Below are 142,270 nucleotides of genomic sequence, written 5' to 3'. Positions count from 1 at the left end.
AGTGCAGCTCCAGCCAGCCGCAGGCGCGCCAGCGAAACCGGAGATAATGAATAATGGTTTGTGGCAAAACTGATAATGCGCCGCTGTTATATTGACTGGGGCGGCCGCTTCAGTTAATAGTGCTAAATTGCTAGGCTGGAGCCACGGTTCCGCTGGAGGCTGGGCAGCGCCTTTCCTCTTTTGAAAATTCCCATTTGTCTGAAGTTGGGTTCTTCTTTCTTCCTCCCCAGACTCCAAATGAGCTGGTTATTTCTGCCGGCAGCTGCCGTGGGGTGTGAGCTGGGGACGCATCAGCGCCCCGGGTGCCATCTGTTGGGGTGCGGGGTGCACCTTCCCACTTGACAGCACACGGCGTGAAGCCTCATCATGGGGGCCTGGGGCACGGACGGGGCCTCACGCCTCCAGATGCTTGCCACCCGGCGGGGGAGACGGACACCGTGATTGCAGAGTTGACTGCGTAGGGTGAGGTGCGGGGCTCTGGCGTGAGACTGGGGCCCGGTTCAAATCCAGCCTCCTGCACTTGCCAGCCTCGGCTCCCGGGCTACGATACGGTGACAAGCATGTTATGGGTCGAATCACGGCCCCCACGTGGCGGAGAGGAGGGCACGGAGGTGATGGGCAGATTGTGTGGGGCCTGGAGGCCGCTCTAAGGACTCCTGTGTTGGTTGAAATGGGAGCCCCAGGAAACAGAGTGCCTGGCAGCCACGGGGGGGAAACCTCTTCTCACTTCCGGATGGAGAATGCACTATGGGGTGGGGAGGGGGGCTATGAATAAAAGAAATCAGACGAGATGGTGACTGGGGGGGGCAGTGGAAGTGGAGGGAAGTGGTGGTCCCACTCTGGGCCTATCCTGCAGGTGGAGTGATAAGGTTTTCCATGGATTGCATGAGGAACGTGAGGGAAAAGAATCCAAAAATGACTCCAGGTTCCCCCTGAGCATTGGAAGGACGGAGCTGCAGGTGGAGCGGCTGAGGGTTGGAGTGAGGCCAGGGGTCCGGTCTTGAGCACGTTGAGTTCGCTGAGGCTACTGGGACAAATTGTCACATACTCGGTGGCTTAAAACAGTACCTGATTATTCTCCTACAGTTCTGGAGGTAGAAATCCAAACTGACGAGGGCTACAATCAGGGTGTCTGGAGGCACCTTTCCTCCATCCCTTCAGCTTTCCAAGGCTGCCAGCATCCGTCGGCTTGTGGCCACATCGCTCCAATCCTTGCTCTATCTTTATGCAGCCTTCTCCTCTCTGTAGTCAAATCTCCTTCTGTTCCCTCTTAGAGGGACCCTTGTGATTGCACTGGGGTCCTTCAGGATAATCAAGGATATTCTCCCATGTCAAGGACTTTCATCCCATCTGCAAGTCCCTTTCGCCATGTAAGGTCACATTCCCAAGTTCTGGGGTCTGGGGTCTGGGCATCGTGGGACCATCACTCAGTCCACCACAGGAGGTGTTGGACTTCCAAGTGGAGATACTGGGTAGAGGCGTTGGCCTGGGCTAGACGTGTAGCCCGGGGAATTTTCAGCATGTGGGCAATAGTTAAAAGCACTGAGACCCTCAGGGCACTGGGGAAGGAGAGTGGGCAGAGAGGAGGAGGCTTAGAGACAGGGCTCTGGGGCCCTCCACAATTAAGACGGTGGGAGAGATGAGGAGGAACCTGCCAGAGCTCGCCTTTCTGGAAAGGCAAACAGCCTGCGAGGACAGGTGAGGCCAGGAGGCCAAGGGGACAAGGTGATTCCAGGGAGAGGGAGTGGCCAGCCACCCAGCTGTCCTTGAGGTCAAACAAGAAAGGCCAGAGAACTGACCCGAGAATTTGGCCAAGCATCAAGGAGGTCATTGGTGGCCCTGACAAGCACCATGTGGTGGAATGGGAGTTGGGGGGAGCCTGAACAGAGCAGGTTCAAGAGAGGAGAGGGGAGGAAGTAGAGACAGCAAATTATCCCATTTTTGTGAGGGATTTTGCTGCAGAGTGTGAAGCGATGGGCAGTAGCTGGAGGAGAACAGAATGGAGAGAAGGTACTGGATGGGAAGGCAGATTTGGCTCAATGGATAGAGCGTCTATCTACCACATGGGAGGTCTAGGGTTCAAACCCAGGACCTCCTGACCCATGTGGTGAGCTGGCCCACGTGCAGTGCTGATGTGCGCAAGGAGTGCTGTGCCACGCAGGGGTGTCCCCTGCACAAGGAGTATACCCCTCAAGGAGAGCCGCCTGTGTGAAAAAAGTGCAGCCTGCCCGGGAGTGGCGCCGCACACACAGAGAGCTGACACAGCAAGATGACACAACAAAAAGAGACAGATTCCCAGTGCCGCCAAGAATGCAAGTGAACACAGAAGAACACTCAGCGAATGGACACAGAGAGCAGACAACTGGGAGGGGGGCCAGGAAAGGGGAGAGAAATGAAAAAATAAATTAATTAAAAAAAAAAAAAGACACCCAGAAGACTTAATTTAAAAAAAAGAGAGAGAAGCTACTGGAAGTTGGGAGTTTGGGGCATCACACATCCAAGAAACCCTTCCCAGTGATTTAGGGTGGGACATGCCCCGGGAATGTGGAAGTTGGGATTGTTGCCTGGCTGGAAACCTTGCCCAAGGAAAGACTTAAAGTCCAGGACTGGTTCCCAAAGGCTGGTCTCTGGGCTCCGTGTTGGTTAAGATTTGGAGTTCTGGGCAAAACCAGACTGGCAGAGCATTCAGAGGGACTTCCATTCATTCATTCATTGATTCAGCCAGTCAATCAACAAACTGTGCATCCCCAGCTGGGCACTGCGGGAGGATGAAGGGGAATCAAGTGTGATCCTAGCTTTGGACGCACTCCCGCCTGGAGGAGGAGGAGGTATGCAAAAGCCTGCAGCACAGGAGAGCGGCACGGCTCCACTGCCCATGTGGCGTTCGTGATATAAAGAACTCTGGGAAGGTGGCACCAGGAACCCCGGGGGTGCTGGCTGGCTCTCCCTCCCCGGCCTCTGCTTCCCCCATCTGGGCACCTGCCCCACAAGGCTCCATCCCCAGGGCTGGCCCCCTGGGTCCCGTGTGGACGCCTCATCCATCTTCGCCCAGATCCACCGCGCGGGTAATGGCGTGGAGCCGAGTGCCAGCTGTTGAGCTGTGAGATTTCCCCCGGGTCTTTGGTGATGACTTATCACCCTAACAGCCCTGAGTGATTCATCCTTCACAGCCGGCTCCGCGTGGACCCCCGACCTGGGGGTTGGTGGAGGCACCTGAGGATTGGCTGCTGCTCCGCAAACAGGTGCGCTCAGTTCACCTCCAGGAGCCCTTCCTGCCCCCACTTCACAGCCCTCCATCCCCCACCCGAGCCCAAGGTCGTCCCCAAATATCCAGGTTTAATTCTGCTCCTTAAAGGCGATTTGTTAAATGGACAATCAAATGCAAATTGGCGAGCATACTTTTGCCAGGCTTTTTATGTAAGTAAATGGATAAATCAGGAAAACATCTTTGGACAGACCATCTGTCTCAATTTGTGCTTTGAAAAATCTGGTCACCTAGCAATGTTCCCGTGTTACCCACGTCTAGCCTGTCAAACTCTGAAAAACGAGGACCCAGGCAGGCAGGTGAACATCCCTCGCGCTCGGAGGGTGGGTCCCCGCTCGGCTTGGGAGTCGCTGACGAGCCTGGGGCGCCCGGGCCTGCAGGAGGGCCAGCTGGGGAGGGGCGGGGCCTCGCCGAGGCCTGCCTGGCGCTCTAGCAAAGCCTCTGCAGCTCCCACTGCGGCCAAACCACGGGCTGACCTTTGGGGCTATGATGAGCCCCGGCTGAGTCATCGCTAAAAGAAAATGGTGCCCCATGGGGCAGAAATGAGGGGCAGTGGCTGGGTAGCCTGCGGATGATGCAAGCGGCTCAGCGCCGAAAGACATGCGAGGGGCGTGGGGCAGAGGGGATGGACAGCCAAGTGGGGGGACTGAGCCCCTCAGTGTGGAAAGACAAAAGCGTAAAAAGACGACTTGTTAATGAGAATGCAGTACAGGAGATTCCAGATAGAATCTGGGGTTGGACTAAATACTCTTAATTTTAAAACAAATTTATGACTCTCTTCTTTTGCTTATTATATTATTTGAACATCAGTTAGGATCCAACCAGGAGAAGAGAAAACACTCCAGGTATTTAGCTCAGAGGGAATTTAGTAGAGGGAGAGATTACTTGGATAAAGGAAGAGTTCGGTGGGACAACTTAGAGGCTGGCCGTAAGGGGAAGCTGCAACCCCCTGCAGCTGAAGGGCCGGAGGAAAGAAGCAGAGCTCCCCAAACCAGGTACTGGGGTCACTGGGGGAGCCACGGAGGAGGCACAGCTGCTGCAGCAGGGGTGGGTCAGGGGAGGAACGCCCACTCCCACCCTCCAATCCCCAGAGCTGAAACGAGTCAGAAGCCAATTGTCACAGAGGTCCAGGAAAGAACCCGTGGGGTCAGACCCCAGAATCCTCCCACACTCAGAACAAAATTCAAAAGGTACTGAGTGCAGGAAGTGGACATGGCTCAACTGATAGCGCGTCCATCTACCATATGGAAGGTCCAGGGTTCAATCCCCAGGGCCTCCTGGCCCATGTGGTGAGCTGGCCCACGCGCAGTGCTGCTGCGTGCAAGAGTGCCGTGCCACGCAGGGGCGCCCCCGTGTAGGGGAGCCCCATGTGCAAGGAGTGTGCCCCACAAGGAGAGCCACCCCACATGAAAAAAGCGCAGCCTGCCCAGGAGTGGCACTGCACACACACACGCAGCTGACACAGCAAGATGATGCAACAAAAAAAGAGTGGCAGTTTCCCAGTGCCGCGGGATAATGCAAGCAGACACAGAAGAACACACGGCAAGTGGACACAGAGAGCAGACACGGCGGGGAAGGGGAGAGAAAAAAAAAGTTACTGAGGGAATGTTCCACAGCTGCCGTAACACATGATCACAGACTTGGTGGCTTACAACAACCCAGATTTAGGTTACAGTTCCGGAGGTCAAACGTCCGAAATTAATTTCACTGGGCCAGAACCAATGTGTTCTCAGGAGGCGCCGGGGAGAACGGGTTTCCTGTCTTTTCCAGCTTCTAGAGCCGCCCTCCTTGCATTCCTCACCCACTGGCCCCTTCCTCCATCTTCAGCACCTGCAGGTCCCCTTCTGCTGAGGTCGCCACATCCCCTCTCTCTTCCTTTTGATCAAATCTCCCGCTGCCTCCCTCCACTAAGGACCCTTGCTCACATTCAGGGCCTCCTCAGATAATCCAGGATACACTACCCCCCTCAAGAGCCTCAACGTAGCCACAGCTGCAAAGTCCCTGTGGCCTGATCAGGCAGCACTCAGCTCCCAGGGCTCAGGACCTGGAGAGCGTTGGGAATAGTCATTCAGCCCACCATAGGTACAAAACTGTATACCCACCGTAGTTATCTGTTGCTGTGTAACAAATCATCCCGAATTTAGCCACTTAAAACAACGAACATTTTCTAATCTCACACAATTTCTGTGGGTCAGATATCTTGGAGTAGCTTAGACAGAAGCTTCCAGATCAGGGCCTCTCATGAGAATGGAGGTAAGTTGTCAGCAGGGCTGCAGGCATCTAAAGGCTGAGTGGGGCCAGGGACCTGACTCCCAGGGGCTCACCCACATGGCAGAAGGCCTCCATCTTCACCACATGGGCTTCTCTATATGCAAATACAGCTAAATATGTATATGCGTAGTCTTTTTACACACACAAATACAAAAGAAATGTATGCACATGTTCCACAGTACACTTACTTCACTTAGCTGTGCACAAGTTGCCTTACTCTTTTTAGTATTCCGCTGTATGAATGACCATCATTTATTTAACCAGGCCTCTGGATGTTTATGCTGTTTTCCAATATTTTGCGGTTGCAAATAAATGCCATGACAAATATTCCAGTACTCATGTCATTCCTTGTGTGCACTAGTATATTTATAGAGTAAATACCTACTGCAGAATTGCTGGGTCAAAGGCTCTGAGCCTTTGATAGATATTGTCTGATCACTAAATTGTTCTCTTGGAGGCTTTTCCCATCTAAAGGTCCGTGAGTGATGTATGAAGGGGGCCTGTTGCCCCACAGCCTGGCTCACAGAGGCTCTGCTCAAACCCACTCATCCTCGCCATTCTGGTGGGTCTGACATGCCATCTCGGTGTAGTTTTAATCTGCATTTCCCTAATTATGGGTGAGGTCGAGTTTCCTTTCAGGTGTGAGAGCCTCCTTAGGGCCCCTTCCGAGGCCGGGACAGGAGATGGGGACAGAATAAGCACAGGGGTTGAATCAGAGCTGCATGGAAGTATCCCTGGTGCTACCCTGGGGCTGCAGGGCCTTGTGAGTGTCAGAGCAGAGCCAGCTTCCCTCGGGGATGGCCATGTCTGGGCAACTGGGCCTGGCAATGGAGGGAGGGCCTGGTGAGGATGTTGCCAAGAGCCCCTGTTGATTGAGCATCGCTGTGTGCCCAGGACTCCCCTAAGCCCTGCATGCATTTCCTCCTTGACTCCTTGCAGCAGCCATGGGTTGGTTTTTTGCCCACCTCCCCTTTACAGTCAAGTAAACTGACATAAGAAATATTACGCAACATGTCCTGAAATAGCAGATGAACCAGCACCCCACCCAGCAGCCCCTAGAGAGAAACAGAATTTCTCTTCTTCATAATTCTTGTATTAGTAAGCTATTGCTGTGTAACAAAACACTTCACAAATGTTTGTTGTCTCACAGCTTCTGAGGGTCGGGGTCTGGGAATGGCTTAGCTGGGGTAGGCTCTGGCTCAGGGTCTCTCACGAGGTTGCCGTCAGCTGAGCTGCGGTGATCTGAAGCATCGACTGGGCCGGAAGGCCCGTTTCCAGCTCACGTGGCTGTTGGCAGAGGCCTTAGAGCCTTGCCACGGGGCTCTCTACAGGGCTGCTTGAGCTGCCGGCTTCCCCCAGTGAGCGTGATCCAAGGGAGCGCATGGGAGGAAGCCAGGGCACCTTTACGCCCTCGTCTTGGAAGTGTCACACCATCAATTCTGCGAATAGAAGTGAGTCTCTAGGTCCAGCCCACGCTCCAGGGAGGGCGTCAAGGCCCCTCTCGCAGGGAGGAGTGTCAGAGGACTCAGGGGCCCTCCTCTGCCACTCGGTCTTGCTAGTCTTCCTGGGTCTCTTTGGCCTGGTGTCCAGGGTTTGTTTCTACGCAGAGCTGGTGCCCATGGCTGGGAGTAGTGGGCCGGGCTCTCAGACCCCAGGACGGGCTAAGATGAGTGACCACTGCCTCAGTCACCTGGACCTGGGTGTGGCTGGCAAACCTCAGCGCATTCCCTTCTCTTACATTATTTTCTACTAAAAGGGAATTCCATGAGAGGCAAATGGGGACCACGCCTCCTTCCCCCAGTCCCCTGCTCAGGGGAGAGTCTGGTGAGAGTCAGAGGGACCAGAACTGGGGTTTTGAGCTTGGCGTCCAAGAACCCCAAGGGGCTTGTGGGTAGAATTCAGGGAGTCCCTGGACTTGGATGGGAAAAAATTTACAAACCTCTAAATGAGATTTAACATTTCCTTAATTACAAACATAGGCAAAAAGCCACAGAAGTACTAGACACAGCTTTGACTTTGTCACCAACGACAATCACAGCTATTTTCACATCCCGTTCCAGTCTTTATGGGACTCTTGAAATATCATTTACGCTTAGCCCTATTAAAGAATTACAGTGGTTATTCGGCCATCAGCGGTCATGTGGTATGATAAAGAATTCATAGATTTCTATATCACAAATTTGGTTTTTCAATATTCTGATAACCATATTTCAATATAGTTGGCTTTTTTTCTGACCCTATGAATTTAGTCTATGAAATTAAAAACATTTATCTTTAAAGAAAAGACAATAATAATAAAAGACTGCCTGCTGGCAAAAAAAAAAAAAAAACCAAAAAAACAAAACATTTCTCTAAGAGAGGACCATAGTCTCGCTAGACTGCAAAGAAGTTTATGGGGCAGACAGGCACCAAACAGAAGTCGTGAGTTCTGACCGTTAGAGTTGCTGGTGGTAGCCGACAGGGCAAGCATGGCAGAGGGGCGGGCCACGGAGTCAGGGAGCGCTGACGGGTAAAGGCAGGCAGGCTGCCACGTCCACAGAGCGAGCCTGCTGCATGGGACACTGGCAGTGAACTGACCCTCCCCACAGTTCCTCAGTGTGGGTCCAGGGCCACCCACCTACACCACGCCCTCCCCCCCACGGACATGATGCCAGCCAAAGCCAACCCGTCCTCCACCCATCCTTTTTTTTTTTTAAGATTTGTTTATTTACTTATTTTCCCCCTTCTCTCCCCCCGCCCTGCTGGTTTTGCTGTCTGTGTTGTCTTCTCTTCTCATTTTCTCTCCTCTAGGATTCACCGGGATCCAGTCCTGGAGACCTCTGATGGGGAGAGAGGGTCCCTGTTGACTGAGTCACCTCAGTTCCTGGTTTCTGCTGCTCTTCACCTTGACTCTCCCCTTGTCTCTCTTTTGATGCGGCGTCATCGTGGTGCGTGACTCACTTGCGCGGGGCACTGGCTCCCCATGCGGGCACTGGCTTGCCACACGGGCACACTTTCTCTTCTTTCTTTTTTACCAGGAGTCCCCAGGGATCGAGCCCACGTCCTCTCATATGGTAGGTGGAAGCTCTATCACTTGAGCCACATCCACTTCCCATGCGCCCATCTCCTTTGACTCAAGCACTCCATTCTCCAAACTTGCTGTCTGTGTTTTCTCATCATTCCCTTTGCCCCTTGCCTATCAGGAAACTCCTATTCATCCTTCAAAACCCAGCTCACATGGGACTGACAAAATCCCAGACAGTGTTCATCACCCCAAGGCCCCTTCCTCTATGAGCACCTTGCAATGGTCACTTCTGTGAGGAGGCTAAGAGCTCCCCAAGTGCCTTAGCTTCCTCGTTTTTTAAATTCCATTTCCTGGCACACCATGAATAAACTTGTGGTTTGGTTGAGGTATAAGCAAGCATAGTACCTGCCCAAAGCGCTACAGCCCCAGGAAGGCAAACAGTCTGCCGTGCCCCTTCCCCAAACTGACGGACTTTTTAATTTGCCCATCACTACTTGGAATTTGGAAAAAAGAAGAGAAGCCTGGACAGATCATCCTTTTGAAACTGTCCATAAGAAATGACAAAACCTCTCTAATCCTCTGAGTCTCCGCCTATATAGCCATGGTGATAAGCAATTGCACGGAGTGGGCGTGAGGCTGCAAAGAAATCACACATGCAGAGTGTCTGCGTGGCGTAATGCTCCCGAAGGAGGAGGGATTGTTACTGACTTGTTCAGGACAGCAAGAAATCGCCAGAGGAAAGGGATAGAAATCGAGTTCTGTGAGTTTGGAGGCAAGAGCCACTGCTTCTGGAGGAGGGATGGAGGAGCTGCTGGGAGAAGGGGGTTGGATCAGGGTGTCAAGGACCACTGGGCCTGGTGGAACACAAAGGCTGTTTGCGGCGAAAGGCCGTTTGCGCACTGTCCAGTCCGGGCTGGCCCGAGGGGTGCCAGGTGGGCGCAGCGTTTGCCTTTCCGGCATCCTCAAGCATTTCGCTCATCCACGATGGCAATGCTGATTGCAGATTGTCTCTTTCCATTCATCCCAGGAGCAAATCAGAAATTTGGCTAGGCAAATTCTATTTTGTTAGCCGTGCTCCCGTGTGTAGGTTTTAAAGCTCTTTTAAGAAAGTCAATCTATGATTTGGTCTTTTTCCTTAGTTAGATGGAGCTTCATCCCAGGTGCTCTAAATTGGGGAGGGCACTGGGAGATGGAAGCTGATGGCCCCACGTGGGCCACCTCCTGCCCCGGGCCCTCCTGGAGATTACCTGGGGACACGCGGAGGTGTCGGCCTCTCTGCAGGTGTGGGTGCTAGGATTCCAAGGAAAGCACTGGTCTCTCCCAACAAATGGCTACACCTGAGGCTTAATTATTTGTCCTCTTCTACAAACTTCTAAAAGCCCCAATCCCAGGAACCAAGACACGAGAGTGCTCACGGTTTGCCCCTTGCCTCCAGGGCTGGTGGTCCGTGCCTGGACTCTGGACCTTAGTGGGTCTGCGCCCCCTCCTTGCCCCCACCCACCTCTTCATTTCCTGTCCCTGCTCCACTAGGGGCAGAATTCTTGGGCAATCCTAACACTCAGGCCCTGGAGAGCGTGGAATCAGCAGGCAGGTTCCAGGCTGGCTCCAGACCTGGCCTCTGCCCCCTCATGGGAAAGAGCAAGTCACTTAGCCTCCCCGAGCCTCAGTTTCCTCATCCATAACATGGAGCTAATAATGGCATCTGGTGGTTATTGGGGTTAAATCATTGACAAGCTCTTAGATCACTGGGAGAAGCTCCATCCTCGTTTCTTAAACTCTATTCACGTAGTATTCATTCATCCATTATTCATGTAGTACTAACCCGCTCTTTCATAACTATTACTTATTCATATTCAGTGGTTATTATTACTTACTCCATCTATATTGCGTGTCCGCTAAAGCCGATAACAGGGACACAGGCCCCTCGGCCTTTTACCAGGGGACGCATCACGCACGTTGAGCTCACACCGTCTTGCAGGAAGCATTGCTCCCACATGCTAACCCTGGCTTCTACCTGGCTTCGTTGCGGTTAAGTGCTTGGCTCAGGTTCCACAGCTGGCAGGTGGCAGAGCCAGGCTCTGAGCCTTGAAGCATTTCACCTTGTCAGCCCCCCAGGTTCCTCCAGAGCCCACCCGCCCCCCGTGTTCACGGGAGCCCTCTGAGCACGCGTTCCCATCAGGTGGTGGCAGGAGGGCACCTGCTCCAGCCAGCTGCAGGAGCACCTGCCCACCTGGGCCCCGAGGTCCTGCTGCCCCCCTGGGCTTCCCGGGGCAGGTGGGAACCACGGAAGGAGCAGGGGTGGAGGCAGCTGGGCCCGTGGGCTCTCGATGCCCGAGAGGCCGGCAGGAGGCCCTGGCCCGCTTCTGGATGGCCCTTGTGGGGCCCTGACGACGGGAACCTTCCACAGGGCGGGAAGATTAGCTGCCATCCTTTGGAAGTCAACGCCGCAAGTGTGCCGAGAGCATTCTCTCTGTGGACATCCACCGGGATCCCCCAAGCCAGGGGGCCGCGACTCTCAAAGGGGGGACCGCTTGCCCCCAAATTCCTTCCCTACCACGCTGCCTGGAGCCCCAGTTTCCCCGCTGACCCGGGAGTGTGCTCAGGCCCCTCTTGGGAGCCGGGCTTAGGCAGGGGAGGGCCTGAGGGCCCTGGGGTTGGGTGGTGGGAGGGCACAGGCTGGGTCTGTGTCTCCGCTCACCCCGTCCTTGGTGGGTGCTGTGCAGAGCCTCAGCTGAGCCCCAGGGGCCTGGGAGCACCAGCGTGCGCCCCTCTTGTGTGGAACGTGGGGGACTGAGCAGCGTCTGTACCGACCCTGTGACTCAGACGATATTATGGTCTCTATTCTGAAGACAGGGAAACCGAGGCATACAAAGTAAGTAACCGGGCGAGACGCCAGCACCCGAGGCAGGGCTCAAATGCCGTGTGCAAAGCCGTGCCCGGCTCCGTGGACGCTCAAAGAAGCAGAGCCCGCTCCCGGCTCCCTGGAAGCGTTGGCTCCCCTGCACGGGTGGGCACGTGCTTACTGTCCAGGGGGCGAATGTAAGATAAAGTGTGCGAAGACACGGGGCGGGGAAGGCTGGGGGGCTGCAGAAGCTCAGAGAAGGACGGGCAGGATTCGGGAAGACAGGAGACCCGGGAGGGTGTGGCACACGGGGGGACAGTGTGAAGGGTAAAGAGCTCGAATCGGGGAGCAGAGGGAGCTGAAGGGAGAGGAGGGGGGGGGCTCGTCGGGGTATTCCCACATTTCACGTGCGGAAATGTGACCCAGGCTGCCGCAGACTCAGCCGGCTGGCAGGCAGGAGGCCGACTCGGGCCAGGGAGGTGCTACTTCGGGTTGAAGCATGTTGAGCTGGAGGTGATGGTCTGCTGTGTCCCAGGAGCCCTTCCAGGCCAAGTGGGACCACACACTGGTTTGCCTTGGGAGCTGGCAAGAGGCTAAAGATACACAGCCTTCCCAGTCTTCTTTACCAACCGGGATTGACTGTTGAGGATGCAGAGGGGAGTGGGAATATTTTCTACCCAGGAAAAGGCAGGGGGCTGCCAGAGAAGGCTGGAGAACTGCTGGGCCTCGTTGGGCAGTCGAGTTGGCGGGTGTAATTAGGTTTCTGATGAGAGCGTATTGCAGGTGAGGACACAGGGACACAGAGAAGACAGCCACGTCAGGACGGGGGCAGAGTGGCAGCCTCGTGTCAAGCCCAGGAGCGCCAAGGGCTGCCCGCCGTGCCCGGAAGCCTCAAGGGGCCTCTCGCCCGCGCCCCTGGAGAAGCCAACTCTGCAGGCACCTGGACTTCAGGCTTCTGGCCCCCAGAACTGGGGAAGAAGAATGTCGTGCTGTTTTAAGCCCCCCAGTCTGTGGCCCTTGCTCTGCCCCGTCTCCCACCATGAATGCAAGCTGGGAAGGCCCCATGTGGGCCAGGCAGGGGCCGGCTCCTCTTGGATACCAGCTCTGCAGGGCAGACGGGGCTGTGGGCCAGGGCCTGAGTGGAGGGGTTGGGGCGGGAGGGCTGCTGGGAAAGGGAGGGCAGAAAGGGACAGGCCGAGGGGACGGGTTTTTTGGTGCTGTGGAGGTGGCCCATGGGAGCTGGGAGAAAGGCTGTGGCTCCTCGGAGCTGGTGCACTTTTCTTTTCTTTTTTTTTTTTTTTAAGATTTATTTTTTAAATTTATTTCTCTCCCCTTCCGGCTGCCTCCCCCCGCAAGTTGTCTACTCTCTGTGTCCATCTGCTGTGTGTTCTTCTGTGACCGCTTCTATCCTTATCAGCGGCACCAAGAATCTGTGTTTCTTTTTGTTGTGTCATCGTGCTGCACCAGCTCTCCGTGTGTGCAGTGCCATTCCTGGGCAGGCTGCTCTTTCACACTGGGCGGCTCTCCTTATGGGGTGCACTCCTTGCGTGTGGGGCTCCCCTACACAGGGGACACCTCTGCATGACACGGCACTCCTTGCACGGATCAGCACTGTGCATGGGCCGCTCACCACACGGGTCAAGGAGGCCCGGGGTTTGAACCTTGGACCTCCCATGTGGTAGGCAGACGCCCTATCCATTGAACCAAGTCCGCTTCCCTGGTGCACTTTTCTTATGATTTTGATTTATGGGCATGTGAATACTTCAAAACTAAGTGGGAGTAGTAGAGGCAGATTCCTGGCCTGTGAATGAAAGCAGATGCACTCTTTTCTCTAAACAGCCCTGCATATCCATGAGGTCTGGCCGCTTGCCCTGGCAATGGACAGAACCTGTGCCCCTCTGGACGTCCCCAGGCCCGAGTGCAGGACAGGTCTAGTGGACATGGAGACGAGGGTGCTGGTTCTGGAGGGTGGTCAGGGCTGCAGCCATAGGCTGGGGAGCTCCCCTTAAACAGGGGCATTCCCAGAGGGTCCTGGGGCCTGAGCCCCAGCCCTGACCACCTGCAGGGTCTTACCTGCTGGGGAAAGCATTTCTGTTTTGAGGTCCCTGCTGAAGATGTATGAGGTGTCCCATATCTGGTCTGGCCAAGCGTTCCTTTGCCCCGTGTCCATCTTTCTGTAAATGTAATATTTATTTTTGTTAACTTCTAGATATAAATAAAAACCTATGCAACTGCTGGGAAGATGGTGGACTAGAAAGACATGGGACTCTCTTCTCCTCCAGAAAAATAGCTGGAGGACAGGCTGAAGCAGCCTGGGAAAAAGACCTTCTAGAGTTTAGGACACCAGGCGAAGGCTGGACACTGCCCAGAGGAGAGAGGGACAAAAGAGGGAAATTATGGGAAGTGGATTTGGCCCAATGGATAGGGCACCCACCTACCACATGGGAAGTCCAAGGTTCAAACCCCAGGCCTCCTTGACTGGTGTGGAGCTGGCCCATGCATAGAACTGCTGTGTGCAAGGGGTACCATGCCACGCAGGGGGGTCCCCCGCATAGGGGAGCCCCATGCGCAAGGAGTATGCTCCATAATGAGAGCTGCCTAGCGCGAAGAAAGTGCAGCCTGCCCAGGAGTGGTGCCGCACACATGGAGAGCTGACGCGGCAAGATGATGCAACAAAAAGAGACACAGATTCCGGGTGCCACTGACAAGAATGCAAGCGGACACAGAAAAACACACAGCGAATGGACACAGAGAGCAGACAACTGGGGGAGCAGGTGGGGAGGGGAGAGAAATAAATAAATATATTTTTTTTTAATTTTAAAAAAGAGGAGGGAAATCTCAAGGACAGAACTGTGAGTTGAAACCAGCAGCTGCTGCTGCTGCCGGCACCCTCCCCCACACTAAAGACTCTTTAGAACCCTCAGGCCTCCGGGCCTGTGACTGAAGACAAAAGGGGCTCCCGGGATCCACCAGCCCAGGAAAGGGGAGACACAGCCTAAGGCTGACTCTGCTTCTGACCCACAGATCTGCTCTGCTGTGTCCCAGGAGCCCTTCCAGGCCTGGTGGGCCACACCCTGGTTTGCCTTGGAGCCTGCCAGAGGCTAAAGATAGACGACCCTTCCAACCTCCTTCTCTACCAACCTGGACTGATTGTTGAGGACACAGAGGGGAGTGGAAAAGTTTCCTAGCCGGGAAAAGGGAGGGGGCTGCCAGAGAAGGCTGGAGAACTGTCTCTGAGAAAGTTTGAATTCTGAGGCTCTTAGCCTCCAGGCAGGAAGCTCTAGCACATTGATCCTGTCTGTGTTGCAAAAAATACACTCCACCCAGGCATTGAACTGAGAGCTGCCAAAGAGCGCCATCTGCTGGCAGACACAGGAAGTGCATGTGAGGAAATGAAAAATAAGAAAGAGGCTGTTCCTGGCCTTTATAGACTTCAGCCCCAAAGCCCTAGAAAGCGGGTCAGCAACCAATTATTGAGTCCAGTGCTCAGTGTTGAGCAACCAGCAGGGGCAATCCTAGCAATCCATGTCTAGCCAAGAATCAAACAGCAGTGGTAACAAACAGCCTCCCACCACTAAATCCCTACAAAGGAGAAAGAAATTGAGCATATGAATAAACTATACCCTAATCAGATGCCTACAAATAAGCAAAAAATTATGAGCCATGCTAAGAAAATGGAAGAAGTGGTCCAAGAAAAGGAATGTATCAAAGCCACAGAAGAGATCCAGAATTTGAGAGAACTAATTAGCGAGATGCATACAACTTCCAAAATCAAATTAATGAGTTGAAAGACAATATGGCTAAAGAGATAAACAACATCAAGAAGGCATTGAGCAAGCACAAAGAAGAATTTGAAATCCTGAACAGAAAAGTAACAGAGCTCATGGGAATGAAAGACACAATAGGTGAGAACGAAAATACATTAGAGAGGGAAGCGGCTGTGACTCAATCATGTGCGCTCCCACCTACCATATGGGAGGCCCTGAGTTTGCATCCCGGGACCTCCTTGTGAAGGCAGCGTCACCCACAAGCTGTGAAGAGCTGCCGGCCTGCAAGTGCCGCGGAGTGCCACCAGCCCACAAGTGCTGAGGAATGCCAGCTCAGCAAGGTGACTCAGCAGAAAAAGGGATACAAGCCAAAAGAAAAATATGCAGCAAATGGACACAGAGAGCAGACAGCAAGCAAGCCACAGGGCAGGGGGGATAAATTTTTAAAAATTAATACAGAACGCACAGCAAATGGACACAGAAAGCAGACATCAAGCAAAAAAAGCAACGGGTAGGGAGATTAAAAAAATACATTAGAGACATGCAACAGCAGACTCAAAATGATAGAAGAAAGATTAAGTGACAAGAAATAGGAAGGGAGGGAGGGAGGAAGGAAGGAAGGAAAAGAATGTGATACCGAAGACAGAACAGCTGAAATTGAAGCGAGGAAAGAACAGAAAGAAAAAAGAATGGAAAAAATTGAGCAGGGGCTCAGAGAGCTGAAGGACAACATGAAATGCAACAACATACGTGTCATGGGAGTTCCAGAAGAAGAGAAAGGAAAAGAGACGGAAAGAGTATTGAGGAAATAATAGCGGAAAATTTCCCAACTCTCACGAAAGAAATGAACTTACATGTCCAAGAAGCACACAGTGCCCTAATCAGAATAAATCCAAAGAGGCCTACTTCAAGACATATACTACTCAGAAGGTCAAAAGTCAAAGATAAAGAGAAAATTCTCAGAGCAGCAGCCATCACTTACAAGGGAAGCTCAGTAAGACTTAGTGTAGATTTCTCATCAGAAACCATGGAGGTGAGAAGACAGTGGTATAATACAATTAGGATACTGAAAAAGAAAAACTGCCAACTGAGAATTCTCTATCCAGAAAAAATTGTTCTTCAAATATAAAGGTGAGTATAAAATATTCACAAACAGAAACAAAGAGAGTTTACAAAAAAAAAAATCCACCTTTCCAGGAAATATTAAAGGAAGCCTTAGAACCTGAAATAAAAAGACAGGAGAGAAAGGTCTGGAGGAGATTATAGAAGGAAAAATAGAGAAAGGATAACCAAAAGAGTAAAAAGACAGACAAAAATATGATATGACATATGAAAACCAAAGAATAAAATGGTGAAACTAAACAATGCATTTACAGTAATATCATTGAATGTGAATGGATTAAACTCCCCAATCAAAAGACACAGGCTGACAAAATGGATAAAAAAACATGAGCCATCCATACGCTTACAAGAAACTCACTTTAGACCAGGGATACAAAACAGCTGAAAAGTAAAAGGTTGGAGAAAGATACTCCACGCAAATAGTAACCAAAAAAGAGCAGGGGTTGCTATACTAAGATCAGACAAAACAGACTTTAAATGCAAAAAATTATAAGAAATACAGAAGCCATTATATATTTAATAAAAGGGACAATCCACTAAGAAGATGTAACAGTCATAAATATCTATGAACCTAACCAGGGTACCCCAAAATAAATGAGACTAACTCTAGCAAGGCTGAAGGGAGAAACAGACATCTCTACAATAATCACTGGTGACTTCAACACCCCACTCACATCATTAGCTAGAACAACTAGACAGAAGATCAATAAGGAAAGAGAGAACTTGAACAATATAATAAACTAGTTCGACCTAACAGACATAGACAGAATGCTGCATCCAAACTTAGTGAGTTACACATTCTTCTAAAATGTTCGTGGATCTTTCTCCAGGATAGACCACATGTTAGGGCACAATGTAGCTCTCAATAAATATAAAAAGATTGAAATTATACAAAGCCCCTTCTCAGATCATAATGGAATGAAACTGAAAATCAATAATAGATGGGAAAAAAGTAAATTCGCAAATGTGTGGAAGCTAAACAACACTTTTTTTTAAAAAAGATTTTATTTTATTATTTATTGCTCTCCTCTCCCCCCCAAGCACCATTGTCTGCTCTCTGTGTCCATTTGCTGTGTGTTCTTCTGCATCCATTTGCATTCTCGGCAGCACCTGGAATCTGTGTCTCCTTTTGTTGTCATATTGCTGCATCAGCTCTCCATGTGTGCAGCACCACTCCTGGGTGGGCTGTGCTTTTTGTGTGTGGGGTGGCTCAATGCAGGGAGCACTCTTTGTGCATGGGGCTCTCCTACGTGGGGGACACCTCTGCATGGCAGAGCACTCATTGGGTGCATCAGCACTGTGCGTGGGCCAGCTCACCACATGGGCCAGGAGGCCCTGAGTTTGAACCCTGGACCTCCCATAAGGTGGATGCTCTATCAGTTGAGCCATGTCCACTTCTCAACAACACACTCTTAAATAATCAGTGGGTCAAAGAAAAACTGCAAGTGAAATCAGTAAATAGAGAGAGAGACAAGTGAAAATGAGAACACAGCTTATCAAAACTTATGGGATTCAGCAAAGGCAGTGTTGAGAGGGAAATTTATAGTTCTAAATGCCTAAACTCAAAGATTTAACTGAACAACTGGAGGAGCTAGAAAAAGAACAGCAAACCAATCCCAAAGCAAGTAGAAGGAAAGAAATAAATATTAGAGCAGAAATAAATGAAATTGAGAACAAAAAAAAAAAAAAAAGAGAAACTAAATCAACAAAACCAAAAGCTGGTTCTTTGAGAAGATCAATAAAATTGACAACCCCCTACCTAGACTAACAAAAAAAGAGAGAAGATGCAAATAAATACAATCAGAAATTAAAGGGTATAATTACAACTGACCTCACAGAAATAAAAAGGATCATAAGAGGATATTATGAAAAACTATGCCAACAAACTAGACAACCTAGATGAAATGGACAAATTCCCAGAAATGCACAAACAAGTTACACAGATGCTACAAGAAACACAAGAACTTAACAAACCAATTACATTTAAAGAGATTGAATCCATCTTCAAAAATCTCTGAGTAAAGAAAAGTGCAGGACCAGATGGTTTCGCAGGTGAATTCTACAAGGCATTTCAAAAAACTTAACACCAATCCTGTTTAAACTCTTCCAAAGAATTGAAGAGGAGGGAAAATTACCCAACACATTTTATGAAGCCAACATCACCCTAGTACCAAAGACTACAAGAAAAGAAAATTACAGACCAATCTCTCTAATGAACAAAAATGCAAAAATTCTCAACAAAATACTTGCAAAACGAATCCAACAGCATATCAAAATACTTACACATCATGACCAAGTAGGATTTATTCTTGGTGTGCAAAGCAGTCTCAATATTAAAAAATCAATCAACAGAATACACCACATTAACAAATTGAAAGGAAAAAACACATGATCATCTCACTCAATGCAGAAAAGGCATTTGACAAAACTCAGAACACTTTTTTGATAAAAACTCTTTAAAAAATAGAAATAGAAGGAAAATTCTTCAATATGGTAAAAGGCATATACGAAAAACCCACAGCCAACATCGTACTCAATGCGGAAATGTTGAAAGCTTTCCCTCTAAGATCAGGAACAAGATACCCACTCTCACCACTGTTATTCAATATTGTTCTAGAAGTTTTAGTAGGGCAATTAGACAAGAAAAAAAAGAATTAAAGGCATTCAAATAGGAAAAGAGGAAGTACAACTCTCACTTTTGCAAATGACATGATCCTGTATTTAGAAAATTCTGAAGTATCTACGACAAAGCTACTTGTGCTAATAAATGAGTTAAGCAAAGTGACAGGATACAAGATAAACACACAAAAATCAGTAATGTTTTGTACACTAGTATTGAACAATCTGAGGAAGTAGTCAGGGGGGGAATTCCATTTACAATAGCAACAAAAAGGCTTAAATACCTAGGAATTAATTTAACCAAAGAAGTACAGGGCCTATATGCAGAAAACTACAAAACAGTGCTAAAAGTAATAAATGAAGACCTAAACAAATGGAAAGACATTTCATGTTCATGGATTGGAAGATTAAATATCATGAAGATGTCAATCCTACCCAAACTGATTTATAAGTATTCTAAATAAAGAAGAACGACATGGAAGGAATTTCACTGCCTGACCTTGAAACATATTACAGAGCTATTGTGATCAAAAAAGCTTTATACTGGCATAAAGATAGATACATTGATCTATGCAATAGAATTGTGAATCCAGAAATAAACCCTCACCTGTACAGTCAGCTGGTTTTTGACAAATCTACCAAGTCAATGTTAGTGGGACAAAACAGTCTCTTCAACATGCGGTATTGGGAAATCTGGATATCGATAACCAAAAGAATGACAGAGGACCCCTATCTCACTCCCTATATAAGAATCAACTCAAAATAGACCAAAGACCTAAATATAAAAGCCAGGACCACAAAACTACTAGAAGAAAATGCAGGGAAACCTCTTCAAGACCTTGTGGTAGGTGGTGGTTTCTTGAACCTTACATCCAAAGCACACGCAACCAGTGAAAAAATAGATAAATGGGACCTCAGCAAAATTAAACACTTTTGTACCTCATAGGACTTCCGAAGCCCAGATGCAGGGCGGTGGACTCAGGCAAGTTGAATCGAAATTAGCTGTAAAGCCAGACCATGAAAAGGAATCTTGGCGAGGACGCTTATTGACAGGGTGCTCTGTGATTTTGAAGCTGTCGTGTGCCAATTTTTGTCCTGGAAATCCGGCGTGCCATTTCTAATTTAAACTGCTTCCTGGGTGCACAGGACACTAACTGGTAACACAGTCCCGGGCTGGTCTCCTCCAGGAGCTGTGTGGCACACACTGTGCTATTCCTCAGAATTAACACGCAAGCAATGCCAGCAGAAAGGCTTCTGAAAAGCTTTAGGCCAAACTTGGGCGAGAGCTATAAACAGATGATGGTATTTTAGCACCCTGATGGCAGCGAAGAGATAAAAAATGCAAACATGCTGCTCATGTGGCCATGCAGAAATATTTAGATAAAATCGTGTATCTTTTGCTTTTATTCACGTGCCAGGAATCCGCATCTACTAATCCCACTTATTTAAAAATTAATCAGAGTCATAGGATTCTGGCACTTTTAACTTATCTAATTGCAACGACTCATTCTTTAGTTCCTCTAGTGTTCAGAAAGTTACACAGATGAATACAGATTAGTTAAACGACATAGTCAAGATGAAGACAACAGCCGCTGGACCAGCGCCAAAGCTGCCGGGACCCATGCGCTCAGCCGACGGCTGTGACAGTGGAGGTGCAGCTGCAGTGGCTGGTAGAGAGCTGCTCCAAGCCCATGCCAAGCCCCCTGCCCAGGAGCCACTGTGGCTCCTCCCAGGGACCTTCTCTCCCCCAGGGTCCAGCAGCCAACGGGCCCTGCCTGGTCCCTCGAGGGCCTCTAACACGGCCCCTGCACTGGGCAGCGTGTATCCAATCAGTCATGTCTGGTGATTAAGCATTTGATAACCATGTGGGTTCCTGTTCTAGTTTGTCCTTCCCAACCCATGCTCAGCAAACCTAGACCGGATTATATGACCAGGTTCACGTTCTAGAAAGCCAAATGGCACACAGGGGTCTTTAGTCCCCCTTCCTAGTGCTCTTTCTCTTCCCCCATCCGTGTTTGGAAGAGCAGACCCCGGGTGGCCCAGCCACCCCCGCCTCCCGTGTGCATGTGCTCGGGCAATCCCTTCCCCTTCAGTCTGGGCTGGGTCTTGTGACTTGCTTCTAATGAATAGAATATGCCAGAGTGATGAGATATCACTTCTGAGAAGAGGCTCTGAAAAGACTGTCCCTTCTCTCTCGCACGCCCTCTCTGGCCGCTCTTGCTCAGAGGGAAGCCAAATGTCCTCCTGCGAGCCATCCTATGGTGGGACACTGCGGGAGGCCCAATCCTGCCAACAGCCCCATGACAAGCTCAGTAGCAGATCCATCTGTACTTGAGCCTTGGGACAGCTGCAGCCCAACTGATAACTTGATCGCAGCCTTTTGAGAGACCATGCAGCTTAGGCACCCAGCTGAATTGCTCACAGATTCCTGACCACAGAAACCATGAGAAAATAAACATTTGTTGTTTTTTTGCTTCTAAGATCTGGGATAATTTGTTACATAGCAATAGCTAACTGATACACTATCCCAGGTCCCCTCAGTATTCTGCTCTAGCTGAACAACTACTTGCAGATTCCCAGTAAGCCAAACCCTTTTATTTCTTCCTGCTTTTACTGGTTGCTCCCCGCCTGGGGTACTCTCTGTGATGTGGCCTGTCCCCTGGCCCAGCTTCTTCCCACCCATCCTTCAAGGCTCTGATGTTAGCTCTGAGATATGTTCCTGGTCACCAGCACTCCCAGCAGCACTCACCCCACAACTGACCTTTCTCCCCTTGCCTGGTTAGAGGCAGCTCTCCGTGCTTCCCTGGCCCCCCAGGACCAGCTTCGAGGGTCTGCATCTTATGCAATTGCTCATGGCCCTGCTTGGGTTTAAGGCTCTGCTGTAGCTGCCTTGAAATTCTTCTGAATTTTTGAACAAGGGTCCCCATGTTTTTATTTTGCATCGGAACCTTCAGGTGATACAGCGGGCCCTACTTCTTCCGAATTGCAATGGTCTGCTTTCTTGCCTGTCTCTCCTTCTGGACTACCTGCGACCAAGGGTGGGGACCATTTTACTCATACCTGGGTTTCCAGAAGGTGCCAGAGATAAAACAGGGGATCGGAAATGTGGCTGAATGAGTCATGTTTCCAAGGAGCAGAGGTGGGATCCGAAGCCCGGCCAGGCGGTTCAGAGCCAGTGCCTTCCACCCTTCAAGGCCAAGCAGAATCCTGTCCTTGGCTGCAGGTCAGTGCCTCTCCACGGTGAGAGGTGGAGGGCTGCTCAACGCTTAGCCGGTCTGGACCATTGCGCGTCACAGGGAGTAGAGGATTTTGTTCTGGAATCCACGTCTGTGGGATAACTTAACAGCAGGTTCGGGATTTAAATATCCTAAAACCTCTTGTATAAGATTAGTCTAGGGTAGATTTTCACATATGTAAATGAAATGTTAGTTTGCTCATGTAGAAAACTTGGCAGAAAATCATTTGGGGAATAAACCAGGTGGGGTATGGGGAGGTGGGCCAGGGGTTGGGGCTGATGTAAACAGAGGGGCCGGCTCAGAAGGGTCAGCATGTTGCCTCCAGCAGTACCTGGGGGCCTTTTCCCGTCGCTGATAAAGCAGGTGGAGGGAATGAATCAAGGCTCGGGCTCCACTAGGCCTATGCGCCAGGCATCAAAAATCAGAAACAAATAAAAATAAATCCTCGGTGCTGGCACTTTAATTTCATTCTCTTCTCCTGAAGCTCTAGGCTGAGCAGCTGTTTACCAGGAAAGGAAACTCAAAGCAGGGTAATAAAAAAAAAATTACGGGAAGAGAGTAGCTACCAGTGTGTAACAAGCACGTGGGGCTTCCTGCCCATCTCCAGGACAGGCAGAAGCATTTAAGGAGTGCCTCTCTTTTCACCCACTCATCCATTCATCCACCCACCCACACATCCGTCTATCCATTCATTTAATGAGCAAGGTGATGGTCTTAAAACAAACCTGCAGATTCTTTGCAACTACTCCCATTAAGAGGTGGGGTCTAGGGAAGCAGATGTGGCTCAAGCGATTGGGCTCCCACCTACCATATGGGAGGTCCAGGGTTTGATTCCTGGGGCCTCCTGGTGAAAATAAGCTGGCTTGTGCAGTGAGCTGGTTAGTTGGCCTGAGCGGAGTGCTGGCCTGAGCAGAGAGCTGGCGCAGCAAGATGATGCAACAACAGAAGACACAGAGGAGAGACAATAAGAGATGCAGCAGACCAGGGAGCTGGAGTGGTACAAGAGATTGAGCACCTCTCTCCCAATCCAGAAGGCCCCAGGATCAGTTCCCAGAGCTGCCTAAAGAGAAGACAAGTAGACATAGAAGAACACAACAAATGGACACAGAGAGCAGACAACAGGGGAACGGGGGGGAGGGATATGAAAATAAATAAATCTTTGAAAATAAAAAAGAGGTGGGGTCTGTGTTTCTGCCCCTTGAGTATGGTAGAAGTGACTGCAGCGAGGTCATAAAAGGCATGCAGCTCCCATGTGAAGTTTGACTCTTCTGAGGCCACCACGCCGGGGAAGTCACAATCGGTTGCTCTGGTGGACTGTCCATACCATGGTGCCAGACACGTGGGTGGAGCCGTCTTGGTCACTGGAGCCCAGGCTGCCCCCCCAGGTGAGTACCGCTGAGCGACCCCCATCAGCCCCCATCAGTGTCATCATCACACGGGACAGGAGAATCACCAGCAGGTCAGAGCCCAAACGCCTGGCCTACAAAATCACGGGGTGCAATAAAACAGTTTCCGCTCTGAGCTGCTGTGCTCTGGGATCGTTTGTACCACAGCACTAGAGAACCAGAGCAAGCACCCCCTCTGCGCCCGGTCCCTGAGCTTGACCGGGGAGGGGTGCGGGTACAACCATGAGACACGCAGTCCCCGACCTGAGCTTTGATGCAAACCTCTGCCCTGGATTCAGCCCTGCAGAGCTCTCCTCCAGGGCTGGACCCTTCCCTTGCGACCTTCTTGCAGAACTTTTTAAGTGCTCTGGCAGGTTTAGGTCGTGTCTGGGGAAGCAGAGTAAGGACCCCTGTGCAGCGTTACTGTCTTAGCTTCCTGGGGCTGCCCTGGACCACAGTGGGTGGCTTCAAACCACAGAAACCTCATCTCTCACTGTTCCAGAGGCCAGAGGCCGAGATCACGGCATCGGCAAGGCCAGGCTTGCCCTGACCCCCCTGGGACCCTCCCGGCGCCTTCCTGGGTTCTGGGGGCTCCAAGCCTCCCCCCGCTTGCAGCTGCACCGCCCCGACCTCAGCCTCACCGTCACGGGGCCTTCTTCCCTGAATCTCTTTGTGTCTCTGCCCAAACCCTCTCTCCTTTCTATTATAAAGACAACATTACACTTTATTAATATGTACCAATAAAATGGATTTGTTAAAAAAAAAAAGTCCCATATGAATAACAACAACAACAACAAAGAGACGACAGTCAGTGGGTGAGGACCCTCCCTAGCCCAGCACGGCCTCGTCCTAACGTAGTCACAGGAAGCACCTGCCTGCCCGGAGACCCTGGCCAGGCCTTCAGCCCGTCTGCCTCCGTGATGGCTAGGCTACTGTGTCACCTCGGCCGGGAAATTGTGCCCAGTTGTTTGGTCAAGCAAGCACTGGCCCGACTGTCATACAAGGGCATTTATGGACTTTAGTCACCATTGACTTCACTGCATGGTAAATCAGAGACAGCTGGTTACAATTACATCCATCAGGGAGCTTGCCATCAGCAACGAGGGACGCTTAACCCAATCCGTTGAATGCCTTAAACGGGAAAGTGATTCCAGCATTGAATGAGAATTTCCCAGCTCTTCTTTGGACAGGCAATATCTCCCAGAACCTGGACCTGTGCATCCCCATGGCTGGTGAGAGGCTCTTACAGCATCGCATACTATTGACAGATGTCTCTGGTTGATTCTGTTTCCTAGAGAACCCTGACTAATAGATTTCCTGGACTTTCATACTCACATACGTGTTTAAGAGACTGAATTAGTGAGCCAAAGGGCTGCTGATGCAAAATACCAGAAGTTGGTTGGTTTTTATAAAGAGTTATTTATTCGGGGTAGGAGCTTACAGATCCCAGACCATAAAGCATAAGTTACTTCCCTCACCAATGTCTATTTTCATGTGTTGGAGCAAGATGGCTGCCAACATCCGTGAGGGTTCAGGCTTCTGGGTTCCTTTCTTCTAGGGTCTTGCTTCTCTCTGGGCTCAGGGTTCCTCTCTTCCTGGGGCTGGCTTCTCTTTCCTCTGTGTGCTTACTTCCTGGGGCTCCAGCTTAAGACTTCAGCATCAAACTCCAATATCAAAACCCCAACATCAAAAACCCTCAACTCTGGGAAGCGGACTTGGCTCAGTGGTTAGGGCGTCCATCTACCACATGGGAGGTCTGTGGTTCAAACCTTGGGCCTCCTTGACTCATGTGGAGCTGGCCCACGCACAGTGCTGATGTGTGCAAGGAGTGCCGTGCCACGCAGTTGTGTCCCTGTGGGGGCAAAGAGTGCGCCCCGTAAGGAGAGCTGCCCAGTGCAAAAGAAAGTACAGCCTGCCCAGGAATGGCGCTGCACACACGGAGAGCTGACAGCAAGATGATACAACAAAAAGAAACACAGATTCCCATGCTGCTGACAACAACAGAAGTGGATAAAGAAGAACACGCAGCAAATAGACACAGAGAACAGACAACTGGGGCGGGAGGCGGGAAGGGGAGAGAAATAAATAAAATAAATAAATCTTAAAAAAAAACAAAACCCTCAACTCTGCCCTTTGCCGTGCCCCCATCAAAGCCCTAATCATAACTCAATCATGCCCAGGTACAGACCAAATTACCTACATAATCCAATATCTATTTTTGGAACTCATAACCATATCAAACGGCTACAGGGACTTTGAATAGAATTGCACTGAATTCATGGATAAATTTGGGGAGAACTGACATCTTTAGGTTACTGAGACTGCTCCAGTATAAATGTTATACCCTTTAGAACAATATACGCTATACATGTTATATAGCCTATAGAATTTAAAAAATAATAATTTGCAGTATTACGGACCTTTTATTAGACTTATTCCCAGAAACCTTATCATGCTGTGGTTTCTGTAAGTGAGATTCCCCTTCTCTTAAAGTTGGCTTCCTAATTTTTGGTTGCTCCTGGTGTTTGCATATTATTCTCATATCCAGCCACCTCATTGATCGCTCTTATTTGAGTTAATAGTCTGTGGGTTTTCTTTAACCTTCCTGTAGAGTGGCATTTTCTTATTTCTTCCTTTTTCGTCCCTTATTTCTCACATGGCAGAGATTCCTAGTTGTTTCCTTTTATCTGTTCTCTTTCCTTCTACTGTACTACAGCTTCCAGTTTTTCAGCTGGACATGTGACTGTCAGGGATAAAGGTGACATTTTCCCACTTCCCTTGTGACTGAGATGGCCACAGAACGTGCGGAGCTGTGTGTGCAGCTTTCTGAACATGTTCGGGGATTGAACCTGAGACCTTGTATGTGGGTGCCAGCACTCTACTACTGAGCCCCATTGGCTCCTCTGAGTTGGTTTTGTTTGTTTGTTTGCTCTGTTGTTTGTTTTTAGAACGCACCAGCAATGGAGCCCACGACCTCCCGTGTGGGAGGCAGGAGCTCAACTGCTCAAGCCACATCTGCTCCTTGAATGTGCTCTTGAAGGAGGAGGGCGGGCCCTCCTTACTCCCTTCACTCCACCGCCGGGAACCTTGGTGGGCTGCTGGATGGGGGCCGTGCCCGGGGATGGTGGGACAACATGACACACGGAGTCTTGGTCCCTACACATCTCAAGACACACGAGCGCGGCCCTGGACCACCTCCAGATTCTCGTTGGAGAAGGAAAAAGACCCATTTTGGTTAAGCCTTTATAAATTTACAATGATACCAATCAAATGCAGCCAAACACTCATCTTTAATAATAGTTCTTTTTCTTGCTTATTATGTTAGCTGAGGATCACGGTAAAATATTGAGCCAGAATGATGGAGCAGGCTTCGTCATCTTGTTTTTGATTTTAAAGAAAATACTTCCAATGTTTTATCATTAAGTACAATTTTTGGAGAGAGGGTTTTGGTAGCTGTTTTCTATCAGTTTAAGAAAATTTCTCTCTATTCTTAGTTCGTTGAGAGATATTTTTAGGTCATGACTGGATGTTACATTTTATTGAATGCTTTCCTTGGATCTAATTTTTTAAATGTGGTGAATTACTTAGCAGCTATTTTTGTGCTAAACTGTCTTTATATTCCTGAATTAAAGTCTCTGTGCTCATGATAAAGTATTTTAATATGCATTGCTGGATTTGGTTTGCTAATTTTGATTTAGGAATTGTGCAACTGCTTTCAGATTTTCTCACAGTTTCTGTTCTTGCTTACTTTTGGCATCAAAGTTATGCCGCCCTTACAAAAGGGGTTGGGGGCTTCCTTCCCACCCCTGCCCCAGGAAACTTCTCTGGAACAATTTATGTCCCACAAGGATGTTGTACTCCTCGTAGTTTTAGTAAAATTGCCTGTAATTCTGTGGCTTTATTGGCAAGTGTATTTGTGACTACTGACCTAATGCTATTTAAGGCTCTTTGATGTATTTAGTGCTTACAGATTTTCTATTACTTCTTGAGATCCTTTTTTTTCTTTTAGGAGGTACTGGGGATTGAACCCAGGACCTCGTACATGAGAAGCAGGTGCTCAACCACTGCACTATATCTCCTCCTCAATGAGAGATAGTTTTTGTTTGTCTGTTTTTACTAAGTACCAAATATCGAACCCAGGACCTCATACAGGTGCTCAACCACTTGAGCTACATCTGCTCCCTGAGATCCTTTGATCATGTTCATTTTTCTATGCATTTGTCTATTTCACCTATGACATAAAATTGTTCATGTTACTCTTTTATTTTTCAGAAGAATTCTATTCTGTTGTTATGTCTTCCTTCACATTCCTGATGTTTGTTTTCCCTTTTTTCATAATCTTTATTTCCAAAAGTTTATGTACTTTGTTAGTCTTCTCAAAGAATCTACTCTGCATTTGTTGATTCTTTCTTTTGTATATTTATTTTCTGTTTCATTAATTTCTGTGCTTATCTCTATTACTTCTTTTCATCCATTCATTAAAAATTTTTCTGATATTTTTTCCTAATTTCTTATGTTGAATACTTGCTTCATTAATTTTCACTATAATTTCTGATGAATAATATTAATTATTCTGATTACTGCTTTTGCTATATTCCATATTTGTATATATAGTCTTTTCACTCTTATTCGATTCTAACTATATGACACCTTTTACTATGATTTCTCTTTTGCATTATTTAGATGCATGCTTTTTAGTTTCTAAACATTCGGGGTTTCTCATTTTATTATTTAGTGTCAGAGGATGTAGACTGCATGTAGACTGCATGATATGAATGCTCTGCTATTTGGAGAGATTTCAGTCTAAAACCCTATTAGGTTTGGTAAGTGTCAGATGTGTGTTTAAAAGAATATTTAGTTCCTGTGGATGTATAGATCCAGCTTGCAAAATTGTATAGTTAAAACCTTCTATTTTCTCACACATTTTTTTAATCAGCTTAAGTTATGATTTTCTGACAGAGATATGTTAAAATCTTCCATTATGGTTGTGAGTTGTTGGCTTCTCCTTCGGTTTTGCTTTCTATATTTTTATAGCAAATATTTGGATGCACACAGACTCAGGATTAGACATATTTTCCTGAAGAATTATTTTATTAACTATTACTTTTTACTAGATAAGTTGTGGGTTTACAGAACAACTGTGCATAAAATACAGGGTTCTCATGTACCACCCTGTTACTAACTTTGCGTTGATGTGGTGCATGTGTCACAACTGATGGTAGCACGCTTTTGTAATTGTACTGCTAACTAGAGTCCATAGCTTACCCTTGGTTCACTGTGTTGTACCATCCCATGGATTTTTAAAAAATTTATATTCTAGTAATATATATGCAACCTAAAATTTCCCCCTTTTAACCACATTCAGATATATAATTCAGTGCTGTGAATTATGTTCACGCTTTGTGCTACCAATCACCACCATCCATCACCAAAACTTTAACATCATCCCAAGGAGAAACCCTGTAAAATTTAAGCATTAACTCCTTGTATTAGTCAACCAAAGGAGTGCTGATGCAAAATACCAGAAATTGGTTTGTTTTTATAAAGGGTATTTATTTGGGGCAGGAGCTTAGAGATACCAGGCCATAAAGCATAAGTTACTTCCCTCACCAACATCTATTTCCACGTGTTAGAGCAAGATGGCTGCCGATGTCTGCGAGGGTTCAGGCTTCCTGGGTTCCTCTGGGCTCAGCTCCTCTGTTTTCTCCACAAGGTCAGCTGTAAACTATCAGGCAAACGGCTCTGTCTTTTCCCTGGGGCTCCAGCTTAAGACTTCAGCATCAAACACCAACATCAAAACTCCAACATTAAGAACACTCAACTCTGTCTTTTGCCATGCCTTTTATCTGTGAGTCCCCACCCACCAAGGGGTGGGGACTCAACACCCTAATGACGTGGCCCAATCAAAACCCTAATCATAACTTAATCATGTCCAGGTACAGACCAGATGACAAACATAATCCAATATCTAGTTTTGAAATTCATAACCACATCAAACTGCTACACTCCCCATTCATTACCCACAACCCAGCCCCTGCTGACCATATTCTAGATTCTGCCTATGACTTTGATTATTCAAATTATATCAGATCAGGGAGATCCTACAATACTTGTCCTACTGTGTCCAGCTTCCTTCACTCAGCAGGACGCCTTTAATGTTCACCATGTTGTCACATGTATCAGGACTTCATTCTTTTTACAGCTGAGGAATATCCATTGTGTGTGTAGACCCTGTGTCAGTCAGTCAATGGGTGCTGATGCAAAGTTCGGAAAACCTTTGGCTTTTATGAAGGGTATGTATTTGAGGTAAAAGCTTATAATTACAAGGCCCTAAAGAGTCAAACTCAAGGCTGCTTTCTTACCAGTCAGTTGCCACGTGTTGAAGCAAGATGGCAGGTGATCTCTCCCTGGTCTCTCCTTCCTTCTTTCTTTTAAGTTTCTGTGGGCCCAGCTTCTTCTGATCTCACTGGTAGGCTGGCATAGGGTTCATCTCTCTTCCTGTGGCTGTAGGAATGAAAGTTCTCCCCTCTTCTGGTCTATGGAGTGCTCTCTCTTTTCGCGTGTGTCTTCTTGAGTAAATGTCCCTTTATATCAGCCCACCAAGGGGGCGTGGACCCAGTCTGAGTCATGCCTACTGACGTGGTTGAATCAAAGTCCTAATTTTAACAGGTAGTTTAATCAAGACATGGCAGCTAAATCTAATGCATTCAAAGGGTAACACACCCAGAAGAGATTAAGTTTACAAACATAATCTCTCTTTGTGGGGATTCAAAATAATCTCAAATTGCCACAGATCTCATTTTATTTATCCATTCATCAGTTGATGGACACTTGGGTTGCTCACATCTTTCGGCAATTGTGAATAATGCTGCTATGCACAATGGGTGTGCAAATATCTGTTCAAGTCCCTGCTTTCAATGTTTTTGGATATATACCTAGAAGTGGGATTGCCAGGTCATATGATAATTCTATACTTAACTTTTTGTGGAGCTGCCAAACTGTCTTCCATGGTAGCTGCACCATTTTGCACCGCCACCAGCAATAAATGAGTGTTTTTATTTATCCATACCTTCTCTGATACTTTCTGCTTTTTGAATAGTAGCCATTCTAAAGGATATAAATGATATCTCATTGTGGTTTTGATTTGCATTTCCCTACTGGCTAATGATGTTGAACATCTTTTCATGTGCTTTTTTAGCCATTCGTATACCTTCTTTGGAGAAATGTCTATTCAGGTCTTTTGCCCATTTTTAAATTGGATTGTTTGTCTTTTTGTTGTTGAGTTCTAGGAGTTCTTTATATTTTCTGGACATTAAACCCTTATTGGATATGTGGTTTTCAAATATTTACTTCCATTGTGTAGGTTGTTTTACTTTCATAGTAAAGTCCTTTGGTGCACTAAAATTTTAAATTTTGATGAGGTCCCATTTATCTGTTTTTTGTTGTTGTTGCTTGTGCTTTGGGTGTAAAGTCTGGGAAACCATCGCCTCCTACAAGGTCCTAAAGATGCTTCTTTATGCTTTCTTCTAGGGGTTTTATAGTTCTTGCTCTTATATTTAGATCTTTGATCCATTTTTGGTTGATTTTTTTATACAGTATGAGGTAAGGATCTACCTTCATTCTTTTGCATATGGAGATCCAGTTTTCCCAACACCATTTGTTGAAGAGACCATTCTTTTCCAATTCAGTAGTCTTTGCCCCTTGTCAAAAATCAGTTAGCTATTCCCAGACAATGTTAACTTTTTTTTCTATTGTGAGTTTTTACTTTATCTCCCCAACTTCAGAAGTTGGTTTTATTTGATGTACCCAAGTCTTAATTTTCTCAAAAAAAGAGAAAAAAAACCTCCATTAAAAAATCAGTTGGAGATCCACAGTTTCTATGGTCATGGCAGATGGACTTCAGCACCATGTCATTTGGCCCTATTTTGGAGTCTCTGGTCCTGAGTGTGATGGAATTGGACTCAGGTGTGATCTTTGTTCACAAGCCTCTCCTGTCACTTTTACCAGACCTGTGGTTGGCACTGGGGTTTAGTGTATACTCAGGGGACCTGAATCTCTGGACTCTCCATGTGATAGCCAGGCCCTGAGCCTCAACAGACTGGCAACTCCTACCCTCTGGTTTATTGGACTTACTTCAGCCAGCTAACAGGGAGGTGAAGAAGGTCAACCACCACACCAGGGAGCCAAGAGTGCCTACAACTGCAAACAGGAGAATTGCATCCATCATCCAAGTGGAATCTAAGCACCCTCTCGATACAGACGTGGAGCAGACATAACCATCCCAGGGTCCACAGAATGGAGGAATAGAGAATGGATTAGAGTGGACTTACTGATATTCTATTTTGGAACTAATGTGATTAATAATGGAAGTAAATGTAGCACTAAGATGGAGAAAGTGGTCATGGTAGCTGCTGCGGGTGGGGAATGGGAAGAAGAGATGTGATATGGGGGCATTTTCAGGACTTGGAGTTGTCCTGGGTGGAGGTGCAGGGACAGTTACTGGACATTGTATGTCCTCCCATGGCCCACTGGGTGGACTGGGGGAGAGTGTAAACTATAATATAGACCATTGACCATGTGGTACAGCAGTGCTCAGAGATCAATGAATGTCCCATGATGATGGAGGAGGTTGTTGTTATGGGAGGAGTGGGGTGGGGGGGGTGGGGGTTATATGGGGACCTCATATTTTTTGAATGTAACATTAAAAAATAATAATAATAAATAATGAAAAATAAAATAATAAAAATTAAAAAATTTTTAAAAATCACTTGGTTGTAAATATGAGGGTTGATTTCTTTTTTTTTTTTTTAAAGATTTATTTATTTATTTAATTCCCCCCCCTCCCCTGGTTGTCTGTTCTTGGTGTCTATTTGCTGCGTCTTGTTTCTTTGTCCGCTTCTGTTGTCGTCAGCGGCATGGGAAGTGTGGGCGGCGCCATTCCTGGGCAGGCTGCTCTTTCTTTTCACGCTGGGCGGCTTTCCTCACGGGCGCACTCCTTGCGCGTGGGGCTCCCCCATGCGGGGGACACCCTTGCGTGGTGCGGCACTCCTTGCGCGCATCAGCACTGCGCATGGCCAGCTCCACACGGGTCAAGGAGGCCCCGGGTTTGAACCGCGGACCTCCCATATGGTAGACGGACGCCCTAACCACTGGGCCAAAGTCCGTTTCCCAGAGGGTTGATTTCTTAGCTCTCAATTCAATCATTATTTATATGCCTGTCCTTGTGCCAGTGCCCAGCTGTTTTGATTGCTGTGGCTCCTCCAACCTCTTTCTTCTATTTGAAGTGGGTCTGGCTATTCTGAGCCCCTTACTTTTCCATGTAAATCTGATGATGGGCTTTTCCATTTCTGCAAAGAAGTATGTTAGAATTTTTGTTAGGATTACATTGACTCTGCAAAATCACTTTGGGTAGAATTAACCTCTTAGCAATACTTAATCTTCCAGTCCACGAACATGGAATGTCCTTCCATTTATTTAGGACTTCTTTAATTTCTTTCAGTAATGTTTTGTAGTTTCCTATGTGCAAGCATTCTTGGTTAAGCTTAATCCTGTTATTTGATTCTTTTATTTTTCAATGTAAATGGAATTTTTCTTGATTTCCTCTTCAGATTAGAGTGTATTAATAGTGTGATTTCCTCTTCATTAGTAGTGTATAGAAACACCACTTTTTTTGTGGATGATCTTGTACCTCACCACTTTGCTAAATTTATTAACTCTAATAGCTTCGTTGCGTACTTTTCAGGATTTTCTATATATATAATCATGTCATCTGCAAATAGAGAAAGTTTTACTTCTTTCTTTCTAATTTGGATGCCTTTTATTTCTTTTTCTTGCCGAACCACTCTAGCTAGAACTTGTACCGTGTTGAGTAACAGTGGTCACAGGGAGCATTCTGGTCTTATTCCTGATCTTAAAGGGAAAGCTTTGTGAGCAGGTGTGGCTCAAATGGTTGACCTGCTTTCCACATGGGAGGTCCTGGGTTTGATCCCCGGTGTCTCCCAAAAAACAAAAAACAAACCACAAGCCAACAAATGAATAAACCAATCAAGGGAGCTGATGTGGCTCAGCGGTTGAGCACCGGCTTCCCACATACAAGATCTTAGGCTCAACAGCCGGGCCTGGTCCCTAAGAAAAAAGGGAAAGCTTTCAGTCTCTCACCATTAATTGGGATGTTAGCTGTGGGGTTTTCATATATGCCCTTTATCACATTGAGGAAGTTTCCTTCTATCTTCTATTCTTAGTTTTCTGAAACCTTTTGGTGGTGGCAGTATATTTTGTTCTGCTTATCTGTGTGCTTGAAGAGGGCAGAGGAAAACCAAGTTCCCTGGGTCTGCTGTGTCAGTGGAAGTCCACCTCTTCTTCCATTCACCACCAAATGACCCGTGCCCCACCTGGTTTTAACGCAGACACAGGCTTGTTTCAAAATGCCCTTACAGAGGAGATAGGAGAGAGGGGAAATACCAGCAAGAGAGAGCGAGGATGAATAGTGATGCAGCAACACATGAGCTAGAGACCTCAGAGGCAGTCTCTCAGAGATGGATTTGGGGAGATGGGTTTGGGATCACAGAAGGATCTATTAATTTGGCAGCTCAGATGATGTGATTTGAGAGGCAGCTCCAAAGAGTTGAGAGCGTATGTCAGCCTCTATTTATCTTTTTGCAGCTGAAGCATGACCACACACAAATCAAGTCTGGGGTTGCAGTAGTGAGCACAGGGTCTGGACAGGGGAGGCCCTTTCTCCAAGCTGGGCGGTGCACACTGAAACCTGCGGCTCTACCAGGAAGGACAGAAAGAGGACATTGGAGGGGGGTGCTTCACTGGGAGAGAAGGCATCAATCTCTTGTAAAATGGACGCCTTCTCGCTTCCGATATCCAATCAAGCAGAGGAGCCAGCAGAGGCTGCCTGTCGCCGAGCTGCCACCACGCGGGACTCACTGCTGAGTAATTGCTTGGTACTTCGAGTCCGGGACCGGGGCTCATCAAGCAATATTTCACTTGAGAGATACTGAGCCCTCAGCACAAGGAAGAAATATGATTGTTAAACAGGCAGCTAATGGTCCACCATTTATCTGATGGCAAATCAGGGAGGTTCATTAGGCTGACCAGCCCAGCCTTAGAAGAGGAATGCAGAATTAGCTGGGGGAGGAAAAAGGTAAGAAGGAAATTAGACAAGGACAGGATCCCTCTTTGCTTCTGCAAAATTGAAGGGAAAGAATTGGAAGTTTGCTTTGTTTTCTGCTCCTTAGAATTTTTTACTCCGCAGCAACCGACTTCCAGCCAGAATCCCCAGTACGTTCATCTGACAAGCTACCCCAAGATCAGCAACTTCTGTTGTTAAATTCCCACCTCGCCCACCCCCCAAACCCAGAAAGCTACTTTGCAAAAGCCTACACAATCAACTCAACCTCCGGGTAATCAGAAAATCAAGAACAACTTCACCCTCATCAGGAAAAAGGCAGGAACCCCTGCCCTGGGAAATCTATATGGAAATTCAGACAGATCTGAGTCTTTCCTGGTGAATGTTTCTGGTCTCCAGCCAGGGCCCTCGCTGAGATAAGGCAGTGCTGGCTGCTGACTGCAGGAAGTATAAGGGTCAGGGTTTCTGCTTGGCCGGAGAGGGGGAAGAAGGGTCCGGGTTGCTTCCCAAAGCCATATCAAGACGATTTCTGCTTTATCTTACGGTGCCGCAGCCTACGGCTCGCTTTTCAACCCTTAAAATTGTGACGGACACACTTGAGGGAGGGAGGAGATTCAACTCAAGTGGAGCTGGAGCATGTGACTAATATCTTGGGCTGAATGTTCTAAGGTGGTGTTTGGAACCTGACTTGCCATGGATGTGTCACCTAAGAGAAGCTGAGCGGCTGTCTCAGACCACAAGCTGGGGACTAAAGCAACAGAAGATTGTGCTTTCACTGTTCCGGAAGCCAGAAGGGCAACATCAAGGCGTCAGCAGGGCCTGGCTGCCCCTGAAAGCTGGAGGGAAGACTCTTCCCTGGCCTCTTCCAGCTTCCGCCGGTTGCCGCCCATGCTGGGCGTTCCTTGGCTTGCGGGCGCATCGCTCCAGCCTCGGCCTCCACCTTCACGTGGCCTCTTGCCACCGCAGAAGGACACTAGTCGTATTGGATTTAGGGCCTGCCCTACTCCAGTACGATATGGCCCCATCTTAACCTGACTACACCTGCAAAGACCCCATTTCCAAACAAGATTGCCTTCACAGGTGCCGGGGGCTAGGACTTCAACATAACTTTTGGGGAACACAATTCAACCCAGTATCCAAGCCGTGGCACTTACTAACATTTTCATCCAGGAGTGAGAGAGGACGAATCCCCCCAACCCAGGTAGTTTATTTAAAAAAAAAAAAAAAGATTTATTTTTTTAATTTATCCCCCTCCCCCCGACAGTTGTCTCCTCTCTGTGTCCATTGGCTGTGTGTTCTTCTGTGTCTGCTTCTATTCTTGTCAGCAGCACAGGGAACCTGTGTCTCTTTTTGTTGTGTCATCTTGCTGTGTCAGCTCTCCGTGTGGGCGGCGCCATTCCTGGGCAGGCTGCACTTTCTTTCGCGCTGGGCGGCTCTCCTTATGGGGCGCACTCCTTGCGCATGGGGCTCCCCTATGCGGGGGGCACCCCTACGTGGCAGGGCACTCCTTGCGCGCATCAGCACTGAGCGTGGGCCAGCTCCACACGGGTCAAGGAGGCCCGGGGTTTGAACCGCTGACCTCCCATGTGGTAGACGGACACTATCCATTGAGCCAAGTCCGCTTCCCTGGCCCAGGTAGTTTAAAGGGCAGGGGAAGGCAACAAGAAAGCCACACTTTGTTAATGTCATGAGTCAACAGGCAGTTATGGTGCGAAACGGGTCTGGGGAGATGAACATCAAATGCTAGGGGTGGTTACTGGGGGCTGGGGAAGGTTTTTATCGGTCTTTACATTATGCCTTGTGTTTTTCTTGACTTTCTAATTTTTCCACTGTGGATTTGAATTATGTCTGTAATCGGGAAAAATACTTTTTTTTTTTGGAATGCGTGCAGAGTAGGGAACTGTTTTTGCAGCCGGGTCCTGGAGTCTTGTTTTATTTTTCTTTCATTGCTTTCTTTCTCTTTCTTTTACTTTTATTTTTTATTATTTTTGAAGTCTTGTTTTGGAACAGACAAAGCCTGCTTTCCATCCTGCCCCGCTTCCCCTGGGTGAACCCCTCGGGGAGGCCATGGGTTCCAGGACTGGCTCTCCCGGGTTTCTCGCTTCTGGGTCTGATTTGTTCCCTTGCCTGTGGACCCCTTCGCTGAGATGGAAGGTCGGTTTCAGCAGTTTGAGGCGGGAAATGTTGACATCCTGCTCAAGTCTGGGGGAGAAGCAGAAATAAACAAAACCTTTGTCTCCGAAATTTCTGGAAGGCTCTGGGTTGGTTGCAGTGCCTGGACCCATTTGTGTGGGCTCTTCAAAGCCCCCTCCTCCATCACGGCCAGGGTGACTTCTAGAATAATTACTCCATAATTAATATTGTCCTTTTCTGTAATGGCTTCTCGGTCACTCATGAGGCTGGTTGAACTGTTCTCCTGGAAACAAAGGACCCATCCTGAGGTGCTGGGGCCTGCGATAATTTCTTCCCCGGATCTGTCTGTGTGGAGACGGGTTCACTGAACGGCACCTCTGATGAATTCCTTTTCATGATCACGAAAGCTTGGGGGGGCGGTTGCCATAGCAACCAGGGATGAGGCACGCTGCTAATTTGTAGAAGAGCAGTGATGGATGCCTTTGACCCCGGGCAGGAAGCGGAGGATGGCACCCCTGTGTCTCTCGTGCTCTCTTGCAGTCATCCCAGAGGGAGGGGAAACGGCCCTCTGTGGTCAGTGCCAGCGCGGTCTAGGCACCTGCCCCAAACCTGGTGTGACCACGTTCCCCGCTCCCGGTTCTTTCCAAATGTGTTTCCACAATGCGTCCCGCTCCCAGCACTCCTGGGAGAGAGCGTGCTTTCACAGGCCATGTGCTTGAAGAAATAGCCACCAACCCCAAAGAACACCGCGGAAATGGCCTCTTAAAGCAAACAGCTCCCCAAGGCAAGGGCTGGTGAGCAGGGTGGAATGGGGGGTCTCCAAGCGGCATCCTGATTTATCGGCGTCCCTGAATTCACAGCCCTGCAAAGAAGGGTGGTGAATTTCCTCTGATCTGAGGATGAGGCAAAAGAAAAAAACTGTGAAGAAAAAGATTAGGGTTAGAGATGGGAAAAACCTTCCCGCCTGGGATAGCTGCTGGGAGCTGGACCTGCGAGCCAGGAAAGCTGGGCGGCGCCTTTCCCTGCAGATTCTGAAACAGAGAAGTGCCCGGGGGCTAGAACCCCCTCCCCTCGTCCGTGAACCCGCAGAAGGAGCTGCACTCTTGGGTCGATACGTCAACAGCTCTGCCGCCACCTGCCAGCGGAGACCGCAGAGGCCAAGGAACGCCAGGGGGGCCCTGGGAGGCAGGGGGGGCTGCCTCCTCTGCCCTAATTCCAGCTCGTTCTCCTTCCATATCCGTCTTTGGCGCTGTCCCAGGCTGATCAGAACCCCGCACGCCATCAGCTCACCGCACCCCAGGAGCGCACCTGCAGCTGGAGAAACTCAATTAAACCGCCCCGTCACCCGAGGGCCGCCCTGCCCGGCGCAGCACCGGGGGGGGGTCGGGGCAGCACTCCCACCCTCTGTCTGCACAACAGTCCTATGAGGTAGGTGCCGTTACTCCACTTGACAAGGGGGGAAACTGAGCCTCAGACAGGTGACAGCCAAGAAGTGGCAGAGCCGGGAGTTAGCCCGGGGCCTCTGATTGCAAAGCCGGTGCCTCCTGCTGCGGTGGAAGGCTGGCCCTCTGCCACCCCGGGGCCTTTAGACTCCAACCCTGTCTGGGATTTTCTCCAGCAGAACCCTGGCTTGGGCAGTTCCAGAGAATGGGAAGACTCGGTTTGAATCCCGGATTATCAGTGACCAGCTGTGGGGCCTGGGACTCGTTCCCTAGCCTCTCTGAGTTTCTGTTTCCTCATTTCTAAAATGGCAGTGGCCAGGGTGGCCGCGGGCACACAGGGTGCCTTTGGGCAAATTGAAAACGGCCTCCGGACCCCTGCCCTGGTAGAGCCCAGGCTGGATTTTAGCACCTGCTCGCCATTATGGCTGTTTGCTCTTGTGCAGTGAACACCTGCACAGCTGTACGCGGCGACCTTAGGGTTGCAGAGAAGTTAGAGTGCAATAATATGTGTAAAAAGTTTGGCGCAAAAGAAGCGCCCAACGAGTGGTGGCGAGAACAATAGACTGCAGGTCGGCAGAAGCAACTTCGAGCAGGAGCTGCGGCTGGAACACTTGGAGCTCCCTCGGTCTCCAAAGTTCCAAGCCCCGTGGGACCTGCCCGTGTTTGGCCATGCCTCTGGTCAGGGTGGAGAGAGACAAGAGAAGACGGGGGAAGGTGGGGGCTTCCCAATGACGGAGCCCCTTCCCAGCCACCCCAGAGCCAGCCCGACAGACAGGCCCCCCTTCTGCGGCCAACCCTGCCTGCCCGTTCATGGCCACCTCGGCAGACCCTGCGGCAGGACACGGTCAGGGGACCCACAAAGCCTCGGCCCCCAGCTCGGGCCTTGGGGTCGGGGCTCCACCTTCCTGCCTGGCTCAGAGGCTGCAAACCTGAATCTAATTCATTCTGTTTTGTGTGTTTTTTTAAGATGTATTTATTTCTCTCCCCTTCTTCCCCGTTTCTGCTCTCTGTCCATTTGCTGTGTGTTCTTCTGCGTCCGCTCGCAGTATCTGGCAGAACTGGGAAACTGCGTCTTTTTGTTGCGTCACCTTGCTGTGTCAGCTCTCCGTGTGTGTGGCGCCACTCTTGGGCGGGCTGCTTTTTTTTTTTCACGCGGGGCGACTCTCCTTGTGCATGGGGCACCCCTACGCGGGGACACCCCTGCGTGGCACTCCACTCCTTGCGTGCGGCAGCACTACGCGTGGCCCAGCTCACTACACAGGTCAGGAGGCCCTGGGGATTGAACCCTGGGCCCTCCATATGATAGGCAGACTGCCCATCAGTTGAGCCACGTCAAATTCCCTTTTTCATTCTAGAATTCAGCAGAAGGCTGGAGCCAGTCACGGGGTCAGTTGGCAGAGTAATAACCGCCCCCCAAGATGGCCACGGCCGGATCCCGGAACTCACGGATGCGACATTCCATGGCAAAAGGGACTTGGCAGAGGGGATTTAGTTAAGGGTCTTGAGATGGGCAGATGGCTCTGGCTTCCCCAGGTGGGCCCAATGTCATCACAGCGTCCCTGAAGGGGAAGAGGGCGGCGGGAGGGTTGGAACCAGAGCGACGACTCATGAGAAAGACTCGCCTGGCCTTGGCAGCTTTGAAGACGGAGAAGGCGGCCCGTGGGTGGCCTCTGGAAACTGGAAAAGGCAGAGACGGGTTCTCCAGGGCCCCCAGGAAGGAAGGTAGCCCTCGGGACCTGGGCCGGGTCTCTAACTTACGGACCTATAAGGTAATGCATTTTTGTGGTTGAGGCCGCCACGTTCATGGTGATTTGCTACAGCCCCTCGTGGGAGACACAGGGTATATTTTTTGAGGCTCTTGAGAGTCTCAGCTAAAACTCCTGTCCCTTGAAAGAAAGAGAAGAGAGAGTCTGAAAGAACAAAGTCATGGGCGATGGGCAGGTACCCGTGGAATTCCTCTTCCTTTGCTCTCTCCTTCCTCCCCGCTCCCTCCCCTACCTCTCCAAGGAATGGACGCACCCTGAGCCCGTCCACCAGCATCTGGCTGGAGCTGGGCTCCAAACACCAGGCTCCTGTCTCCTGCCGAAAGGGTCAGACCTACAGACAACAAAGGGTTGCGGGTGGTGATGAAAGGACTGTCAGAGCCCATTGGGGGGCAGCGGGGCCAGCGGCTCCTTCCTTGTGTGTCCAGGGGTTTCCAGGCAGAGGCAACTGAGCAAACCTGGAGCCTCGAGAGCTTGGTGCTTTGGGGAAGCTTCTGGAATTGCAGTGGGGCTGGAGTCCAGGGGAGGAGGGCTATGAGAGATTAGACAGGACCAGACAGAATCCTTGTAGGTCACTGGAGGTGGGGCAGATGTGGACTTGCTCCTCGGGCACATCCAGCCCTAACTTTTGTGAGCTCTAGGACAAGTGTCCAAGGGTGGCAGACACTCCGCATGCCATGTGTGAATACTGAAAATTTTAGGTCGCGCCAACAGATCCTTAAAATATGTTCTATTCTTTCTATCCTCCTACTTGATGGTATACCTTTATTTCACCTTGAAAGCCAGGTTGAAATTTAGAATTCTTGGACTCATTGAAGAAATACCAACATCATTCTTCCCAGGTTTTCTAAAACCATTGCAATTTCAACTATTATATTAAGGGTTATATATTTTTGCAGGATTTTCAATGTCTGCTCATGAGATGTAATTCTCTTCAATTAAAGTGAGGTGTTAAATGCATAATGAAATGTGACAACATCTACGTCTGTCTCCTGTCTTGGCACCATTCCAGGGACTCGTGGTTACCTCAAGTGACGGGGTGGGGTGCGGGGGTCTCTGCGGGTATTAGGAGCCACGTGCAAAGGAGCCAGGGGTGCAGAAACAGCTGAACCCCCAAGGCTCGGAAGGGCTGAAGCAGGCGGACCACGTGGTACAGACCTAGATTTGGGCGTGTTTTTCATTTAAATTCATTTTCAAGTCAAAGGGGAGGGGGGTATCCACTTCCCTATTTTTGGTTAAAAAATACAGGTTTCTTGTTTGTTGTTTTGTTTTGTTTTCTGCCTGGTCCCTGCCTTCCCCAAGATGAACTTGTCTTGATGTCTCTTTTACAGCTGACCCAGCAGAGCTCAAATCCCTCCCCTACGCCCAGGAATTCTGGTTGCTTTGCCCCCAACATGCCCAAGAGGACACAGCTACGTGGCCGCTGCAGGGCCCGCTACCCACCCACCCCCAGCAAGGCGGGCAGTGGGGCCTCTTTTTCCAGCCGCCCCAGGAAGGTCTGGGCTGTTTGAAAATGATTGACTGGTGATTCGTCAACTTGAACTGTCGAATCAAAAGCCCTTGCTGAGCACACATTTGGGAGCACGTGTCCAGGTTCAGCACAGGGGAGGAGAAAGGCCCTCGGGAACTAACCCAGCGAGTTGCTCTCAGAAGGGACATCTTGTAGTGAAAGAGTGATTGGGTCGTCATGGTTCGATTGGACACAAAAAAGAAAGAAAGTTTAGTTAGACCTACGTGTCCCACCCGATCAGGCCAGGGATGCGAGATGCTTCAGGGCTCTGCCCCCACCGCCACACTAACAGCCCACACAACCAGTAAGAACAATCAGAACATCTTTCTCAAAGCTCCATAAAAGAGTTGAAGGCACATGATTTTCTGAAAACCTACCACTTCTCTAATTAAAAAATATATATATGGGGAAGTGGACGTGGCTCAACTGATAGAGCATCCGCCTCCCACATGGGAGGTCCAGGGTTCAAACCCAGGGCCTCCTTGACCCGTGGTGAGCTGGCCCACACGCAGTGCCGATGCCACACGCAAGTAGTGTCGCGTGTGGGTCCTGCATGTGCAAGGAGTGTGCCCTGCAAAGAGAGCCGCCCTGCGTGAAAAAAGCACAGCCTGCCCGGGAGTGGCACCACACACATGGAGCGCTGATGCAGCAAGATGGCACAACGAAAAAGAGACCCAGTCTCCCAATGCTGCAGGATAATGCAAGTGGATGCAGAAGAACATACAGCAAATGAACACAGCAGACAACAGGGGGGAAGGGGAGAGGAATAAATAAAATACATCGTTTTTAAAAATTAATTAATTAAATTTTAAAAAATATATGAAAGGCTTTCAGAAACAGGGCAAGAGAGGAACCAAGGGAAAGCTCCTTAAAGGGGTCGGATAGTGTGGTGCCCTGGCTGGCTGCACCTCTGCTGCTCGCTGACTCTGCACAGCACCAATCCACGCTTGGAAGGCCGAGCCCGGGTCCCGGTTCTGGAGGGAGTAGACCAGGTCTCTGCACATACTGGGAGCACCTATGTCCGTTCCAGTCAGTCTGGTGGTGGCCTGAGGGACTCGCCCTCCCAGAACTCACTCATGTTAAAAGGCAGCTCATGGAACTCTCCTGCAGAACGCTGTGGGAGGCTGGTTAAGTGGCTGGCCGGGGCAGGGTTTGCTGGGTTTTCCTAGGGAAAAGGGGACATTTGTATCCATGTAAATGGGAATTCCCAGGGCTACAGGTACATGTCCAAGAGAAGAGGCCTATGGGAAAGGACCTGGGAGGTCCTTACACTTTGGCCTGGAGATATTTTCCAAACTCATCGTATGGATATACCCTAAAAGAGAACACTTCCATAGGTCAGTCTGCAAATATTGTTCCCTTCCCCACCCCCCGCCGCCCCTTTCTTTTGTTAGCTCCTGGCATTCAAGGAAAGCTCTGTCATACACCAGCTGGATACAAACTTAAGAAACAGTAGCCTCAGAGTCTAAATTCCAGCAAAAATGCATTAAAATATCAAAATGTCCACATTTCAACAAAAGATTACAAAGCACCCAAAGAAACAGGAAGTAATGGCATAGGCAAAAGAGAAAATTAAAGTATTAGAAACCACTAATGAGGAAGACCAGACCTGGAACATACCAGACAAAGATTTTTTAAATCATGGTCCAAAATAGGCTCAGGGAACTAAAGAAAAACATGGACAAAGTGCTAAAGGAAAGATTCTCTATTACAAGGTGTTAAGAATATGGTGATACATGGGAAAAATCCAAATACTAATGTAACTTATGGACTACAGTTAATGGTAATATTATAATATTTTTGTTACAGAGACAAAGAAGGTACTATATCAATGCTAAGGGTGATTGAAAAAAGGAATATGGTAATTTTTTATGAGATGAATATGAATATGATCGAGTTTTGTGGGTTTTTGTTGTTGTTTTTTTTCATTTTCTTCATTAACAAGGAGACTTTGGTTATGTCATTTAACCAATCCATGGTCATTTATTCATCTTTTAGAACCCAAGAGGAAAATTTGAGTTTGTTTTTAGGATTAAATAAGAAAATAAGATACATGTTCCTGGACAGGCTTTTTTAAAGTAATGCTGATATAATTTGTTAAGCTGCCCTCATCTGTTATTTTATTTTTTAAAGTTGAAGTAACGTTTAAAATAAAAGCTAAAGGAAATCAGGAAAAGGATAGACAAAACTCGAGGAGAATATCTGTAGAAAGATAGAAATTATAAAAAGGGAGACTTCCGGCAAGATGGTGGCTGAGTGAGCTTGCCTTGCCGTCTCTCCTGGGAAGAGGCAGCTGGGCACCGCTGGAGGTTCTCTGGGACCAGGCTTTTTCAGGATTTTTTCAGGGCAGGAAGTGTCTGGACATCGATTTGGTGGGAAGGTAATGGAAAGGACTGGTCTATAAGATATAAATTGGGACTTTTCAGGAGGGGGAGGCAAGATGGCGGCTGAGTGAACTTCCCGGTTACTAGCTCCTGGGGGGAATCGGCTGGGAGGCGTCGGAGACTCTTTGGGACCGGCTGTTTCGGGATTTTTCCTGGTCCGGAGGTGTCTGGACATCGATTTGGAGGGAAGGTAACAGAGAGGATCCATCTGTGAAATATACACGGAGATCCCAGCTACGTGTGGAGGATTCCCTCCTTGGGTAGGTGGAGCCGAGGCAGCTAGCACCGCGCGGAGCCCCGGCGGGCGGCGGCCAGGGTAGCCGAGTCCGGCCGAGCCCGGCTGAGCCGCGGCGGGCGGAGGGGCAGAGCCCACCTGAGCTCAGCCGAGCCCAGCCGCGCCGCGCCGGGCGGCGAGCGGGAGAGCCGAGCCGCGCTGCGCTGCGCCGCGCCGGGCGGCAGACGGGAAAGCCGAGCCCAGCCGAGCCCAGCCGAGCCGCGGCGGGCGGCGGGCGGGGGACCGGAGCCCAGCTGAGCCCAGCCGAGCCTGGCGGCGGGGTTTCTGTTCTTTGGTTTTTTTTGTTGTTGTTGTTGTTCTTTTTTTTTTTTTTTCAATCCTCTCTTTCTTGTCCCCAATATTCTTCTTATACTATTTTACCTTAACAATACAATAGGTCCTACAGGAAATACCTCACATTTGCTGGGTTTCCTCACCCTCCACTGCCTCATTTCTCTGTGAATAGATTTAGCCTATCTACACTATCCCCTTTCCCCTACAACTTGATATCCTCCACCATCTGCTATCTCTCCTATATTCCATCTCCCTTTCTTTGATCCATAAAGTGTCTAACTCTTAATTTCTAATACCTTTGTTTAGTTTTCCATCTGGTATTCGTCCCTGAAACTATTACCTTTCTTTTCTCTTTCCCTATCTCACGAAAACAATAGCTTCTTAGTACGTACCACATTCCTCCCATATTCAGTCGTCTACCTCATTATAGGTACTTTCCTACTACTATAACTCTACACAATTTACATGATCTAACCTCCATCCTCCCAGAACTCATATTATTGCTTTGTAAACATATATCACCAATACTACTTCACACTTTTTCCTTCCTTACACAATTGACTTTCCCCAGCACTAATACTTTCCTTTAAAGTGAGCTTAACTAGCAATAAGAAATTGGAATAAGAAGAACAAAGTGACAAAGAGAAGATATAACACTTACGCAAAAACAACAGCTAATTAATCTCCAAGACTAGACAAAGAAGCTAAGGAACTGATTAAACCCGTCAAGAAAAAATGTTGACAAGACAGCAACAAAAATCTACAAACCAAACCAGTAATCAGGAAAACATGGCTGAATCCAATCAACAAACTGAAAATCAGGAAGGGGGGCACAACTTCGCACAAGCAATGAAAGATCTCAGAACATTTATCACCGACAAATTTGATGAAGTAATGAAAGAGGTTAACAGCGTGAAGACAACACTTGGAGGGGAAATTGCAGACATGCGCAAAAAAATAACAGATATGATGGAAATGAACACCACAATTCAAGAAATCAAAAATACACTTGCAGCAAATATCAGCAGACTAGAAGAGGCAGAGCAGAGAATTAGTGATGTGGAAGACAGTGCATTGGAAATCAAACAGATAGTAGAAGTGGTCAATAAAAAGGTAGAAAAAATCCAGATAGGACTTAGGGACCTGAATGATAACGCAAAACGCTCAAACATACGTATTATAGGCATTCCAGAAGGAGAAGAGAAGGGAAAGGGGTCAGAAGGAGTGTTGCAGGAAATAATGAATGAAAACTTCCCAAATCTACTGAAAGAGACAGATGTACATATCCAAGAAGCACAGCGCACTCCAATGGTCATAAACCCCAACAGGCCCACCCCAAGACATATACTTGTCAAATTATCCAATGCTCAAGACAAAGAAAAAATTCTAAAAGCAGCAAGAGAAAAGAAAACCATCACATACAAGGGAAATTCCATAAGATTAAGTGCTGATTTCTCATCTGAAACGATGGAGGCAAGAAGGCAGTGGTATGATATAGTCAAGGTACTAAAGGAAAAAAATTTCCAACCAAGAATACTCTATCCAGCTAAACTAGCATTCAAAAATGATGGAGAGTTCAAAATATTCACAGATAAACAGAAACTGAAAGAGTATATCAACAAGAAACCTCCCCTTCAAGAAATTCTTAAGGGAATTCTGCAGGAAGAAAGGAAAAAACAGGACAGTCAGAGATGGAGGAGAGTGTAAAAGCAACAAGAAAGACAAAAATAGAAGGGGAAAATAAAATAATACAAACAAAATATAACAAACACAAATCCAACCAAAATATGGCTACCATAAATAACTCTCTAAACGTAATAACACTGAATGTCAACGGATTAAACTCACCTATCAAAAGATTCAGACTGGGACACTGGATAAGGAAATACGACCCATCTATATGCTGCCTACAAGAGACACATCTTAGACCCAGAGACTCATGGAGGTTGAAAGTGAATGGCTGGAAAACAATCATACAAGCAAACAACAACCAAAAAAAGGCAGGAGTAGCTATATTAATATCAGACAAAATAGACTTTAAATGCGAAACAATTGTGAGAGACAAAGAAGGATACTATATTTTAGTGAAAGGGACAATTTGTCAAGAATATCGAACAATCATAAATATTTATGCTCCTAACAAGGGCGCCTCTAAATATGTGAGGCAAACGCTGGAAAAACTAAGTGAAAGAATAGATGAATCTACAATTATAGTGGGGGATTTTAATACACCACTATCAACTCTGGACAGAACATCTCAAAAGAGAATCACTAAAGAAACAAAACATTTGAACAGTATATTAGAAGAGATGGATCTAATAGACATATATAGATCATTACACCCAAACACAGCAGGATATACATTTTTCTCAAACGCACATGGAACATTCTCCAAGATTGACCATATGCTAGGCCACAAAGAAAGGCTTAATGAATTCAGAAAGATCGAAATCATACAAAACAATATCTCTGACCACAGTGGAGTCAAGCTGGAAATTTGCAAGGGACAGAGACCCAGACTTCACACGACAATTTGGAAATTAAACAGCACACTCTTAGAAAAACAGTGGGTCAAAGAGGAAATCTCAAAAGAAATCAATGACTACCTTGAAACAAATGATAATGATAACACAACATACCAAAATTTATGGGATGCAGCAAAAGCGGTACTGAGAGGGAAATTTATAGCCATAAATTCATATATCAAAAAAGAAGAAAGAGCAGAAATTGAAGAATTAACTGCACATTTGAAGGAATTAGAAAAACAACAACAAAGTAACCCAACAGGAAGAAGAAGGAAGGAAATAACAAAGATAAGAGCAGAACTAAATGAAATAGAAAATAAGAAAGCACTTGAAAAAATAAACAAGACCAAGAGCTGGTTTTTTGAGAAGATCAACAAAATTGACAAACCTTTAGCGAGACTAACAAAGAAAAAAAGAGAAAAGATGCAAATACACAAAATAAGAAATGAGAAAGGTGATATCACCACTGACCCCACAGAAATAAAGACTATCATAAGAGGATACTTTGAAAAACTATATTCCAACAAAAATGACAATTTAGAGGAAATGGACAAATTCCTAGAAATACATAAGCAGCCCATACTGACAAAAGAAGAAATTGATGATCTTAACAAACCAATCACAAGCAAAGAGATAGAATCAGTCATTAAAAATCTCCCAACTAAGAAGAGCCCAGGGCCAGACGGCTTCACAGGTGAATTCTACAAAACATTCCGGAAAGAACTAACACCAATCCTCTTGAAACTATTCCAAAAAATCGAAACAGAAGGAACACTGCCTAATTCCTTCTATGATGCCAACATTACCCTAGTACCAAAGCCAAACAAAGACACCACAAGAAAGGAAAATTACAGACCAATTTCTCTAATGAACCTAGACGCAAAAATACTTAACAAAATACTTGCTAATCGTATTCAACAACACATTAAACGAATTATACACCATGACCAAGTGGGATTTATTCCAGGTATGCAAGGATGGTTCAACATAAGAAAATCAATCAATGTAATACACCATATAAACAGATTGAGAGAAAAAAACCACATGATTATATCTATAGATGCAGAAAAGGCATTTGACAAAATACAGCACCCCTTCCTGATAAAAACACTCCAAAAGATCGGAATACAAGGAAACTTTTTGAACATGATAAAGAGTATATATGAAAAACCTAAAGCCAACATTGTTTACAATGGCGAAATCCTGAAATCCTTCCCTCTAAGATCAGGAACAAGACAAGGATGCCCATTGTCTCCGCTCCTATTTAACATTGTCTTGGAAGTACTGGCTCGAGCACTGAGACAAGAACCAGATATAAAAGGCATTCAAATTGGAAGGGAAGAAGTCAAAATTTCATTATTTGCAGATGACATGATCCTATATATAGAAAACCCTGAGAGATCTACAACAAAGCTCCTAGAACTCATAAATGAGTTTAGCAAAGTCGCAGGTTATAAGATCAATGTGCAAAAATCAGTAGCATTTCTATACACCAATAATGAGCAAGATCAGGAGGAAATCAAGAAACAAATACCATTCACAATAGTAAATAAAAAAATCAAATACTTAGGAATAAATTTAACTAAAGAGGTAAAAAACTTATACATCGAGAACTATACAAGATTGTTCAAGGAAATCAAAGAAGACCTAAATAAATGGAAGAATATTCCCTGTTCATGGATAGGAAGACTGAATATTATTAAGATGTCTATCCTACCAAAACTGATCTACACATTCAACGCAATCCCAATAAAAATCAACACAGCCTTCTTTAAGGAACTAGAAAAACTAACTATGAAATTTATTTGGAATAAAAAGAGGCCCCGAATAGCCAAAGACATATTGAAAAAGAAAAACGAAATAGGAGGAATCACACTTCCTGACTTCAAAACATACTACAAAGCTACAGTAGTGAAAACAGCATGGTACTGGCATAAGGAGAGACACACAGACCAATGGAATCGAATTGAAAGTTCAGATATAGAACCTCATGTATATAGCCATATAATATTCGATAAAGCCACCAAACCCTCACAACTGGGAGAGAATGGCCTATTCAACAAATGGTGCCTGGAGAACTGGATAGCTATATGTAGAAGAATGAAAGAGGATTACCATCTCACACCTTATACAAAGATCAACTCAAGATGGATCAAAGACCTAAATATAAGAGCCAAGACCATAAAGACCTTAGAAAGCAGTGTAGGGAAACATCTACAGGACCTTGTAATAGGAAATGGCTTCATGAATATCACACCAAAAGCACGAGCAGCAAACGAACAAATAGATAAATGGGACTACCTCAAAATTAAAGCCTTCTGCACCTCAAAGGAGTTTGTCAAGAAAGTAAAAAGGGAACCCACACAATGGGAGAAAATATTTGGCAACCATATATCTGATAAGAGACTTATAACTTGCATATATAAAGAACTCATAGATCTCGAAAACAAAAAGATAAACAACCCATTTAAAAAATGGGAAAAAGATTTAAACAGACACTTCTCCAAAGAAGAAATACAAATGGCTAAAAAGCACATGAAAAAATGCTCCAAATCCCTAGCTATCAGGGAAATGCAAATCAAAACTACAATGAGATACCATCTTACTCCCATAAGATTGGCAGCCATGAAAAAAACAGTAGAATACAAATGCTGGAGAGGATGTGAAGAAAGGGGAACACTCATCCATTGCTGGTGGGAATGCAGAAGGATCCAACCATTCTGGAGGACAGTTTGGCAGTTTCTCAAAAAATTATCCATAGATTTGCCATATGACCCAGCAATACCACTGCTGGGTATATACCCATCAGATCTGAAAACAAGGACACAAACCGATATATGTAATATATGTACACCAATGTTCATAGCAGCATTGTTCACCATCGCCAAAAGTTGGAATCAATCCAAAAGTCCATCAACAGATGAGTGGATCAATAAAATGTGGTATATACACACAATGGAATACTACTCAGCTGTAAGAACCAATACACTACAATCGCACGTGATAACATGGATGAACCTTGAGAATCTTATGTTGAGTGAAGCAACCCAGGCATTGAAGGACAAATACTATATGACCTCAATGATATGAAATAAGTTAACTGCCTCAGAGAGCTAGAGTCTGGAAAAGTGGCTTACTAGAAATCGGGGGGTGGAGGAAGGCTGTGAGTTAATGTCTGTAGGGGTGGAATCTGTGATGAGCTGGGGGTAAGTATGAGCACAAAGAAGGGACAAAATGGGGGCAAGGGGTTACCTTCGGGTGGGGTTTTCTGGGTTTGAGGGGGGCTGGGGATGGGAAGAGGGGTAATATGGTCCAAGAAATAGGTGGGAGGGAGGGGCAACATACAAACATGGGAGAGTGCCAGAAGTTCGTTGAGAACTAAATGTTGAGTAAAACGTATCAAAGTATAAGTAGGAGGCTTACCTGGTTAGGATGCTCAGGGGGTATGGTCTGATGCGGGACGGACTCCGGAGGGAATAGCTGAAGGCTCATTTTGCCAAGGTGGGTTCTACCATTGGGTGGGGTGGACCCATATCCTGGGGAAGACTAATGCCGTCGAATAGAGAGAACTGTATCTCTCGTGAGAAAGGACGGCTCCCAGGGCATTAGATTGGCAGGCGTTGTGGGCCCTAAGGGGAGGGGAAAATGGACGTGCAATGGATGGAACAAAGGTAAATAAGGGGGCAAAAGAGGAGTTATGTGAGAGTACACGAGGATGAATATAAAACAGCTAATATTACACCAAAAACATATAGGGGACGACAGACTAATAATGAAAACCATAAGACAAAACATAGGATAACTAAAAAATTTAGAAAACTGTACAACCTAAAGTATGGACCACATAGTAAGCACAAATGTTACCTTGTTTGAAAACTATAGTTTCGGAATCTGTACATCAGTTTCAGGAAATATGATATGAATAAGTTAAAAGATTATTGCTGTGGAAGGGAAAAGGTTTTATGGTGGATCTGGGGAAATACTGTATATTGTATATATGAATTTTGGTGATCTAAGACTCTTCTGAAGCTGACATTATGTTGGGATTCACTTTACGGGAAGTTTTGGATCACAGAGTGGTTCAACAATGGCAGCGGAGGAATACTGATATGGGATGTTATTGACAGGATATATATGGTTGACAGGGAGTTATACAGGGCATATGCCCAGGGTATATGGTAATGTCTATATATACTCATAGTGGAAACAATTAATAACAACAGCTAGGGGGGTACTGGGCTCCTGGCCGGGGGGTCACTGTTGTGGGCCCTGGGAGAGCAGCGGCAATCCTCCAGGTGCAACGGCAAGAACCAGGAAGGAAGGAGGGCCCAACAGTGGGCTCTTGATACTAATGGCTACACTTTTGAGCCTATGCACCTGCAATAAGAACAAGGCCTAGAGTAGCATTGTGCCTGGGGGTTTCCTCCTGACAGCCTTCATGTTACTCAAATGTGGCCACTCTCACAGCCAAACTCAGCGTGTAGATGTGATGCATTCCCCCCAGCGTGGGACACGACACCCGGGGATGAGCCTCCCTGGCACCGAGGGATCACTACCACATACCAGCTGAAGAAGCAACTAGAAAATGACCTTGAATTAAAGATTCAATGCGGAACAGCAGAATATACCTGTCTACATATAATAACATGACTTCGGGAAGCGGTTTGACCTAATGTAAGGGGGAAATGGAAAGGAGAAATGAGATTATAAGGCTGTGAGTCTCTAAAAAAGAGTCTGGAGGTTGTCAGAAGGAATACCCCTATGTACAACTGAACAGAGTCTAAGAGACAGATAAGGTAGATACAACCCCAGGTATTGGTTCTTTTGAGGGATAAAGAGACCCACGGGTTCTATGGTCATGGCAGAAGGGGTTCACTGCCATGACAGAAGGCCCTTATTTGGAGCTGGTGTTTCTGCGTGATGGAAATGGACTCAGAGGGGATCTCTTTTCACAAGACTTGCATGCTACTTTATTGGAATTGTAGTTGGTGCTGGGTTTAAGATATATGTAGGGGATTTGAATCTCTGGACTGATAATATGACACCCAGGCCCAGAGCCTCAACAGACTTCAGCTCCTACACTTTGACTTATTGGACTTACTCCACTCAGCTAACATGGAGTTGAAGAAGGTCAACCACCACAACATGGAGCCTAGAGTGTCTACAACTAGAAGCAGGAAGAGTGCATCCAGTACCCATGTGCAATCTAAGCCCTCACTTGACATAGGTGTGCAATGGACACAACCAATCCAATGTCCACAGAGAAAATGTGGAATGGGTGTGGGAACGGTAGCCATGGGGGCTGCTGGGTGTGGGGAACGGGAGGAAGAGATGAGATGTGGAGGCGTTTTCGGGACGTGGAGTTGTCCTGGATAGTGCTTCACGGACAATTACGGGACACTGTAGATCCCCCCAGGGCCCACTGGATGGAACGTGAGAGAGTCTGGGCTATGATGTGGACCATTGACTATGGGGTGCAGTGATGCTCAGAGATGAACTTACCAGGTGCAATGGATGTATCACGATGATGGGAGAGAGTGTTGCTGTGGGGGGAGTGGGGGGCGGGGGCGGTGGGGTTGAATGGGACCTCATATATTTCTTTTTATTGTAATTAAAAATAATAATAATAAATGAATATTAAAAAAAAAAAAAAAAAAAAAAAAAAAGGAACCACACAAAGCTAAAGACCACAGTAACTGATATTAAAAATTCCCTAGAGGGAAGTGGATGAGGCTCAAGCAATTGGGCTCCCATCTACCATATAGGAAATCCAGGGTTTGATGCCCAGGGCCCCCTGGTGAAGGCAAGCTGGCCTGTGTGGCAAGCTGGCCCATGTGGAGTGCTGACATGTACAGAGTACTCCCTCCATGCAGGAGTGCCGGCCCATGTGGAGAGCTGGTGCAGCAAGATGATCCAACAAAAAGAGACACAGAGGAGAGACAATAAGAGATGCAGCAGATCAGGGAGCTGAGGTGGCGCAAGAAAATGATCTCCTTTCTCCCACTCTGGAAGGTCCCAGGATCGGTTCCTGGAGCCGCCTAATGAGAATACAAGCAGACACAGAAGAACACACAGTGAGTGGACACAGAAAGCAGACAACAGGATGGTGGGAGGGGGAAGAAATAAATAAAATAAATAAATTTTTAAAAAAATTCCCTAGAGGGGTTCAACAGCAGACTGGAGCTGGCAAAAGAAAGAATCAGTAAACTTGAAGATAAGACAATTAGAATCATTGAGTCTGAGGAGCAGAAAGAAGAATGAAGAAAAGTGAACACAGTTTGAGGAACCTAAGAGATACCATCAGGTGTACCAATATACACATAGTGGGTGTCCCAGAAAGAGAAGAAAGGGAGAAAGGAGCAGAGAGAATATTCAAAGAAATAATGGCTTAAAAACTTCCTAAATTTAACAACAGACATGAATGCACACATCCAAGATACTCAAAGAATTCCAACAGGATAAACTCAAATAGACCCACACTGCAGCATATCATAATCAAACTGTAGAATGCCAAAGATAAAGAGAGAATTCTGGAAGCCCCAAGAAAGAAACAATGTGTCACATATAAGGGAACCTCGGTAAGATTAAGTGCCAATTTCTCATTGGAAACCATGGAGACAAGAAGGCAGTGGGATGACATTTAAAGTGAAGAAAGAAAGAAAGAAAGAAAGAAAGAAAGAAAGAAAGAAAGAAAGAAAGAAAGAAAGAAAGAAAGAAAGAAAGAAAGAAAGAAAGAAAGAAAGAAAGAAAGAAAGAAAGAAAGAAAGAAAGAAAGAAAGAAAGAAAGAAAGAAAGAAAGAAAGAAAGAAAGAAAGAAAGAAAGAAAGAAAGAAAGAAAGAAAGAAAGAAAGAAAGAAAGAAAGAAAGAGAGAAAACTCAAAACTCTATATAAGGCAAAATTGTCAAAAATGAGGGAGAGATTAAGACATTCTCAGATAAACCAAAGCTGGGGGAGTTTGCCACCACTAGAACAGCCCTGCAAGAGATGCTGAAAAGAGTTCTGCACGTTGAAAGGAAAGGACAATATACAATAGATTGAAGCTCCACGAAGCAATAAAGCTCTCTGGTGAGGGTAATGACATGGGTAAATATGAATGCTAGTGCTATTGTAGTTTTGGTTTGTAACTCCATTTTTTACTTCTTACAGGGTCTAAAAGGTAAATGCATAAAATGTAATGATAAATCAGTGATTTTGAACTCATAATGTATAAATTTGTAATTTGTGACAAAAACTACATGAAGGTGGGGGGTTGGAGGGGTATAGGATATAGTTTGTTTAAACCATTAAAGGTTAAGTTTGTATCACAGCAAACATGAGTTTTATAGATTTAGAATGTTAAATTTAAGCCCCAATGGTAACTACAAAGAAAATATCAGAGAATATGCAAGCTCACAGAAACAGAAATTAGAGTACAGGTTACCAGGAGAGGGGGTTAAAGAGAAAAAGATGATAATGCATAATGGGTGTAGGTTTTCTGTTTGAGGGGATGGAAAGATTTTAGTCCTGGAAAGTAGTGAAGGTTCTGCAACATTGTAAATGTGAGTAATCCCATTTAACTGTATGCTTGGGAGTGGTAGAGATGGGAAACTTTGTGTTTATGTATGTTCCTACAATTAGAAGAAAAAAGGGAAAGAGCAACTATAGAGGCAATGACAATTAAATGCAATACATGATCCTGGATGGGATCTGGCAGGGGAGGAAAGTAGGCTCAAAGGGACATTATTAAAATGTATGAAAAAAAAATTGAATATAGACTGTTAGAGTTATATCGTTCTTTATCTAGATAGTTGGACTTAAGATAATTATATAAGTGAATATCCTTGTTCATAGGAAATGTACATGGCAGGATTGTGTTCAATCCTTCATGTATTACTAAACTTGTGTGTTCAGGAAGTGGTTTGATAGATAGATAGACAGGCAAACACTCAGGTGGATAAAATGATGTATGTATACATGTATGAATGAAGTAATATGGCAAATGTTGCGGCGGCTTGCTCGGTCGGTAGAGGTGGGGTCTGGCTGCGGACGAGGGGTCGGTCCAGCTCAGGACGAGGGGTCGGTCCCGCTTGGGACGAGGGGTCGGTCCGGCAGCAGACGAGGGATCGGTCTCACAAGGGATTGCGCGGTTCGGCTGACGGGGTCGCCCGGCGAAGCCGGCGACGAGGGGGTCGCCCGGAGAAGCAGGCGACGAACTGGGGACAAGGGAGGCCAGGCCCTTGTCGGGGGCTCTCAGGACTGGAGGGCGCACGGCAGAAGAACTACCACGGAGACAAGATAAACACGCAAGTCCAACTTTATTGAGGGAGAGGCAACAGTTTTATAGGGGCTAGGGAAGGCTGATTGGTCGAAGCCACGCCCTGTTCTGATTGGTTGCCGGAGAAAGGTCAGTGGGCGGTACTGGATGGGGGAGGGGTGGTGATTAGGGATTGGCTGTTGCTGTTGCTGGGGGAAGGGGCAGGGTTTAGGGATTGGTGGCTGCTGTTGCTGGGGTGGAGGGCAGACTGGAGTTCCCCGCCCACGCCTGGCTGTTGCTGCTGTCGGGGGAAGGGAAGAGGGCAGACTGGATTTTTCCGCCTGGCAAAATGTTAGGATTTGGTGGTCAGGATATCTGGGGATGGATGGGGATATTTTGGAGTTCTCTTTATGGGGTTTATATTGTTTCTGTAACTGTCCTGTAGTTTGAAGCTATTTCAAAGTAAAAAGTTAAAAAAAAAAAAAAAAACACAACTCAATGAATTTGTTGAAGAGAAGATGAGTTGAAGGGAGAGTTAGTGAACTGGAAAATAGATCTGAGGAATTTACCAACATAGTGGGTCAAAGAGATGGAAAATATGAAAGAAAGATCCACAGGCATTGAGGATCAAGTAAGGAGGCCAAACTATGTTTAATTGGAGTTCCAGAATGAGGTGATAGAGTCAATAGAGAGACAATATTCTGAGAGATAATGGCAGAGAATTTTCCAGAATTGTTGAAAACCATGAATTGTCAAATTCTAGAATCATAAGTTCCAAACTGGATAAATAAAGTGAAATTCACTCCTCAATACTTTGTAATGAATCTACAAGTTAACAAAAGCAAAGAAAGACTTTTTTCCAGTGGTACAGAGAAAAGACACAGACTGGCAACAGTGAAAGTCAAAGGAAAGCAAAATAATATTTTCAAAATGCCAAGAGAAAATAGCTACAATTGTGTATCCAGCAAAACTTTCAAAAATAGGGGCAAAATAAAGCTCTGTTAATATAATCACCAAGAGAGCTTACTTATTACCAAGGATCTTCATTAAAGTTATAAAGGTTGCTCTTCAGAAAGAAGAAAGATGATCCAAGAAGGAAGCTCTAAAATGTAAGAAGAAATGTCAGCTAAGAGATCGGTAAAGATGTGGGTAAAGCTAAACAAACAACTATTTATAAAAATATAATGATGTCCTCTTAGATTTTAAAAAAAGGAGAAATATAATTTAAGTGGGGATGTCCTCATGGACACATTTGGGAAAATGGTATACATGAAGCCTTGGGAATTGGCTGTCACGGAAACCAAATCTGGTTCTAGTGAAAGGCAGCTCAGGTGGTAATAACTGAAAAGGGTACACAGGTATTTGGAAACTGTTGCTTTGGGAATTTGATTTACATAAGGAGAGGAAAGTTTTGTGTGGCACTGTAATTCTTGGTGGAAATTTGGTAAAGGAAGGGAGTCTACAGCCACATTTTGGACATTGGGTTATCTGGGCTCTGTGATCACACGCTGTGTATTGTAAAGCCCTCTCTAGTGAGCTAGTCTGACCAATGCAGCAGGACATAATTTGACGTTGAAATAAGATTGGGGTATGGTGTGGTCTAGGAGTATTTAATGTTTTGTCCCATCAGAGGATTACATGACTTTCTGGAGGCAACATCAAGAATGTTTTGAAACACAATGACACAATGACACAAGACACAATGACAATTCTTGGGGAACTGTCCACCTAGAGGTAGGTGTAGGACTTCTTTAATACTTGATTATTCTCTCTTGACAGACCAGCTAGAACCTGGGTGTCAATCATAGGTCTGACTGCTAAGCCCATGCCATAAAGATGTATGATAGAGGGAAAATTTCCACCTCCACATTCAACCCCTTGGCTACTGTTCAGGAAATTGATTGAGCCACATTTGCTAGTGGGTATAGACATTACATGGCATAAAATATAAACACCATTTACTCTGCAAGGTGTTCTGTTTCTTTTCCTGTTGCAGTAGTATGGACAAGTTGAGCTACAGGCCTTTGGGACTGCCATCTTGCTCTTCCTTAAAAACATGCCTGGGAAGCAGATGTGGCTAAAGTAATTGAGCTCCCACCTACCACATGGGAGATCCTGGGTTTGATTTCTGGTGCTCCCTAGAGATGACAAGCAAGACAGCAAGCTGGTGTGCCAGGCTGGCACGGCATGCTGATGCAATAAAATGACACAATGAGATGAAGCATCAAGGAGACACAAAGAGAAAACATAACGAGAGAGACAACAAATCAGGGAGTGGAGGTGGTTCAAATGATTGGGTGCCTCTCTCACACATGCAAGGTCCCAGGTTCGGTTTCTAGTCCCTCCTAAAGAGAAGACAAGCAGACACCGAAAGCACACAACAAATGGTCACAGAGAGCAGACAGTGAGTGCAAACAACAAAGGGGGTGGGAATAAATGAATAAATTTCAAAAAACAAAGAAACAGGGAAACAGATGTGGCTCAAGTGATAGAGCTTCTGCCTACCATATAGGAGGATCTGGGCTCAATCCCTGGGGCCTCCTGGTGAAAAAGAAGAGAAAGCATGCCCGTGCGACAAGCCAGTGCCTGCACAAGTGCCTGCGTGGTGAGCCAGTGCCTACACGAGTGCCCGCATGGTGAGCCAGTGCCCTGCACAAGTGAGTCACACAGCAAGATGATGACGCATCAAAAGAGAGACAAGGGGAGAATCAAGGTGACGTGCAGCAGAAACCAGGAAATGAGGTGTCGCAATTGACAGGGAACCTTTCTCCCTATCAGAGGTCTCCAGGATCAAATCCTGGTGAATCCTGGAAGAAAGAAAATGAGAAGAGAAGACAACACAGACAGCAAAAACAACAGGGCAGGAGGAGGGAAAGGGGAGAAAATAAATAAATAAATCTTTAAAAACAAAAACAAAAACGTGCCTAATTGCACCCATTATTGTAGCAGGGATTCTTTACCAAAGAACTAGCCATAGTGCAGTAAAATCCAAGATCTTTTTTTGTTTTTATTGTGTTTGCTTTTAATTTCAAATCTTATGAAGATGACATATGCCCATATATGGGCAAAAAGTACACAGTGCTTATAATGCAAAGTAACAGTCTCCTTTCTCATCCTTCCCTCCTTCTACATTCACCCCCTGGAGGCACCATTGCCTATAACCACTTCTGGCTTTTGCTTGTCTAATTGTTAGATCCATAACTCTAGAGAATGTATGTACTATTTCTTGATTTTTTTAAACTTTTGTCAAAAACGATTGGCTTCCTGCTGTGAAACATAAAGATTTAGTTCAGTTCCTTCTCTTTCTTCCTCCTGTTCTCAAAGTTTGAAAATTTTCTTTTATTATTATTATCATTATTTTTATTATGTTGCTTCTATTGGGTATCTTTTAACTCATATATGAACCTCTATTTCATGTTGCATCACTTTTTGACAGCATCTCTTGATTCCTACTTTATAACAATGATTTATACTTACTTACCCCTTTCCCCAACAATCGTTTCCATTCCTTCTGGCAGCCATATTTGAATTTTCACATTATCAAAGTTATCAAACATTTATAATCTGTCCCTAGACTACAACCAAGTCTTCTCTGCTTTATCCATAGCATTTATCCTTAAACTCAAAAAGTTTATCTTTAAAGTTATCCTTAAACTCTAAAAGTTTACAAGAATAAGTTGTATTTATATTTTTTGTACTCGTTCAGATGTTTTTCACTGCTGGTCCAAGTAGTGTGCTAAAAAATATACTTTGTGCCCAATGTTTCACAACTTTGAATCACTCTTAGAAGACTCTTTCAGGACTATAGACCCTCTTTGCTCACACTGAATCAATAGCTTAAAATCATGCACATTTAATCTCTTTTGAGATTATTTTCTTATATAGTTGTTTATTTTTCCTGGAGTTTCTAATTACCTTGGGGAGGGGTGGCACATGTACTTTGATCACATTCCTACCTGTGATGATTAGGCTAATGCATCAACTCAGCCAGGTGGTGGTGCCCAGTTGTTTGGTCAAGCAAGCCCTGGGCTAATTGTAATACAAGGACATTTCATGGACTTTAATCATTAGTGAGTTAATTGCATAGATGGCTGATTACATCAACAATCAACTGAGGAGATTGCCATCAGCAATGAATGAGGTCTCATCTAATCAGTTGAAGGCCTTAAAAGGAGAAGTGATTTCAGCATTCAGGGAGAGAATTCCCTTCTCTACTTCAGACAGTCAGTGTCTGCTGGGGAACTCATCCAGGACCTTTATCTGAGTCCCTGGCTTGCAGCTTGCCCCACGGAATTTGGAGTTGTGCATCTCCACATTGCATGAGACAATTTTATAAAATTTCACACTATGTACAGATATCTCCTGTTGGTTCTGTTTCCCTAGAGAATCCTGATTTTCTCTGGAAGCCTCCCTCTTAGAATCTGTATTCCTCTTATTCCATTCTAGATTGGTTGCTCTCTAGGTCTAAGGTGACCACACATCCTTGTTTGCCCAGGACTGAGGGGTTTCCAGGACACGAGCCTTTTAGTGCTAAACAGAAACAATCAAGAGCAAACTAGCATGAGCTAGTCACCCTACGTAAGCCTGAGATGAAACTGTCATCTTGGAACTTTCTTTAACTCCTCTTCTAGGTTGGATTCCATTTTCTTGTTCTTCTGTCTTTCTCTTTCTTTATTCCCTATTTCCCTTGAAATCAATTAATTTTTCAAATAAAATATGTGTTGAAGGTAAAGTGTGTCCTTACATGTCTGAAATATCTTTATTCTGCCCTAAGGTTTACTGATAGTTTAGCTAGTTATAGAACCTCAGGTTGAAAATAATTTTCCCTTAGAACTTTGCAGGAATGTTCTATTTTCTTCTAGCATTTCTCCTTTCTTTATAGAGACTGCTTTTCATTTCTCCTACATTTTCCATCTCTTTTTCATTCAGCTCTGTGTTTTGAGATGATTTCTTTTATTTTCCAGTCATTCTATTGAACTTTTTAATTTTAGCAACTATCCTTTTAATAACAAGGGCTCTTTGGTTGTTCTCTTTTTCACCAACAAAATTGAGTTTTTGTTTTATGGATACAATATATTCTCTAATCTCTCTGAGTTTTATTTAAGAAAGAACTAACTCAGCCCTCCCCCCACCCCTCCTCCCAATGCTGGAGTGGGTAGAGCTCTACTCTGGCACACCAGTATCCTCACAGGTGCCACAACCATACCTGGTAGACTTGTAACTTGAGAGCCCTTATCTTTGTTTCATCTTCTTTAGCAAAGAGTCTTCTAGGATTTGGTTGGGTAAAATGCACAGAGGGTGTATGGCTGCTTCATAAATCTTCGCTGACTCCTGGGTGCTCAGCACCTCCCCATGTTTGCTCTTGTTCTCTACAGGGTCCACCGATGCTGAGCTGGACCCTCTATGGGGTTCTGTCTGTGGCTGGTTGCTGTCCCCTCTCTCTGCAGCCCCTCTCTGCAGTCCCCTCACAGCTTATGCTGGTCTGCAGCATTCTTGCCTATGCACCCCAACAATCCACTCCTACCCGCTCTGTCTCTTCCCGGCTTTGGCAACTCCCCCCCCACCTCCAGGCTGTCTTGGCTCTTGCAGATGAATTCCTTTTTTGTACTCAAACACTTGCATTTCTGTGCGGACTTGGAAGGTACCCTGTGTCTAGCCAGCCGCTGCCTGAGATTGGATTTGGGCTTGGCTGGACATGGAGGCCCTCATGACATAAATAGAACAATTACTGATGCTTGTAATACGCCAGGCTCTGTGTGTTATATACTTCATCTCATTTATTCCTTGTTCTTATTATTATCTCCATTTTACAGTTTAAAACTGAGGCCTGGAAAAAGTAAATAACATCTCCAATCACATGGCCAGTAAAAGGTGGAGCCCGCCTCCTGGCCCCACCCCGTTCCGCACGAAGATCCTGACGCTAACGGCTCTGCAGCCTCCCCACGGCCGTGCGGGACGGCTGTCCAGCAGCCACTCCAGCGCCGGCCTCCGGAGGCTGTTCCGCTGGGCCCAGGCCCGGGCTGCTTCAGTCCCCAGCCATGCTCAGATTATAGGAAAAGCACAAATGGCAGGCTTGCCCCAGGGACCTCAGGGCCCCCTGGGTGGGCTGCTGTGGAGCTACAGCCTGTGTCTTCCTCTCTTCTGTGCTATTAATGGTCTCAGTGGGAACCTCACCTGGGGCCACCTCCTGTCCTGACAGCTTTGGAAGATGACACCTCCCGGTGGCTGGATGCCTGGTAGGCTGGCCCAGATGGGTCCTGGGAGTCCTGAAGCTAAGGGAGAACTGTTTCCCTTCCGGTCTGAATTACCTGGCCTGCAGGTAATACCACCTGATGAGTATTCATAGTAATGGTTACTGTGTATTGAAGGCCGATCACGGTCAAGTGCACTAGGTACAGCATCGCTAACTCTATGATAACCCTTTCAGGTAGGAACTATTATGCCCATTCTTCTGAGGAGGAAACTGAGGCTCAAAGGTTAAGGAACTTGCCAAGGCTCACAGGTAAGTGGCAGAGCCGGACTTGAACCTGGGTCGGAAGGTTGACCATGGCAACTTGCCCTAGGAACAGTATCAGGATCCCACCTTCTCCCCACAGGCTGCCACAGCCCTGAGGGCTCAGAGCTCAGACATTTCCAAAACTGACTGAGTGGTGACCCTCAGGTGTTTTGGAGGGAACTCTGGACATTGGCTGGGAGCAACAGCCAAATGGTGTTGGTCAAAATTCCGGGGGAATCCTCTCCCAGGCTGGCCCCTGCCCACGGCCTGGAACGCACATGTCAGCATGTGATCACGTTTGCAGCTGACAAGCCGAGCAGCTTTCTCACAAGTGCAGCTGTAGAGAAGGTGGAAAAAAAACCCGGGAGTCTGAGCAAGGGGGCTGGGAGATGGAGAGGTAAGGAAAGGAAGAGGAGGTGAAGGCTGACTGTTAAAGGGCAATTGTCACCAAAATCAGGGGCCGGAGAGAAAAATTTTAGAAAAGCACCTGACTGGATGCCCCCCACATCCCTAGAAGGAGAGGGTGCCCCAGAGACCAAAATCAGGAAAGTCTGATGGTTCAGAGTGGGCTCAAGGAGGGGCTGGAGGAGTCTGGAGGGGCAGAGAGGGATGTGGAGCGGGCTGGCTGGGGCGGAAAGAAGCTCCAGTCTCCACTTCCCCGGTGAGGAGGGGTGTCTTGCTTCGGGAAGTTTCCATTCCCACCACCACCGAGGGGTGGCCTTGGCTTCAGCGATTGATCCTGTCCTCTGGGAACCCTTGCCCTGACAGCTTCCTTCTTCCCCACCTGGGAGGCAGAGAGGGAAAGGGGTGGAGACTCGAGCTAGCAGCTAGCGGGCTGCAGGGTCCCCCAGGCAGAGCTGCTCATGCATAAAACAGGAGGGACCTTTTCCTCCGCAGCTAATCAAAGACCTCTGGGCTGACGATTGCAAATGAAGGGCCCCTGTCAAGTCATTTCCCTTGCAAATGAAGCTGCGGTTCCAGCGCTTTTCCCTCTTTAATACCTCATCAGCACCTCGGTGGGTAGGTGGCAGCTGGCACCGCTCGCCCTGCCACCCTGCCCCCGGGCAGCTACTTGGCACTTTTCAATTAGCTTGAGGTGTCACGAACGAGGTCGGCTGCAGGACGTCCAATCCCTGAACCCCCCCCCCGACCGCTCTCGAGGCCCAGGGGACCCAGACCCCAAAGGTAATTAGTAGATTTTAAAGGCTGGCACCCCCAAGCCCTGCCCAGCTCCGAGATCAGCCCTGCAGCTCGGGCTGTGTCCCTCACAGGGACTGAGGCTTCATGGTGTGAGAGGGTTTGCGGAAGCTGGTGGGGTGGGGCGGGGAGAGACCAGTGTCCCACCAGATCTTAAGGGAGACCCCAGCCACGTTCCGGTGGAGAGGCACAGAGCCCGCAGATTTCAGCGCCAAGGGAACCAAGAGATGATGCGGACTCGATGTGCTCTCCTTCTCAGTGCTCAAAGTCTGCCCATCTGTTAATGGGCTAATAAAATCACCTGCCCAGTCGAGCTGTTGTTGCAAGCAGTAATCGAGATATTCTGGGTATAGCTCTTTGCCCGGTATCTGGTGCTTAGAAAATGCTCAATAAGCGCTAGCCATGATTTTTTTATTACTGTTCTATCAGTGCCACCACAGTGGGCTGCTGTCATTTTGCACTGACACAGTAAACCTGCGTAAGTTACTTAACCTCTCCCTGTTGTCATCCTCAAGTAACTTAGTGTGGGCACTAACAGGTAATAGGGCTCGAGTTCTCTTTCAGGCGGTCAAAATCTGCCTGTGGAGCCAGATTTCCAGATCCAAATCCTGGCGCAGCCCCACCCCACTCGCTGTGTGACCTTGGGCAAACCCCAAAACTTCTCTCTGCCTCATGTTCTTTGTCGGTTACAGGAGAGATTCTTCTACTACTCACTGTGAGGTTTGTGAGATATTGCTAAAGGATAGTTGTTGTTGTTTCTAAGATAAAAGTAGGGCTCAGAGACAAAATGAACAAGTGTCAAAGATTTTACTTCACTCATTAGTTAATGAGGGAACCAGTAGGCTATTAGAATCAGTTCAAAGGAAATTCAAAGAACATGCACATGTAGGGAATTGGGAATGGCGAAATGAATTTGCAAACAGATGCAAAACTGGCCACAGGACAATAATCAATTGCATCCACCAGCCGCGATAACATGCACTCCCGTGGGCAGGACTCACCAGCGTGGTTATCAGTCTTCCACACTTTACAGAGGCGGTAGATAGCTCGAAGGCAGCAGCAGGCAGAGTTCGAGCCAAAGAGCGTTAGGCTGTACACGCAGTCATCATTTTTTGCCCATTGCAAAATACGTGAGTTAACACACCATGCCTGGTACATCTATGTGCTCTGTAAGACTCTGGAAAAACACAGCCACCCTGGTGAGACACTGCAACCCTCCGTCAGTGTTCATCACTATCCACTAATGCTCTTTGCCTGCATGGATTAACCAGTTTCTTGGGTGGTCAGAGCCCACTGGGAGGCTGGAGAACAGGCTGTGAGGAAGGACGGGAACCCAGGCTCTCCTGTGGCTCTCTTAGAGATTCCAGGTCCTGGGACCTGCCTTGGGGTATATGTCATCCCTTGACTGGGAAGGAAATGTACCCATGGACTTTGGGCCCCACCAAGAAAGACAGGTGACTCGCCAAAGGGAAACTGAGGTGCTGTGACCACAAGGACAGGGCTGGGGTGCCCAGATCACCAGGGAAAAACTAGTGTCAATTTACTTACAGAAAATGATGGTAAAAATTACAATTACATTTACTCACAATGAATTTACTTAAATTGTGATAAAACGAAAGGATGGAACATTATGCAGCTACTGAAAATAATGTCTACAAAGACTTTTCCAGGACAAAGTGAAATATTCGTGATACATCCTTATGGGAAGAGGGCAGAAACCAAAACCACATCGACGAAATGCTATCGGCTAAGTAAAAACATACGTATATGCACAGAATTGAAAATCTGGGAGGAAATATACCAAACTTAACAGTAACAGGAACACAGGCAATTTTGATTTGCTTGTCCATCCTGGCCTCTGTTTTCCAAAGTTTCTGTGAAAAGCATTGTCGTGTTTGTCATTGTCTCAGAGGCTCCCTGGGAGCTGGCCCTGGGAAGGGGAGGAAAGGGGCGTGAGAGCAGAGGATGAGCTTTGCCCATGTGGAACCCACTTTGGCCAGTGGGTCCTCAGCAAGGCCTCTTCGGGACCCCCATGAGTCATTCTTGTGGAGCAGGAAGACAGCATTTCGTCAGATTAAGTTAAATCTTATACCATACCCTGCTTGCCAGGGTGGCAAGAAGTTTGGAGTCATCATGTTTTGTGCCCCCCACCCTCTCAAGGTCACACAAGGCACAGGGAAGCCCCCATCTTTATTCTGGCTGGTCCCCATGGAGATGCTCATCATCCAAGATTCTCGTGGTCCAAACACAGGCAGGTCCATCCCTAGGGCCGAGCTTGGGGACTCCTTTGCCAGGGCCCCTGCGGCCAGGGCTCTTGGGATCAGTCGTCACCCTGCAGGCACCTCAGAGGACTGGGACACCAGCGGCCCTGCTCTTGGAATCACCCACCCTGAAGTGCCATCCTCTTCTTCCCTGGGATGCTGGTACTGAGAGTCAGTGCCGTGGCACTGGGTTTTGAGAAGAGAAAGAGCTTTAATGCAAGGTCTACTAACATGGAGACAGGAGAGCCCCCGCCCCCTATCTGTCCCCCCAATTCTAAAGAGCTCAGGGCCTTTATGGGATTCAAACAAGGGGAGATAGCGCTGGCATTTGAGTGGGCAGGCCTGAGAAGCCCCGGGAAACAGACAAAAGCCAGCTGGGGTAAGCATTCCCTTACAGATTACAGCGGTGTTGTAAGTTGCTCGATTAACATAAGGTAACAAGTAAAGGAAGGGGAATATGTTAGCCAAAAGGCTGCAAGTGAGGGGTTGTAAATGGGGAAAAGCATTTAGTTACAGCAATTTATAAATCGCTCAGTTAACATAAGGTAACAAGTAAAGGAATGGAAATAAACTGGCTGTAAGTGAGGGCCAGGGAAGCATCTGGTTACAGCAACGTGACAAACCCTGCCGTTGATGTAACTTACAAAAACAAGTAAATCCTCTGCTGTCAGGTTTTACTTCCCCAAACCAGTTTTTCCTTCCCACGCTTTCAATGCCGCCTCCTGGTTGCAGCTACTCTCCTCATCCCTCAGGCCCCCGAGCTGCCCGCCCCTCAGTAATTCATCCTTCTGGACTCCAAACCCCCTTCCCTTTGGGTTGGGCAAGAAGAAAGAGCGCTTGCACGTTGATTCTTCTACAGGGAGAACGCATCACAGACGCTGAGCTGTCCAGGTACTCTGCTCCAGCTGGGCGGCAGCACCTAAGAAGGTGGTCTTTAAACAAAGGGGGGTTTTCTAGGGTCACCCCCCCCTTCCTATCCCCTCCTCCCTGCCCTGGCCCCAGCCAGCTGAGTGCCGCCCCTGTGCTGCCAGAACACCTGGCATGTCTTCCACGTCCCCTGGTGGGAGAGTCGCTGTCTGCCTCCCGTGGGCATGAGCTCCCTGAGGGCAGGGCTGCCTCTTGCTCGCCTCCCCAGCATCCAGCATTGCTCCTGGACAGGCAGCAGCTGCCGCGACCTCTGGCCCCAACTACAATTCAATTCTGACCCCAGCTACCCGGAGGGAGGCCGGACTCTGCAGGTCAAGGGCACCGTCCCCATGAGACCGCCCTCACCGAAGGCACCAGCCCCAAGTTTTGGGGTCCCCAGGGCACCCTCGCTTCTGACCAACTGGCTACAAACTCCTGTCCTTCAGGCTTGACAATTCACAGAACTCAGGCAAGTGCTGTACTTAGGATTACAGTTTTATTGCGGCAAGAAAGGACACAGATCAGAAGGAGCCAAAAGAAGAGACAAATAGATTGGGGGGGGCAGTTCTGGGAGGATCTCAAACTCAAAGCTCCCGTGTCCCCTCCCCATGGAGTCAGGACGTGTCACCCTCCCGGCATGTCACTGACCTTCATCAGACAGGGAGGCTCCCCTGAGCCCCAGTGCCTGGGCTTTCATGGGGCTTTCCTCAGCAGTCTCGAGGAACGGGATCAGAGCCCCCGTGGTGGAACCCCATCCCCGGCCGGCCCCTCCCAGGCGGTCAGGCAGATGCGAGGCCCGACCCTAACCACGCACTAGGTTTTTTTGGCTGGCCAGTCACCCCCCACCCTAAGTTATCTCATTAGCATAAACTATCTGGTTATTATAAATAATAAAAGGCACTCTTGTCACTTGGCCGAGGATGCAGTGGCTATGCCCCTGGAACTTGGGATAAAGACTAGTCAAATTCTTTTAGACGCAGATGCTCTTTCCAGCCCCACCCCACCCAGAAAGCTTGGGCAAGCTCCACGCCTTGGGTTGGTGCAGGCTTTACAGCCTGGGGAGGGGCGACATCGGGGAAGTCCCCTTGAGCCCACTTTATGCTGCCCTCCTCTGCCCAGCCCACTGCTGGGTTGGAGCTCCCTCTCACACTTTCATTAATTTCTACTGAATAATTAAAACCAGGAAATTAATACTTTCAACCTAAACCTGAATTGCAGTGTGTGTTTTTGTAATTGTAATTCCACTGGAGCATTAAACATTCGAGCCAGCCCTCCCTCTCCAGGGGCAGAGAGGACAAAAAGCTGGGTCTTGCTCTCAGTAATTGCTTTTTAATTACAGGATGGATGGATGGATGGATGGATGGATGGATGGATGGATGGATGGATGGATGGATGGAAACAAGGACCCCAAACAGCCAATCCAGCCATTTGGAAGCTGCCAAAATTAGCGATGACTTCCGTAGCTTTCTGTCTTTCATCAAAATGAAATGGAAATCGCAGGACACCAAGAGACAGAACCTGGACCCAAAAGTTTTGCTTTTCCTTTATTTCCTGTGAAAACTGCCAGGCCATCTCCAGATGTCATCTGCCCCCTGCCCTCCTCGGGTACTGAAGCTTGCTCACTGAGGAGGGTGGAAGCAGTGGGATTTGTCTGCACTCACTGACGGCGCTTTGGGGACAGCTGGGTGATTGCACTGGAAGGGATGGGCTCTCTTCTACTCCCTTTCACTTTTCCAGCTCCTGGAAGGCATTGGGGTCTCCAGGGTCACCCCAGCACCGCACTCCATTCCTTAGCTTTATTTGGGCTACAAAGGGATACATGTCTCCTTAATTTCAGAGGAGCGTAAAAAGTCACCTGTTAGCGCTTCCTGACCAGGCGCCCAGGCAGGGCATCGGCAGGTGCCCGTGTTACCTGCTGGTCTGCAGCCTGCCTCAGGGAGGGGCCTTGCACCTGGATGCACCCTGTTGAGAAGAGGGGGTGCCGGGCTGTTAATCCCATCCCACCCTGCAGGAGAGGAGAGCCCCGTCAGTGTCCAGGGCAGCGTCCACGTCGCCCCAGGTGGGGGCTTCCCAGAGCAGTTCTCAAAGGAAAAAGGGTCCTGTTGACAGAGCCAAGCAGTGGAGGAGGGGGCACGGTGGAGAGGGGGGATCCGGAGAGGGGGTGGCCCCAGTGAAGCTGCTGCCCCAGGCCCACACCGGGGCGCCCTGGGAGGAGGAGGCTGCCGAGGGCAAGAGTCCACCTGTCCTCGTGCAAGCCTGGGACACCCGGGGCCCTCCCCCTGTAACCGTCAGAAGCCCCTGAGATCATGTTTCTGTTGCTGCACTCTCACTGCTGTCGACATGCCTCTCCGTTTGGGGGTCCCCCCCCCAACCTCAAACTCTTTGAGGCTGAGGGTGGATACGGCAACCACTGTACCCTGGGTCTAGCCCAGGGCTGGGCACAGGGCCAGAGTTTATGACCCTGCACGTGAATGGGGTGTGCCCACTGCTCTCCCCTCCTGCCCTGCTCACCCACCCTAGCCTCTTTCCTCCTCTTTCTCCTGCCTCAGGGCCTTTGCACTGGCTCTTCCCCCTGCCTGCAATGCTCTTCCCTCCAAGGTCTGCTTGGCTCTCTCCCTCCCTCCCTCCAGGCTCCAGCCCAAGTGTCATCGTAGCAAAAGGCCTTCCCTGCAAACCAGGGGCCACCTCCCCTCTCCCACCTGCCCCCTCCTCCTGACCCTGCTGTAAGTGTATCTGTAGCACATACTAAGTATTTGTTTATTGTCTGTTCTCTGCCAACTGCCCTATAAGCCCCGTGAGAGCAGGCGAATTCTTTTGTGCACAGCTGAGTCCCCTAATGGTGCTTGGTACATAGTAGGTTTTTAATAAACACTTGTTGGACGAATGAATGAATGAATCACTGTCCCTGCCAGAGAAGGGCACGGGGTGTTGGGCCTGAGAGGGAGACACCTCTCCCTTTGGGCTCTACCGGCTGTCAGGAGCAGGGGGGTCTGGGCTTGCACCCGTGGCTTCACCTGCCCCCTCTTGGAAGGTGGTCGGTCCCCTGCCTCTAGCCTCTGGCCTCCTCCTGGTGGGTGGCTGCGGCCGCGCCAGCCCTCTCAGCCTGGTCGTTAGGGCCCCACTCCACAGGGCCCTTCCCACACTCTACGGCTGTGCCCTTGCCCCCAAGGCAAGACTCCCTTGCTCCCGGCCTTCCCAGACCCCGTCTGCAAAGTTGAGATGGGAGAAAAGTAGGAAAGAGGCTGCACCAGGCAGCAGAGCCGGCTCTCCCCTTCGAATCAGAGTTCAAAAGACGCTGCTTTTAATTACGTTTGAGTGCAGTGTGCCCCGAGGCTTTCGTGGTAAACAGCTCCCGAGGAACACAATTCCTTCATTATTATTAATTATTTCCTTCAGCAGCAGCAGGGGAGGCAGAGGCCTGGCCCGCAGTGGCGTGTCATTGTCAGATACTCGTGGGAGGAGGAGCAGCCGGATGGAGAGAGAGCCTGGGCCCCCCAAACTGCGGGAGAGGAAGAGGCAGCAGGCAGGGGGCGGGCAGGGCCCCGCTGGGCTCCGACGCCCCCTCCGGCAGGCGAGGCTTCTCTTTTAGCAGCCCCCTTCCCTGGGTGGGGGAGACATTTGTCTTCAGCAAAGGTGGAGAGAATAGGACCAGTAATCTGCTCAGGGCCACCCAGCTGGGGACGAGTGTCAAAAACGGGGTTTGAGTCCACAGCCCTGGGCTTCCGGGCCCAAAGCTTTGGCTCATCCCGGGAGGGAAGTTACTCTTTAAAGGTAAATCCTCCTGGGAAGATCGCATTTGGAAAGCGTCTCTTGACGAAACACGGGAAAATAAAATAAACGACCACACGCAGGTGAAGGCAGAGGCGAGCGTGCAGGTAGCGGGGGAGCCGCAAGGCCCGAGGAGGCAGGAGACTGGCAGGCGGCGCTCGGGGGTGCGCAGGCTGAGCCGGGCTGCCTGGCGTGGCCTGGGGGATCCAGGGGGGCCCCCAGACCCCTGCTTACAGCGGGGCTCCTCCAGGACTCAGACTCGGTGAAAAGCCCAGGCCCGGCACAGAGGCGGAGGGCGAGGCAAAAGGCAGGAGGGGCTGGCTGAGCAGTTTCCTGAGCCGACGAAGAGCCGGCGTCCCCAGGCCCAGGTCGGGGAGGCTCCCAGGAGGTTCAGGTCCCCGACGCTGTGCCCACCGTGGCCGCCGCGACGGCCCTGGTGCTGGCGGGTGCGTGAGCCGGGTGCATGCCTGACGGGGAGAGAAGGGGAGGCCATCTCCATCCAGCTTTAGACAAGCCTGAGGAGTCACACTCGCCACCCTCCCTCCACCCCCACCTTCCGAGGACCCCAGAACGGGCGCGCCCCAGGCAAGAGGTTCTGAAGTCTCCAGAAGGGTCCACGGCAAGGTTTTGTGTGGACCCCAGGGGTCCCACCCGGCCCAGCTCCCAGCTGGAAACTCCCCCACACCAAAGGCCACAGGCCCATCCCCCCCCACCAGGGACGAGCAGTGGCCGTGCGGAGGCCGGGGCAGCCGGGCCAGCGGCGGTGGGCATTGGGCCGGGCGGGCGGCCTCCTCCGTTCCGCAGCAGCAGGGCACGCGGCCCCGCTTTGTTTCTCTAGAATCCCAAGTCTCTTGAGCCCAGCATTCAAATACCTGCGGAAGTCGGGGCCTGGACTATTTTTAGTAGACTCGGAGGGAGGTGATCTGGGGCCGCAGGGGTGGGCAGAGAGCATCAAGCAGGCGCAGCCGGCCTTTCTCTGCGGGTGGCACCAGCTTCTGCGCCCCAGGTACCCCAGGGGCCGAGGAATGTCAGGGGAGCCTGGGGCTTGGGGAGCCCTCAAATGGCCCGCATTCCTGGGGGTCCTGCCGGGGCTGCTTTTCCTTTGAGGCCTTTCCTGACCGGGCACCAGGCCTTTCTGAGAGCAGGCTGGGCCGGGCGGTGTGCTGGTGCCCACAGGCCGGCCAGGGGGGCGTTGGGCTCGTGGCAGCGGGAACCCTCGGCTCAGAACTTCAGCTGTTATTCCTTAAAGGCCGCGGGGCTCTGACCCCTTCCACCTCCTCCGCCCAAGGCCAGCTACCCCCGGCAGGCGTGCTCACGGGAAGGCGCTCAGCTGTGGGGCCGGCATGGGCTCTCCGTCCCGGGCAATGGCAGGACCTGGGAGCCGCGGGTCTCTGCTGCCAGCCTCACGGTCCTCACCTGCCAGGCAGGGGGCGAGCGCCTTCCCCCTGGAGGGTTTCTGAGTGGGCTCAGCAGGGGCTCACAGCTGGGGACCCCCGTGCAGGCACTCGCTTCAGCCCCCGCTTCGCCCCTGGGTTTTACCGGCCTCACCTCGCCTGGCCGTCGGAGCTCCCGAGCAAAGGTGTGATTTTCCTCATTGCACAGAAGGGGAAACTGAGGCCTGACATAAGGCGAAGACCCCCAGGGGCAGGCTGCTGCACGCCGGTGCCCACGCCAGCCCGGGCCTGAGCTCTGCCCGCATGGGGAGAGCAAGGAGGGTCCGTTCCCTCCCCGTCCCATACAGCTGGTCTTGGGAGGGTGGTAGGGCGGGGGCCAGCAGCCACGGGGCACAGGGGGAGGCTCACCCAGCATATTCCATCACCTTCCAGGGACCGTGGCGCTGGGGTCTCTCACAGCTTCCCAGGACAAGGCGGCAGAGGAGCCAGTGGACGGGAGGGCCACAAGGCAGTCATTGAAACGAGAGGCCCTGCCAGGCCCCCACCCCGCTAAGGGGGTGCCTTGCCACCCAGAGAAGAAACCAGAGCCCCAAATGCCCCGGGGCCACCCCAGGCATTGGGATCTGGTGGGTCTGTGGACCCCCTGGAGACCCCAGCCCCTCTGTGGACCTCCATCCCCTGGCTCTAGGGCAAGGCGCTGGGCAAGCCTCCAGCACTGTCCAGCTCTCTCGCCTGGAACGTCTGGGCTCTGTCTGGGAGTCATTTGCATATTTGTCCCCAGGCCCGGCTGGCACCCACCACCCTCTTCAGTGGCCAGTGTCGGGAAGGAGCTGAGCTGGGGCTGGGGCTGAGCTGGGACTGGACGGACCTGAGCTGGGGCTGGGGCTGAGCTGGGGCTGAGCTGGGGCTGGGACTGGAGCTGAGCTGGGGCTGGAGCTGAGCTGGGGCTGGGGCTGAGCTGGGGCTGGGGCTGAGCTGGAGCTGAGCTGGAGCTGGAACTGGGGCTGAGCTGGGGCTGAGCTGGAGCTGGAACTGGGGCTGAGCTGGGGTTGAGCTGGAGCTGGAACTGGAGCTGAGCTGGGGCTGGAGCTGAGCTGGAGCTGAGCTGGAGCTGAGCTGGGGCTGGAGCTGAGCTGGGGCTGGAGCTGAGCTGGGGCTGGGGCTGAACTGGGGTTGAGCTGGAGTTGGAACTGGGGCTGAGCTGGGGCTGAGTTGGGGCTGAGCTGGAGCTGGAGCTAGAGCTGGAGCTGAGCTAGGGCTGAGCTGGAGCTGGAGCTGAGCTGGGGCTGAGTTGGAACTGAGCTGGAGCTGGAGCTGAGCTGGGGCTGGAGCTGAGCTGGGGCTGAGCTGGGGCTGGGGCTGAGCTGGGGCTGGACCTGAGCTGGGGCTGGGGCTGAGCTGGGGCTGGAGCTGAGCTGGGGCTGAGCTGGGGCTGGAGCTGAGCTGGGGCTGGGGCTGAGCTGGGGCAGGAGCTGAGCTGGGGCTGAGCTGGGGCTGGAGCTGAGCTGGGGCTGGGGCTGAGCTGGGGCTGGGGCTGGGCCTGGAGCTGAGCTGGGGCTGGAGCTGAGCTGGGGCTGGAGCTGAGCTGGGGCTGGGGCTGGGGCTGGAGCTGAGCTGGGGCTGGGGCTGAGCTGGGGCTGGGGCTGGGGCTGGAGCTGAGCTGGGCTGGAGCTGAGCTGGGGCTGGAGCTGAGCTGGGGCTGGGACTGAGCTGGGGCTGGAGCTGAGCTGGGGCTGAGCTGGGGCTGGAGCTGAGCTGTGGCTGGGGCTGGGGCTGGGGCTGGAGCTGAGCTGGGGCTGGGGCTGAGCTGGGGCTGGGGCTGGGGCTGGAGCTGAGCTGGGGCTGGAGCTGAGCTGGGGCTGGAGCTGAGCTGGGGCTGGGACTGAGCTGGGGCTGGAGCTGAGCTGGGGCTGAGCTGGGGCTGGAGCTGAGCTGTGGCTGGGGCTGTGGCTGGGGCTGAGCTGGGGCTGGGGCTGAGCTGGGGCTGAGCTGGGGCTGGAGCTGAGCTGGGGCTGGAGCTGAGCTGGGGCTGGGACTGAGCTGGGGCTGGGACTGAGCTGGGGCTGGGACTGAGCTGGGGCTGAGCTGGGGCTGGAGCTGAGCTGTGGCTGGGGCTGGGGCTGGAGCTGAGCTGTGGCTGTGGCTGGGGCTGGGGCTGAGCTGGCGCTGGGGCTGAGCTGTGGCTGGGGCTGAGCTGGGGCTGGGGCTGGGGCTGGGGCTGGAGCTGAGCTGGGGCTGGGGCTGAACTGGGGTTGAGCTGGAGTTGGAACTGGGGCTGAGCTGGGGCTGAGTTGGGGCTGAGCTGGAGCTGGAGCTAGAGCTGGAGCTGAGCTAGGGCTGAGCTGGAGCTGGAGCTGAGCTGGGGCTGAGTTGGAACTGAGCTGGAGCTGGAGCTGAGCTGGGGCTGGAGCTGAGCTGGGGCTGAGCTGGGGCTGGAGCTGAGCTGGGGCTTGGGCTGAGCTGGGGCTGAGCTGGGGCTGTGTTGGGGCTGAGCTGGGGCTGGAGCTAGAGCTGGAGCTGGCGCTGAGCTGGCGCTGAGCTGGGGCTGAGCTGGCCTAGGGCCTGGGCTTGGGAGTCCCTGGCTTCAAAAGAGGCCTCTTACCGCTGGCCCTTGACCTGGTCCCAGCCCTCAAGGGCAAGGCCAGAGGGCAGCTTCCAGGCAGGAGGGGTGAGACTGGTGGTCCCTAAACCTGACCCTTAGAGAATTTTTTTTTTAAACTGATGCTTGGGCCCTCCCCAGAGATTCTGGTTTCCTTGGGCCTGGACATCGATTGCCAATCAGGTGGTTCCCAGAGCCACCAGGGACCTTCGCCAGGCCCATTTCCTAGCCCTGCGGCGTGGCGGTACGGTGCCAGGTGCCTGCCCGCTGGCTCTCCTGCAGTTTGGGGGTGCAGGGTTGTGGAGCAGCCAGCTTCAGTGGAGGGAGGAGCGCTGCGGGGCCCATGGCTCCCCCGGCCCCAGCCTCTGGGCCGCAGGCTCTTCCCGTGGTCATTTCTCTCTCCTGCTACAGTCTGGCCCTCCGCTCGGCTCTCCTGCAATCTGAAAGTGTGGGTCAGGACACAAAGGAGCCTCAGTCCCTAAAAGCAGGCCTTGGCCAGGTCTCAGCCTCACCCCCTGCTGCTGGCGGGCACATAATGGGCTCAGCCCCCCCAGGAGGCTTAGAGGGGAAGGCAGGGGAGGGTGGGGAGGAGGGGGCATGGGAGAGGAACGAGGGCGGCTGGGAAGCCGCATCCCGGCCTGTCTCCATCATGTGGGCAGGAAGGCACCTGGCTCTGTCAAATGGGGGCCGGGAGGGCCTCTGAAGGCCTGTGACTTTGACCTCTGTAAGATCTGGTCCTCTGAGGCCTTTCACTTCAGCGTTACCTACCCGAACAGAAAAAAACGGCAGTAGCCACCGTTACCTTGAACTGAATTACAGCTGGGTGGTACAATTATTGACGCTCTTGTGTTGAAGTACCTGCCAGTGCCCACCGAGGCTGGACTCCAGGTGTGGCCCTGGGCTGGCAGCCACTGCCGCAGCACCTGGGAATCTGTTAAAGTCTCAAATTCCTGGGCCCCACCTTGACCTAGAACCAGAAACTCTGGGGACGGGGCCCAGCAATCTGCTTCAATAAACACGGGGACATTCGGACCAGGTTGCTCTTTGCCCTGGGGCCTGTCATGTGTGCTGTAGGATGTTCAGAGTCACCCTTGACCTCTACCCATTACCTGCCAGTATCATCTCCAAAAATGTCTCCAGCCATTGCCAATTACCCCCTGCAGGTCCTGGCTACTAGAAGCCCATGGACGTGGGGTGTCTCCCACCCAGGGTGATGCAGCCCCCTGGCACATTCTGTGTACTGGGTGCCCTGGGGGGGCCGTACTCTCTTGAGTCATTGGATCCTCACAGGGACTGAGAAGCTGATGAGCTGGGTGGCCCTGGGCAAGTTACTTAAACTCTCTGTAACTTGGTTTTCTCAGCTGTGAAATGGGGATACCGACAGAGCCCACCGGCAGGACAGCTGAGCCCAAACCACGGCCAGTCACGGTAAAAGGAGCTGGGCTCGTCAGCACCCGGGGCCGGCTCTTATGCAAACAGGCGTGTGTTCCCGCAGCCTGCTGGGGGCCGGCATTGGCCAGCCTGACATGGGCGTAAATTAATTACTGGGAGTGTAGTGACAGGAGTGTCCCTGGAGCGGCAGTGCCAGGGGCGGCGGGGGGCAGCCTGGAAGCAGACCGGCGCGCACATCTGTTCTGCGTGGTGGGGTGGGGGCGCTCAGATGTCCCCCTCCCCGGCTCTTCACACCCCCTCCCCCGCTCCTCCAGCCCTGGGCCTCCCAGGGAAGGACAAGCAGCAGCACGGCTCCTCCTCCGCATCTCACATCCCAATAAAATATTTATTATTTCCAGAAATAAATCTTTAAAAAAAGAGAGAGAAAAGAGTGTCTCTATTGCTTTCCCCCGACAGATCAGGCCCTTGGTCACCATCAGCTTCTCGCGGTCACAGGGGCCTCCCAGGTCGGGAGGGGGGCCCAGCTCTCCCTCCCCGACTCTCGGGGTTCGGGTGCTGCCTCCCCGGAAGTGGGGAGGGGTAGGCCAAGGGGGTGGGCGGGGTGGGGGGCGCCGGGGACCAGGCTGGGTGGCAGTGTTCAGGCGGGCTTCCTGGGGGTCCGGCAGCTGCAGAGGCAGGTGGTGGAGGCTAGAGGGGGCTGGAGGCGGGGACGTGGACGTGGCACTGATGGGTGGGGTGCCCCTGGGCCGGGCAGCGGGCCTGGCTAAGCGCCATCTCCGGTCCTTGCCACCAAGGATGCTGGGAAGCGGGGGGCGCATCCGTGGAGGACACCCAGGGCGGCATGCCAGCACCTGGCCCCAGCCTGGGGCAGGGTCTTTGGAAATGAACGGATGGGCTGCAGTCACCGGTCGTGCCAGGGGGGCTTTCAGAAGGTGCCCAAAGCGAAGGGAGGGAAAGAATGCAACCTGGGTCTGGGGAGACCCACACCCCCAAATGTAGTCCCCGAGCAGAGAGTGGAGGGGGGCTCTGGAAAGCGATGGGGCGGGGGAAGAGGGGTGCTGGGGCTGAGGAGATGTGCAGGGCCCCTGGGCCTGGCCTCCCCAGTTCCTGTGCCCTCTGTCCACGCCCCAACAACCCAGGAGGGCCAAGGTCACGCAGGCGGCTCCCTTTCAGAAGAAGGGTGTGTCCCCCGCCCCAGGCCCGTCCTGCTTCTCCCACGCAGCATCGCCCTGCCCCCTCTCTCGTCAGTCAGGAACGACAGGGTCTTGACCCTGTGGCCTGTAGGACCTCTGAGCAAGCGACATCTGCATGATGTGTTTCAGACGAGAGCCAGGAGCCCGGCCCGGGTGGGGACGGGGACGCGGATTGACCGCCCTCCCCTGAAACCCATTCCCGTCCCTGCTCTGCCCACTTCCTGGCCAAGGAAAGCAGCTCCAGCCTGGCGGGAGTGGAGGGGCCGGGTCGCTGGAGCCAGGAATCTGCTGGTGCTTTCTGTGGGGCGGGCCTACAGGCAGTCCCCGCACAGGGCCACCTGGCCCCGGCGGAAGTCGCGGCAGGGGCAGAGCCGGCGGTACTTGGTGCTGGAGCCGGCGCAGCTGAAGAGCAGGGGCTCCTTCTGCAGGTAGCACTCCTGGCCGGGCTGGGCGAAGGCCGGGTACAGGTGGTTCATCTCCGACTCGGTGCTGTCGCAGGGCACCTGCAGCCTGGCGGGCACCCCACCATGTCAGCCCCTCGTTCCTGGGCCGAGGAAGCTTCTAGGAGGCACCCACAGGGCAAACCCGGGGTCGCAGGGTCCCTCAGAGGAGAGGCGGGAGGCCTGGCCGCTGCCCAGTGCAGGGCCTGGGGCAGGTCTCGGGACCCGTCCTGGGCAGGGGGCCGGGGGAGGGGAGGCCCCGGGGCTTTGGGGCTCTGCCCAGGGTGGGGACAAGGCGGTCCCGGGCGGGGGCTCACTCACTTCAGGAAGGCGTCCCGGCTGTTGAGCAAGGGGAAGAAGGAAGGCTCGCAGACGAGCCCGCGCGCCAGGCAGGCGTCAGCGCAGGCCGTGCCCGGCTCGGCCAGCCAGGCCCGCAGGGAGCGCGCCGGGGGCCAGGCCCCGGGGGCCGCACTGCTGTTCCGCGCCCACTCGAGGTGGGTGGCGTTGGGAGCCAGGACAACGGGGCTCTGCGGGGTCCGCGCCCCCGGTGGGGAGGGGCCTGGGGCTGCGCAGAAGTCCTGCAGGGGGAGAGCGGCGTCAGATGCCCCTGGTGGGCCCTGGCCCGAAGTGGCTTGGCAGGGGGCGTGAGAGCCGCTAGTACTGAGCGCCGACTGCAGGCTAGGCCGAGAGAGTTTACAGGGGTGGAAACTGAGGCTCGGGGTGGACAGGGACCTGGAGAGGCAGGGGGGAGAGGGGGCAGCGGTTCTCCCCTCCCCCCACTCCCAGGGCATCTGCTGGACCCCGGGGAGGGGCAGGGCTGGGCTCTGCCATACTTCCCACTCACTCCACGGGCTACCAAACTTCTAAATAACTTCTTAATGAAGACGAAAGTCTTTGCATTTCTAACTGTTACTTAGGGTTTAGGGTGCCCCATCCTCCAGTTTGTCTGCTGTCCTTTCCCAAAGCTCTCTCCTCCCCCAAAGGGACAGGCCTGGGGTGGGGGTGGGGGTGGGATTTTGCCAGAGCAAAAGATGCTCCTACTGCTCGGAGACCAGGCTCGAGGGGCCCCTGCCCTGGGCCCCAGTTTTAGAGCCCCCCACCAAACCCTAAATGTCCCTGGGTGGAGAGGCTCAGCCACTGCCTGGTGTGGCTGGGGGGGCTGCCTCCCCGGGCCACCTACCTGGTGCTGGATGTAGGCATGGATGCGCTCCAGCATCCCCTCACAGGTGTACTCGTAGGGCAGGTAGGGCTCTACCTGTGGGAGAGATGGGCAGGGGGAGCCTGGGGTCCCCACACCTGCCCGCGGCAGCTGCCCCAGCTGCTGGGGCCCCACCCTGCTCAGCTCGCTCTCTCCCTCTGCACCCAACGAGCCCATGCCCCTCCCCCAAGCCCTCAGCTCAGCATCCCATCCAGTGGCCCTCGGGGACTCACCTCCTCGAGGGGTACCCCCCTCCCCCCACACCTTCTTAATCGACCAACCCCTTCCTGCTGACAGGAACTCTCTCGGGGCCCAGCAAAGAGCGACCTTTGACCAGCACCAAGGACAGGGGTGCAGGGAAGGGGGGAAGGAGGGCAGTTAGGACACAGAGGACGGCGCATCCCAGACGCAGGGGCAGGTGCGCTCCAGCCCTCGTCCGCCCCACTCCCCCGGCAGGTGTGTTTTGACCGCACACCTGACCCAGCCCATCTCCTATTTATGCAGCCAGAAAGTGGGTAGATTTAGCCCAGGTGGTGGATCTCCGTTTTCCCACGAGCTGGCATCCACCCGCTCCTTCTCCCTCATCAGAGGTGCTGGTGTCAGGAAAGTCCCCCGTAGCCCTCCCCTCTTAGGGTGGAGGCCGCCGTGGTCTGCCCGAGGCGATGTCCCGGGCACTGCGGGGGAGGCAGCAGCCCCTGCTCACCTTGAAGCTGGTTCTGGCCTAGAACTGATTCCCGGGGCCGGACGTGACCTTGCTCCCAGTTCTGACTCCACCCAGCGCTGCGACCCGGCCCCACGGGCAGCCACCGCTTGGCACCCGCTCAGCAGGCTCTGACTTTCCACCCCCTGCCCGGCCCTGCCCCATTCCCTCTCCCCAGCTGGTGGCCCAAGTGGCTTCGGCCTCCCCAGACACCCAGGACAGAGGCCCGGGGCCTCTGAGCTCTGCTCCCGGACACCTGGGGCAGGGGTAAGTTGCAGGTATAAGGCTGTAAATTAAAAAACAGAGCGATTTTCCTCCCCGTACACCCCTCCTTTGGCTTCCTGGCAGCGAATCCCGCGACATCCCCGCTGGTGCGTTTGAAGCTCTTGTCCGACGGGAGCGCGGGGGTGAAGGGGGTGAAGGGCCCCTGCTCCCCGGTCCTGCCAGCAATGACTCCCCTGCCGAGGGGCCAGCCTGCCTGGAAATGACCCGCATTAGGGCTATTTACAGGTGTGCGCCATCATCAGTCTTGACAGAGTGACAGGCGCTGGCCCCGCTTGGGGAATTGCAGCTGGTGGTGAGGACAGCGGAGGGACAGGAGAGGGGGCAGGCACCTGCCTCCTTCACCTTGAATGCCCTTGCTGTGGACAGAACAGGAAAACCGGGACAGCTGACAGGGTGCCCATGCCTGCTTTTCCTTGGCTATTGCATTGGGGGACGGCTGGACTGGGGGATGGCCTGGCTGGGGTCAGCTGGGCTGGGGTCGGCTGGGCTGGGGTCACCTGGGCCGGGTGCCTGGGGCCGCTCTCACTCCCCCCTTCTCACCTTGCCTCCTCCTCCTTGCCTTTCCCTCCCCCCTCAGCCACATCCACTGGTGGGGGATTTCCTCCTCCCAGGCCCTCAGCTGTCCCCACCCCCAAATCACTGTTTCTACAAGAGAATTATTACCATCACCCAGAGTGCTCGTTTAAAATGCAGATTCCAGGCTGCACCCAGTCCTATAAAATCCACAGAGCTGGAGGGGCCCGGGGTCTGTATTTTATCCCCTCCCCAAGTGGTTCTTGGGCGGAATCCGTAACCCCCTTGGGTCTACGAGGGGGTCAGAGAGTGGGGTGGAGGGGAGGCGCGGAAGGCAGAGGGATGTTTGGGGGTCCAGCTACAGTTCTGAGAGGGGCAGATTTGCAAATTCTTTGGTTTCTTGACAATTTTGTTATTTTTTAACTCACTACTTAGCAAACTTAAACAGATGTCCCTGCTAAAAATAAATAAATAAAAAGGGAAAAAGTAAAAAGCAAATTCTTCCACCCCAGACACACGGCCCCTTCCCTGGCACAACCGCTGTAATCGAGTTCCTGTGCGTCCAAGCAGAAGGAATGCACGGACACAAGAGCACCCTCACCCGCGCACCGTCCCACCCCAGCCCCCACAGGCTTGTGGGTCCCTGGACAGGAGCACACTGGCCACAGGTTTAGCACTCCATTCAGCTTAGCAATCCGTCTTGGAGGCTGTCCCCCTTCCCAGCCCTGTCCCTGCCAGCCCTGGGATGGAGCCTTGGAGGATGGCTTTGCTGTGGGAGGGGGGCAGGGGGAGAGTAGGGGGTCCCTCAGGGCAACTCCCCTCGGTACCAGCTCCGCGCGCTCTGCCTGGCTTTCCGGAAGCCGCACCCAGCTGCTCTCGGCCAGGCTTGGGCAGGTGCCAGCAGTGAAATCAATCGGCACAAAGCCCCTGGCTCCTCTTTCTTTCCTACTGGGGCCCCCCAGAGAGCTCCCCCACCAAGAGCACACCCTATCTCGACACCACCCGCCAGGACGCCCGAAGACGGCCATGCTTCCCAGGCCTCCTCCTGGCGCCGCGTCTCTCAGCACCCTTTCAGCGACAAACTGGTAGCAAGCAAATAATGCGCCCTTCACCAAGCGCTAGGCCCAGCTCCCAAGCACCTCCAGGGCTTGCCAGAACTTGAGCCCCTAGCCCAGGGCAGGCGGGCACAGTGGACACGGCAAACCCCTTCCCTTTCCATCCTTCCCTTCCTCCCTCCGAACACCGGTGTGGAGTGACCATCTAGGCCAAGTTCTTGGTGAGGGCCCAGCATTACGGTCAAGCAGCTGCTCCCTGGGGCAGGTGTGTCTGCACCCCGCCCACAGCAGGGGGCCAGCTGGAAGTGACCGGCGCTGACATCCTGAGAGCAGCCCTCGGCCTCCTCGCTTCTCAGGTGGGACAACTCCACCACCTCTCAGGTCCCAAGTGGGACTGACCTCCAGTTTCCCACAGCCGGGACCTGCTCAACAGGTTGTCTCAGTGGGCCACTCGGGCACCAGTGCCTCCTGGAATCACCTCCCGGATAAACTGCTTGTGCTGAAACCCCAACCTCATGGCTAACTTCTGCAGGAGCCCACGGCTTGGAAAGACTTCCAGTCGAGTAGGTTTGGAAGGTGCCAGATGAATAGAGAAGGGCGTCCGCCGTGTTGGATTCAGGGGAGGCAGGAGGGGATGAGGGAGATTGGAAAGAAGAGCTCTAAGGAAGTGTGTGTGTTGGGGGGGGGGTCTCCCAAGCATGAGGGATAGCCTTGTGAGGTGAGGGTCGATGAGACACATGGCCCCCACCTGGCCCCGAGGAGTTTGGCAGGTGGAAGCCGAGGGCACCGGGAGATGGTGTGGCCTGGGGGTGGCACAGGCACCTGGAAGGAGGCAGGAGCACGCGCGGGATTCTGCCTGTGGAGGACCTGGGTGCAGAGTGAGGGCGCGGGGACGTTATTCTGGAATCTAGGGGGACAATGAAGGCATCCCAGCATGGGAGGGGGCAGGGAGCGGCGAGTGGCGAAGATCCAGCACAGCGGCAGTGCCTGGGGGTGAGGCGGGGGGCTGGTGAGGAGGGGGCTGCCTCCCACCAGGGGCCGGGAGGAGCCTGGATGGAGCCGTGAGTGGGGGGGATGGGGCGGAGGAGGAGCAGGGGCCACGGGGCCACGGCGGGGCGGATGGGGAGCAAGGCTGGGCTCTGCCAGCACCTGCTTGGGTGGCCTGTGCTGGGACACCTGCCAGGGGCCAGGGACCGAGGAGGGGACCTCAGGACAGATGACGACTTGTATTGTTGGGGGCTCGCTGTGTCTCCCCCGAAAGATATGTCCAGGCCCTAACCCCCGGTGCCCATGAGTGTGGCCTTACAGGGTCTTTGCAGAGGTGCTGGGTTTAGCCGAGGCCCCGCTGGGTGGGGGAGGACCCCAAATCCAACGTCTCTTGGCCTCACTAAGAGAAAACCGAGCACAGATGCAGAGAAAGGCTGGGGGATGGCGGAGGCGGGGACCGGCACGGGGCAGCCACAAGCCACGGACACGCCAAGGACAGCTGCCACCGCCAGAAGCCGGCAGAGACCGGGAGGGGGCTCTGGTTTGGAGGGAGCACGGCCCTGATGACAACAGATTAAGTCCCCAGAACTGTGAGAGAATAACTGTTGTTTTAAGCCCCCCAGTGTGTGGGAATTTGTTACAGAAGCCCCGGGAAACTTAAAAAAAAAAAAGTAGCGTGGGCGTTTGCAGCACCTGCGAGAAAGCAGGTGAGTCCAGCGCGGCCTGGGGACCTGCCACCAGCTGGGCTTGGGAGGTGCCCGGGGGACAGGCCCACAGGGGCTGCCGGCAACATGGGTGTGGAGGGGGCGCCCGGGGAGAGCCCACCAGGCGGGATGAGCCAGGCCAGCCGAGGCACGCGGTCGTCGGCGGGGAGAGGAGCGCATGACCCTACGCCCACTGCAGTTAGAGCGGACCCCACGGCGCGGCAGTCTCTTCTTGGCGTGGCGTTTTCCTTAAAGACACTGACATCAGGAGGGCAGGACAAGGACGTTCCCGTCTGGAGGAACGGGCAGGGGTCTTCTGGGGCCACTGGCTGAGAGGGTGGGCTTAGGCTCGGGGGTCCCGAGCGGGGTGACCGGCAGGGAGTGCAAGGGGAGGTTTACGAAAACGCCACCCGCCTCAGGGTCAGGACTCCCAGGCAGGGCCCTGCGCCCACGGCAAAGCCCTGAAGAGCCCGGGGTGACCTAGCCTGCCAGCCTCTGCCCTGGGCCTGCAGCGGCCCCAGGGCCCCCGGGCACCCGACACGCCGGCCGGCCGTGCGCCCTCCCTTACAGCAGGAAGCCGGCGGCCACGGCGGCCCTCGGCGCAGGCCATGGGGCGGGGACGCCCCCCTGCCACGTCTGACCATCTCCAACTTGACAGCTGCCGAGGCGCTGCCTCTGGCCCACGAGTTCACCCCGAGCAGCTCCTTCTCCACACGGGGACCCTTGATGAACATGGTTTAGGGGCAGAGAAGGGGGCACTGGGTGGGGGTGGTTCCTTTGGCGCAGACTGGTGTCCGAGCTACAGCACGAAGTGGGTCCAGAGGGGCTGTGGGGGGCAGAGCATCGTTCACGTGGTCTCGCTCCCTCCCAAATGGAAGGAACCTGCTGAGCTCAGGGAGCCCCCTGGAAGCCAGAGGCGCCACTCTCACGTGTGCCTGCGCACGCTAACGCCCACAGGAGCCCAGAGCGTCCTGCCCAAGGGTGGGCTGGGCCAGCAGCAGCAGCACCTCCTGGGCCTCGTTAGGTGCAGGCCCTCAGCCCTGGCCCAGACCTGCTGGAGCAGAGCCTGCCTTTTAACAGGCTCCCCAGGAGACCTGGATGCACAGTGCAGCGTGAGATGTGCTGAGTTCCAAGGCCCTCCCGCACATCCACCTGAAAAACGTTTACTCAGGCCCTAACCTGCGCCAGCAGTGCTCACAGGACCTGGCCCCCTGCAGGACCTACTCAACAAACGATTCTGAATCCAGGGCTGCCATGTGAGGTTGATCAGGTTGTTCATTGTGCAAAAGATCCACCTACCACCCCCACACTCACCCACGTTGGTGAGTGGGAGCCCCTGCTCCATTCTCTAACCACAGGGTTTGGTCCAGGGCTGTGACTGCCCAGAGGAGGGAGGCCTTTGCCAGCCCGGTCCTCAAGTCCGAATTCTAACAAAGACCCCCGGGGTGGGGGTGTGTCCCGCACCTGGGTTCTCATGATGGCCTTGATGGCCGCTTCAAACTCCTTGGAGTTGTTGTAGTCGACGGTCCACACGTGCGGCTTGCCGATGAAGTTCTCTGCATAGGGATGCTGGGAAAACACCTGGGGACCGGAGACAGGTGGCTTGGGTCTGTGCCCTGCCCGGGGAGCCTGGGCTGCAGGAGGATGCCCCAGCCCGTGCCCCTTCCCCCCCTGCCCCCTGCCTCAGGCTCCCTGTTGTAGGAACCACAGGGGTCTCCCCCTGCCTCCCCACCCCAACCTGGGCCTGGAGCCCCACTCACCTCTCTGGAAGTGGGCTTGCCTCGGAAGAACTCGTGGTTGAGGGAGCTGTGGGGCGGGCTGAAGCGGGACTGCAGGAAGACGCAGCCGTTGGCAATGGCCTCCAGGGGTGCAGGGCCCTCGTAGGGGAAGCCAAACCCGATGAAGAGCTGGAGGGGGCGCAAAGGTCAGGGAATTCTGGAACGCCGCGGCCCAAGAGGCCCAGGAGGCTGGGGCCAGGCTAAGGGGTTGGGATCTCCACAGAAGGCACCTGGAGCAGAAAACTGGACTCTGCAGCAGGACAAGGATGGCCCGGCCCCGCTGTGCGCCATGGGCAAGCCATTTGCCTTCTCTGAGCTTTAGTCTCCCCATTTGTGAAATGAGGGCATCTGATTAGGAGATCTCAAGGGCCTCTTCCTGCACTAACTACCTATGGTTCTGGAGGGGAAAGGAGAAGAGAGAGGGTCTCAAGCTTGCAAGACCCCCGACCCAAACCTACTGTGCAGTTGCCTCACGCGCTCATTCTAAAAAACATTTATTCAGCACCTAACCTGTGCTAGCAGCACTCACAGGGCTGGCCTGTAGAAGACACTCAGGAAATGAATCTGAATCCAGAGCTGCTGTGTAAGGTTGTTCAGGCTGCTCACTGCACAAAGGCACTTTCCTCTCCTCCCCACACACAGACACACCCAGGAGTCCCAGGGAGAAAAGCTAAGATCAGGAGAGGGACCGGAAGCTGGTCAGAGACCCTTCAGCCTCTCAGCCAACCCGTCAGGGCCCACAGTGCCAGCTGCTGCCCCAGGGGTACAGCTCAGGGACTGCCAGGGACAGCCAGTCAGAACCCCCTCTCAGCCTGCCTTACCACCCCCTCAGGAGCTCCAAAGGCCAGGCCTGACCCTGGAGTCCGCTGGGCTGGACTGGTACCAGCTCCTATTCCACACCACTGGGCCGCAGCTCTGTTGGCTCCACCAAAGTCCATTTCCCCGTGGGGCCTCCCTGCCTAGTGACCACCCACATCTCTGCTCCTGTACGCTGACCAGTAGCCAAAAGGACCCAGCGTGGGGCACAGGGCAGCAAAGCATGCTGGGGTGTGTCCACACGTGGGAGTGGCCATGAGTGGGGTGGCAGGTTGGGGAACCTCCCCGGCATCAGCTGCCAGGTTGGAGTGAGGACCGCGAAGGGGGCAGCTCACTTTGGCCTTGCGCAGCAGCTGCTGGAACTCGGGCTGCGGCAGGAGGCCGTGGTTCTTCACGAAGGCCGGGACCTCGGGGGGTCTCTGGCTCTCGTAGTACACGGTGCCGTGGATCTCCATGTACTTGTTCAGAATGCTCAGGAACTTCTCTTTCCCCTGGAAGAGGAGGGGGAGCGGATGGGACCTCGCCGAACCCTGGAAGGCAGAGGCAGAGGAGATTCCCCCGGCCCGGAGGCCAGGAGATGTGGAGTGCCGTGAACCAGCTGAGCGACCCTGGGCAGGTCCCCTCTCCTCTCGGAGCCTCAATTTCTTCATCTGTGAGTTGCAGAGACTGGGCTAGGTCAGAGGCTGCAGGACTATTTTTAGCCTTGGAACAGTTCCCCCCACCCCCAAAGAACTCTATGGGAACCAACAGCTAAATGGATCAAAACGGTGCTGCTTGGCCCTGATGACCTCCACGACCTCTGAGGAGCTCTCCAAGTCTGTGGAGCACAAATCATCCATCCATCTACCATCGACCCCCTACTCCACCATCCTTCCATCCATCCTCCTATCCATCCTTCCATCCACCCTCCATCCATGTACCCTCCACCCACCCACTTATCCATCCATCCATCCTCATCCTCCCATCCATCCATCCACCCTCCATCCACCATCCACCCACCTACTCCACCATCCCTCCATCCATCCTCCCATCCATCCATCCATCTATCCATCTACCCTCCACCCACCCACCCATCCATCCATCCTCCCATCTATCCATCTATCCACCCTCTATCCTTCTACCTTCAACCCACCCACCCATCCATCCATTCAATTAATACTGAGTGCTAATTCCTGTCTCAGTGCTGGGAATAGTTGTGGTAAGACAAAATATTTGTCCTCATGGAGGACATGTAAATGAAAACTCCTCAAACTAGAAACTACTGGGCTCCTCCATATCTGAGGGTTCAAAATTCAGCCTCTACTTCCCCTCCAGCCCCAGGGGCCTGGGAAACAGGCCCAGCCTGCAGGATAAGGGGACAAAGGGAGGCAGGCAGAGCAGAATGGGATCGTGCCTCAGTCGCTGGCACCTGTCCTGACCCTCTGGGCCAAGGCCAGAGCTAGGAGCCACTGCCAGGGTCTTAAGTGGGGTTGGGAGGCCCAGACAGGGGGAAACACCCAGTCCTGTCACTAGGATGTCATCTGCTTGTTCTTGGGCATTTTTGAGGCTCACAGAAGAGAGGAAGGCATACACTGAGAAGAAAGTGGCTCAAGATCTTGGAGAAGATGGGGTTGAGATGCGGCTCTTCTGGGAGGGTGAGTTCCCAGCAGAAATAAAAGGTCAGAGAAAAAGAGCCTTGGTTTCCCCACCTCCTGCTGGCCAGCCCGGTTTAGCCTATAAACCACAGCTTCCTGAAAATGCCACAAATGAACATCAAAATAATTAACATTTTGGAAATCAAATTGTATACAATTTTCATAAGGAGGACTGCCACTTCAGGTATGGCAGATGGTCATACGGATTAACCCTGCTTCTGAGCACAACTCAGAATGATGGGGAAAATTCAGGAAACTAACTAACTAAATAAATAAAAACTTTAAAAAACAAAATAAAACAAAGAAAATGCAGGCAACATCTACCTGAAGGCACTGGAAATCTAACAAAGAGTGAAGTATTGCAAGAACCAATATCTGGGAGAGGAAGGACAAGGCGAGGCTGGCGTTTGGGCTGGCTTTCCTCCTAGCGAGCCTGTTGGCTCCTGAGTTTCCCTCCAGGAGGCTTAGCAGAGCTCGTGGTAGTCTTGCAGAACTGGGAGACAAATATCAGAGTTCAGGGGAACCCTGAGGGAAGCTCTGCCCTTGGGGTTGGAACCCAGAGGAAAAACACCCTGGAAGAGAAGGTTCTAGATCGGCTCTGGAAGGGGCTGAATCCACTTCAGGGCCTCGATCACTACAGTTGGATTAAGGTGACCTGAGATTTCTAGAGCCCTCAGCTGTGCCCCAAGAGTAACAGTAAACCCTCCCTGGAAGTAGACAGCATCATCCTCGACCCTTAACTATTTCTACAAATGTTCATATTCATTTTCCAGAACTCAATAAAAAACAAACACACACACACAATGAAATCCCAATCATAATCCCCACAGGCTTCTTGGGTAGAAATTGACAAAACGATCATAAAATTAATTTGGAAATGCAAAGGGCCTTAAATAGACAAAGCAACTTTGAAAAAGAAGAACAAAGTTTGAAGACTTGCCCTACTTGATGTCAAGATTTAGAAGGCACTGACGCCAAGAAAGACCAGGATCCAGGGAACAGAAGAGACGATCCAGAAATAGAGCCGTGTTCATACGGTCATCTGAGTTTTGATGAAGGTGCAAAAGCAATTCAGTGGAGAAAAGATAGCTTTTTCAAAAAAATAGTCATGGAACATTGGATTCCCATTTGCAAAAAAAATCTCCACACCATATACAAAAATTAATGTGACATGGCTCAAGCCTTAAATATAAAACCTAAAAGCATAAAATTTATGGAAGAATGCTTTTGTGACCTTGGGCTAAGCAAAGCACTACCCACAAAGGAAAATATTGACAAATTGAACTTCATTCAAATTAAGAGCTTTTGGTCTTTGAAACATACTGTTAAGAGAAAGATAAGTCATGGACTAAGAGAAAATACTTGAAAAGCATATATTTGATAAAGGATTTTGTACCCAGAACGCTCACTGCTCAATAATAAGACAATAAGCAAGGCGATGGGCAAAATTTTTGAAGAGCTATTTCACCAGAAAAGATATATGGAAGATAAATAAATGCACAAAAATACCTTCAACATCAATAACCATCAGGGAAATGTGAATTAAAAGCACAAAAAGATACCATTTCACACCTTTTCAAATGGCTAAAATATAAAAGACTGAATATACCAAGTGTTGATGGATTTGTGGAGAAACTGGAATTCTCACACGTTTTTTGGGTGGACTGTAAAATGGTACAAACTTTTTTCTTAAAAGTTAAATATATTTCTACACTATGATCCAGCCAGGCATTTAACCAAAGAGCAATGAAGACATGTCTGTATAGAGACTTATACATGAATTTTTTTTAAAAGGCGTATTCTCCATTTCATTAAAAAAAAATTTTTTTAATTACCTTTTTTTTTTTAGAGATACATAGATCACACAAAACATGAATTTTTATAGCATGCTTGCTAGAGCCACATACTGGAAACAACCCAAATGCTCATTAAAAGTTAAATGGATAAACGAACTGTGGTATAACCTTAGACATAAAAGGAACAAACTATTGATAGCTGCAACAGTATGGATGAATCTTAAAATAATTATGCTGAGTGAAAAAATAAACAGTCAAAATGAGTATATATACCCTATGGTTCTATTTATATAAAATACCACAGAAAATGCGAACTAATCTATAGCAGAAAGCAGACAGTAATTGCCTGGAGATGGGCAGAAGATAATGTAAAGACAAAGGTAATATATTGAAGATCTAATATATGTTTAAATTGATTCCCAGAAGTAAAGGAGAGATTGGGGCAGAAGTAACATTTGGAGAATAACTGAGAATTTTCCAAAGCTAGTGAAAGATCAAACCACAGATTCAAAAAGATGTACAAACCTCAAGCAGGATAAATCAAAATAAAAGCACACCTCCATATATCATAGTAAAATTGTTGAAAACCAAATAGAACCAGAAATCTTAAAAGCAGCCAGAGACAAAAGACAAGTGACCTTTAAAGTAACAGTAAGACTTACAGTTGACTTCTCAGCATAAATGATAGAAGTCAAAAGACCATGGAAAGATATATTCATTGCACTGAAAGAAAATAATTGCCCAGCTAGAATGCTATACATGGTGAAAATATCTTTCAAGAATAAAGTGAAATAAAGTCATTTTTAGAAAACTAAAAACAGACCAGACCCAGGCTAAAGGTGTTTGATGTAGAAGGATAGTGACCCCCAAATGGAATCTCAGAGATATAAGGAACAAAGAGCAACAAAAAGGGTAAATGTGGGTAAATCTAAATGAATACTGACTTTATAAATCAGTAAAAGTAATGCCTGTGGATTTTTAAAATATATAGAAAGAATCAAAATGCAATAAGAACATGTAAATTGGGATGGGGAGTGAAACTAAATTTTTTCAAGGTTCTTTTATTATCCAAGAAAAAGTAAACATATTGATTTATATTAGACTTTTTTTTGTTTGCTTGAGGTACCAGGGGCCAGGGACTGAACCCAGAACCTCACATGTGGGGAGCTGGTCCTCAGTCACTGAGCTGCATCGGCTTGCCTGAGTTGGTTTTATTTTTATTTTTTTTAAAGATTTATTTATTTATTATTTCTCTCCCCTTGCCCTCCCACCCCGGTTGTCTGTTCTCTGTGTCTATTTGCTGCATCTTCTGTGTCCGCTTCTGTTGTTGTCAGCGGCACGGGAATCTGTGTTTCTTTTTGTTGCGTCATCTTGTTGTGTCAGCTCTCCGTGTGTGTGGTGCCATTCCTGGGCAGGCTGCACTTTCTTTCGCGCTGGGCGGCTCTCCTTACGGGGTGCACTCCTTGCGTGTGGGGCTCCCCTACGCGGGGCTCCCCTGTAGGGCACGGCACTCCTTGCGCGCATCAGCACTGCGCATGGGCCAGCTCCACACGGGTCAAGGAGGCCCGGGGTTTGAACCGCGGACCTCCCATGTGGTAGACGGACGCCCTAACTACTGGGCCAAGTCTGCTGCCTGGCTTTATCTTTTGTTTGTTTTGTTTCTTCAGGAGGCACTGGGAACAAAACCCAGTACCACCCATGTAGGAGGCAGGCACTCAACTACTAGAGCCACATCCAATACCTATATTAGACTTTGATAAGTCAAGGATACATGCTGTAAACTCTAGGGTAGCCAATAAAAGTATAAAAAGGGGAAAAAAGCTTTTAAAAAGTATATTAAGGGGAATATAATTAGACAGCTAAAGAGAAGTGGAGTTTAAAAAAGAAGAAAGAAAAATGAACATGGGACAGGTGAGAAAAAGAAATGAAAATCAACTAGTAAGACAGTAGACTTAAAGCCAAATATGGGAAGCGGACTTGGCCCCGTGGTTAGGGCGTCCGTCTACCACATGGGAGGTCCGCGGTTCAAACCCCGGGCCTCCTTGACCCGTGTGGAGCTGCCCATGCGCAGTGCTGATGCGCGCAAGGAGTCCGTGCCACGCAGGGGTGTCCCCTGCAGAGGGGAGCCCCCTGCGCAAGGAGTGCGCCCCATAAGGAGAGCCACCCAGCGCGAAAGAAAGTGCAGCCTGCCCAGGAATGGTGCTGTACACACGGAGAGTTGACACAACAAGATGATGCAACAAAAAGAAACACAGATTCCCGGTGCTGCTGATAAGGATAGAAGCAGTCACAGAAGAACACACAGCGATGGACACAGAGAACAGACAACTGGTGGGGAGGAGGGGGGTGTGGAAGGAGAGAGAAATAAATAAAAAATAAATCTTAAAAAAAAAAACCAAATATATCAGTAATTGCATTAAATAACCTCTTTTTCTGGCCTCATTAAAAATATATAAACAGGCTACTTATTATAAAAATAAATTATGTCACCGTAAAAAAGTCAAATGATACAGAAGGGTTTAAAGTGTGAAACAAAATGTCACCCAACACCCCTTGACTCCTATCCCACCAGAGGTAACTGCTAAGAGCAGCTTCTCGTGTCCCTTCCAGGTGTCTTCATGTGGAAAAGCATGCATGTATTTTCTTTAAAGCACAAATGGGTTCGTGCTCTATATACTGTTTGGTGACTTTTTTTTCACCTAACCATATGTTTGTAAACTTAAAAGTTCCCCAAATCTATTCTTACCCTTAATACATATGAGGTCCTCTGCACTTTAAAAAAAATTTCTATGTTATTCTATTTCATTTCAAAGTGCCGGTCAAGATGCTCTGAATTAATTTCACAATTTATCCGTAGTTTGAAAACTGCACTTGGAAAATCGCTGCCTTGGCTCACCCTGTCTTCTTCAGTGGGGAGGGCACGTTTGCCACGATCTGAATGAGTTGCCTTTTCCTTCCTCCTGCTTCACTCCCTTTGTCCCTCACTGCTGCTTCCTGGGACAATATGCTCAGGAAACAGCAGCCCCTGAACCTGTGCTTAGGGAACCCAGAAAAAGACAGATCTCCTTGGCACACAAATCATCGAAAACTTTCTCTGGATTCCTGACTCTTGCTCCCCGTAAGACCATAACAGCCTCTCCCTGCTCTTCCATCCTCCCCTCTCCAACCTCCCTCCTCCATTGCTCTGCCACTGGATCCTCCAGATTCTGGACAGATGCTGTTTTCATTTTTCTCTTCATCCAGCCACCTCTGACTTCCTTCTTTTTTTGGAAACTGCTTCTTTGAGATCCTTTGCCAAACAGCTTTGCTCCCGGCTATCACCGCGGTTCCTGAGCTCGAGATAAACCCTTTCTCTTCCCAGATATCATAACCTCACATTCTCCAGGGGCAGTTTCTTAACGATGTTTTCTGGTTAAAAAAAAGCAGACTCAGTCTGTTCTGTTACCCTCCCGCTTTGCCTTCTGTCCCAGCCCCGCTTGTAACGGGCTTCCTTGGGTTCCCTTGATAGTCATCTTGCCTGGCACCATTTGAGTCACCTCTCAGTCCCTCTCCCCACTTCCCAGGGTGGCCACTGACATCTCAGAGGTCTTAGACTTCTGCCTCCTGCCTCCAGACCTTCTCTCTGCCACCAATCAAGGCTCTATAACACAGGAGAGGCTGTATAGAGCTGAGGTTAAGCATTCTGGCTCTGGAGTTAGAGAGATGTAGGTTTGAATCCCAGCTGTATCACTTATTACCCGTGGGACCTTGGGCAAGTCATTCTAACCTTCTGTGCATTGGTTTCCTCATTCGGAAAATGGGGACGACAGCATTTAGCTCCTGCCTCACGCTGTGAAAGTTAAATGAGAAAGCACAACGCCAAGTACTTTGCTGAATATCAGCTGCTACTGTTCTTTCCTGTGGTGGCACAGGCGATGCGCTGCCAACATCTCTCCCCTCTTCTTCCTCAATAATAGAAACTCATCTCTGGGCACATGGCTGCTGAGAATAAAGCCATTTCCCAGAATCCCTTGAAATAAGACATGGTCATGTGACTGGGAACTAGCCAATGGGTGGTATGCGGAAAAGGTGTGTGTACCGCTCTGACATGTCCCCAGTCGTGCGCCCTTCCTGGACCCTCCCTCCCTCTTGCTGGCTGCAATGCAGGGGGCATGACTGACAACTCCATCACCCTCTCGAACCACGAGGCAGGACTGAGGTGGAAAGTCCGGATGGCAGGACAACAAGGTAAGATGCCCCGAGCTCCAAGCCAAGCCCAGACTGCCCACTCTGGAGTGCATGAGCAGGAGAGAGAAACACACTTCCATCTTGTTTAAGTCACTGCTCCTCGCGGTGTTCCGGGGCCAGCTGAACCGAACCCTAACCAGCACCGCTGTGAGCATTAGCTTTAAGTAAGAGGATCCTGTGTGAAGGGCTGGCATAGCGCACAGGCGCTCAGTCCATGTCCCCATCAGCTTCTGTGTCTGCCTTTACCTCAAGACACCTGCCTCATGTCAAGAGCCCCCGTCACCTCCGAGGAGCCCTGCGGCCACGCGAGTCAGCCCTCGGCCTCTCCCCTCACAGAGGGGCCCTCCTCGGACCCCGCTCTCCCCATCGCCCTCCTCCTGACCTTACTGCATGTACAGAGCCAGGAGAACTGACCCAGGGGAGCACCTGCGAGACTCTCCTGAGCAGCTGCTGGAGAGAGCAGGGGAGCGGGAGGTAGGGGGAGCGCACAGGAAACAGTTACCATACCTGGAGCTGCCTCGTCGCCCGGCGGTGCACAGAGAAAAGAGAAGAGAGCAGGTTAGTGACCCGGCTGGCAGGCAATATCCCTGCAGACACACCCTCCCCAAAGGAGATGCGGATCTAATCACCAAGCCTCATCCTACAGAATCCTGCAGTCTAGCCTAAATCCCTCTTGCTGTAGTCACATTGTTTGTTGGACTGGTCCCAAGGACAGTGGAGGATTTAGCCAAAGTAATCATTTGAGCTATGGCAAAGAGCATGGGGAAGAGGGGAGGGAGGGGACAAATGTCAGCCCCTGGGCTGGGTGTCTTTAAATGGCAGTGAAGGGTTTTTTTCTGAGCCACTGATGGGGGCATTTTCCATCCTCCAGGGCTGGGGGTGGCCCATGGGCGCCAAATCCTGGAGTAGGAGCTGGGGCGGGGCGCTGGAGCTGGCTGGCGTTTGGGGCCTGGCCCGCCCCAGGGCACGGCGTGGCGGCCACCTCACCTTCCAGATGCTCGCCTCCTTGCCGTACACCACGGCCATGTTGCCGGCCTTGCCGCTCTTGACGAGCTCCTTCTCCGTCTCGTTGAGCTCCTCCGACACAAAGCCCATGAAGGAGTTGTCAGGGGTGTGAGCTGCAGCCCCCCGGGACACGACGGGGTTACCGAGCAGCCGCACACGCCCGGCTCCCTGGCCAGCCCCATTGCAAGGGCTCCCCATTCGGTGCGGGGAGGGGCGGGAAGGGGCCCGCAAGGGAGGGTCTGCGGGGAAAGTGTCCCCCGTTGCCTTGACCCCAGGCAACTCCCTTCCCAGAGGCCATATAGTGCCCCCTGCGTGTTTTCAGAGGAGGAAACTGAGGCACAGGACAGTGCGGCCAAGAGCCCACATGACCCAGCCAAGTCACGGTAAAGCCGGACTCCGATTGGTCCATCAGCAGAGCCTGCTCTCCCAGGCTGGATGTTCTCACGTCACCCCATCACCCCTCCCCTGGTCTTGGCCACCAGCCTCCCCCTGCCCCCCACTGGACAACGGAGGCAGCTGCCTGCCCCTTTCTGTGTTGGTCTCTGGATCTTTTCCCCAGAGTGATGCTTTTAGATTTAGATCCTCACAAAACCCTGCAGTGGCCCCATAAGCCAAAGTCTACAACACACCAGGCCCTGCAGACCCTCCCACTTCCCACCCCCCTGGCTCCCCCAGATACCTGCCGGGCTCTCGCCTTCTCTCCATCCAGGTCTTGGCTCAAATGGCCCCTCAGAGAGGTCTTTCCTGACCCCAGCCACCTCTGCCCCCTCGCCCTGCTGTATTTTTTTGTCACAGCACTCACCTAACAGATGCTATTGTATTGGTTTGTCTGTTTATTTATCACCACTGGAACAAAAGTGCAAGAGGGCAGGGGGCTCTGCTGGTTCACACCTGGCACCTAGAACCTAGCCGGGCCCACCGGCTGGGCGGAGGTGGGGACGGCACACCTTCACTTGCACACCGGCTGGGCGGAGGTGGGGACGGCACACCTTCACTTGCACACCAGCTGCTCCCTCTTCTTGGTTGAGAAAATCCTACTCTGCCTTCAAGGCCCCGCTCACACGCCTCCGCCGCTGAGAAGCCCCACCTCGGGTCTGACTTGGTCACATGCGTTGGAGTGGCGGGACTGACTGGCTCTGCCTGCGCGGGCATGGGTGGAGGAGTAGGCCCCGGGGCCGCATCCGGGTACCCCCTCCCATCCATGTCTGGGGGTCATGAATAAAATGTTTACTGAACCCAATTAAACGTATTCTACCTCCCTCCATGGGGGAGTTTGCTAGCTGCTGCTTCTCTGAATTTTCCAGAACAGCCCTGATTTCAGACACCTTATTCCTTCATTTCAGATACATAGGTTTCACATTTTAACATTTCTGACGTGTGTGTTTAATATGCTGTTTCTACCCTCTTCCCCACCACGTGTCGTGAATATCTGTACATCTCACAAGAGGTGATGGTCTCCTGTCCCCAGGCCCCTGAGAGCCCAGATTCTAGGGTGTGGAAACCCGACAGCATGCCGATGGGCCTTGGCTGGTTGTAGGACAAAGTGGCCTTGCCTCTAGAGCTTGTGGGTACAGGAGGGCTCCCGAGGGCAAGGCTCTTTCCCCGGGCGATGGGGAGGGAGATGCCCCAGAGGCCAGGCCAGCCCCTCCGACCATCTGCTTGTGCGGCCCCCAGCCTCTCCCTCCCTGCTTGCTCCAGCTGGAGCTGCCCCAGACCCTTTTCCCGCAGTCTCCACAGCTGAAGGATCCATCGCTAAACTGCCCTCCCTTCCACCAACTCCTCCAGAAGGGACAGACTTAGAAAACAATTAGCTAAACAGTGGGAGGGACAGGGAAGCACTGCAACCAGTTAAAATAACAGGCGCCATAAAGCCAGGAGCTCCTGCAGGCAGGACAAGGGGAAGCCTCCGGAAAATCAACCTGGCTTGACTAGGAAAGATATCTGCTCTGAGTCCCTTCCTGTGCTCTGAATATTATTAAAACTGGCAAGCCTCTCTCTCTTTCCTTTTTGTCCTCTCTTTCCTCCATTTACTCAATGAACTAATATCTTCTAAGGTCCCAGACAGGCTCCAGGGATACTAAGATAAATCAGCCAGCAGCCCTGTTTTGAGTGGTTCGTAATCTGACAGGGGTTATAAATGTATAAGCAAATAGCTGTGAAACATCTCAACATGTGCTTTTACAGAATTAGACTTAAATGTTATATAAAGAGAGGTAAAGGGGCGATAAACGATGCTATGGTAAGTGATGAGAGGATCAGTAAAAGCCACGGTGGGTGACATCTGACCTGAGCTTTGGAGGATGAATAGAGTTTGCCAGGTTGGGAACTCCACGTCCAGGGGGCTCCACCCCATGATGAGCCCCCATGCTCACTGTAGGTTATTGCAGAAGCTCCTGCTTCTGCGCTCCCTCACCCCCCACCCCTTTGGCCACCTGCAGTTCTAGTCTGCCAGGATGATATTCCTTGAAGAACTTTTGCTCCTGGACATTCCCCAGCTCAAGAATCTGGCTCAAGAGCATCCAGTGATGGTAACAGATGTAAACTCAGGAGTCTCTGCTAAAAGGCACCTTCCCTCTGATCCTCTAGGCCCCTCATACCCCACTTCCATGGAGCCTCAGTTTCCCCATCTGGAGCCCATGGGCTCTGACCTCCGCACCCTCCTGTGGTCCAATCAAGGCATGGCTTAGTATTTGGAAATCCCATCTGCCTCACACACAGCCTAGAACCTGGAGAGTATGAGCAAAGGAGGCCCGGAGCACCCAAAAGAAGTGCCCGATTTTGACAGGCTAGATAGAGACCGTAGAATTTACTTATCAGCGGGCCCGCTGGGACCTTGCTCTTAATTCAGATAAGGGCCTAACAAGGGCGCTTATCTGGCTTCCTGGCGCAGAGCCTTCACAGGGACAGCAAGGTGCTGCTGGAGGCAGATCTGGAGATAATTACACCTGACAGCCGGTGGCCTCCCAACAGGGAGGAAAAGAGCCACAGCAGACAGCGGACACCAGGCGCTCAGGGAGGGCACGCACACCCACACAGCGCGGCCCCCTCTGCCGCCCCAGAGGCGGGCTCGGGCAGAGCTGGGCCTCGGTCGTCAGCATTCTGCATTCGAGAGAGCAGGGCAGCGTGCATATGTGCTTGAGGGTCTCGTTAAACATAGCTAAAGCCCAGCTCCAGTCTCATTCCTCGCCTTAAACCCATCATCCGAGGATTTCCACCAGGGCCCCAGAACCCAACTACAGCCTTATTTCCTCTTGCCCCAAAACCAGGCCCTTGTGTTTCCGGAACATTCCAGTTTTCTACGTCCATCCTTACTACCTCTGTTCCCTCCGCCTAGAAAAGCCTGCCTCCCCCGCCCCTTTGCCAGCCACTGGAATTCTCTTTCTGGAAGTCCACTGGGTCGACTTTGTTCCGGAATTGCCAGCGCGGCTGATCTCCAAGAACACCTGCTCCTGAGGGCGGGCCACGCCCCCTCGCCCTGGTCAGGTCACCTTGCTCCTCCCCAGCCAGGGCGGAAGAGCCCCCCGCCCAGGCGACCCTTCCCTGCCTCCTGCTGGAGGCTTCCCTGCTCGGTCACATTTGGGGAAAGGGGAGCAAGTCTTGCCCAGGGAAGGGGCCACCCCCAGATGCTGCTCCCCCGGGCCAGCTCCGAGGACCGCGAGGGGCCCCGCTGCGCCCCAGCCCCTGCCGGCCGGCGGGACACTCACGGAACATGGTCATGAACTGCTTGGGGTTGAGGTTCCAGTAGCCCCAGTTGGTGCGGTAGCCGTGCAGCGTGGCGTACTCCTCGTGGTTGTACGCGGGTTCCGTCCCAAAGGTGTCGATGACCCGGATCCGGCACCTGCGCCCCACCCCCCGGGGACCAGAAGCCGGGGTCAGCAACCTCCCGTGTCCCAGCCACGGGCACCCTGCCCAGCGGGCGGCTGGTTGATGTCGGGCTGTGCGTGGCTGGAGCTCGGGCGCGGTCACCCCTGGCCGGTGGCCACAGGCAGGCCCCGAGCTCTGGGGGTCAGCGTCCTCCCCTGTCAAGTGGCCCGTGGTTAGGGCTCAGAGGCCCCCACCTCAGAGGCCCAAGAGAGCCTGGTGGGAGGCCCCACCCAGAGCAGGGTCCCTTCCCCGCTGCCCCAGCGGTCCCCTGCGCCATTTGCGCTTTCCTGGGCAGGGAGTGGCAGTTGCTGCCCAGGCCAGACAGCCCCAGGGATGTGCCGAGGCTGCCGGCTACCGGGGCAGAGGCGCAGGAGGCAGGGCCCAGGGGAGGGCAGGGCCGCCCGGGGCAGCGTGGGGCCCCCAGCTCTGTCACCGTGCCCCCACTCAGTGCCCCTCGGCTGCCCAGCGGCAGGGTCTTCACTCAAAGCTCGGGGAGCCTGGGCTCTGAGGCCGCCCTCAGGGGCACCCCGGGGGGCCCCAGCCCCACAGCCTCCCCCCCAACCACCCCCGGGGAGGGCGGGTCTGCAGAAAACCTGGAAGTCGCCGCCACAGGCCCCTCCCCGCCCCGGCCGCCTGCAGAGTGCTGAGGTCAGCACTGCTCCCCCGGAGAGGGCAGGGGCACGGCAGGAGGCCGAGCGCGGCGCCAACGCACATTAATAATAAAAGCAATATCGCCGCCTGTCACTTTTCCCCTAATAAAGTCGACGGGACCGCAGCAGGCGTAATAAATAGCTGGGCTCTCCGTGCCGGGCCGGTCCCCGCACCCCGCTGGCTGCGGAGGCCGGAGCCGCCCCCCAGATGGCAGGCGGGGGTGGGGAAGGGCCGGGGGCCCCCACGGCGGAGGTCCAGCTGGCCGCCCCACCCGGCCACCCTCCTGCCTTCTCCCTGTCCCCGTGGGGGGCCCTCGGCCACGCAGCGGGGGGCCGGAAGCGGCTGGCTGCGGCTGCTAAGTGCCACCCCAGGCAGCCGGGAGGCAGAGCTGGTCTGGGAAGGAAAGTGGGGGCGAAAGGGGGGGGACCTTGGCTCCCCGCAGGTCAGGGGACACCCAAGGATGCCTGGCAGCCGGGGCGTGGGGTGCGGGCTGAGGAGGGGCTGTCCGCGGGGACGGGCAGGGGCAGGCAGCCGCGGGCCCCCTCACCGGTACTTCCTGAAGGACAGGCCCATGTGCTGCCGCATCTGCTGCAGGCCGTGGTAGTCGGTATAGATGAGGTCGAAGGTCAGGGGCACGGTGAGCGGGCAGCTCCCCCGGCCCGGCGGCACCCCTAAGTTACTGAGAGAGGAGCCCCTCAGAGTCTGAGCCCGAGAGGGGCCCGCAGGCCCGAAACCCGCCATCCCAACCAGCCCACCCGGAACGGCCCCAGCCCCTCCCCCCAGGATCCCACCCCACCCCCGCACCAAGGGCCCCCCACCCCAGGCATTCCTGGCTCCTTCAGGCCATCCCCAGGGCCTGCGAACTGGACAGGGCATGGTGAGGGGCCTACCCCGGAGGCCGCGGCCTGTGGTGGGCTTGGGGTCTGAGCAGTGACGGGGGGCTGGGCTCAGGCCACCCCTGCGGGACACGTCCCCCCCACCTCCACTTCAACTCCCTTTAACAAATGTGTACGAAGGGCATTCGGGGGCCAGGCCCTGGACCCGTGTCAGGGAGGTGGACCCCTGACCCCGGGAGGTGCTGGAGCACAGGGAAGGGGCACCGAGGCACCCCCGGGCAAGTGCCCATCGAGCTGGGAGAGCCTGGGGGTCGGTCAGCCATCCCCGTCCTCCTCTCTTAGGCAGGGGCAGGTGCTAGCTTCCGGGGCTGGAAGCAGCCCGCCCCCCACTTCTGGCACAAACCACCCACGGCCCCCAGCACCCCTGCACTGGACGGGGCCAGAGACCATTCCATCAACCCCCGCAGGGCTCCAGTGACGAGCCATCTCTGGCCATGGGCTCTGGCAAGGTCACGGCTCATTCCCGGCAGAGGGTCGCATCAGCTCCCTGGGTTATGTCTTGGGCTCCTTGAAACGATTCAAGCAGCCAGGAGCCGGTCTCCACGCTCCCTCTGCTCCCTCGGCCTGTGCCAAGCCTTATGTGCTCTGTCCCCTGGGCCCCTTGTCCCACGAGGCGGCCCTTCAGTAATGTTCGTGCCCCCGGGAGGGCAAGGTGACGATGGACAGACGGGGAAAGGCGCGGGCGAGGGGGATCGGGGGTCGGGGGTCAGCCTGCACCCCACAGAGACGGTCATCAGAGGGAGGGGCTCGCCCTGTATGCTCCCCCACCAGCCCTGCACCCCCAGCCTCATGTGGCTTCCGCCACATCTTCTCTGCTCAGTGTGCAGAGGGGGAAGCCCAATCAAATAACATAACCATCTTCTCACTTCTCATCTATAAACTTAAAAAGGGCCAAGGGGTCCCTCCCCCGCCCCTCTAATCTCCCTCCAGTTCCTCTTTCAGAAGGGATTTCTCGCAGCCGGGGGTTGGAGCCTCCACAACCCGGAGACTTCATGAAATAGCTGGTGAGTGTTTCTAGGAGTCAGGCTTCCACGCCACAGCACAGCCCTGCCCTTTCCTTTCAAGAGTGGCCTTTCCAACACCCGAAACTCCACCAGTGAAACGCATGCATCCTCAAGAAAGCTGCGTGGGTTTTGTCCTGGGGCCCCAGAGACTCGAGGCCCACATCAACTCAGAATCACAAATAAAGGAACAGAAAGATGAGTCCCCGTCCTCTCCTCAGAGAGGTGTGGAAGGGGGCGGCGGCTGCTCCCTGGCATGGAATCTGGTCTGGCAGAACTGAAGCAATTCTGGAAAAGCCAAGCCCAGCGCGTCCAGTGGCTGCCACCTGCCCAGGACCGCGGCTGCCTTCTCACCCAGTTCACGCTGGTCGCCCAGCAACACGTGGTCCCTCTGCGGTTGGTGTGCTGCCTACCAAGTCATGGGGGCTTCCATTGCTGTCCTGCCACTGGCCACACCCCTGACCCCAGCACCAGACACCAGGGCCCCGAGCAGATGAGGGGACAGGTGGGTCAGAGCAAGTCACCCATCTGTCCTGGGAGAAGGACTCAACGCCGATGTTCCTGGGCCTGCAGCAACGTCTTTATCACCTTCCTCATCTTCCCGGCTTCCCTTTTAAGCAGAGGCGCCACCCTACAGGCTTTCAGCATGCTAATTCATCAACTCCCTCAATCCTGGCGCCCCTGTGAGCTCAGGCCCACCATCCTCCTCCTCTCCTCTCAGCAGACCAGGAACAGAGAGGTGGAGGAATTTACCCAAGACCCCACAGCGGGAGTGGAACTGGGGTCCAAGTCCAGGCAGGCTGAAAGCAGAGCCCACATTCCCAGCCTCCCGCTGTCCGCCTCCCTGGGGCACACTGGACGTCAGCTGACAGTGCTGGATCGCCAGCCTCAGGGACATCTTGGCACTCAGAGCCTGGGCTCCCACTTTCACTTTCCTCACCACCAAAGGGGAATAAAAATGCCTGCCTCGCGGGTCTCCTCGCGGGTCTCCTCGTGGGACCCAGCGAGCCAGGTGGGCAAGGGCACCACAGTTATCAGCGCCTTTGGTGACCAAGTCCACCTCCTGCAGCAGGCTGGCCCTGGCAACCCCTTCCGCCTCCCGACCCTCCCCGCAGGCCCGTCGTCTCCCAGGAGCTCGCCCGTAGGCCCTCTCTTGCCTGCCTCTGCCCTAGAGAGGTCATGCCACAGCCTCACCCTGGTTCCGAGTGGCCTGGGGCTCCCCGCTGCCTCCAGGACCCTTGCCTGACCACCCCGAGGTCTGCAGCTGCGCCCCCTCCCCGCCCCACGCCTCCAGGACGAGCCAGATGCAGCCGTGGGAGGTGGGGCTGTCGGGGGAGGGGCGGGGGGGCCGGAGGGCTTTCTACGCTTCCCGCCACTGTCCAGCCTGGGCAGGGAGCCCCTGCCCCTGAACCCCGCGCTGAACCCCGGTGTCAGAGGCGAAGCCCATGGGGGCGCACGGCTGAGCACAGGCCCCGAGGCCACACAGCTGCTCAAGGAGAACCGTGTCTTGACTAAACAGAAGAGGAAGGAACTGTACAGGATGGGGAGAAGGTGGCCACTGCGAGGTGGTAGACGGGGCCTTCTGGTGCCTGTCAAATGGGTGGCCAGGCCGTCACCCCCTGGAAGGACTGGCTGAGTCACTCCGTGCTAATAGACCAAAGGGTAAGATGGGCAGGGGGGACAAATGGGGAGAGAAGACAATAATTTACACCAGATAGAAAAACACCCTCAACTGGGAGACAAAGTGCTGATTTCCAAAGTGAAGGGGGAAAAAATCCTGCGCCCGTGCCCGCCCCCCGCCCCGCCCCGCCCCGCGAGTGCACCCTGTGGCCTCACCCAGGACGATGAGTGGCTCTGGCTCCCGCCTCCGCATCTGCAACACGGGGCTCGGATGAGCCTGCCAGGCTGAAAATTCTGTTTTATCCCTCCCTATGCCTTTAGTCTGAGGCTGGAAATAATCTCTCCAGGCAGTGCTCAGAATCTGGAACACACTATTCCCTCTCCCGGTCTCTTTCTGTGTGGGAAGAGCCTAATTAAAGAGAATTCTCGCAAAGCAAGTGCAGGTGCTACAGGGCACGCTCGGTGGTTCGGTTTCGCTTTTCTAGCTCGTTACTGGGAGCACAGGCTGAGATGGCCCAGGGCACTTCCCGCCCCCCAGGGGCTGGAGATCTTCCTGGCTGCCTGACTGTCCAGCCCCCTTGAGAATGATGGACATTGCCCCTTCTCCCTCCCATGGTTCCTTCCCTGGAGCGCAAGGGGGCATAAAGAAGAGAAACCCAGAGATTTAACTGAGCATCTAGTGAGCAGACTTAGGGAGCAGAGGTCAGAACCACTAACAAGGAAGGAATTACTTTCCTGCAACCTTTTATTTCCTTGCTTAGGAGGGGCTGAGCTTCCTGTGGCCGGCGGGCCAAGCCTGCCCAAGCCAGGTGTGGGAACTGTCCAGCTCCCCAGCTCCTGAAAAGGCAGATTTCCTCACACATCGCCAGCCCTCACCCCATGCCCTCTGAGGGTCGGGCTAAAGGAGAACCTGCAGGAGAATCCAAAAGCAGACTGGGGCACATTCTGGCCACTCTTTAGCCAAAGCCAAAACAAAGCATGGGCCAGAGGGTTCCCAAAGGGAAACCAGGAAGCTATATTTTCCCCACACTGGGCGGCCTACTTTGGGAGGTTTTCCAAAGCTGACACTTCCTTCTCCAGAGTTCCTTCCTGGTAAGCAATCTCACTGCTAAAAATAGGGCTGCGGCTCCCAGGAGAGCTGGACGAAGCCAGACTAATTCCTCTCGTTCTCCAGGTGCCCACGGTGCCGCCTGCCACGCAGAGGAGGGAACCAGCGCCACCCTCCAGCTACTCTCTGGCTCCCTCGCAAACAGACCTTGATTTACATCATAATGCCGGGAAAAGCTAAGCACAGATAAAAGTCTTTTTGTACTTTCAGTACACAAGGACAGGGATTTTCAGCCCTTGTGGCCGCAGGCAGAATTACCCAAGAGTTATGAAAACTGATGCCCAGGAAACAATCCCAAATCCATACACGTCTGAGCGGATGAACAGAAGGCAGTGCAGCCATACAACGGACCAGTATTTGGTCATAAGAAGGGTAAAGGCCCGTACCATGCAAAATAAAACATGGATGAACCTCGAAAAGAGGACATTAAGCGAAGCAAGGCCATCACAAAAGTCCACATAGTGTGTCATTCCATCACATGAAATTCCAGAATAGGGAACTCTATAGAGACAGAAAGTAAATTAGCAGTTGCCCAGGGCTTTGCGGTGGCTAAAGGGTATGGGGCTTCTTTTTGAGACCCTGAAAATGTTCTCAAATTGACAGTGGTGATACTTGTACAACTCTGAACACTAAAAACCATTGACTTGCACACTTTAAATGGGTGAATTGCACCGTACATGAATTGTATCTCAACAAAGCTGTTAAAAAAATCCTGATGCCAAGGGTTGACCCCTAGAGGTGTTGATCATCCTGCTCTGGGGTGGGGCCTGGGCATCGGGACTTTTGTTTAATTCCTCGAGTGAGTTTCCCATACCAGGGGCTCTTGCTATTCTGTCCAGTTCCATGAAACCTCATTGAGAACGAACGTGCTCTCCCTCTGGGGAGAGGACAGAGAGCTGGGAAAGACCCAGCTCGGCTTCCTTCCCCACCAGAACCACCCCATGGAATGTGGGTGGTCTGGAAAGCCAGCTCTAGAGCCCCGGGTCTGAGCAGCAAGGGCCCCTGGGTCCCCTCGGACGGCTGAGGCACACTCCCAGGAAAACGCTCCCCTTCACCAAAGCCCCTCTAGGATTTGAGGGCAAGTTGGAAGGAGTGCCAGGGGTGATCCGTTCCATCCCATGCCTCTGTGCCAACTTCACCAGGAGGGAAAAAGTCCCAGACCAGCCCTGGCACCAGTTGTGGATCCACCTTCCACTGTCACAGGGACCAATGGTTCAAGCTGTTGGCCTACTGTCCGTCCTCTCCTCCAGCCACCATTTGACCACATCTTCTCAGGCTTTGTTCTTGGTGGAGAGAGAACGGCGGGTCCCCACCTCCCCTGGGACTTGGAGATGTACCGATCCTGCCTCCTCAAGCTCCTTCAAGCGCATTCAGAGGCCGAGCCTTCTCCTTACTTCTCACCCAACACCCCCAAGTCCTCCCCATCCCACTCAGGTTGCACGGACGCTTCACGACAGCGTCGTGGCCTTGCTAAATGGCTCTTCCTCAGAGGGGCCTCTCCAGCTCTCCAGCCCCAACGCGAACCAGCCAGAGCTGGGAAGGGTGGCTCAGGTGGCCACTCTGAGTCCACCACTGCACCAGGGAAGTCTTGTTCCCTGGCCTATGTGAAGACGTGTTGGGAACCTTTATCTGTAAGAACAGAATCCCACTCGCTCTAGCTCAAGTGCGATGAGAGGGTGGCTCTTGCAAGGAGACACTTCTCCTGGAATCTGAGGAAAGATGGAGGGCAGGGACCAGAGCAGCCCCTGGCCCTGGCGGCAGAGATCCACGACCTCCTCCTGGCATCGGGCTGTGCTGCAGGACCCTGCTGGGCAAGCCGCACCTGCACCTGCTTCTCCTTCTTGTCCCCTTACCAGCTATCTAGGTCTTCAGCCTTCCAAATCCAAATGCCAGAGGGAAAGGTTCTCACCAGCACCAGCACGCCCCCTACAGCTCTAAGGCTTTGGATGTCTCCAATCAGAGGTTCATGTTAGGCAGGAAATTATAACGCTGCCTTGGACTGCAAGGGAGGAGATGGGGAAAGGAGAGGGGAAAGGAGGCAGAGTTTTTATTATAAATTAATCATTTTGCTCTTGTGTCTCCTCTTGGAACAGATGGGAGGGGAAAGAGCCACTGTTCACCAAGAGTCAAGCAGATGCCAGATGCTGCTCTTTCTTCCCTTTTTTCTAACCTATATACTTTATATATTATAAAATATTTCAAGCATCCAGAAAATTATAGAATAGAATGTAATGATATAATGAACACTGGTGCTTGAGCTCCCACTTTCCAGCCTCGTCAAATCGTAAACTTTGCCCTCCTTGGTTTGGCTCGTCTCTATTTTTGAAGGACCAACACATGACAGATATAGTTGGAGCCAGTGGAGTGTCTCAGGCTTGTCCGCTCTCCTCATATCTCCCGCCCCCTCCACCTCCCTCCTCGCTTCCAGCAGATGCTCTCCCCTCCCACGTCAAAGATCATCTAGAAACCAGCCATTGTGAATGCCCCCGTCCCCTGCCCCCAAACCAACTGCCCCATCTGCACTCCCCCTGCATACTGTTCTCCACCCTCCTCCCCTGTCGAACGTCCCTCTTCCTGGGACCATCTCCTTGGGCTTCTTGGGGACCTTCACCCTCCATCCTCGCCATCCATGATGCCCTCCTCCTCCTGTATCTTCCATCCCCCCTGTCCCTGGTTCCAGCATTTACACGTTTAAAACCCTTCCATCCTGGAAGCCAAACAAGTGTATCTGCCTACAAATCTACTACCCCCCGCGCCTGCCTCTTTCTCTCCTCTCCCCTCCTGACAAACTCCTTAGAGAAGCACCTACCCTCACTATCACTATTTCCCCTCCAGTGGGCCCCAGATCTCCACCCACCAAATTGCTGGCTTTCCCATCCTCACGACTCAATCAAAACGGCTCTTTCTAGAGCCAAGGATGGCTTCTGTGTGGCCAAATTCCTTGGAAATTTTTCAGTCCCCTTCTTACTTGACTTTTTATGAGCATTTGACATCATTGGCCACACCCTCCTTCTAGAAGCGTCTTCTTCACTGACATCCATGACTCCACACCTTCTGGTTTTCCATTAACTTCCCAGCCCACTCCTTCTGTATCTGCTCTGCCAGCACCTCTTTCTCCAAAAGCCTTTGCACTCAAGCCTTTTTTCCTATCACCCTTTGTTCAATTACTAGGGGTTGCCAAGAGTCTGTGTCTACCCCACCCCACCCCTGAGCTCAGCTGCCTCCTCTCCGTAGCCTCGTGGGTGCCTCAAACTCAACATGCCAAATCCAAATGCAAGCTCTTCCCCTTGTGTTCCCCACCCCCAAATCCTGTGCTTTTCTCTTTTTCTCCCCTCAGAGAGTGGCAGCACATCAACCCAGTGGCTGGTTTGGGCTAGCTAGATTGGGTCAATCAGAACTAGTTCAGGTTGGTTCTGGTCAGTCTGAACTGGATTGAAGCACTTGGGTCCAGTATGAGTTGATCCAGGCCACTGTGAGCAGACCACAGCCAGATGTGAAGGGTTCAACAAGGCTGAACTTCAGCTGGCTCCTGACGGGGTTTACCTGGGCGCCATTCGGTTGAGCTGGGGCTGAGCGAGACGAATGAAATGTGGTCCCTGCCTTCACCGTTCTCTGCAGACGCTCCCTGGCATTCCCCTTGAACGACCATCTCCAGACTGGAAGACTGATTTCCATTCCGGCCATATGCTTGACAGCCAAGCGTTTCCCCTCCTAGACCTCCTTATTTTTAAGCATTTGCCTTTCAAGCATTCATCATTTGCCAGTTAAGTCAACTAATTTTCTACTAAACCCAATTTCACTCATGGATGGAGGAAGAGCTCAGTAATTTTTCCACATGCCATGTACTATTAATGGTGCTTGAAATTATGCAAATAAAATTGATGAGCACAGCCAATTCTGGGCAACAGGAAGGGAAAAGCTTAACTTTAAAATGCCCACTGTAGAGCTGGCACTCAAGAGGATATCTCAAGATGCAGCCAATAGGGGATTTGGCTCCGCATCGCCTTCCCATCACGCACGGCAGGACGCCGGCGGGGAATGGCTGGCAGCGCCTTCTTACAGCCTTGTCACAGACTGTGTTCCTCCTACACGCCACCTCTCCAGCCCCGGAAACATCTTGCAGCAGCAAATCCAGATGTGAATTCCACGCACTGCCCCAATCACCACTCCAGTGAGCTGGTTCATTAAAACACCAAAACATGAGTGGCTGAGAAAAGCCAGCTCATCCGTCCAGCCTCACTGCTTAGTTAGTGGCCAAGACATCTGCTGCAAACATCTGTGAATGAACTTCAACAAATGTACAAGCAGCATCTTTGTCCCGCCGCCTTCCCCGGGCAGGACATTTTGTCAGCCAAGGGAGATGTCTTTATCGCAGAAGCCAAGCCCGGCACTCAGAATTCAGATCACCTTCACATCCCGTTGACCTATTTTCAAATTACCCTCGTTCAGCTCCCGGGTAATGGCTCCCCGAGGCTGGGAGCTGAGACCCCTGGGTGGTCCTGATGCCTCCTGCCGGGCTCGAGGCAACGCCGGGTGGGTATTTAACAGTCCCTCTGCCCAGGACCCCATTGCAGGAGGAAACGGTTGCCACGGCAGGATGGGCCTCAAACCCATCACCCGTCCCTCGACGTTGCTGCTCAAGAGCCCTGCTTGACAAAAGAAGAGGGAAGAAAGGTGCATCTACGAAAGAGGTGGCCCAAAATGTATCCCAGGCCAGCAGATTCCCACCTGGTGCCTAAGAGGGCCACCTCCAAGAGGGGCCTCCTTGGCCCCCCCTCCACTCAGTCCCCACACCTGCAGCCTGCCACCACGCGTCACCTGGGTGCTTTTGAGTACGCAAACAAGGGCTCAGGAGAAATCCTTATACTCTTTCTATGAACCTTCATGCCAAGGAAAGGGCCCTTAGCCTCTACCGCAGTCCTAATCCCACCCCTCAGGACCTGTACTGGGGACACAGAGGACAGCACTTCTGGCCAAGCCCTGCAGGTGATTTCACACATTCTGCAAGGTGCCTCCCCCACAGCTATCAGCCACTGGGAAGGCACCCCCCACCCCCAACTCTTCCACAGCCCAGCTCTGCTGTGCCTTAGAATCACCTGGGGAGCTGTACTGGCTTGGTGCTTGGGCCCCACCCCTGATGAGTTAAATCAGAGACCCCAAGGGTGGCGCCAAGCATTGGTAAGCTGCGAAGGCTCCTCAAAGACCCCTGCAGCCAACGTTGAGAAACCGCCCCATGACAGTATCCCCCCCCAAGCGGGTGCTGTTAATTTTGTAGACAAAGCTATAGTATGTCTCCTGGGGAAGGCGGTTTTCTTTACATATTTTTTTATTCTTTCAGTTGTTCCAAAGTTGAATCTGGTAACAGATTCGGAAAGCACCTGCCTAAGAATACTCCCAGAGGTGGCTGAGCTGTTTACACAATTCTGCCTGTCTGAGCAGGACCGTTTGCTGAAAGAACACCCCGCAGGGGACGAGGGCCGGAGCTGGCAGGGCACAGCGCCGGGCTGCCCATCTGATGAACTACAAATCAGAGATGGGGCGAGACCTCTCCCTGGACCCTCGGCTTTGGGGAATGTCAGACCCGCGGGAGTCTGGCAGGAGGAGAAGCCATGGTGGGAGGGCACTGCTTCCCTGGGTGTATGGGTGTGTGCATGAGTGTGTGCACTGTGTGGGTGTGAGTACGCATGTGTATACAGTGTGTGTGCACGTGTGTCCACAAGCTTGAACAGGAGCATGCACATGCATTTGTGTCCTTGTGCGTGTGTGTGCATGGTGGGTCTGTTGTATGTGTTTGTGTACGTGCACATGTATGATGGTGGGGCACACGTATGTGTGCATGTGAGTGTGTGTGATGAAAGAGGTGGTGGCAGGGGAGCATTTGCAGATCCTGGAACTTTTCACCAGGGCCTTGCTTCCAGAACCTCCCAGCACACTGACCCCCATCCTCACTGCACTGGCCCGGTCAGGGGAAAGGCCCTGGACCGCAGGCCAGGCCCAGGGGAGAGGCAGAGGAAAAGTAGGTGCGTGGGGCAGTTGAGGACTCAGGGTGAAGGTCAAGAGATAGGAGGGACCCCGGCAGAGACTGGGCAGCCAAGCAGTTGGGTCAAATTCCCTCTCTTGAGGAGTGTTTCAAATCCCTGCTCCTCCCTCAGGAGAATGTCATGCTGAGCTGTCGTGAAGGCGGGGGAGATGTCTCCCCAACACTAAGGGAGCAGTAAAAGGGCAGTTCTCACCTCTCTGGGCCCAGGGTCAAAAAGACTCGAGCTAAATCTTGTTCGATAACCTTGACTTCTAATCTGGAGGGCTAACCCGAGTTCTCTGTGCAGAGGGAGCAGGGGTGGGCTCTGCAGTGGCTGCACAAAGTGCGCAAAATGCCAGAGGGGCCAGCATGAGGGACGTGCTGGTCACTCCTCTCCACACTGGGCAACTGTCTGTGGGTTCAGCGCCGGCACGCAGGGACAGCTCCCAGCCCGGTTCCTTACCCCAAAGGCCATTGGCGGAGGCAGAGGTGCTTTTCCAAGGTGGCCTGGGATCCACTGCTCCCCACTTGGGGCACATTCCCAATGCCGCCTCGAGCGTACATCCCCTTCTAGTTCCTTCACCTTCCTCCCCTTCAAAGTGGACCCACCCCCTTTCCTTTCTGGGGCTACGGGCAACAGGTGTATGGACTTAAAGAATGACTCCGGTGGCATGAATTGCAGGATCCTTAAGACCACAAGGACAAAAACCTTCAAACCACTGGGTCCTTTGGAGGCCTCACCTCATAACCCAGACACAGACTCCCACCGTTCAACACAGCTGGGGCCTCCCAGGGTCACGGGGACTCCACCTGCATTCCTGGCAGGCCCTGGGCTGCAGGGCAGACCTGCAGAAGCCAAGGGGCCGCCCCAAACCAAGGCTGGGCGACCTCCCCCATCACCGTCCTCCTCTCTCCAACACCCAAGAACCAACACACCATCAAGCATGCAGGTGGCCCCGGAGGGGAGTCAGACTTCAGCCTGAAAATCACCTGAGAAGGAGTTAATCAGCTGATGGAGAAAAGTGGATTCACAGGCAAACAACTCTGGGGCTTTCCTTTGTTATGCCCTGGGGTGAAGTCGTAACAATCTCATCAGAACAGCAATGAAAAGGAGGAATAGAAATCCACCAAGTGCAAAATCCCTAACCACAAAGACAAAGATTGATAACTTTGATTACATGAAAATTAAAGACTCCCGTTCATCAAAAATGCCGTAAAGAAACTAACAAGACCAGCCACAAACTAGGAAAAGATATTTTTAACACATATAACTCACAACGGATTTCCACCCATAATACATAAAGAAATTTTTATAGCCCAATAAAGAAAAGATAAACAACCCAACAAAGAAGTGGGCAAATGACACAAATGGGTATTTCATAAAGAAGAAAGAATGGCAAATAAACACAGGCCAGGATGCTGAGCTTCTTTAGTTACCAGGGAAATGCAAGTTCAGGCCATCACAAGCTATCGTGGTGCCGTTCCACACTCCCAATTCAGAAGTCTGGGACACTTCTTAATGCGAATTAGGAATCAGTGTGTTCACTTTGGAAAACAACTTGGCATTATCTAACAGAGTTGAATTTTCACACACCCAAAGGCCCAACGACAGCACACTTATTGCACACCTAAGTCTATACTCAAGACAAAGTTTTACACAGGTATACCAGGTGACCCATTCAAGAACGTCCACTCATTGTTCAAAATAATTTTTAAATACAGGAAAACGTGGGGCATAATTATGGAATATACACACGATGGCACATTATACAGCATTGGAAATGAATGAATTGGCAATAACACAGATGGGTGTTGGAAACCTAACATTGAAAGAAAAAAACAAGTCATGGAAGGACCACATACATTAGGATACCATTTTTATCAAGGTCAAAAACAAAACTTACATAACCATATGTTGTTTATGGATATAAGAATATGGGGAAAATATTAAAAAAAAAAAAAAAAGCAAGGGAATGACAAACACAAACCCAGGTTACAGAGTTGCAGGATGGGAGGCTGAGGCATAGGCATGGCGGGTGGAGGGATGTCCAGGTAAATTCCAGGCTCCTGTTTATATTCGCCTTAATTTGGATTTGGAATCAGGGGAAATCAAGTATTTTTGGGCTTCACAACAAGTTACATTTATTTTTATGTATTAAATACCATACAGTAAATATTAATAAATAGAAGAGAAATCCTTAAGCACTTCTACATCCCACCGATGTGGTATTTAAAAACAAGCCCAATGCACACCACACACACACATGCACACACTCCTTTGTACTTCAGTGGGCCCATCCTCCCCAGAGCGCCCAGGGGTCTCTAACCACCAGTCTCCCACCTCCTGGATAGCCAAGCAGGCGGGAAGGGAGGGGCATCCCTCGCCGCCCCCCCCCCCAGGTCTTCCTGGTCCCCAGCTCCCAGCTCCAGCAGTGAAGCCTCAAGGCTGCAGCGACCACCCCCCCGGGAAGGCAGGCCAAGGGGACCCCAGCTGCAGGACGTGGCCCAATCCCACAAGCCAGTATTCGGCAGTTACTGAGCACAAACACAGGGGACCCCGTGGGCCCAGAGATGGAGCTGGAGCCCCGTCTAACCAGCACTTTGTGAAAAACAGCACTTTGGGGTGCAGGCTTCCTCCCTGTACCCCAGATATGAACGAGGCGGTGGGGGAGGCAGGCCGAGCAGGCGGGGGGAGGTTAGGAACCTCAGGGTGCCGCGCCAGGGAGCCTGCAGGCAGTGTGGGTCCGGGGACCTGCAGGGGAGCAGGGGCTCCGGGGATGGGCGCCCCGCGTCCCCCGTCCTCGCTGCACTCACCTCTGCAGCTCCTTCAGGGAGACGGTGACGTGGAGCCCGTGGCCCAGGACGTACAGGGCGGTGAGGATGTCAGCCCACTGCACCATCTCCCCCAGGGGCCCGCCCTTGAGCACACGCGGGCTGAACACGTCCCCGGACTCCTCCGTCAGGAAGCCGATGTGGACGAGGATCTGGGGGGGACACGGTGGTCAGCAGGGACCAGCAGAGGCGGGACGGGCGGGGGCAGGGCCCAGGGGCCAGGGTGAGCGGCCAGGCTCTGGGGACACACACAGCCATGGCTCTGCTCCAGCGCTTTGGTCCCAATTAGGAGAGGTAGGTAACAAGGGACACAGACGAGAGAGGATGTCTCGAAATGGTCAGGACTCTCGAGGAAACCAACAGCGCGAGGTGACGGAACCCTGAGAAGCCTGGTTGGATGGACAAGGAACGAGCCAGCGGACCTTCCCAGAGTGGGCCACTTCTAGTCCCACGCTCCAGGCCACGGCTGTGGCTTCACTGCTTCATGAGAACAAGACGCAGGCAGGATGCAGCGCACTGGGGGGCTTGCCACTCTGCCCCCAACCTCAAGCAACGTTCCTGGGTTGGGGGCAGATGGCAAGGAACACCTTCACCTGTTCCTCCCCTGGCTTCCCCATGTCTCTCTCTGGCTCAAATTTGCATCCATTCGAGAAAAGTCTTGGGGCGCCTCCCACATGCCCCCAGGAAGTCAGGACACAGAGCACGCGCTCAGCGCAGCAACCAGACGGCAGGGAGACGGCAGCGGTACCTGCTTCTGGTCCCTCCGCACAGCCCCCAGCTTCTGCTCCAGACGCTGCGCGGCCAGGGCCCACTGCGCGGTCAGCCGCTTGGCGCGCTTCTTCATGAAGGTCAGCGACTCCTTCCCACCGCCCATCAGCTCCAGCAGGTGGGACAGGTTGCTCCGAAAAGCTGCCTGGAGGGAGTCCAGCGCCTGAAGACCCTGAGCCCCCAGGCCCACTGCCACACACCCCCCAGCCCAGGGGACAGGGGCTGGCCAGCCTCTCAGCCCCCTTCCCACGAAGCAGGGTCCTGCTCCAGCCGCCTCCTGCCCTTCCGAAGGGGCTCAGCAGCCCCCCAAGTCAGGGGCCCGGCTCTCACTCCCCCAGCCATCAAGCTCCAGCCAAGTTCACCAGACAGGACCCCCATCAGGCCCCTGTCCTCAGCCCCCTGGGGCGGGGGTCAGTTGTGACAGTCCCCAGGGGTCCCAGCTGGCACAGTGGAGGCAGGGGCAGAGGTCAGGCCAAGGCACGCCGGCCAGGAGCTGCCCGCCAGCAGCGCCTGAGGAACCAGCGGTCTGGAGCCCCTCAACGCAAAGCCTCCGTTTCGTCCCTGCTACCCCCGATCACAGAAGGCCGTCTGGGGGATCTGAGCACAAAGCGTCTGGGGCACAGGAAGTCCTCGGCAAATGACAGCTGTCGTGACCACCACGATTCCAGGCCACCCAGGGGGGACCTCCTGGGCCCCAGCCTGCCCCTCGGTGGGCCCAGCACTGCAGCGTCTCCCAGCAGGGGGACTGGCTACCCGCTCAGCAGGGAGCAGGCACCTGGAACAGGAACCACCTCACCTGCCAGGGGCTGAGGGTGCCTCCTGCTGACCCCAAGGACGTCCACAACCCCCCACCGGCCCCCCCGCCTCCCGGGCCTACCTGGACTTTGGGGAGGGGCTTGGGGGCAGCCTGGGTGGCCGTCTGGTTCCTCCAGGGCAGTGGGGGACAGAACCACTCGACCTCGCTGAGGTAGATGAGGAAGGAGCACTCGGTGCCGTCCACCCCGAAGAAGGCGTAGCAGGGGTCGGAGGTCCAGCGGGCGCGCATCCACTGCAGGGAGGCCAGGCCTGGGCCGGGGGCCAGCACCAGCCCCACCCAGCTCCTCGGCGGGCTCCCCTACACGCAGCACCCTGGGGACCCCGGGGTCCCCCAGGGCAGGCTCTCTGGGGCCCGCCCTAAAGACGCAACAAGGGACCGGAGCAGAGAGAAGACACTGAACTGGGAAGCCAGCCCCAGGTCCTGGCACTCTGCCCTGATCACTGAGGACCCCAGAGAAGGCAGGGCAGGACCGCCCCCCACCCCCGGGCCCAGAGACCCTCAAGGAGCAAGGCCAGCTCAGGACTCAGAAGGGCCAGGCTCTGGGGCACACAGCCGGGAGGGGCAGCAGTGCAGGGCCCCGCTCCATCTCCCCCTTCCTTTGCTCACTGCCACCCCGTTACCTGGGGGAGGGATTTGGCTGGAGACCAAGGTCAAGGAGAAGCAAGGGCTGGGGCCAGGGCAGGGCATGGGCAAGGCCCACCCCAGTGACCCCCAGGTGGCCACCAAGCAAGGGGAGCTGCTGTGCAGACAAGAGCCAGAGGCGGGCCCGGGGGGGCGGGAGAGGGTGACCGGGGGCCGCTCCTTTTGTGACCGTGCAGGAATGGGGCTGGCGGTGGCGACACATGCACACTCGCAGCTCATCCTCTGTAGGAAAGTAACGAAAAGCCCCGAGTGCTGCGTCATCCTGGGGGATCTGAGTCAGTGGGCTGGGCAGGGGCCTCTAGCAGAGAGGTCATTTCCCGATGTCTGGCTTGCCAGCTTGTGCCAGCTTGTGCCAGGGCTCGGGGCTGGGCAGCGAGGCCATAGCTCCCCGACATCCCCCCGGGGGCAGACCTGGTGCCAGCCCGGGCCGTGGCGCTGCAGAGGGGCCAGCTCTCCTCATCGCCCTCCACCCACCCCGCCCCTCTGCCCCAGGCCTCACCTCCACCTTCCCTGAGCAGTCGGGGAACTTGGGGTCACTGGGCGCCTCGCACTGGTCCCGCCGGCCTTCGGACACTGGAGGGAGAGATGAGCGACTCGCTGGGGACGTGAGTCCAGGGGAGGTACCGGGGGGGAGAGGGTGAGAACAGGTGGTCAGGGAGAGGGGAGGGGGCAGGGACCCCACGACCCTCGGCCCAAGCCCCGCAGCCCCCAGGACACCCCCAGGCCTGGGCCACCTCCCAACCTGGGAGGCGGGGCCCCCGCTGCCCCTGCCTCCACCCTCCTCAGGGCTCAGAAGCAGTGGGGGGTTGGCTTTGGGCCGTGGACTGGTTCCCCGAATGGCCGGCTCCATGCACCCACCCAAACGTACCTCTAATGTTTCCTAAGGGGGACAGAGGTAGGGCCTGCAGCCCCCAGCCCCCTGCTCCCCACACCAGGGTCCCCAGGGGCCGAGATGCCAGGGACCTCCCGCTAGTCTCAGCAGCCTCCAGCGGGGCTGGGGGGAGCTGAACCCCGAGTCACCCCTGAAAGCCTGACCTGGGTCCCCAAAAGCCAGGCCAGCAGGCGTGGGGAGGGCAGGCGCGTCCTGCTGGGCCCACCCTGGGCCAGCTCGCCCTCCGGTCTCCCCCGGGGCACAGGGGTCCCCGCCCGGCACGCACCCCTGCTGTGCAGGAGCAGGCTGTGGCGGAGGATCTGGTCCACCTTCACGGCGATGTCGGAGACGTTCTGGGCAATGGCCTGGATTCGCTCCATGAGGCTGGCCCCAGGGGGCGACCTGGGACGGGAGGGGGCCGAGGCTGAGCCGCCAGCAGGCCCGGTGCCGCCAGCCGCCCCACCCCTACCAGCCCAGGGAAGGCAGAGCCCCGAGGGCGCAGTGCTGCCTGCCAGGCCCTGGCCCGGCCTCCGGCAGGGGGCGGTGCCCCCAAGGCCCAGCCGCCGCCCACCTCGCCCAGGCCCCGGCCTTCCTGGGCCCTCCGGGCACGGCGGCCCTTCTCCTGGCACCGGCCAGCTGCCCGGGGCCATTCCTCCAGGTCCTCCCCGCGGGGCTGTGTCAGGCCCAATAAATTCCAGCCAGGGCAGCCGGGGACGGGCACCTGTTAGAACTCGAGGCAGGCGGCGGGTCCCGAGGAAGAATCCCTCCAGGGTCTCCGACGCGCCACCACCCGCCGGTACCAGCGGTGCCCTCGTTTGGGGGCATTTGTTTCCTGACGTTGATCACGATTCAGCTCCAAGCGCAGTTTACTGGGCAGCGGGCGCGGCGCGCATCTCGTCGCAAACCCACCCGTGCGCCTCTCGCTGCGCGCGCCAGGGCCCTCTCCGCGGCGCCTGCTTCTTGACACGGTCACACCGTCTCCTCCGTGCTGGCGTCCGGCTCGGCGGGCCGGGGGACGCTCTCTACAGGGCGCGGGGCCTTGACCGCCGCCCGCAGTGGGAATTATGGGAAGAGGGACCTCTCCAGCCCGGGCTCCTCGCGGGTTCACAGCCCCCACCCGCCCTCTTCTTCCAGGCTGGGTGTCCTGCCCGCCAGGGACGGCGCGGGCACCCCTCGCTGCCCCCTGCTCTCTGGGCTGCTCTGACCCCCACTCCCACTTTCTCTAAGGAGAGGAGCCCCCCAAGGAGGGTGCGCAGCGGGAAGGGGGCAGGCGGGTGGGGGCCAAGAGAGGAGGATGGCAGGAAGGGGGAGACGAACCCCCCCACCACACACATGTACACCACACGCACACACCACACACATACCACACACACCACACACACCACACACATGTACCCCACATACCACACTCACACCACATACACCACACACACGCACACCACACACATGTACCCACACACGCATGTACCCCACACACGCATGTATACCACACATGTACACCGCACAACACACATGTACATCACACCACACATGTACACCACACGCATACCACGCACCACGCGCATGTGCCCCACACACATGTATGCCTCACACCACATACACCACACACGTACACCACACACACCCCACACACCCCGCGCATGTACATCACACGCATGCACCACACAACACACATGTGCATCACACCACACATGTACACCGCATGCACACACCACGCGCGTGTGCGCCACATGCACACATATACCACACACCACGCACATGTACACCACATGCACACACGTATACCACACACATCACACACAAATACATCGCACACACCAATATACACCACACACATACACCGCACAACACACATGTACATCACACACCACACACATATACACCACATACACACACGTATACCACACACACCACACATAGATACCACACACAAATACATCACATACACCACATACACACCACACGCATACTTCACACAAACACATCACACACACGTATATCACATATACACACGAATACCACACACACCACACATACACACCACAGACATACACCACACACATACAAACATCACACACGTACATCACACACCACACAGATAAACCACAGGCATATATCACACATATACCATACATGCATACACCACACACATATCATACATACAGCACACACACCGTACATAGATACCACACACATACACCACACACATACATCACACACACACCACATACACACACACACACCACACATGTACATACACAAAACCCAGTCAATTCTCCCCCTCTTTGACTCAATGCCTGTATTAGTCAGCCAAAGGCGTGCTGATGCAAAATACCAGAAATTGGTTTGTTTTTATAAAGGGTATTTATTTGGGGTAGGAGCTTACAGATACCAGGCCATGAAGCATAAGTTACTTCCCTCACCAAAGTCTATTTTCACGTGTTGGGGTAAGATGGCTGCCGACGTCTGCCAGGGTTCAGGCTTCCTGGGTTCCTCCCTTCCAGGGCTTGTTTCTCTCCAGACTCAGGGATGCTCTCTTCTGCGGCCTGCTTCTCTTTCCTCTGTGTGCTTACTTCCCGGGGCTCCAGCTCAAGACTCCAAACTCCAACATCAAAAAAACTCCAACATCAAAAACTCCAACTCTGACCTTTGCCATGTCTTTTATCTGTGACACGGTGGGTGGACACTCAACATCTTACTGACGTGGCCCAATCAAAGCCTTAATCATTATTCATTCAAGTAAAAGTGGAACCTCTGAATCCAATACACTCTCATGTGCCCAGAGGAAAAGACCAGTTTACAAACATAATCCAGCATTTCTTTTTGGAATTCATCAGTAATATCAGACTGCTACAGTGCCTAATGCCAAATTTGGGGCAAACAAACAAAAAACCCTAATGGAAAATGGCAGAACCTTCTATGAGGTTATCGAGAAGAACAAGAAGAGACGGAAAGGACACGGGCTCCTTCTGCCAAGTCGGCAGGCAGCGGGCAGGAGGGCTGCTTCTCGCAGGCCTCAGCGCTTCCCAGCAAGCGGCCATGGGGGAGAGAACGGGCAGCCCTGCTTCCACCTGGCAGATACTCCAGGACCAGGCGGCCCACCCACTGGGCCCACCCAGGGGTGTCTAGCCTCTCAGTGCCTCGGGGCGCTCCTTTTAAAGGGAGAGGCTACTGCAACGTCCCAGAGCTGGGGGGACCAAAAAGGCATGGCAGGAAAGCGCTCAGAGCAGTGGGGCCGGCGAGACGTGAGCGTTGCCTCTTTGTGGGTGACACTGCGGCAGCAGGGACCTGGGTAAGGAAGGGTTCCACAGCCCTTCTACCATTCGTACCCCCTATGGGGGCTCCTGGGTAATTTTTCCTCCTTGGCCTCCCCGTGAAAGGCTGACATCACACACATCCTGCGTGTGTAGATATTACAAACCACTGTAACAGCTAAGTTTTTTTCCCTGACAACTAATTTTTGCCTCTTTGGGATGTGTGGTTCAACCAGAGAAAGGACGCGACGACTTTATTTGGAACTCATCCTGGCTCTGAAGTGAGTTCCAAATAAAGGTTGTGGAATTGCTTTCCCGGCCAACCCACGGGGAGAGAAGTCCACTCCCCGCCCGCAGTGGACGTTTGAGACAGGCGAGGCGGCCCTCGTGCAGAGGCCGGGTCAGGCAGGACCAGCAAGGGCAGCCGACCCAAGGTTTGGGTGGGGGAGGCCTGGCACCCAGACAGACCTCCAACCAGAGACCCCAGAGCACAAACAGCCTCTGTCGGGGGCCCGTGGGGGCCCTGCCAGACCATCGGCGTCTGTAGGGAACCCCTCCCCGTGCCCACCCACCTGGAGGTGCCTCTCTCTGCTTTGCATGCACCCCTGCAGGAGCCAGAACGCTTTCCTGTGGTCCCCTCCACCTGGGGGTACGGTAGGGTGTGGACGGGCTGAACCCCACCGCGGAGCAGTGAGTCCCCGAGGACAGGGGCGCAGCTTCCCAAGGCAGAGCCTGCCCCCGGCCCAGGACGGGCCACGTGCCCAGGGGCTCCATCACTATCCCGGGGTGAAGAGTGCCCCCCAAAACTCACATGGGCTCAGAACCTCAGACTATGACCTTATTTGGAAATAGGGTCTTTGCAGATACCGTGAGTTAGTGTGAGATGAGGTCGTACTGGGCCCCAGGGACCACGTGGAGAAAGAGGGAGAAGGCCGTGGGAAGAGGGAGTGGCGCGTCTTCCAGCCGCGGGACGCCAGGACGGCCGCCGCCCCGAGCTGCACGAGGCCAGCGAGGACGCCCCCCTACTGTCAGACGGCGCTAGGGCCTGCCCATGCCTGATTTCAGACTCGTGGCCACCAGGACCTGGGAAGAACAAATTTCCGTGGTTTTTAAGCCACTCTGCAGCCAGGGGAAACTAATACAACCACCATTTGCAAAATTGAGGGAAAACGGGTTTTAATCTGTCCCAGAAGCAGAGTCCACTTGGCTCGGCCACCTCTGCTGGAGGGGAGTGCTTGTCTCCAATCGTCTTCCTCTTGCCGCTGCTCTCCCGAGGTACAGAGCAACCAGGGATGTCCTTGACTTTCGGGCTCTGGGTTAGTGACTTGCACATATTCAGTGATTTAGTGGAAAGAGTCACGGCCTTAGATTCAGAAGCCCTGGATTCAAATCCTGCTCCATTTGACAGCTGTGACCTTGGGCAAGTTCCCTAACCTCTCTGACTCAAGCATCAGCACCTCTAAAATCTAAAAAATTTCAAATAACTTGCAGAATTATTGGGAGGACTGGACAAATGCAAAGTGCCCAGCAGACAGCAGGTGTTAAATAAAGGCTCGATACGCTTTCATTCCCTACTTACAGCAGTTGCCCCGTTCCCAAGAAGAAGAAACATAAACCCAACTTCAGGGCAAAACACTTTCTTTTTTCAGCGGATTCAGCAATTCTCATATGATAAGCATTTTTGCATAAAACATATCGCCAGCACGGGCTTTAAATAGTGCAGATGGCATCTGTCTCATTTAACAAGTTCAACTTGTTCAAAACAGAACTACTTGGCATCACTATTATTACACTGGACTTAGCATTTGCACAGCACTTTCTATTTTCAAATAATACATGATTAGGCTTCTCTCTCCCTGAGAAGCTTTTTAAGAAATGACAATTAAAGTAGATGCCACGAGGCTCAAACCACAGCCCATCCAAAGCCTGGAAATGTCTAAGAGGAAAAGCAACAGAGGGGACGGGCCGGGGAGACGGTGCCCAGCTCCTCCACCGGCCGCGCCCCGGGCAACCCGCACGCAACGTCCCGCGGCGCGTGGTACTGTTGTGGGCCCACGGAAATGTTTTCCTTCCATCTAAAATCAGAAACAAAATTAATTCGTAGGCCAGAAAATGTTTTAACATGTAATGGTGATAGAGTAATCTTTCTACCAATACTGTCCTAAAATAGTTTTTCATGTTTTTGATGGAAGAAGGAGATCGCGAGCTCTTAAGGTGGCAGGGCTTATCCCTGTTCAGGGACAGGAAAATGTCCTGCTAATGGTAAGATCATAAAAAGCCAACAGGTACTGAGTACTCACGTGCCAAGCTCTCGATGTACATTATCAATGAATTCTCACAACCTTATCACTCCCTTTAGGGCCCCCCCCCCCCCCGCCCCGGTCATGTACAGACAAGGAAACCAAAGCACAGCAAGGCTGAGTAACTCGCTCAGAGTCACACAGCTAGGAAGTGGGAAACTCAGATTTCCACGATGCAGCCAGGTTCCAAAGCCCACCCTGCCCAGGACATGGTGGCCACGTGCCCAGAGAAGGGATCCCCAGCCCTTTGTTCTCGGAAGGGATGCAGCCTGGAGCAACGGACTGCTGGACTCATAAACCTTGCGGCTCAGCTGGATTTCATGGGGGGGTGGGTGGGATCCATTTCCCAGCCCCCACCTCCTGGCACAAATGAGGTGCGAGGCAGGCAGGGAACTTCCACCCACGTGGAGGGCACCCATGCCTCAGGGTGGTCCAACTACACTGAGGCTGTGACTGAGCAAAAGGCCAGGCCTCCCTGGTCTGGGCAGGGACATCTCTGGGGACGGGACCCAGGCTCTTTCTCGTGGGAGAACAACCGACACCCCCGTAGCAGGTGGCGAAGGCTGAGCCTCCTCCGGCAGAAGGGGTGTCCCCGGCAATATCACCCTACCTAGCCTGGAGGGCCCGCTCCCAGGGCCTAAGCCTGACCTCTGCCCAGCTGGGCAGGGGGCGTCCCAGGACGCGGGCTCGGCCTTTCTCCCACCGCACAATGCACCCTAGTCTCCCCCCAACTGGCATGAACGACCAAGAGCCTTCCATCCTCCTCCTCGCGGCACGTTGTCACGTCTCTCCTTTCTTAACTGTGGGGCTTGCGTTTTAGAGAGGCCGGTGTCAGCCCAGAAGGGCTGGGGGTGGGCGGGTTCTGGCGGGCGGCGTGCACGAACGCGGGGCAGACGAGGGCTGGGGGAGGCGGGCGAGGGGAGGTGGGAGATGGCAGGGCAGGGGCAGGGGGAGGCGTGCTCCTTCTGCACACATGGACTGCACGCGCCTGCTCAGCCCGGGCTCGGGGCCCGGGGAGTCAGACAGAGCAAAGGCAGGTTGCACCCCGACTTTGTCCCGAGTGGGGGCAACAGAGAGAAGGGGAAGGGTTTTGGGGGACGCTCAGGCACCACCACTGGGGCTCACTACACCCACGTGCCGACGGGGATGGAGCCCCACATGGGTGCCCGAGGACCCAAGTTCTGTGCACAGTCTGGGATTTCCTGCGCAGGCCTGGGCTGCCCACACCGGCACATTCCGAAGTCCTGAGAGATGAGCCCCAAGCCCCCAGCTCCTGCCGGGTAAGTGTCGTGTACGCCTGGGGCCTGGGGCCAGCCGGTCTACAATAGGAAGGGATTTGAGGTGGGGCCTTGAGTTTGACCTCTGGAGGGGCTGGAGGCAGAGGCTAGCCACGCCGCGTGACCAGCCCCCAATCAGAACCCTGGACGCCGAGGCTCGGGGGGGCTCCCGGGCTGGCCCCCGCGTCGTCACACAGCGTTGCGGGGAGAACTACGCGCTGTCCACGGGTCTCGCCTGGGAAAGGACAACAGCAAATCTGTGCCTCGTCTGTCCTGGCCCCCCCACCCCACGCCTCTTCCCTTTGGAGAGTTCGCTGTAATAAGTTGTCACCCTGAAATACAGGCGTCGCTGAGGTCCGCAAGTCCTCGGACTAGAGCACGGTCTTGGGGGGCCCCGAGCGCCCGGTCCCGGCGCCCTGCCTCTGGAACCCCGCCAGGGTCAGCCCAAGGTCACCTCTCCTCGCCACCCAGCGGCGGCCGGTCCCCCACTCACCCGGCTCGGGTGGGGTTGGTGGCAGGAGGCGCCAAAGCTGCGCTCTGCCCTCGGGAGAGGTGGGGTCAGGACCCCGCAGCAGCCCCTGCACGCAGTGCCCAGCAGCCTCCCAGGCTGCTCATCCTCAGGCCCCTCGAGACGCACCCCAGTACTGGGCACCCACTTCCTCGCACCCTCCCGAGCCTGCCTCGCCGGGGTGGGGCGGGGCCGGGAGCCAAGTTGCCCCACAGCACCTGCCCCACCGGCAGAGAGGGGCCCGCAGAGCTCCACACCCTCCCCCCACTCCCCAGGGGAGCGATGTCCCCCCCCACCTGCCCGGGGGCTCTCTGCGCCACCTGCCAAGGGCCCTAGGGGCAAGGTCAAGCTTGGACTCCGGCCAAGTTCCCCAGGAAGCTGCACGCTCCTGCTCTCGGCACCCCGAGCTCGCCTCTTTCCCGTACAGTGGGGTGGGGGAGCAGCACCCACAGCTAGGCTACCCCACCCTCCTCGAGGGCGTGCCCTGTCCCCTCCACCACCCGGGGCCAGCCAGGGGCCCAGGCCCCCACGTCCCTTCCCTTCGGCTCAGTCCCGAGGCTCGTCCGGCCCCCAGCCCCCCGAGTTAACGTTCCAGCCCTCTTGTCTCCAGGACGCCCCGGGAAGGAGCTTTAATTTCCCTCTTCTCCCATGATTCATGAGGGCTGCATTCAGTAACCGGGGTATGGCTCCCCGGCTGCGCGGCCTGCTCGCAGGGAGCCGCTGTGTTAGGAAACCGATGGCTCGCCTTTGCAAAGGCCCCGGGTGCCCGCAGACCATCGCGACGCGGCGCGACGGGCAGGGGCGCCAGCGAGCGGCGGGGCCCCGTGCCTCTCCCACCACACGGCACCTGGGAAGCCCCCCTGGGGCCCGCCTCAGCCCCTCCTCACCCCATCCAGAGCCCCCATCGATGCTGTGCGGGCCCCAAGCCGGTGACCGCGGGCCTGCCCCCGCCCAGGGAGGACGGCGGGTGTCCGACCTCCCACAACGAGAAAACGAAGAAGCTGTTAGTAAGGACGGAGCTGGGCCGGCTGTGGCAGGGGGAAGGGGTCTCTGCAACGGAGCACAGCCGGGGGGGTGAAGCTGGCTGGGGGGACCCCAGCAGGCTCGAGACCCGGGAGCCCGCCCTCTTCCCATGGCCCCCGCCCCACAGCCCGGCCGCCTCTGGCCCCGGGGGGCCGGATGGACTTCCCTCGGCCGCACCGGCACCCACAGAGCTGCCTTGATGACCACGGCCCACCAGTAACAGCCTCGTGTAGCTCCCGGGGGACCCCATCCCGCCCCCTCAGCGCCTTCAGCCACCACCCGCCCTCCTGAAGGCTCGGCCTTAGCCCTCCCCTGCGGGCCTCCCTGAGGCTCTGGAGCAAGACAAGCCCCCCCGCCGTGGCATGTCCCCCCACCCAGGGGCACCTCTGGAGCTTCCCTGGTGCCAATCCCGGCACAGGGGCCGAGAGAATAGGACAGGGCCTCTGAAACGGAGCGGGAAGTTGATTCAGCAGGAGAAGCGTCCCGGGCCTCCCCTCGCGTTCACACAGACCTGGGGGACTCCCCACAACCCCCCCATCGCCGCCAGCACGTGGAGACAGGCCAGAAAGTTTAGAGAAACACCCTTGAGTTTTTAAAGGAAGCTTTTTTTGAAATTTGGAAACCACCTCATCTCATTACCCAAAGATGACAATTTTGATGTATCTCGGCCATCTCTTCTGCGCCGTTATTTTATTTTTGTTGAATTTTAGGCAGTTGAAAACCCAGCTCTATTTACGACGCTATAATCTGCCTGCATATTTTCACTTAACATGAAAATCCCAGCATCTCCCCCAGCGATGTGCTTTTCAATGGCCGCACGAGGCCCCACAAGGGGAGGCGCGGGGTCCACCCGGACGCCGAGGACAAGGCGGACGCCCACAGCGCTCCTGATCGCCTTCCACGCTAACGTTCTCCTCCTGAAATGGGAGCCCAGGGAGCCCCGACCGAGGCGAAGGCAGGGCCCTGGTTTCGCCTCTCGGCCGAGCGGCCTCTGCCTCCCCATCCACACTCGGACGCTGCGGGACGCAGGGTGGCAGTACCTGCGGATTCCCACCTAGCCGAGCTGCCAGCGGACGGACCCAGGGCGGAGGCCACCCTGCCGGAAAGACTCTGTGTCCCTGACGCCACACGACCGGGCAGATGACAGCTCCAGAGGTGTGCGCTCGATGGAACACCCGAGGGGGTCCCAGCGCCCCTCCTCTCCCTCCCACCCCCCTCACGCCCTCACTTTCTCCTCCCACAAGTGCCTGGGGAGCACAAGGACACCCCAATGGCTATCTTGGTGCCGGGGAAACAGAAGGCAAGCATAGCCCTGCCCCCCGGAGCTCACCTTCCAGCACAGGAGACAGACCGTCAGCAAGTAAAGAATCACAACATGTGGGAGGCGGGGATGAGGAAGGGGCGATGGGGAGGCCAGGAGAGTGGGGTCCAGTTTTAAGGAGGCCACCTCATACTGACGGGGACAGCTGAGCAGAAATCAGAAGAGGAAGGAGAAAAGCACGCAGCGATCTGGGGAAACAGTGTCCCAGCTGGAGGAATGGCCAGTGCAAAGGTCCTGAGGCCCAGGGCTGAAGGAGGGCCCGGCTGGGGGCGAGGGAGCTAGTGGGAAGGTGGTGGGGGAGACGTGCAAGAGCTAACGGCAGGTTGGCCCCCAGCACCCAGAGGACTCGGGCTCTTTCATGGCAGATGGGGACCCTCGGGGAGCAGGGGTGGGACCCGACTGGTTATGGGTGGGGAACGATGGGAGGGGCCGGGGGCAGCAGTGGGGCGGTGAGAAGAGGGGATTCTGGGCGTGCCTGGAGTGTGGGCAGACAGAATTTGCCGATGGACTAGATGTGGGCGTGAGAGAGAGACACGGGTCAAGGGAGATGCTAAGGTCCAGGGTGTGAGCTGGAAATGACGGGGCTGATGTGGAGATGGGGGGGGGGCGTGGGAGAAGCGGGCCGCGCTGACACACCGTGTCCGAGGGGTTTCTTGGACATCCAGGTAGGTGGGCAGGTGGACATTTGAGAGCGGAGCCCAGGGCAGCAGCCCCCCAGGAGGCATGAATTGGGGAGCCAACAGCCTGTGGGTGATGTCAGCCACCAGAGTCCGGGGTTCGCGCCCACCCCCCCCTCACTCACCCGCCCTCCAGCCGCAGGGCTGACGGGGCCGCCCCCTCTTCCGTGAGGCCTCTGCGAGCCAGCCCCCAGCTGCCAGGTCTCCCCTTTCTCCCCGCATCTTGGAGTGGGGCAGGGAGATGACTCTCCTGCAAAGGGCCAGGAGCAGGGCCAAGGCGGCCTCCCTCCGCAGGAGCTCCCGCTAACACACAGGTGGGGAAACCGAGGCTGCGTGGTCGCAAGGCCAGTCAGCAGCCAGGATGCGGCGCAGGGCTGGGCACGGCGGGCCGGTGACGCGCCTCCGAACGCTGACCCGGTTCTAACCACTCTCGGGCTGCGCAGGGGATGGGGGGGCGGCTTCCCCTCCCGACGGACGGGCGTGTGAACCGTCCGAGGACAGACCTCCAGCTGTCCCCTTTGGGTCCCCTCCACCCGCTGCCGAAACCCCAGCCCCACCTGCTCACAGGAGGCAGTCAGCAAACCCGCCACTTGTGTGATGTATTAACTTTAAAAAAAGATAGTTAAAAAATAAAATTAAGGAAAGCGGCTGTGGCTCAATCAGCTGGGCTCCCGTCCACCATACGGGAGGCCCTGGGTTCGTGTCCCGGGGCCTCCTTGTGAAGGAGATCTGGCCTGTGCCCACAGAGAGCTGGCAGCCCATGCCCGCAGACAGCTGGCACAGCAAGATGACGCAACAAAGGGAGACACGCAGACACAGAAGAACACGCGGCAGATGGACACAGAGAGACAGCAAGCAAGCCGCAAGGGGGTGATACATTTAAAAAATAAAAATTAATTAATTATTTTAATTAAATTTGAAAAATAAAAACAAAATAAAAAAACAAACAAAACGTAAAGAAAGAGGAAAAAAACCCTGCCACAACACAATACACACAGCCTCCCATTTCCATCATCTCCGCAAGTGAAGTCCTATGGAAAACTGAAGGAGTATGACTGTTTGACTTTAGGATACATAACATGATGTCATCTGCTTTCCTAATTATGTTTTCCCAGGCAAAAAAAAATAAAGGCACATTTGCTTTCCCCCCGAGGAAGGGCTTCTGCCCAGAAACCTGCAGAAGGACGGGGAGACCGTGGTGGCAGGGGAAAGGTTCTTTCTTTTAGGCTACAGGTAATTTCAAAGCAGAGAATCCACGCACAGCTAACAGAATTTGCTAGAAGCACAGGTAACACAGACTTTGCTAGAAACACCTGAGCAGCTCCAGGCCTGCTGGGCTGAGGGCGTTGGGGGAGGCGCAGGGAGGCGAGAACACAGAGCGCCCTGGACACACCCACCTTCCAGCTCCCTGAACCCAGAAGCAACAGTGGTGCCCTAGACATTCACGGCCCCGCCTGCGGGCGCGATTGGTGCCGCTGGTCACGATGGACGGACGGTCCATCGCAGGTGGAGCTGGGAGGGGCGCGTGCCCCCCACACCCCCACGCGCTCCTTCCCCTGGAGGAGATGAAGGTGGGGGTACACGCCAGGATGGGAAGAAGCCAGAGTTCCCTGCAGGTGCCGCAGTGGCACGGCCAGTCCCCGGAGTCCACCCTCGGCTCAGCGCGGCTGAATCGCCGCTGCCCGCGGCCGGAGGCTCAGCAGGGGCCGGCAGGGGCCTCGGCCTGGTCCCGGGAGGGACCTGCAGCCCAGGCAGGCAGCAGCCAAATGGGGCAGATCGCAGCGGATGGGCCTGACGGGCAGGGGCTGGGTCAGAGGAGGTGCCCCCGTGCACCCTGAAGTCTCCTGGCCCAGAGGGAGCTCCAGGGACCCCAGCCCCTTTGCCTGTCTCCAGTCTCTAGCCCTGGCCTCTCTGCTTCCCCTCCTCCACCTTGCTAATCTATTTTTCACACCATAGTCAGATGGCTCTTAAAAATAATTACAGGGAAACGGACTTTGGCCCAGTGATTAGGGCGTCCGTCTACCATATGGGAGGTCCGCGGTTCAAACCCCGGGCCTCCTTGACCCGTGTGGAGCTGGCCATGCGCAGCGCTGATGCGCGCAAGGAGTGCCCTGCCACGCAAGGGTGTCCCCCGCGTAGGGGAGCCCCACGCGCAAGGAGTGCACCCATAAGGAGAGCCGCCCAGCGCGAAGGAGGGAGCAGCCTGCCCAGGAATGGCGCCGCCCACACTTCCCGTGCCGCTGACGACAACAGAAGCAGACAAAGAAACAAGACGCAGCAAATAGACACCAAGAACAGACAACCAGGGGAGGGGGGGGAATTAAATAAATAAATAAATCTTAAAAAAAAATAATAATAATAATTACAATAAACCAGATCCTACCACTCCCTGGCTTAAACCCCTCCAGCGACTTCTCAGGATTCCTAGAACAGAATCGAAGCATTACTCACCGTGGCCGGCAAAGCCTGACATAACCTGGCCCTGTGGCCCTCCGGCCCTCGCCACGCTCCACGCTGCTGGCCTCCGGAGTGGGGCTTCCCCCCAGCACACCAAGCTGGGGTCCCACCCCAGGGCCTTTGCACTTGCCGCTCTCAAGTCCTCTATTCCCAGCTCATCATGGGGCCGGCGCCTTCCCTTCCCTCAGAGTCAGGCTCAAATACTACCCGCTCAGAAGGTCCTCCCAGGCCTTTGAAGAGCCCGTTTGCTAGTCACCCACTCCCTGCGAGAGGGAGCGCGCGCCATGCGACCTCACAGACAGTGTCACATCCGATCCCAGGCTCCAGGACTCCCCACGCACGCACCCCCGCCTGGCCCCGACGCTGCACACCTTTGCTCTCCGAGGTGCAGGTGACGCCTCACCTGCCTGAAGCGTGAGGCTGGGTATCACAGCACCTAGGTCCAGGGGTACTGCTGAGACCCTGGGACTGAGGCACAAACCCGTGGGGCTCCTGGAGCAAAGCCTGGAAATGGCTCAAGTGTGAACCTCTGAGCCACCAGGGGTGTGCTTAACACAGACATCCACCCGTCAGAAGACAGGTGGCCACGTCCACCAGCGCCGTCAAGCGGACGAGTACAAAGCAGGCCAGCTCGGGAGGACACCGCGCACAGGAACACACGGGGAAAGTGTGTGCATAACGTCTGTTTACAGGCGTTTAGAATGCCCTGGAAAAACCTACAGCAAATGCAGGAAGGTACACTCTCCAGGGAGAGGTAGCTCCAGGGGCCCTCAGCTCCCTCTGTGATATTTTATTAAAAAGCCTTCAGGCAGACAGGCCACGAATGCGACAAGACGTTAACAACCATTCGCCCGGGTGGTGGAAACGGCCCGGGTGGTGGAAACGGCCCGGCTCGCATCACCGCCCCCAGCCCCAGCCCCAGGAGGTCGTTCAGGAGGCCGCACCCCCGCCGGCCCCCGCGGGGTCCCCTCACCTGTCGGCGGCCAGGTGCACGTCGCCGGCAGCCCGGTGCGGCTCGCTGCTGTTCTCCAGCCGGGCCAGCGTGTCCATGCGCTTGACCAGCAGCTCCAGCAGCTCGTTCATCTTGCGGAGGGCGCCGCGGGACTCCAGGGCCCCCGTCACTGCGGGCAGAGCGGGCGCACCGTCAGGAGAGGCCCAGGCTGCCCGCCTGCCCCGAGGCCGCCCACACCCCGCTGTCCGCTTCCCCGGCCACACGAGGGCAGGGGCATGAGGGCGAGCCCACCCGACGCATCACCCCTGCTTCCCCCATGGTCCAAGAACAGCATGGTGAGGAGGAGCGCGAGCCCCCGGCCCACCTGGCTCCCACCGGCCGCAGGACCCCGGGGTCATTTTTCAAACCATCTGGGCCTTGGTTTTGTCGACTGCAGAGTGGAGCTTCCGCTGTAACCTCAGGGTTGCCCCGGGCCCGAACAATGCTTGGGCTGGGGAGACGCAGGGGGGGCCCCAGCACCAAGCTCCAAAAAGAATGTCTGGAGCGCGCGCTCTAAACGTGCAGGGAAGGGGCTGCCAAAATCCGGAGTCCCAGGCCAGGACCACGCACCCTGCCTGCCCCCCACTCGGCTCTGACGCAGGGAGTTTGGGAGCCTGTGTTCGGGGGACCCGGGGCCCTGATGCCCCCTGCCCCCACCTCTCCTGCAAAGCCCCTGCATCCTGACCCTATGTCCTACTGACCTGGGTCCCCACACTAGAAAACGGTAACGGCTTTGTCCTGCAAAGCTCAAACGTGTGACAAGGACAGGCCCCTCTGGGTCCGAGGCCGCCTTCCTTCCCCCTACCGGGAGCGGGAGGGCACCTGGTGGGGGCAGCCTTGGGAAGAACGGAATTAAGTGACACATGGCACTCCAACCGGCTCGCGGCAGCCAGCCCCGCGATTCCCCACAACTCGCCTTCTAGTCCTTCCCCATCACCTGCGCCGTGCTCGGCTGTGTGAGCTGAGCCCTCGCTTCCCGTCTAACGAGACCAGCGGAGGTTCAGCGGCGGGCGCTCAGCTCACGCCAAACCTCACGGGGCCACCAAGTCAGCCGGGGACAGAAACGCCCCCGCACCCCAAGGCTGGCGGGGCCGGGATGGGGCAAGGGGACACCTCAGGTCCACTTCCCCCGGAAGACAAGGGTTTGAGCACCAGTGGTTTACTTGGGAGGTGACGGGGGTCCTGGTAGGGAAGGGGGAGGCAATACAGAGAAGGGACAACAGCCAGGCAGGCTGAGTCGTCACAACAGTCGCAAGCGACTGGAGCAGGGTCCACGGGGCACCCGGGAGAGAGTGCAGAGCACCCCAGGCCACCCCACCCGGGGCGCAGAGCACCCCAGACCATCCTGCCCGGGGAGAGGGGGCTGGGGCCCTGGGACTCCGAGTCCCTGCAGGAAGGGGTCAAGGGTGGCACACAGGGACAGCCGCGCCCCGGCGCCTCAGGCCTGCCGTGGGGTGGCAGAGCCGGCTCCTGTGGCAAAGGAGCCTCCCGGCAGAGGCACGCAGGCGCGGGCAGCTGTGTGTTTGCTCGAGCGTCAGAATCGAGGGGGCCAAGGGAGAGAAGCGGAGACAGCACCCGCTTCCCAGGACAGAAGGGGTGGGGGCCTTCGGCAGGCTCAGGGGACCCCTGGGGCAGGGGCGCGGTCATGGGCCGCTCTTGGCCTCAGTGTCCCCGATTCAGGAATGCGGGGCCCCCGCTGCAGTCTGATTGCACAGCGCCAGGGGGGTGGCAGAGATAAGGCCACTGAGAGCCGAGGAGGTGGGGGCCAGACAAGAGAGGAGGCTGGAGGGGGCCGAGCAGAAGAGGGGGCAGTCGGAGCAGCCCTCCCCATCGTCACCCAGGCTGCCCGAGACACTTCCGCTCTGCTTGTCCCCATCTACCCCAGCTCCCAGTCCAGCGGCCGCTGCTGCTTCTTTCCCCTAACCTAAGTCACCTTCCAGCCGGGCTCCCTCTGCCTGGAGAGCCTGCGGAGGCCAGCAGGGAGGCCACCCGGGGCTGGGGCACCCTCGCCCGGGCCACGGAGGTGCCCGCTGGACAGCAAATCCTGAGCTGCAGGGACCGCGGTTTCCTTGAAGGGCCAGGGTCCCTGGTTCTGCAGAATTGGCATGGACGGCAGGGGTAGGGACAGAGTGAAGGGGGACAGAGAGAAGGAGCAGATGATGGGGGGTGACGTGGGGGCTGGGGGGAGTGTTAGAGAAAATGGCCCTAAGGAGGGAGAAAGGAAGAAAAACCCTGCCCGTGTCCCTTCCCAGCCCCCAAGAGCCAAAACGGGGCGAAGACTTCCCACTGCAATTCTCTACTCTTTTAAAAAAAAACGAGGGGTCTGTGTTTGTTTAAATCGGTTGGGATTGGGAAATTTCAAAGTAGCGCTAAATGGAGCAAACGTAGGTCTTTCCCGCCACCCAGGCCCTCCACATTCACTTAATCAATCAAACAAACAAAATAGATAGCTCGCCCTCTTTAGCCTCCCAGAACTGGGGGAACGGTTTACTCTTTCAAATCACTCTCTTCTCTAGACTCGCCCACCCCAATCCATCCTCCAAACTCAACGCCTTGCTTTCTATCAGGGCTTGGGGCATGAGCTGAAGAAAGGGCTTCCAACCTTCACCCAGAAAAGCAAGAGGACAGCAGACGATGTGCCGAGGCTGCTACTGCACCCAGCTCCAGGGTGCCACCTGTACCGCGGCCTGCCTGGGGGCGACCTGGACTCGTGCAGTGCACGGCCTGCTTGGCCTCGCTGGGGAACCCTGATGGGCCATCGCTCACAGCTCTGCCCAGAGGGGTGGGACAGAGAAAGGAGAGCAAGGCCAAGGCTGGGGACACCACCCCCACCAGAATGGGGTGACCCCTGGAAGTCACAGCCTGTTGACTGTGGCCCCTCCAGCCTCGCCCTCCCCGGCACACTGGGGCCTGAGGGCCCCGAGCCTCGTCAGCAGCTCACTGGCCTCCTACAGACGCTGCACCCCAGCAGTGCTGGGCCCACGTAACGGCTTCCAGGGTGGCGCCGGGTTCCTAGCACCCTGCCTCCTTGCACCTCGGTCCAGCCTCATCCCAAGCTTCCTGTGCCCTCCCCGTGGCCTGCAGGAGTCCCCTCGGAGACGCACCCACATCCCCAGCCCCATCTCGCGGGCTGCAAACAGCTGACAGGCGCCGTGGCTGAGCGACCCGGCCCGGAGCGGCCGCAGTCCCAGGGACACACAGCAGACCAGGGGAGGGGGCAGGGGGGCCGGGAGGGGCCAGGCAGGATCACAAAGCCTGGGCTCTGGACCTGTCCTGCCATCTTCCAGATGGGTGGGCAAGTCGCTTTTCAGCCTGGGCCTTGGTTTCCCCATCCTGTGAAATGGGGGGGGGGGGTTGGACTAAGTGAGGTCCAGTCAGGCCCCACCTCCAGTTCCAGAGCCTTCCCCTAATGGGAAAGGAAAGAATTGTTCCTGTAGGGCTGGCAGCAGAATCCTCCTAAGGGAGCTGTTTGGTTCAGCTAAACCCGGAGGGGGGGGGGCAGGGGAGGGGCCAAAACCTGGGGGTGGACCAGAGCAGAGTCCAGTGCCCAGAAGGGAGAGGAGGAGAAGGCTAAATGCCCACACATTCCAGGGAGTGGGGGAAAGCACCCAGGTGGTAAGGGGCTAAGCCAGAGGGGCAGGGGGGACGCCCCGGGGGCTGTTAGAGGCAGGGGTAGGCAGTGGTCTGAAGCCCCCAGCCCCTCGTCCCCACCTCTGTGCAGGCCAGCTACACCGATGGCCTGGAGGAAGGAAAACGGGGTGCGGTAGAGCACCCTTCCCACTAGGTCACTGGGGGAGACACAGGCAGGAGGGAGAGGCCGAGTCGGATGATTCAACAGAAGCCGGAGGCGACCAGGGGAAATGGAAGCTTCCGAGAATCTCTGCAGATATTTGGGGGGTGTGGATTGCCCCTCATGAGAGGGATTAAGCCAGTTCTGTAAAACTGTTGACAGGAAGAGTGATCCCCCAAAACAGGGGGCTTTCGGACATGCAGGTGGCTGCTGCCCTGAATTTACAATCGTCACGACTAAGGCCATCCCCTCTCGGAGAGTTCTCTAAGGCTGCCCCAGCAGACCAGACCAAGACCGCTTCCCCAGCACCTGCCCAGCACCCAGATGGGGGCAGTGGATGCCCGGGGGCTGCTCCCTTCCCTCTGGAGAAGCTGCAGGAGGCGTGGGACTCGGGCAGCCCCCGTGGCCTCCGGGGACAGCCTGCCTTCCTGAGAATATCCTGGGGCACCAAGGACATTTTCTGCCCAGGAGACATTGCAAGACAAAGCGGGGAGCTGCCTGCCTCTCGGCCATTCCAGGCAGCCCTCCCCGGGCGGCACAATCCCTCTGATGCCACCACGGACCTGGCCCGTCAGCAGAGCAGACTCCATCACTCTCAGCATCGGCAAAATTGAAACGTATTTAATGTGAGGCCCCAGCAGTACATCTCAGGAGGAACACAGGTTCCCTCCATATTTCCATATAAATAAGGAAAGCTGGGCAGCTGAGAGATGCAAACAGATCCTCACATTTCTAGCCAGGCCTGCATCTGCACGGCCCACCGAGGCCCCGTGCCCTCTGCAGATGAACGCTCTGTTTCACTCCGTCCCTCTCGACCTCCCTGACCCCCTTGTCTTCCCCGACCCTTTACCACTGGTTTCCGGAAATGGAATCTGGCTCCATCTCACCAGATTACCAGAGACCTCCCCAACTCTTGAGAAAAGAGCTGTCACTTGGTGTTTGCCGCAAGCTGGAGAAATGAGCACATTTTTCTCTCTGCATGCGGCCACCTCGGAAATGCAGCTGAGCCGCTGGGGCTCTGGGCTTCTGGGCAGTGGAGCAGCCGGAGCCAGCTCTGGGGGTCCCGGGGAGGCTCTCCCCGGCCCTCCGTCGCCCATCTCTGATAGGAAGCGCCCCAGAGCCCCTGAGGACTCGGGAGGTCCGACAGGGCCAGGCCAAGGGGGAAACCCAGGGCAGGCGCGTTCGGCTCAACCAAGGACCTCTCCCTAGAAACACCCCCATCCCAGCTTCTGCAAGGCAGGGGATCAAAAGAGCGCATGGCACAGCTGCAGCTTCACATCACCGCTTTCTATGACCAGGAGGGGAGGAGGGCAGCACGAGGCAGAAGCAAAAGGCGGAGGAGAGGGCCTGGGGGTGGGCGGGGTGGGGGAGAGCTGGCTGGTGAGGGCAGATTTCCCCACACCCCAAGGTCCAAACCAGGGGCCCAGCTGCAGCAAGAGGGAAATGAGCCGACCTCCAGAAAGACCTCCGCTGGTTCTCTAGTCTGCCTCCCTCCCCTGAATCTTGAAGTGGAGAACGCACTCTCTAGAATGAGATGTTTGTCGCATCTTTACCCCCAAACCAGTGGACTTGACCATGAAGTTTAAAGTGGCCCAGAGGAGACCGCGGCGGCTCCCCAGGAGGCCCCCTGTCTGGAAGCGGCCGTCTTAGGCTCTCCTCTTGGAGAAAGCTCTTCTTGCCCCCACCCCTTCTCCATCTCTGATTTGTGCAGGACCCACTTCCCTCCCAGGTTTGTCGGGCAGGGAGAGGAGGCTTTTCCCACAGGGGCTGTTTGTTGAGGCTGGAGGACTTTTTTCTTTGCCTTTCTACGTGGCAGTGCCTCAGTGGGTTTCCTTCTCCTGATTCTGCCCAAGGGCGGCCCGACCCCCACAGGGCACGCACTTGACTTCTCCTTGCAGGGCGGCCCCCCCAGGCCCGGGGCGGGGTGGAGTCCGAGGGGGTCTTTAACAGGATTGCGGCGGCCGTGTGGCAGACCCGAGCCCACCCTGGGCCTCTCCCCGCAGGGCGACTCGGTAAGGGGGAAATGAGGCTTGGGGAGGGAAGGAAGCCAGGCCAGTTCTCGGGGAGTCCCTCCTGGCCCCCGCTCCTCCTTCCCCACCCCCGTGTTTAGTCCCTTTTCCAGCCCAGGGGCTTGGGAAATGGGAAAGACTTGGACCTGGATATACACGGTCTGAGAACTGATGTTACGACACGTAGGAGACCGAGAACTCCACTCCCAGGTACCCGACAGGCATGCTGCAGCGTTCCCCAAAAGCCGTAACAGCGCCCCAAATGCCCCAAACAGGGACCACCCAATCCTCGGCCGGAAGCAGCACGTTACCTATATCGTGGTGCCATGGAAACTAATGACACAGATTGTATGGCTCGCACAAGGGGCACACTGACAGAAAGAAGCCAGACCCCAAAACCACCAAAACACAGACAAAACTCCTCCCAGGTAGACGACGGCTGTGGGGGCGTCTGACCAGGAGGGGGCGTCAGGGAGATGCTGGTCATGATCTGTTTCTCAAACTGGGTGCTGGTGGCCTGGACGTGCTTAGTTTGTGCATATTGTACTTTAATTTAAAAGTTCAAGCCTGTGCGTGCACGCACACACGCACACGGAAATGCCTCCGGTCTAACTGCATCCCCTCCCTGGCTCCACTCACTGCAGACACAAGGGCTGGGGCTGGAGCAGCACAGACAGGTCTCCCACAAGCCCCCGTGCTCTGGGCCTCTGGGAACACCCCTGCAGGACTGCAACAGGGGCCGTGGGGCGGGGCGGCAGGTGCACAGAAAAACCAGAGTCCAGCCACAAACGCCTCTGCCCCAGCCCATCTCTTGCCCCTGACCTCCAGACCCTTCTAGAAGTCCAGCTATCTCAAACCCTCTAGCAGCCCACTCAGGCAGACACGCCCCCTTTCCAGGTATCTAGCACCCAGGTAGCTTGAGTGTCACTCCCCACCCCCCATGCTTCCATTCCCCCACCACCCAACTCCCACCCACGGCCTCCAGTAACCCTCCCCAGGCCATCTCTGAAATGCACCTTGGAGACGTGCCCCACCTCCTCTTCCACCCTCCTCCTCTTGGGCCTCTTCCTTCAACATCCTTCTCTGCAGTGCCTCCATCTATGCGCAGCACATCATTAAATATTCAGGGAGCTCTTGCCACTTGCCAGAGGCTACGTGAGACCTTCTATATAAGCTCTCTTAATGCAGCCTCATGACAACCCAGGGGAGGCAGGTATTATTATCCCCATTTTGTGGAGGAGAAAACGAGGCTCAGAGAGGTTGCATAACCTCCAGAAATCAGGAACAGGATGAATTCATTTACACCCAGTCTTGAATGACCAATAAAAAGTGAAATTCCTTCCAGGATCATCTGCAAGGTTAGACATGTGTGCTAAACCCCAAGGTGGTTGGCATAAGTGGGGAAAAGAGATTCCAGAGGGCAGTGGGCTCCTGGTGCCCCCAGGGGTGTATGGTGGGGAACAAGGGAGCCAAAGCTCTGTGGGTTCCAGAAGGTGGACTTCAAAGAGAGACGGCTCGAGGGGCATGGGAAGCCCATGGGGCCAGCCCCTAAACACTCATCAGAAACCTCTGAGTCCCCTCTGCCCTAGGTCCCTCCTTCCCACACTGACCAGAAGAGCCTCCGTGATCCACTGAGGACTCTACTATTCTCCACCCCTCCTTGAGTCAGATGAGAGGGTGGTGGGACCCAGTTTTTTTTTGGGGGAGAGCACGTCATCACCCCTCTGATATCAGTCATCAAGTCCATGCCATGTGGTGCCAGCCATGCCAGGTAATGTCCACATATGAGCACCTTCGACCCAACCTCTGAAAGTCAGGACTCTTCCTCCCCTGTGAGTGAGTTAGGTGATTTGACCAACAGTGGCGAAGTGGTGACCCAGGACACACACTTGGCCTGTCCAGCCCCAAAGCCCATGACCTGGGTCTCTGTTCCACCACCTTGCAAATATCACAAGGGTGAAGGACAGTGAAGGAGGGGACATCCCAAGAGCTCAGAGATAGGACATGTGAGCCCCCAGCCAGGCCTGCCTTCTGTCCCACTGTGGCCACGGCCTCAGCCAAAGGCACAGGGTGCGTGGGTCTCACAGAGCTAGGGGTCACCTCCAGAGACTCCGCCACTAACGAAGCAACACAGGCAGCCTCTTATGATGTCTCGGGGACCTTGACTCAAAAGTCCTGCCCTTCACACCAGAGGAAGCCTAGATGACCACAGCAGGACCGGAACCAAAGCAGCAGGGTTACATGGTCTGAGCTGGGGCCCCTCTGCACTCATCCACCCACGGGGTGACCAGACGCCTGGAAAAGGGCCCCAGAAGGTCTTGCAGAGGTTCCCCAGGACCAGACTTGAAGGCCCCTCCCTCTGCTCAAGCACGAACACCAACACTCACTTTTTACCATCACCCCTTCTTTCCCACCAAGATACCTTCTGTGCGGATGGTGAAAGGGGAGTCCCCAAGGCGCCGGGCTGAGAACTGGCCCCCAAGAGATGTCATCAGGAAGCAGAGTGTGAAGAAGCCGATGCCCAGGACAAAAAGCCTGTGGAGAGGAATAGGGCAGGTCAGATGGGCAGGTCAGCTATCCTGTGCTCGCGGCACTCCTACCTAAGGATGGAGGGATGGACGGACGGATGGATGGATGGATGGATGGATGGATGGATGGATGGATGGATGGATGGAAGAAAGAATGAAAGAATAGGGGGCTGATCTCCTGGGCCTCATCATCAGAGGCTCAAGAGAGCTCAACTCCAAGGAACTGGCCAAGACCCACCGGCAAAACCACAAGGGGCAAATGATGCACACTTAGGTGGAAGGTTGGGCAAGTTCTAGCCTCAAGATCAAGGCTATTAAAAGCAGTAATTCTCCAACTGTGGTTCCCAGACCAGCATCACCAGCTTCACTTGGAACTTGTTAGAAATACAAACTCTCAGCCCCATCCTAGACTTATAGCAGACACTCTGGTGGGGCAATCAGTCAGTTTTAACAGGATCTCAAGGTGATTCTAACAGGTGCTTAACTTTGAGACCCAATGGTCTGGTAGAGTCTGACGCCAGCCAGAGGGCAAATAATTGGTCCAGATGGGACCGACCTGGATCCCATCAATCCCCTGGGCCACCACCAGGATTTGTGTACCCATGTGCCATAATTAGCCATCAGCTCGCTTGAACACCTCCTTATTACTGTTCTGAAGATTTCTTCAAGGGGGCCATATGCCCCCACCACTAGCAGATGGCAAGAGCTCCAAGGACAGGAGCATGTGGCCCCTACTGCACCCAGCCTCTCCTGTACACACCTCTTTGGCCAGGCAGGCTTGCAGTAGGTAGTCCACCTGTTCCAGACTGACCAAAGTGTGCTCAGTACCACCTGTGCATGGGGAGTCATGCAGGTGTGTGCGCTGCCACCTGAGCAGAATGGCTGGCCCAAAAGTGGACTCTCATTCATTCCTTTAACACACAGTCATTGAGTCTATGCCAGGGAGACAGTAGGGAACAAGACACGGAACCCACTCTCAAGGCTCCTGCTGCTTTGGTAGGAAGTCCCAGGTTCCTGCCCCAGGTATCTGCTGCTCAATATTACAGGCTAAACCCTAAAATGTGAGGACTGAGTGTGCCAGCACAGCCCGAGGTGGTGGCAGTTCTGCAACCTTGACTCAATCAGAGGACTTGATGAACTGGTAGAGCCAAAAGGGGAACCCCCATGCCCCCCCAGGGCAGAGTGAGGTACCCCATCTCATGGGGAGCCAGGCTTACCAGGGGGAGCCCCAAAAAGTCGAGCCAGAGACCTCCCACCCTCCCAGCTCTTCTCCCCATCCTCAAACCCCACACTGTTCACATGGTTATGCAATGCTCGCTTAATGCATTTTGATCTTCATTATTTGAAACTGGCAGAGCAGTATTTAATTAAAATTTAGCCCATTAAAAAAAGCACACAGTTGAAGAAGAAAATAAAAACACAATAAAATCCCCAACTCATATTTAAAGGTAGATGTTGGAGATGAAGTCAGGACCCAGAACCCAAAAGCAGAGAGGAGGACTGGAGGGGTTCCCCTCTCCCAGACCACGCCCCTGACAGGACCTGTTCAGCAGGTGGGGCTGGAGGGACCACCACATGGAATTACACTGAGGCCGGGGGCTGGGGTTCAGGCCCTGGGATCCCCAAGATGAAGTCCGCAGGTGTCAGGACAGCAGCCAGAGGGAGCGCTAAGGGGGAGGGGTCCCACGCTCAGGGAGAGTGCAGGGGAAACTGGCCATGTGTCCCCCCAGCCTGGGAACAAGCAGACTCCTCGCACGCCCCTTCACCCGCACCTGTAAGGCTGCATTTAGAGGTGGGGCTGGGGCCATCAGGGTCCAAACACCTGCTACCGCACCTTGGCCTCCAGCCCCATCCTTTACCCTCATAGGGGCCTGAAAAGTGCCCCAAACACACCTCATCTGAATCTCCCTCTGCCAGACGCTCAGTCATGGGGTCCAGGAACCCCCAAACAGCTGGGGGTCCTTTACAGTAGACTCAAGTTAAAATGCTCTCATCCACCCGTGAATCCATTCCAGAAGCATGAGGGCCCTGCCCGGGGCTCTGGGGAAACCAGTCGGGCAGGACCCCCAGCCTGTCCTTGAGGATTGGCAAGTGGGGAGATATGCTCGGAGGCCTGGGTCCCCACTGAAGGGGACATGAAGACGCCACTGGTGGCTGTGGGGTCTCTGGGCACGCAACTGCACAACTTGGGAGGTGGGGAGGGCCTATCGGATAAGAGCCTGAAAGAGCCAAGGGGCAGGACCCAGAAGGAAGCGGGAGGCCCCGGCGGGAGTGGGCGCTGTCCGTGGTGCTGGGCACCCGCGGCCGGCCCCATCCGGCATGGGGAAACGTGGGGGCCCGCTCCGGCCAGAAGCGAGCTGGGGGCTTCCCACGGCTGGGAGGGCGGGACTGGCACGGGGGTGGGGGTAGACGGCGCGCGGACCCCTCCTGACACCCCCTTCCTCAACCACCCGCCTGAGGCCACGGTCTCAGAGACCCCAGCTCTGCAGCCTCCCGCATCCTGGGGGTGGCAGTGGTCCAGCCTGACCCCAGTCGCCGCCGGAGGCTGCTTCCTCGGGCCCCACAGCGCAGGCCCAGCCCATCGAGGGGCCGGACGAGCTGAGGGAGGTGCGAGCCGGGTGAACCACAGTCTCTCCCAGTCTAGAGCCTGAGAGGCACTAGCGAGGGCTCGAGAGCGGACGAGGGCTCAGGCGGGAGAACGGGAGGGGGTCTCAAACCCAAGCCTCGGGAGCTTTCACCTGCCCTGGCGGTTCCATCGTGCCCCCGTGGCCGTGGCCAGAGTCTGGTCCCCGCCCCGCCCCTCCTCGCTCAGCACCCTCGGCGGCCCAGCTCCTGGGCGGGTGGCTCTCCCGCCGGGTGGACACCAGTCGCGCAGCGCCCGACCCCAGCCCCCGCTGCGGGCCGGGCTCTGGGGACGCCTGGCGGGGCCAGGAAGCTGCTCCCGCACAGCCGCGCTCAGGCGACCCCTGGGGAGGGTCCCGCAGAGCCGGCGCGAGGCCCGCGCGGCCCCAGCCCTGCCTGCCCCGCCTCGCCCAGGCGGAGGTGGGAGGAGAGCGCTTCCCTCAGGGCGCCCTCCAAGCTCCCGCCGCGGCCCGGGCTCCCGCCGTCCCTCCACCCCGCACCGGCACCCCTGCCCCTGCCTCTCCACCGCCCAAAGTCGGGACGAACGTCCCGCTGGGGGCTTCACCCCCAGCTCGGGGACCCTTCCATCAGCGGCAAGCCCGCACCCCGCCGACTGGAGAGAAGTGAGCGCCAAAGTCGGGGTGAGGGTGGCTGGTGGCTGGGGGGGGGGCAATCTAAGAGCCAAGGGACTCGACGGAGGGGGGCGCCGCCCGGGCACGTGGCGCTAACTTGGCCGTCGGGGCGGGGCCGTCGGGGAGGTGGGGAAGGGCCCCGAGGGGCGGGAAGGCGCGCTGGCTGGAGCTGCCCGGGCCTGTGTCTTCCGACCCCCCGCCACCATCGTACCCAAGTCCTCGGCACCCTCCACTAACTCGGGACAGGTCCCCAGAATTACACACCCCGCGGCCCCCCCAACCTCACCTCCATGCGTTCCCCCGGCCCCACCGGCCGTCATCAGCCGCCAGAGCCTTCCCCACAAACCCAGGCTGGAGCGCGAGCTGCCCCCTCTGCCACCCAGACGTGCACCCTCGGGGGGACCGACCTCACCCACCTCACCTCGCGCTCCCTAGAGTACAGAGACCTCCCGGCACCCACCGGGAGGGAACTTTACCGGAAGGGTCTCAGAGTGACCAGGCACCTCCTGACCATTATCTTCCCATCGGGGTTGACGGCGATCATCGTTCAAACTTGTCCGGCCGAGGAGCCGCGAGCGAGGCCGGACGCACCGTCCGGGTCCCGGCGCCCGCCGCGCCTGGGCCGCGAACCTGCCGCCGGCCTACGCCGGCTCGGAGCGAGGCTGGGGGCGCGGGGGCTTGGCGGCCTCGGCGGGAAGGGGCAGGGGCGGGCGGCGAGGGCGCCGGGCCGGGCCGTCTCCGCGTCTCTCCGCCCTGCCCGCCTCACATTTCGGGGGCCGGGAGGCGGCGCGCCCCCAGACCGCCGGCCGCGCGTCTGTCTGCTCGGGCTCGCTCGCGGGGCGGGACGGCGCCGCGGCGCGCAGACGGGCTCCCCGCCGCGGGCGCCCTCATGCCCGGCCGCCGCGCCCTCGGTGCCGGCTAGGGGCCGCCCCCCGCGCGCGCCCCGGGCCCCCGCGCCTCCGGGCCGTGCCGCGCCCCGGCCCCGCGCCGCGCCGCGCCCATTCCCCCCGGGGAGGACGCCCCGCGCCCGCCCGGCCCCGCCGCCGCCCGCTCGCCCGCCGCTCGCCCGGCTGCCCGCGGTCGCTGTCCGGCGTCCGGCCCCGCGCGCGCTACACCCGGCGGCGCCGCATTGTTTCCCGGAGGAGGCGGCCGAGCCGCGGTGGGGCGGCCCTGGATCGGCCGCCGCCTTCCTCGGCGCGCCGGCGCCACCCCGTGGCCACGCCGCGACAGTGCGGCCTCCCGCCGTGGGGCGGGGGCGCCGAGGGCGGGGCCGCGGCGCAGGGGTCTGTCCCCCCACGGCCGGGCAACTGCCCGCGGCGCGGTCTCGGGGCCTCCCGCGCGCCCCCCGCCGCGAGGGCCAGTGCTGCTTGGGTTCCCGCAGAGCCGGGATGAGGTCGCCCGGGGCGGAGACCCTCCTGCCCGCCCCCCGGGGCCCGCCGCTCCCTCTGCGCCCCGCGGGCTTCCCCACTCGCTGCTTCCCACCGGGTGGGATTTGGCTTCGCAGCACGGATCCATCCCACGCCCGCACCCCGCGCCTCCCCTTTCTTCTGGTCTGAGCACACGCTGTGGCGCTCCGGCCTTCGCCAGAGCCCGGAGCGGGGCCTTGGGCTCGGGGCTCGGATCCTCCGTTAAAGGCGGGGACGTGCACAGGTGACCGGCCCCGGTTCCCCCCGTACTAACTGAAAGTGGCCAGGGGCTCGGTCAGGCTCCATGCAACTCCAAAACGTGTAGGACTCGGGTTTCCGGCATCTCCACCTCCCTCCCTACCTCCATTTCTTGACTTAGGAGATGCTCTCGCAGTTGCAGAGATGAGTCAGAGGCTCCTGTGAGCACCGGCAGCCAGAGCCAGGCTGAGAGTGAGCTCTCCGGCCGAGGCAGGGCTCCCAGACCACTTCCAGGCAGGCGCACCGCACACCCCACCCTGGGAAGCCGAGCCTCAGGTCAAGTGTAAAATGGTGCCTCGGGGGTCTTTCCCAGACCGTGACTGCAGAGGACTTAGGGGAGGAGAAACCCCTCCACCCCCCTCAGACCCCTCCCAGCTCCCTTCCAAACAGACCCCATCCCACCCCCAGGCAAAGCCCTTTTGCCACCTGCCAGCCCCGCCCCCCAGCCGTCTCTCACTGCCCTGACTTGTGCTCCCTGCGTTTCCTGCTCCTTCATCAAAATTCACCTGTCCTGTGTTCCGATGATCTCATCGCCTTGCTCTCCGCTAATGTGAAAAGGAAGATAAATTAGTGTTGG

The 142,270-nt window shown here is 53.7% G+C and overlaps 1 protein-coding gene across 1 annotated transcript; it reads right to left on the bottom strand.

The window, feature by feature from the left end:
• Positions 1–76,640: 76,640 nt before the first annotated feature.
• On the bottom strand, positions 76,641–140,658 carry MGAT5B (alpha-1,6-mannosylglycoprotein 6-beta-N-acetylglucosaminyltransferase B). The gene is made up of 18 exons (XM_058284791.2): positions 140,506–140,658; positions 136,670–136,782; positions 128,431–128,578; positions 114,927–115,042; positions 114,269–114,342; positions 113,188–113,358; positions 112,291–112,455; positions 111,525–111,694; positions 98,614–98,745; positions 97,256–97,389; positions 93,534–93,664; positions 93,054–93,059; positions 85,225–85,380; positions 84,056–84,202; positions 83,760–83,876; positions 78,034–78,108; positions 77,175–77,431; positions 76,641–76,923 (listed from the first exon to the last, which is right to left on the bottom strand). Exons 1-18 carry the CDS (start codon positions 140,571–140,573, stop codon positions 76,725–76,727), a joined length of 2,379 nt encoding a protein of 792 aa, XP_058140774.1. The 5' UTR covers positions 140,574–140,658; the 3' UTR covers positions 76,641–76,724.
• Positions 140,659–142,270: the final 1,612 nt, after the last annotated feature.

This window comes from Dasypus novemcinctus, chromosome 21 (genome assembly GCF_030445035.2).
Source record: "Dasypus novemcinctus isolate mDasNov1 chromosome 21, mDasNov1.1.hap2, whole genome shotgun sequence".
NCBI lineage: Eukaryota > Metazoa > Chordata > Mammalia > Cingulata > Dasypodidae > Dasypus > Dasypus novemcinctus.
This window is presented reverse-complemented; position numbering and strand designations above follow the sequence as displayed.

Excerpts from the sequence above, each read along its gene's own strand:
- MGAT5B (XM_058284791.2), bottom strand. The coding sequence starts at position 140,573 with ATGATCGCCGTCAACCCCGATGGGAAGATAATGGTCAGGAGGTGCCTG. Across the intron at positions 97,390-98,613 it reads CTGTCCTTCAGGAAGTACCG|GTGCCGGATCCGGGTCATCG; the intron begins GTGAGGGGGCCC and ends GGTGGGGCGCAG. Across the intron at positions 77,432-78,033 it reads ATGCCTACATCCAGCACCAG|GACTTCTGCGCAGCCCCAGG; the intron begins GTAGGTGGCCCG and ends CTCCCCCTGCAG.